Source organism: Lepisosteus oculatus, chromosome 14 (assembly GCF_040954835.1).
Source record: "Lepisosteus oculatus isolate fLepOcu1 chromosome 14, fLepOcu1.hap2, whole genome shotgun sequence".
NCBI classification, from domain to species: domain Eukaryota; kingdom Metazoa; phylum Chordata; class Actinopteri; order Semionotiformes; family Lepisosteidae; genus Lepisosteus; species Lepisosteus oculatus.
The window spans coordinates 21,301,153-21,434,837 of NC_090709.1; the positions used below are offsets into that span (position 1 = coordinate 21,301,153).

At 45.8% G+C, this 133,685-nt stretch overlaps 63 non-coding genes and 19 pseudogenes across 63 annotated transcripts; 75 read left to right on the top strand and 7 right to left on the bottom strand.

The window, feature by feature from the left end:
- The first annotated feature begins 1,979 nt into the window (after positions 1-1,979).
- Positions 1,980-2,051, top strand: trnaw-cca (transfer RNA tryptophan (anticodon CCA)). Its single transcript has one exon. It is a non-coding gene; the product is annotated as a tRNA-Trp (tRNA).
- A 20,189-nt stretch (positions 2,052-22,240) lies between these two features.
- Positions 22,241-22,405, bottom strand: LOC138243588 (U1 spliceosomal RNA). Its single transcript, XR_011192243.1, has one exon. It is a non-coding gene; the product is annotated as a U1 spliceosomal RNA (small nuclear RNA).
- A 1,482-nt stretch (positions 22,406-23,887) lies between these two features.
- On the top strand, positions 23,888-24,006 carry LOC138217767 (5S ribosomal RNA). The gene has a single exon (XR_011181438.1). It is a non-coding gene; the product is annotated as a 5S ribosomal RNA (ribosomal RNA).
- A 537-nt stretch (positions 24,007-24,543) lies between these two features.
- On the top strand, positions 24,544-24,662 carry LOC138217055 (5S ribosomal RNA). The gene has a single exon (XR_011180768.1). It is a non-coding gene; the product is annotated as a 5S ribosomal RNA (ribosomal RNA).
- Positions 24,663-25,199: 537 nt separating this feature from the next.
- Positions 25,200-25,318, top strand: LOC138245479 (5S ribosomal RNA). The gene has a single exon (XR_011194089.1). It is a non-coding gene; the product is annotated as a 5S ribosomal RNA (ribosomal RNA).
- Positions 25,319-25,854: 536 nt separating this feature from the next.
- Positions 25,855-25,972, top strand: LOC138218676 (5S ribosomal RNA; annotated as a pseudogene).
- A 536-nt stretch (positions 25,973-26,508) lies between these two features.
- Positions 26,509-26,627, top strand: LOC138245372 (5S ribosomal RNA). The gene has a single exon (XR_011193982.1). It is a non-coding gene; the product is annotated as a 5S ribosomal RNA (ribosomal RNA).
- Positions 26,628-27,164: 537 nt separating this feature from the next.
- Positions 27,165-27,283, top strand: LOC138244855 (5S ribosomal RNA). The gene has a single exon (XR_011193470.1). It is a non-coding gene; the product is annotated as a 5S ribosomal RNA (ribosomal RNA).
- A 537-nt stretch (positions 27,284-27,820) lies between these two features.
- Positions 27,821-27,939, top strand: LOC138216586 (5S ribosomal RNA). Its single transcript, XR_011180298.1, has one exon. It is a non-coding gene; the product is annotated as a 5S ribosomal RNA (ribosomal RNA).
- Positions 27,940-28,476: 537 nt separating this feature from the next.
- Positions 28,477-28,595, top strand: LOC138244084 (5S ribosomal RNA). Its single transcript, XR_011192698.1, has one exon. It is a non-coding gene; the product is annotated as a 5S ribosomal RNA (ribosomal RNA).
- Positions 28,596-29,132: 537 nt separating this feature from the next.
- LOC138244095 (5S ribosomal RNA) lies at positions 29,133-29,251 on the top strand. Its single transcript, XR_011192709.1, has one exon. It is a non-coding gene; the product is annotated as a 5S ribosomal RNA (ribosomal RNA).
- Positions 29,252-29,788: 537 nt separating this feature from the next.
- Positions 29,789-29,907, top strand: LOC138218620 (5S ribosomal RNA; annotated as a pseudogene).
- Positions 29,908-30,444: 537 nt separating this feature from the next.
- Positions 30,445-30,563, top strand: LOC138245177 (5S ribosomal RNA). Its single transcript, XR_011193791.1, has one exon. It is a non-coding gene; the product is annotated as a 5S ribosomal RNA (ribosomal RNA).
- Positions 30,564-31,100: 537 nt separating this feature from the next.
- Positions 31,101-31,219, top strand: LOC138244106 (5S ribosomal RNA). The gene has a single exon (XR_011192720.1). It is a non-coding gene; the product is annotated as a 5S ribosomal RNA (ribosomal RNA).
- A 537-nt stretch (positions 31,220-31,756) lies between these two features.
- LOC138217351 (5S ribosomal RNA) lies at positions 31,757-31,875 on the top strand. The gene has a single exon (XR_011181063.1). It is a non-coding gene; the product is annotated as a 5S ribosomal RNA (ribosomal RNA).
- A 537-nt stretch (positions 31,876-32,412) lies between these two features.
- LOC138217185 (5S ribosomal RNA) lies at positions 32,413-32,531 on the top strand. The gene has a single exon (XR_011180897.1). It is a non-coding gene; the product is annotated as a 5S ribosomal RNA (ribosomal RNA).
- Positions 32,532-33,068: 537 nt separating this feature from the next.
- LOC138244117 (5S ribosomal RNA) lies at positions 33,069-33,187 on the top strand. The gene has a single exon (XR_011192731.1). It is a non-coding gene; the product is annotated as a 5S ribosomal RNA (ribosomal RNA).
- A 537-nt stretch (positions 33,188-33,724) lies between these two features.
- Positions 33,725-33,843, top strand: LOC138245013 (5S ribosomal RNA). Its single transcript, XR_011193630.1, has one exon. It is a non-coding gene; the product is annotated as a 5S ribosomal RNA (ribosomal RNA).
- Positions 33,844-34,380: 537 nt separating this feature from the next.
- LOC138245178 (5S ribosomal RNA) lies at positions 34,381-34,499 on the top strand. Its single transcript, XR_011193792.1, has one exon. It is a non-coding gene; the product is annotated as a 5S ribosomal RNA (ribosomal RNA).
- Positions 34,500-35,036: 537 nt separating this feature from the next.
- On the top strand, positions 35,037-35,155 carry LOC138244128 (5S ribosomal RNA). Its single transcript, XR_011192742.1, has one exon. It is a non-coding gene; the product is annotated as a 5S ribosomal RNA (ribosomal RNA).
- Positions 35,156-35,692: 537 nt separating this feature from the next.
- On the top strand, positions 35,693-35,811 carry LOC138217058 (5S ribosomal RNA). The gene has a single exon (XR_011180771.1). It is a non-coding gene; the product is annotated as a 5S ribosomal RNA (ribosomal RNA).
- A 537-nt stretch (positions 35,812-36,348) lies between these two features.
- Positions 36,349-36,467, top strand: LOC138217743 (5S ribosomal RNA; annotated as a pseudogene).
- A 537-nt stretch (positions 36,468-37,004) lies between these two features.
- On the top strand, positions 37,005-37,123 carry LOC138245181 (5S ribosomal RNA). Its single transcript, XR_011193794.1, has one exon. It is a non-coding gene; the product is annotated as a 5S ribosomal RNA (ribosomal RNA).
- Positions 37,124-37,660: 537 nt separating this feature from the next.
- Positions 37,661-37,779, top strand: LOC138244140 (5S ribosomal RNA). Its single transcript, XR_011192754.1, has one exon. It is a non-coding gene; the product is annotated as a 5S ribosomal RNA (ribosomal RNA).
- Positions 37,780-38,316: 537 nt separating this feature from the next.
- On the top strand, positions 38,317-38,435 carry LOC138245014 (5S ribosomal RNA). Its single transcript, XR_011193631.1, has one exon. It is a non-coding gene; the product is annotated as a 5S ribosomal RNA (ribosomal RNA).
- Positions 38,436-38,972: 537 nt separating this feature from the next.
- Positions 38,973-39,091, top strand: LOC138245182 (5S ribosomal RNA). Its single transcript, XR_011193795.1, has one exon. It is a non-coding gene; the product is annotated as a 5S ribosomal RNA (ribosomal RNA).
- Positions 39,092-39,628: 537 nt separating this feature from the next.
- Positions 39,629-39,747, top strand: LOC138245480 (5S ribosomal RNA). The gene has a single exon (XR_011194090.1). It is a non-coding gene; the product is annotated as a 5S ribosomal RNA (ribosomal RNA).
- Positions 39,748-40,284: 537 nt separating this feature from the next.
- On the top strand, positions 40,285-40,403 carry LOC138245015 (5S ribosomal RNA). The gene has a single exon (XR_011193632.1). It is a non-coding gene; the product is annotated as a 5S ribosomal RNA (ribosomal RNA).
- Positions 40,404-40,940: 537 nt separating this feature from the next.
- On the top strand, positions 40,941-41,059 carry LOC138217745 (5S ribosomal RNA; annotated as a pseudogene).
- A 537-nt stretch (positions 41,060-41,596) lies between these two features.
- LOC138245183 (5S ribosomal RNA) lies at positions 41,597-41,715 on the top strand. Its single transcript, XR_011193796.1, has one exon. It is a non-coding gene; the product is annotated as a 5S ribosomal RNA (ribosomal RNA).
- A 537-nt stretch (positions 41,716-42,252) lies between these two features.
- On the top strand, positions 42,253-42,371 carry LOC138244151 (5S ribosomal RNA). Its single transcript, XR_011192765.1, has one exon. It is a non-coding gene; the product is annotated as a 5S ribosomal RNA (ribosomal RNA).
- Positions 42,372-42,908: 537 nt separating this feature from the next.
- On the top strand, positions 42,909-43,027 carry LOC138217746 (5S ribosomal RNA; annotated as a pseudogene).
- Positions 43,028-43,564: 537 nt separating this feature from the next.
- LOC138245184 (5S ribosomal RNA) lies at positions 43,565-43,683 on the top strand. The gene has a single exon (XR_011193797.1). It is a non-coding gene; the product is annotated as a 5S ribosomal RNA (ribosomal RNA).
- Positions 43,684-44,220: 537 nt separating this feature from the next.
- Positions 44,221-44,339, top strand: LOC138245185 (5S ribosomal RNA). Its single transcript, XR_011193798.1, has one exon. It is a non-coding gene; the product is annotated as a 5S ribosomal RNA (ribosomal RNA).
- A 537-nt stretch (positions 44,340-44,876) lies between these two features.
- Positions 44,877-44,995, top strand: LOC138244162 (5S ribosomal RNA). The gene has a single exon (XR_011192776.1). It is a non-coding gene; the product is annotated as a 5S ribosomal RNA (ribosomal RNA).
- Positions 44,996-45,532: 537 nt separating this feature from the next.
- Positions 45,533-45,651, top strand: LOC138218172 (5S ribosomal RNA; annotated as a pseudogene).
- Positions 45,652-46,188: 537 nt separating this feature from the next.
- LOC138244174 (5S ribosomal RNA) lies at positions 46,189-46,307 on the top strand. Its single transcript, XR_011192787.1, has one exon. It is a non-coding gene; the product is annotated as a 5S ribosomal RNA (ribosomal RNA).
- A 537-nt stretch (positions 46,308-46,844) lies between these two features.
- On the top strand, positions 46,845-46,953 carry LOC138219097 (5S ribosomal RNA; annotated as a pseudogene).
- A 485-nt stretch (positions 46,954-47,438) lies between these two features.
- Positions 47,439-47,557, top strand: LOC138244185 (5S ribosomal RNA). The gene has a single exon (XR_011192798.1). It is a non-coding gene; the product is annotated as a 5S ribosomal RNA (ribosomal RNA).
- Positions 47,558-48,094: 537 nt separating this feature from the next.
- Positions 48,095-48,213, top strand: LOC138245016 (5S ribosomal RNA). Its single transcript, XR_011193633.1, has one exon. It is a non-coding gene; the product is annotated as a 5S ribosomal RNA (ribosomal RNA).
- Positions 48,214-48,750: 537 nt separating this feature from the next.
- LOC138217747 (5S ribosomal RNA) lies at positions 48,751-48,869 on the top strand (annotated as a pseudogene).
- A 537-nt stretch (positions 48,870-49,406) lies between these two features.
- Positions 49,407-49,525, top strand: LOC138245186 (5S ribosomal RNA). Its single transcript, XR_011193799.1, has one exon. It is a non-coding gene; the product is annotated as a 5S ribosomal RNA (ribosomal RNA).
- A 537-nt stretch (positions 49,526-50,062) lies between these two features.
- LOC138244814 (5S ribosomal RNA) lies at positions 50,063-50,181 on the top strand. The gene has a single exon (XR_011193429.1). It is a non-coding gene; the product is annotated as a 5S ribosomal RNA (ribosomal RNA).
- Positions 50,182-50,718: 537 nt separating this feature from the next.
- Positions 50,719-50,837, top strand: LOC138217748 (5S ribosomal RNA; annotated as a pseudogene).
- A 537-nt stretch (positions 50,838-51,374) lies between these two features.
- Positions 51,375-51,493, top strand: LOC138245187 (5S ribosomal RNA). Its single transcript, XR_011193800.1, has one exon. It is a non-coding gene; the product is annotated as a 5S ribosomal RNA (ribosomal RNA).
- Positions 51,494-52,030: 537 nt separating this feature from the next.
- Positions 52,031-52,149, top strand: LOC138245188 (5S ribosomal RNA). The gene has a single exon (XR_011193801.1). It is a non-coding gene; the product is annotated as a 5S ribosomal RNA (ribosomal RNA).
- A 537-nt stretch (positions 52,150-52,686) lies between these two features.
- Positions 52,687-52,805, top strand: LOC138244196 (5S ribosomal RNA). The gene has a single exon (XR_011192809.1). It is a non-coding gene; the product is annotated as a 5S ribosomal RNA (ribosomal RNA).
- A 537-nt stretch (positions 52,806-53,342) lies between these two features.
- LOC138218173 (5S ribosomal RNA) lies at positions 53,343-53,461 on the top strand (annotated as a pseudogene).
- Positions 53,462-53,998: 537 nt separating this feature from the next.
- LOC138244207 (5S ribosomal RNA) lies at positions 53,999-54,117 on the top strand. Its single transcript, XR_011192820.1, has one exon. It is a non-coding gene; the product is annotated as a 5S ribosomal RNA (ribosomal RNA).
- A 537-nt stretch (positions 54,118-54,654) lies between these two features.
- On the top strand, positions 54,655-54,763 carry LOC138219098 (5S ribosomal RNA; annotated as a pseudogene).
- A 537-nt stretch (positions 54,764-55,300) lies between these two features.
- Positions 55,301-55,418, top strand: LOC138218374 (5S ribosomal RNA; annotated as a pseudogene).
- A 537-nt stretch (positions 55,419-55,955) lies between these two features.
- Positions 55,956-56,074, top strand: LOC138216851 (5S ribosomal RNA). The gene has a single exon (XR_011180563.1). It is a non-coding gene; the product is annotated as a 5S ribosomal RNA (ribosomal RNA).
- Positions 56,075-56,611: 537 nt separating this feature from the next.
- Positions 56,612-56,730, top strand: LOC138218662 (5S ribosomal RNA; annotated as a pseudogene).
- Positions 56,731-57,267: 537 nt separating this feature from the next.
- LOC138218174 (5S ribosomal RNA) lies at positions 57,268-57,386 on the top strand (annotated as a pseudogene).
- Positions 57,387-57,923: 537 nt separating this feature from the next.
- Positions 57,924-58,042, top strand: LOC138244218 (5S ribosomal RNA). Its single transcript, XR_011192831.1, has one exon. It is a non-coding gene; the product is annotated as a 5S ribosomal RNA (ribosomal RNA).
- Positions 58,043-58,579: 537 nt separating this feature from the next.
- On the top strand, positions 58,580-58,688 carry LOC138219099 (5S ribosomal RNA; annotated as a pseudogene).
- Positions 58,689-59,225: 537 nt separating this feature from the next.
- Positions 59,226-59,343, top strand: LOC138218375 (5S ribosomal RNA; annotated as a pseudogene).
- Positions 59,344-59,880: 537 nt separating this feature from the next.
- Positions 59,881-59,999, top strand: LOC138216853 (5S ribosomal RNA). Its single transcript, XR_011180565.1, has one exon. It is a non-coding gene; the product is annotated as a 5S ribosomal RNA (ribosomal RNA).
- Positions 60,000-60,536: 537 nt separating this feature from the next.
- Positions 60,537-60,655, top strand: LOC138218834 (5S ribosomal RNA). Its single transcript, XR_011181544.1, has one exon. It is a non-coding gene; the product is annotated as a 5S ribosomal RNA (ribosomal RNA).
- A 537-nt stretch (positions 60,656-61,192) lies between these two features.
- LOC138244753 (5S ribosomal RNA) lies at positions 61,193-61,311 on the top strand. Its single transcript, XR_011193368.1, has one exon. It is a non-coding gene; the product is annotated as a 5S ribosomal RNA (ribosomal RNA).
- A 537-nt stretch (positions 61,312-61,848) lies between these two features.
- LOC138218856 (5S ribosomal RNA) lies at positions 61,849-61,957 on the top strand (annotated as a pseudogene).
- A 537-nt stretch (positions 61,958-62,494) lies between these two features.
- LOC138217527 (5S ribosomal RNA) lies at positions 62,495-62,612 on the top strand. Its single transcript, XR_011181239.1, has one exon. It is a non-coding gene; the product is annotated as a 5S ribosomal RNA (ribosomal RNA).
- Positions 62,613-63,149: 537 nt separating this feature from the next.
- Positions 63,150-63,267, top strand: LOC138217528 (5S ribosomal RNA). The gene has a single exon (XR_011181240.1). It is a non-coding gene; the product is annotated as a 5S ribosomal RNA (ribosomal RNA).
- A 1,177-nt stretch (positions 63,268-64,444) lies between these two features.
- On the top strand, positions 64,445-64,562 carry LOC138217529 (5S ribosomal RNA). The gene has a single exon (XR_011181241.1). It is a non-coding gene; the product is annotated as a 5S ribosomal RNA (ribosomal RNA).
- A 536-nt stretch (positions 64,563-65,098) lies between these two features.
- On the top strand, positions 65,099-65,216 carry LOC138217530 (5S ribosomal RNA). The gene has a single exon (XR_011181242.1). It is a non-coding gene; the product is annotated as a 5S ribosomal RNA (ribosomal RNA).
- A 537-nt stretch (positions 65,217-65,753) lies between these two features.
- On the top strand, positions 65,754-65,872 carry LOC138218663 (5S ribosomal RNA; annotated as a pseudogene).
- Positions 65,873-66,409: 537 nt separating this feature from the next.
- LOC138244081 (5S ribosomal RNA) lies at positions 66,410-66,528 on the top strand. Its single transcript, XR_011192695.1, has one exon. It is a non-coding gene; the product is annotated as a 5S ribosomal RNA (ribosomal RNA).
- A 537-nt stretch (positions 66,529-67,065) lies between these two features.
- On the top strand, positions 67,066-67,183 carry LOC138217531 (5S ribosomal RNA). The gene has a single exon (XR_011181243.1). It is a non-coding gene; the product is annotated as a 5S ribosomal RNA (ribosomal RNA).
- A 535-nt stretch (positions 67,184-67,718) lies between these two features.
- On the top strand, positions 67,719-67,837 carry LOC138245021 (5S ribosomal RNA). Its single transcript, XR_011193637.1, has one exon. It is a non-coding gene; the product is annotated as a 5S ribosomal RNA (ribosomal RNA).
- A 537-nt stretch (positions 67,838-68,374) lies between these two features.
- LOC138217533 (5S ribosomal RNA) lies at positions 68,375-68,492 on the top strand. Its single transcript, XR_011181245.1, has one exon. It is a non-coding gene; the product is annotated as a 5S ribosomal RNA (ribosomal RNA).
- A 537-nt stretch (positions 68,493-69,029) lies between these two features.
- On the top strand, positions 69,030-69,148 carry LOC138245387 (5S ribosomal RNA). Its single transcript, XR_011193997.1, has one exon. It is a non-coding gene; the product is annotated as a 5S ribosomal RNA (ribosomal RNA).
- Positions 69,149-69,685: 537 nt separating this feature from the next.
- On the top strand, positions 69,686-69,804 carry LOC138216954 (5S ribosomal RNA). Its single transcript, XR_011180667.1, has one exon. It is a non-coding gene; the product is annotated as a 5S ribosomal RNA (ribosomal RNA).
- A 537-nt stretch (positions 69,805-70,341) lies between these two features.
- LOC138217534 (5S ribosomal RNA) lies at positions 70,342-70,459 on the top strand. The gene has a single exon (XR_011181246.1). It is a non-coding gene; the product is annotated as a 5S ribosomal RNA (ribosomal RNA).
- A 537-nt stretch (positions 70,460-70,996) lies between these two features.
- On the top strand, positions 70,997-71,115 carry LOC138244082 (5S ribosomal RNA). Its single transcript, XR_011192696.1, has one exon. It is a non-coding gene; the product is annotated as a 5S ribosomal RNA (ribosomal RNA).
- A 485-nt stretch (positions 71,116-71,600) lies between these two features.
- LOC138218544 (5S ribosomal RNA) lies at positions 71,601-71,719 on the top strand (annotated as a pseudogene).
- Positions 71,720-79,641: 7,922 nt separating this feature from the next.
- Positions 79,642-79,714, bottom strand: trnaa-cgc (transfer RNA alanine (anticodon CGC)). The gene has a single exon. It is a non-coding gene; the product is annotated as a tRNA-Ala (tRNA).
- A 3,445-nt stretch (positions 79,715-83,159) lies between these two features.
- Positions 83,160-83,241, bottom strand: trnal-uag (transfer RNA leucine (anticodon UAG)). The gene has a single exon. It is a non-coding gene; the product is annotated as a tRNA-Leu (tRNA).
- Positions 83,242-86,723: 3,482 nt separating this feature from the next.
- trnay-gua (transfer RNA tyrosine (anticodon GUA)) lies at positions 86,724-86,811 on the bottom strand. Its single transcript is given in 2 exon segments — positions 86,724-86,759; positions 86,775-86,811. It is a non-coding gene; the product is annotated as a tRNA-Tyr (tRNA).
- A 5,564-nt stretch (positions 86,812-92,375) lies between these two features.
- On the bottom strand, positions 92,376-92,468 carry trnar-ucu (transfer RNA arginine (anticodon UCU)). Its single transcript has 2 exons — positions 92,432-92,468; positions 92,376-92,411 (listed from the first exon to the last, which is right to left on the bottom strand). It is a non-coding gene; the product is annotated as a tRNA-Arg (tRNA).
- Positions 92,469-101,596: 9,128 nt separating this feature from the next.
- trnai-uau (transfer RNA isoleucine (anticodon UAU)) lies at positions 101,597-101,690 on the bottom strand. The gene is made up of 2 exons: positions 101,653-101,690; positions 101,597-101,632 (listed from the first exon to the last, which is right to left on the bottom strand). It is a non-coding gene; the product is annotated as a tRNA-Ile (tRNA).
- An 8,107-nt stretch (positions 101,691-109,797) lies between these two features.
- On the bottom strand, positions 109,798-109,870 carry trnak-uuu (transfer RNA lysine (anticodon UUU)). Its single transcript has one exon. It is a non-coding gene; the product is annotated as a tRNA-Lys (tRNA).
- A 3,012-nt stretch (positions 109,871-112,882) lies between these two features.
- On the top strand, positions 112,883-112,954 carry trnat-cgu (transfer RNA threonine (anticodon CGU)). Its single transcript has one exon. It is a non-coding gene; the product is annotated as a tRNA-Thr (tRNA).
- Positions 112,955-133,685: the final 20,731 nt, after the last annotated feature.

Sequence of the window (133,685 nt, forward strand, 5' to 3'; positions counted from 1 at the left end):
CCATTTCTCTTCGTTTCTCTTATGGTCAGGGCTCCTGTTCCGTGTAAAGGAGGCAGCTTGCTCAGCCGGCAGACTCAGGGCTTCGTGAATGCAGATGGCTCAGAGCGGTGTGTCCAAGCCGCTATAAAAGAGGAGAATTCTGCCGGCACCGTAGCTGAGTCGGTTTAAGTACCTGTCTCGTTAACTGGAGATCCTGGCTCCACATCCCAGCTGTGCCTTTCTTCCTGTCTTTTTGTGCAGAAACTACCATCTTGGACAACCGCATAGGGCTTGATTTAGTTTAAAGCATGAATGCATTTCCTTTCTGCAACAACTTGTTTTTCAAGAAATTCATACAGCTTGTGAAAAATGAAATGTAATTCTTGGCTATCAGAGCAGTAGGAATATTGCCGACTGGCAAGAAAATGCAAGCAATGTTTATTTTTTGACCGGAAAGGTGCGAATGGAGAAAAGCCTCTCTCATCAGTCTCTGTGGCGCAATCGGCGAGCACGTTTGGCTGTTAACTGAAAGGTTGGTGGTTCAAACCCACCCAGGGACGATCTTCTTATTATTGTCAATGTAAACACTGTCTCCGCTAAAGCCGAAACCTTAACCCTCTTCATATTTGCAGAAAATGCGAGTCTTTTGCCCGTGTCCAACAACAACACTTGAGACCGGGGAAGTCCAATAGTGATCAACACCGCAACTCCCCAGAAATCCATATTCACCCTTGAAAAAGTATCTTTGAATGGCTGGCGGGAGATATCATTTATACTCCTGTTGCGTCCTCTGCTAAAAGAGTTTAGAAATATAACGCAGATTTGTTTGAGAATTTGACAAGCACTGTTACAGTACGTTAGCACTGTGAAGTTGGATGTTGATATTTTGATATATTTACCTTAATTTTAACATAAATGTAAACATACATGCTGTACAATCTATGCTGTACAATCAAACACAGGTATATTTTGAGACTCATGCTGATCGTCCTGTGGATCCAAAAGAAAATTTTAAAGCTGATACATTGTCGATTGGAATTTGCATCTAGCTACAACGTCCCTGGATAAGAGATTTTATTAGTTGCGTGCAATCGGTATCGTTTACTTTATGTATGGTAGTGGAAATAGTTTTAAAAATGTTTTCTAAAGAAGATTGTATTGCCAGGACCTGCCTTTAGTGCTCAGTAGCGATGACGCTGTTGATATAGATGGAGAAGAAATGTAAGATGAATTGATGATCTAAGCTAAAATAGCCCTAACACGCCTCCTGTAACAGTGTTTGTATTCATAGCAAGTAATATTTTTTTTCAAACCCGAAAGTTGCTTTTGCATTAAGTGTTATGTAACCATTAGCGGTTTCGGTAGCTTCTGAAGAGCGCACTTTTCCAAACTGAAGCCTATAAGAACATTATTCAAGACACACCATGGCCCAGAATCATGCATCGGGACAAAGATTAACATCCATTGAAAGTACTCCCAAATAAAAGATTTGACCAAAAAATTAAAAGAGTAGGCAAGTATTAAAACAAAACCATAACTTCTTGACTTCCAACCTCTTTCCTGGTTCAGGCCATGTAAAATGACATATTCAGTGGACTCATGCCGAGGTTGTGAGTTTAAGCCTCACCTGGAGCAGCCTGGTTTTCTGTCTTGACAGGTAAACAGTGTTTTGTGTTATTTGCTAAATGGAGAGAGGATTCTGTGTTAATTGTGCTCCTCCTGGGAGAGGTCAAGATGAGAAGTTCACCAGGCTGGTGGTAAATATCCTGTCCAGGAATATCGGGGCTGTAGGGGGTCAGATCTATAGATGTAGTAAACACATTAGTGGAGACGGTGTGTCTGCTCTCTGTGAGAGAGCCGGGCGGGATGAATAATCTGTGGTCTGGGAAGAAGAGACCCTCGTTGGAAGAGCGGCGCTCCTCACAGGAGAGAATGAAAACAATATTTTTCAGGGACGCTGATTTTTCTCTTTGGGTGAATTAAAAGCACCTGGCGCAAGTGACCTTGTGGTGCAACGGTAGTGCGTCTGATTCCAGATCAGAAGGTTGCGTGTTCAAATCACGTTGAGGTCAGCTGATGTGTTTGCAGGTGCTGCTGGTGTCGAACCCGGAATTTACACCATGCAGTCGGGTTTTAGCTGTACACCACCTAGGTAATCCGAACGAAATAACAGAACAGTACAGAACACCCAGTCAGGAGCTTATGCAGCATTTCATCTTGAACACGACAAGAGAAAAGGCACACTGCACATCCGCGAAACATCACGTCCGACTTTAGAGACAGTGACATCAGAGAATGGAAGTTTCAAACCGCTTTTCTGTTACAGGTTCAAGCAAACCTGAAAGTTAGGGAGTGTTTGGTCACTTTTGTATGAAAAAGTGTCTGAAGCCTGTAATTATAATTTGCCCTTCTTTTAATTGTGGTTGAAATCCACTCCCATGTACCAAGACCTTACAGTATATTCATGTTTACTTAAATGACTAACTATTGGACTATTGGACATTAGTTGGTGTTTTTTTTTTTGTAACGATTTGCTATTTCATGCAGGAAAGAAAGGAACCCAGACCCAACGTTTGCTTTCAGGTGGGGTTCATTTACATAACAGACATCTATTTCTGAGGAGCCTGATTTGAATCACACAGCCCCGGTAGAAGTCGAATCGACAATCTTATAAACCGAAATCAGACGCGTTATCCATTAAACCACTAGCCCGTCACGTAAATTAATTGCACCATGGTGAGTTCAGTGCCGCTACCAGTAATACCCCACCCCCATCTTAAATTTCTAAGTGAGAAACGTGTTTTCTACATTTTTTTTTAGTTTTAAAAAATCATCATTTTTAAGCAGACAAAGCCTTTATGTGTCGCTCTGAATTTCTAATTGATTTAGAATTCCAAGACAAAAGCGTTTCGTTCCAAAGCGGCGTGAAATGATCACGTCTTTCACTCTACTTCTCTCTTGTAGTAAAGCAGATCTTGCTAGGTGAGCATTTGCTCCAGTAAATTAGGTCACTTTTCATGTTAACTCACTTCTTCTAAACACATTTCCTTGTGCATGTTTTCTCCATGAAAAAAAGACATTTTCCCTTACATGATTTCTCGTTTTGTTTCATCAAAGAGTACAGAAAGAAGAAAGAAAGGAAAAGTGTGGTAAATGAACTCTGCCGCCCTTGGGAGATGTCAAGAGCATTGGACATGAAAAGTGCCCAATAAAAGCCATTTCTCTTCATTTTTCTTACAGTCGGGGCTCCTGTTCCGTGTAAAGGAGGCAGCTTTGCTCAGCCAGCAGACTCAGGGCTTACTGAACGCAGGTGTCTCAGAGCGGTGTGTCCAAGTGGCAGTAAAAGAAGAGAGTTCTGCTGGTGTCGTGGCTTAGATGGTTAAAGCGCCTCTTTAGTAAACAGGAGATCCTGGGTTTAAATCCCAGCGGTGCCTTTCTTCCTGTCTTCTTGCATCGTTTATTGTTATAGACAACATGCTTCTGCATTAAGTTTAATGGAGGTGTTTATTTCGTTTTTGGCACAACTTGTTTTTCAAGAACTCCACACATCGCGAAAGCTAAAATGCTTGTCTTTGTTATCAGTTCAAAAGAATTACTGCCAGCTGGCAAGAAAATGACAACGATTTTTTTTTTACTTTAGCCAAAAATCTGTGAATGTGGAAAAATATGACATGTGTCAGTTTCTATGGCACACTCAGTCAGGGTGTGCTTCAGTTAAACACAACGTTCGTAGATCAAATGCACCCAGAGACACACTTCGAATTAATCCGATCTAAACATTACCTTCTCTAAATGTGATTGAGTTTCTTTGCACGTCGTTAGCCATCTTGATGTTTTTAGAGATTTTCAACTTTTGACACTAGTCAAACTACAAGTAAATAGTTGAGTACCTATGTCAATATCACCGGGAATGTGAATATAAATGTAAACATCAATATTTCTGCCTTCTCCTGAGAAACACAAGTATAGAGTCAAAACACAATAAATAATGCTAGAAAATTATTCAGTTAACACCCAGATGTGACAAAACACATTTAAGACTTACATCCCCTTTAAATATGTATTTCCTTAATATCAGTTCTCTTCCCTCCCCAGGATACCTGCAAATTCACTATATCATATTAAAAGCTGTGTGTAAGTCTTACATGTGTTCTGTCACATCTGGGTGTTAAATTAATAGATGTGTTGTGTTATTTAATATGATTTGACTCCACGCTTGTGTTTCTCGGGAGAAAGCAGAAATATTGGGGATTTGCGGCTACAGAAAATAATGTGAACTTTACAGGCAAAAGTTAGGTTACGTTAAAGAAACAAAAACTTATTGTCACCCTTTTCAACTTGATTATTTAAGACATTTGTTCGGAATAGTATATCTTCTCGTGTCTGTGGCTGTTATCCTACAATAACGGTGGTGAAATAGCAGGAATGTGCGGAAAGAATCGGAGATAGAACAGAAGACTCATCTAGTCGATAGTAAGGTTGTGTAGGACCGCACACACTTCGATGTCAGTGTTGAGTAGTGTGGTTTAAAAGCTTCTTCACGAACCAGGAAGGAGTAGAAATCTAAAGTCTTCTGATCCGTAATCAGACACGTTATCCATTGTGCCATTGGCGTTTGTATTGCATTCCTATACAGCACCACATTGAGTTCAGAGCCGCTACTAGTAATACATCGCCCCGGTCAAAAGTTTCTTCAATTAGATTCATGTGTTTTGTACGTGTGTCTAATTACTACGTCTTTCATTATGTCTGGTTTAAAATAATGTATCTTAAAAACAGAGAAAGGGTTTATGAGTCTCCCTGAAATTCACACACGAAGAATAAAAAATATCGCGTTTAAAAAGAATACAGACATGCCGGCGATAGAAAACTTAAGCGCGCGCTATCACTGAACTAAACTCCCGATCGATAAGTTTGCCGGCGGCTTTTTAATTGTGTTAGGAAGAGCAAATAGTCCACAGTGTACATTTTAAAGGTCTGAGCAAAACAATCAGACGTGAGGATTATTCAGAACAGGAGCCTCTACTTCTTTGTATACTGAGCTTTCGGGTGAACGTCAAAGTGAAAGACAAATTCGCAATTCACTTTTTGATTAAGGAACAAGAAAACACCATCCTTCAAACTGGATTCAGACCAGGGACATAAGACATACTCACTGCTTTTTCTACAGTTTTAAGAGCGAGCAACTGAGCTATCGAGAAGTCTAAAATAAACGTTTTGTCACGCGCGTAGCCCAATGTAGTGTAGTGTTCCTCTTTATTTAAATCCCAGTTCGACATCAAAATACTCACTCCCATAGTCTCGTTTAGTAGAAGAAATGGACCAGGCTTCTACTCTATAAACGTCAATAGTTCTTAAAAACATTTGAAGGGATATCAGTGCAGGTGGAAATTGACTCTTTTTCTTTATGATTTGGTTTTGATTTTGAATCGTTATATTATTAAGTTTGTGCTTTCTCTGTTTTTATCATATTGTGAACTTATTTTTTAAACAAATGCTTACAAAGGCAAACAGGGCACACAGTACAAGCTACTGTGCACTTTTGGGAGTATACGAGGTTCGATATAAAATCGCAAAAATGTAAAAGGAGAAAATACCCCAGACTGCGTGTAAAGTCCTCCTTGAGGTATGCTTTCAAAATAGCTGCACCAGGCACTTGGAGACAGATAAACATAGGTATTTAAAATTCAGGAATATGAATGGTCAATTGCTTACAGTTGGGTTTTTACGTTTCGTATTTAGCGATTTGTGTATAAATCTTTTAACAATTCATTAAAATGCTAACAATATGTAAAATAAAAACAACAGCAACGTTAAATGGCGGGGAGACGGGCAGTTTTTTTTACAATCAGATTCCAATCTCTAATGCTCTGTTTGAGAGCTGTGTGTGAGAGCTTACTGTACATAACTTTCCTTTTCTCACATTTTCTGAAAACCATTCCAAAGGGGCACCTGTCACGGACGTCCAAAGGGACTAACCATGGGGAGTAGGAGAGCGGAAAAAGACCCATATGCGTAGCGGCGAGACGGGAAAAAGGCCCGGGCTCATTAGTGCAAAGAGTTCAGGAATGCCATATAGAAACCTATGCCCTCAGGGAGCGGACGTGGGGCGCCCTGGTGCTAGGCGGGTCTCAGGACATCCAAACGTCAATGCTGAGCAACGACAGAGTGCAAGACCCGGAAATATATAGCCCAAGGGAAAGAGAGGGACAGGAAGGACAGCAGGCTGGAAACTAGGGACAGGACAGAGAAGGAGCGCCCTCTGGCTGCAGAGGGCATGACAGTACCCCCCCTTCATGCCAAGCACCCTGTCAAGATGTGAGTCGCTCTTGAATCAGAGCGGGGTGACACGGGCTTCTGTTCTGATATGGTTGTACGAGAAGCAGGAGGAATTGCTTCACTCGTATTGCTTCATGAGCTGAATCAGGAGTGAGACATTTCGTGTGTTTGTGCATATGTCAACGCCTGACCTACATCTTAAAACTAAATTAAAAACTAACATTAAGTTGTCAGAGACATTCATTTATATACAAACAAGAGACAGACAAAGTAATAATTCTTCATTAACTTGTCCTACACTGATCTATTTGAAATTGTCTGATTCAGCCTGTGCAGTTCGTGCTAATTAGAACAACGCCAGTACTGAACCCTCATCACCGAACAGACTATTTAGCACAAGTTCAGCTGCTCGCCAGCTTTGTTACGCACAGTTTTGCATTGCTATTGAGCTCAGAGCAGGAGCTGATCTTCAGACAGTACCGTGTTAAGTAGTCTGCAGCTTCGTGCAAAACAGTTCGACAGTTCATTGCAATTTAGCCAACGTGTTTTCTATAGCTTTCAGCTGCAGTTAATTTACATAAAGAAAATCTACTACTGGTTTAAAAGCAACATGAGTCAGACAGGAGTCAAACCTACAATCTTCTGATCCAAAGTCAGATGCATTATACATTACACCACTGGCCCTAACCTTATGGTGCTCAACAGCACCATAGTGACCTCAGTGCCACTACTAGTAATGCATCACCCCCATCCAAAATTTCTAAGTAAAAAAAAAACTTTTTCTATACTTGTCTGTTTAAAAATATGATATCTTTAAAAAAGACAAAGGGCTTGTGTGTCACGCAAAAGTTTTGATTCATTTCGAATGCAAAGTAAAACCATTTTCTTCCAAGAAATCATAAATTTGTCTCATCCTCCATACTATAATCCTCTCTTGTAGTAGTAAAGCATTTTGAATTCAACCGAACAATATATTAAAGGAACAAGTAATAGGTTTATTCCATGCTGAAAGAGAAGAGAGAAAACACGTTTCAGCTATGAAAACTTCTTCAGGTTTGTTTTCTCTCTTCTCTTTTCAGCATGGAATAAACCTACAATATTACTTGTTTCTTTGCAGATATGCATGCTGGAGTAGCTATCCACCTGAATATATTAAACGATTCATCTATACGATTAACATAATGTTCTCCTGAATAACTACTCAAAAGAAGCCACAGCTCAGGTGTTAGAGAGATTTGAAATCAGATCGATGGATTTAGAGTCCAGACTGCGAACCGACAGCTGACACAGGTCTTTTACAGAACCGTTCTGATTTTTTCTACTTTGTCCCCGTGACATCATTGTCCTGCTTGCAGCCGAGCCCGACACACAGTACCATCTGGTTTCTGTCGCTGGGCGCTCACCCTGTGGTCCATGTGGGTCCTAATGCCCCAGTATAATGACGGGGACACTAAACTGTAAACAGGTGCCGTCCGTCGGCTGATAAGTAAAACTGAGGTCCTGACTCTCTCTGGCCTTTAAAAATCCCAGGTCGTCTCTTGAAAGAGTAGGGGTGTAACCCCAGCATCCTGGCCCAATTTTCCAATGGCCCTTACCAGTCATGGCCTCCTAATAATCCCCATCTATGAACTGGCTTCATTACTCTGCTCTCCTCCCCACTGATTGTTGATGTGTGGTGAGCATTTTGGCACAGTATGGCTGCCGTTGCATCATCAAGGTGGGGCTGCACATTGGTGGCGGTAGTGGGATTCCCCATTACCTGTAAAGCACTTTGAGTGGAGTGTCCAGAAAAGCGCTATATAAGTGTAAGTGATGATGATAATAATAATAATTATTATTATTATTATGTAAATTGCAATAAAATATATAATATTTGTTTCAAAATCGATTAATGTAAAAACTGATAAAGCTAATGCTTTTTTCAGGGCTATATCTACTTTAAAAAAAAAGAGAAGTGAAATTTGGAGAAGATGCACCAGCGGGTGCCTTCACATCTCCAGCTTCAGTCTCGCCTGTAGCTGCGAGAAGGTTAAAAGCACACAAGTGATCTGTAGACGATGTTCGGGGAAGAGATAATTCTGTTTTCAACACAGGGAGTGAGAATGAGCTCAGTCCGGCTCCCAGCAGAATCCATTCTGGTTTGGTTACTGTTAGACTGTGCGTCTGAGGCTCTTTGGATCGCAATGTGAAAAAAAAACAATTGCTTACATCGAGAGGAAGGGAAGATATCATGTTTAAAAAATCAGAACCGAAGATTTGGATCTGGGGCCTCATACTTATCAAGTTATTAAAATAACAGTTATTAAAATATTAGATTGTGTTTCTGCAACATTTCGTGCACACTACGCCATTTTTATCTAAAAATAAAACAACAGCCACAACAAGGGCTTTACACGCAGTCTGGGGTATTTTCCCCTTTTAGATTTTTGCCACTTTATATCGAATCTGTTATACTCCCAAAAATGCACAGTAGATTGTACTTAATAAAAATGTACAATTCACCGCTGGTATAAACAGATGTGTGCCGTGTCTGCCTTTGTAAGCATTTGTTTAAAAAATAAGTCCACAATACGATAAAAACACAGAAAGCACAAAGTTAATAATACAACGATACAAAATCAATACCAAATCATAAAGCCAATTAAGTACAGATGCAGCCATTCAAAATGCGCGGTAAAAACCCGCGGTACAGTAACCTACCCACAAGCCACCGCAGGGCACCGGAGGGCACCGCGGTAAGTGATTGGCTGGCCAAAATGACCGACAGGGGCACTCGTGGTGCATTGGTTGGTAGTGCAAAGATTTAATCATTTAATGTCTTTACTGTGCACATTTTAATCCGCTTAGTTTTGAATATTTATATGGATTTTACCACTAAAGGGAAATTTTAGTAGCTGAGCATAAAAAGAAGAGGAGCATAACGCATCTGAAGGTCATGAACGATATTAATTTAGGAACATAAACATTACTGTATGTATGTAAACTGTACTGTGTATGGCTGGTCTTGGTAGTTGAAAGAAAAAATACACACCAGTTTTCCATTTCTCCCTAAACATTTTAAGCATGAAAGTTTTATGAAACGGTACCCAAATATGCGATTGCTGTATGGAATGAATTTTAATTTAAAAAAATTATTTAACACGAACATAAAGCTGTTTACATCTTCCGCCTGAGAACAGTCACCCGTTGCTACCCAACGCAGAAACACAGCCACTAACTAGCAAAGAGAGGACATTAGCTACCCAATATGATAAAGAAATAAATGATTATTTTGTTTATTTCTTTTGCACATTTATTTGAACATTTCCATCGATTGTACAAGCACTTGGAAACTGTCCAATCCCTAGTTCATCAGGCATTTTACTGGTCTGGCGCCGGTCTGTGTCTTCCAGGATATAATGCCAGCGAACTCTTGTTTTTATGTCCACTATAACAGACAATCTCCTTTGCTTTTAACCGAGCGTTTAATAATTTCCTAAAATGAAAATGATTTACTTTATTTCCCTCATGGGATCAATAAAAGTATCTATCATCTGTCTAAACTATGGGACAGAATTCTGGGGTCTCCCCATACCAGAGATTATGGTAGGGCTTCAGAATGGTGATTGGCTGACACCATCTGACACCCCTCTGATTGGAGAAAAAAAGACGTGCTGGTTTGCTATACATACTGTACCAGGAAGAGGATTTCTTTCTATTCAAAACGTGTATTTTAAAAGTTTAAGAAGTAAAAACCTTACAGCGTACACAGATTTCTAAACTGATCAGGATCGTTATCTTTGTCTTATGCATAATAATGTTCACCGCTCTGTCCAGCAAATTAATAATAAACTTTATTTTATATAGCGTTTTAAACGAATAAGTAATTAGATTGCTCATAAACCTAATCACTTGCTTTTTCTTTTTATTTAGGCTCAGATTTCAACTATAGATCGTATTATTAATAACCATAATAACAACCAACCAACAAAAACAACCATATAAACATAATACCAACCAAAAACATAGATAACAACCACAATACAAAATCAAATATATCAAACAATTTTACTCTCGCAAATTCCTCAAATTATCATAATCCCGCCCCTTATGCAAAACCAAACCTTCCTCCCATCCCAGTTTATCCTGTTTATCATAAACAAAATCCACCTCAATTTTCAACATAAAGCATTACACAAAATCAATACCTCAACACTCCATACTCAACAACGATAATTCACAAACAGCCAGAACATGTAACTACACATTCCCAAACAGACCAAATTCCCATAGCCCCGCCCCTTATGCAAAACCAACATCCCTCCCCTGTTCTCTCTCTCCCCTGGCGGTTGTAATTGTTTTTATTTTCAAATAAATTTTAGCAAAGTCATGTATTTTAAAAATCTTAAGATTTTTATATTTATGTCTTTATTTAGTGGTTTCATTAGTGACAAAGGCTAAACTTTCTTGGAAAAATGTCTTTTATGTAAACCATGTTTGCTATTAATTCATTCAGGGCTAAAATATGTTCATTGTCTTCTAATGAAAGAAGGGTTCCTTTCGCCGTAGTCGGGTTGAAATTAGAGGCTTGCCACGCCCGGACTGTTACACCAACGCATTAGCATGTTAAAGCGATTTCATTGAGGAGCCTAGCCTTTAACTAGTAAGTACTGTACTTACTGGGTTTTTGAGGGGGGGGAGGTGTCTTTCGCTGGAAATCTCGCCTCCTACTTTGAAAATACCCGTGAAACCGGTTCAGTTCGTCACAGCCAGCACTCCTGCAGAGAGGGGGGTTGTACTTGCAGTGTATACAGTACACGCGTTATGCTCTTCGTTAATGTCTAAGCCGGAACATATCATTATATCTCATTTTGTATTTCTTAAAAAAAAAACGTTTTCCCAGCCTAACAGTATTGTTTTTAACCTGTAAAGCGCTTTGAGGAGCCACCTTTAAAGGCGCCATATACAATAAAGTTCATTATTATTACTATTGTAAATTTGCTGGACAGAGAGGTGAACATTATTACACAGAAGACAAAGATAGCGATTTACGTTGCATTGTGTATCGTGCTGCTTTAATACAGTTTTAAATAATTAAAAGTCTAAACAGTATCAGCTTTATTTATGGGTTTTAAATAAAGGTGATTTAAACGCGATTTAAATCAATATAAATGTTTATATTGTAACGCATAGGTGACTATTCATTGTTATTAAAATGACTTAAATTCGATCATGTTGTGGTATTTAGAAATATACATTTGTTTGGTGTGAGTGAAGTTTTATTTAATCTCTGAGCCATACTGATTCTTCTGGAAGTCAGTTTCCACCAGGGAGTAAAAAAAAAAACACACTATGGTATTCTCTCCAATGCAGTGCAGTTAAAAACATACCTCTGATGCTGCTCCTAAATGAATATCGTTTATGACCATCAGAAGCTTTATGCTCCTTTTCTTTTTTCCAGTGGATTGAACAGGGAGAGGCATTTCATGATGTACTTTTCACTGATGAAACAACAGTGGCTCTGGAACAGTTTTCAACCATGTCGTTTTATAAAAAGGGGAGATATGTACACGTTACTGAAGCTAAAAGTTTAGCCTTTGTCACTAATGTAACCACTAAATAAAGACATATAGAAATCCCTACGTTACAGACTATATATGGCTGGTATTGGTAGTTTAAAGAAAAAATACACACCAGTATTCCACTTTCTCCCTAAACATTTTAAGCATCAGTCTTACATGTGGTTATTTCGGAAACGTTTGTACGTGCTCCTTCTGACCATGTTACTGTTTACTGTTACTGACCATATTAAGTTTATGTGCCTGTGGGCACTTTTCCTGTCCGTGGGGGGTGGACCGTCTTTCATTAGAAGGTTAGTCTGTTCTACTCTGAGAATGTAGAGGGGGTGGAAAGTGCCCGCGGTCATTTAATTAGTATTAAAATTCGCACTGATTCCCTTGTGAAGATACGGACATAGGAATATTCGTGCGTGGTCAAAAAATGGCATAAAAATGACAAAGTGAAGGCTGTGAAAACATTCACAATGTACTTTATACACAAAGCAAATATACCCCCCCCCCCTCTCTCAATTCAATTCAAGCTGCTTTATTAGCATGACAGATGGGTACAATCAGTGTTGGGTATTTACTTTGCTTTGAGATGCCACTTTTAAAGGTGATATATAAAATCAAGGCTTTACTTGCTTTAACTCCGCAAGTCTAAGTTCTTGTGTCTGTCCTATTCGAACCCGAAAGTATTACAATATGTATCTTTATAGCAGGTGGTGTACAGCTTTTTAGTATAGATTACACTTTTCTAAAATGTATTTAAAAAATAAAAACGATTACAATCTAATCTTTCCACGTTTGATCCCAAAATAAATCTAAACGGGGAGAAAGCTATGCTGAAAGTTTATTAAGATACTTAGAAGACAAAGATATCAATTTATGTTGCATTTGTCTGATTGTGAATCAAAAAACACATATATTTAAACCCGCATTTGCGATTTAAATCAAAACGTTATTTAAATCAATATAAATTTTTATATTGTAACGCCTAGGTGACTATTCATTGTTATTAAAATGACTTAAATTCGATCATGTTGTGATATTTAGAAATATAAATTTATTTGGTGCGAGTGAGGTTTTATTTAATCTCTGACTCAGTGATGGCCTGGTATGGTGAGGTGCGCTGGCAGCTATGTGGTGTTACGCAGTGGTGGCCTGACACGGTGAGGTGCCCTGGCAGCTCTATGATGCAGTGGTGGCCTGGCATGGTGAGGTGCGCTGGCAGCTGTGTGATGCAGTGGTGGTCGGGTATGTAGAGGTGCACTGGCAGCTGTGTGTTGTGACGCAGTGGTGGCCTGGCACGGTGAGGTTCGCTGGCATATAATGAATATATTTCCATGGATATAATACAACTGTTATTATTGATCACCGAATTATTGTACTTGACATGACTTCATTCAGCCTTTCCTGAACGTCTATGACAGGCAGAGAGAGTGCTGTTTCTGGTGCGATCTTTTGCAGCTGACATTTCACTGTTTTAAACGAACAAGAAATTAGATTGCTCATAAATCACTTATTCTATATAAACACAGCGTAATTGCCCTCCGAAAATCCTCTTTTTCTTGTTCGTTTTAGAGACCTTGATCGAAACTGATTTTAGATGTCAGAAAGGATTTATTTTCTCTGTATTTCCTACATTGCTTTGTCGAGATTTTAACTTTATATCTAACTTTATATCTAGGCTCAGATTTCAACTATAAATCGTACAGTGATTAATAGCAGTAAATACTGATGTTTTGCGCCCTACTACCACAAAAATATATGTTTAAAAAAATGTCATGTTCCCATAAAAAAGTCATGCCTTGGAGTATAGACCCCCAAAGGAATGCCATAGACTCAAACTGCAAAATAAACACATATAGAAAGAAAGTATTTGTATTGTAATTGCAAATCCTGGTACTGTATGAGTGATTGATATGACTTTCCTCATTACAAATCTCTTATTAGAATTTAAATTTCTCTGTAACTCCAGGTCAGAACAGAGAAAATGTAACTGCCTTAAGGAGTTTACGATTATGAAAAATAGAAGGATAAGCATGATACGTATGTCTTCTGTCATTTTCTAAGTCATGTTACTGAGCACCAAATCTTATTGAGAATATGAATCCATTTAAGGTTTATACCATTAAAGTAACGGTTTATTCCATGCTGAAAATGTTTGTACCAGACTTTTTTGAGGCCTGTTTAATTGTGTCTGAAGTCTGATGTTGTAAATTTTATTGTTAAAAAGATCCATGAAAATGTCACTACTAAAGTTAGCTGGTACTGTTGGTATTGTAAGTGGCAAGTAGAGCTCATATTTTAAATTTTGTGTAGTTGCTAGCGTTGAACTGTGTGTTGGATGCACATGAATTGAAGGAATGGGCAAACATAGCTGATGCGGATCCACAGAGCCAGCATATTAAGATGTTTATAATTAGAGGCAATTTGTTTAAATAACTAGGTATGGATACTGATGTGCAAGAGAGGTGGAAAGGCTGTTTCCTTAAGCCAGCACTATAAAATATTTTATTCTCAGTGAGATGCTGCCATTTCATAGTGGGTTTCTAACACCGTGTATAGTTCCATCAGCACAGTGCCTTTACTTCCATTTCTAATCTCTTTATCCAGTACAGAGGATTTGGAGCCTATCCCAGTAAGCAACGGACACAAGGCAGAATACACCCTGGACATAGCGCCAGTCCATCACAGGACAGACAGACACAAACACACACACACCAGGGCCAGTTTTCCCATAAACCAATTAACTTACCAGTATGTTTTGGAGTGCGAGAGGGAGTCATATCACACATATGGAGAAAAACCAGAGAGAACATGTAAACCCCACACACACAGGATGGCAGGAATTGAACCTAGGACCCCAGTGCTGCAAGATAGCAATGCTAACCACTTTGCCACCATTATAAATGGATGGATATCTTAGTTATCTTTCTAGTTCACAGGTTTGCATGCATAATTTAATTTTGAAAGCCACTGAGACATCAGGTACTACTGTTGTATTTATGAAAAAGAAACAAAACAAAAAACATACTAACAACTGTGCCATCCTACTCCTTAGTTAATACATTTTATTATTCATAAACAGTTAACATTGTTAGCAAAATATTTAAAATTATATTTAACCCTATTTTTTCTTTAGTTTTGTATTTAACTTATTATATGATAGTCAGACTTAATGTATATTTGAACAATGAAAATATATTTTTACAAGATTTTACATTAAGCACTTAAAATTAATATGGTTAATAATAGTAAACTGTAACATGCTGTAACAAGATCGGTTAAACTGCGAAGAAAATGCTTTCAGAGAAAATGCTTTCAGAGAAAATGTTTCAGGTGTGAAGAACATAGATCTCCAATGCAATTTCAACCAAAGCTGTTCCCACACACCCTGCCCCCACTACCATTAGAATATACACAAACATTTTAGCGTTTCATTCTGAGCAGAAGACCCTCACACCTGAAGAGTGCTGGCTGTGACGAATTAAACCGGTTTTACAGGTTTCAATCACAGACCATGGATTTTTAGAAACATCCCATCAGTGACATCACTGAAGTCAACTCCTAGGTACTGTAACTGTCGTGTGGGTAGTTTCACAAGAATCAGACAAAGGTTTAAGCATCGCTTGTTCTAGATAAAACTGCAAAAAAAAAAACAACAACCAATAATGTACTTCTTTGCGTCTCTGTTTGCCCAAATCATATATTCACAACGTGAAATCTAGAAAATAATATTACGTAACCAAAATCCGCAATATGGAAACAGAACCTGTGTAATTGTTGATAGATGATGTACTCGTAACATTTTTTCAAGACGAACTACAACATTTAAAAAATGACTTGTATGTACTTGATATCTCTAATCAATCCACGGGTCCCAGCACAAAACGAAACTAAAACGCATACCGTTTCGCGCTTCTTATTAGTTGCTCAAAAGTAATTTGATCGTATGAAATGCATAATATAAACCTAGAAACATATACGTGAGCAGTACTTAAGCACTGTAGTATCGGTGTTAAGACATACCTCTCAAATACTGTAAATCAAGTTAAAAATATCTCAAGACCGATTCTGGTCATAATGAAACCATGTTTCGTGTATGTTTTCTTTAAAGTACTGAGACCAGCCATATACTGTATGTTTATGTTCCAAAATTAATATCGTTTATGGCCTTCACACGCGTTGCAGTATGCTCCTATTCTTTTTATGCTCAGCTACTAAGATTTCCCTTCAGTGGTAAAATTAGATATGAATATTCAATACTTAAACGGGCACAGTTAAGACATTAAATATACATATACATACTGTATACAGTACAGTTTTCATACAGTAATATGTTTATGTTCCTAAATCAATCTCTTTTATGAGCATGTGAAAGGCATGGTGAATCGATTCTCAAAAATTACTGTACTTTGCATGATTGGAAACAAATGCGTGATTGCGAAATGCTGTGGTGTTACTTTTACAAAGACGGTCAATGAAAAAAAGAATGTTGACCAGGGCAATACTTTGAGTTTACACTTACAGCTTGTCCAAAGTCATTCATTATTAATACTATTAGTAATATCTTCGTTAAAGACTTTGATGGCCACAGCTCAAACATGAGAGGTTGAGCTTTATTAGCTCCACCTTGCCGAAATTCCGGATACTATTATTTTGCTTGTCATATTATAGGAGAATTTACGGTAACTAGCAGTATTTACCGGTAACTCACGGTATTTACCGGTAACTTGCGGTAGACTGCGTACAGCGTACCGGAAAATAATGCGGTATCGCCCACGCATTTTGAATGGCTGCATCTGTATGTCCCCCAGCTCTGAGCCCATTGGGCCTGCTGGTGTGACCAGAGCTGCAGCGTCGCCATGCTGGTGGGGGTCAGTTCGGCTTTTCTGTTGGAATGAACAGGGGGGTTACATGATGGTGCTGTCTGTGGTCTGGCTGTCCTGCTGGTCTGGATGAGGGGTGCGTAGTGTGGTGCAGGTTCTTGTCCCATCCTGCTCTTGGTCCAGGTTGGAGGGTTGCACCGATTCTGAGTCTTGTTAGCTGGTATGGATGGGTTTGGGGGTGTTGATACCAGAGTGGTCCGAGGGGGGTGCAGGTGTCTCGGGGGCATTCTTGTTTTTCTGTGAGTTCAGGTTGATTCTGTTGGTTTTGCCACGAATCTCCCTCACGCAGGCAAGTGCTCCCGCATTCCTACGAGCTCTCCCCGTACCAAACGTGCACGTGTCAATCAGGCCTCTGCTTAAACCTTCATCTGCCCCCCGGTCATTGCTCACGATTGAGATTCTCTCCCGGAGCTTACGTACTAACTACACCTTTGCCTTACTACGACTTCTCCCCTGGACCTCGACCCCGCTTTAGCCACTCGATTTTGTACCTTCGCCTGTTTTACGCTTTCTCGGATCCTGACCCCAGCCTGACTTTTCGTTTACGCCTCTGCCTTCTGAATCCACACCGACGCAACTTCTACGCCTTCCCGGACTCCGACCCCTGCCAGTCCCTCGACTACACTTTCGCCTGTCGATTCTGTGCCTACGCCTGTGCTACGTGTGGAAGACCGAGTCAAAAGGTCAGGACAGTGACTATGCGTGGGAAAGGTTTTCTGTTCGCACCTAAGACCACTGTCTTAGGTGCAAACTAAAGCCTGTGATTCCTCACACCCATTCAACCAGAGAAAATTGAAACAGATTGTAGGATGCCAAATGGCACCCCCCTGTCCTGTTTGTTTGACTTCTGACACTGCCCCTTTCCCTGTATGTTCCTTTGATATGTTAAAGTATTGCCTACTTTTAATGTATAAAAAAGGACAGTATAACTTCAGTCCAGTGAACATGTCTTGAGTGCTAGGGGAAACCCTTTCTCTGTGATATGCTCCCCTTCAGCTGATTGTATTAAAGATCTCTGTTGACAATCTCCCAACCTGAGTGAAGACTGAGTTTTCTTCGACATACGCCTTCCCGGACTCGGACCCCTGCCTGTTTACTCCGACTATGCCTGCGTCTCGCGCCAACCCTACCAAGGGCACCGCATTGGATCCCTATCCTCAGCAGTCAGCCCCTGCGTGACAGGTTCTGAGTGTCTTGGTTACATCCGTTTGTGTGTATAGATGAAAAAGCTATTGAAGAGCACCCCGACACCCCCCACCCATCTCGGTGGAAGTTGCCATGTTCAAAAAATCCTAAAAAGATAATTAAAGTTTCACACAACAAAGCATGACTGTGAAAGGTCAGGAGGCCTGCCTAATGGTTGTGCTGGCCCCACTAGCACCTCTTCCAGAAGCAACCTTAGTTTTTCCCAGGAGGTCTCCCATCCAGGTACTGACCAGGCTCACACCTGCTTCAGTACTGAAGGCTGCTGATTATGGCCAGCAGCCATATCACCCTGCAACTCACAACTGGCAACCCACTGAGGCTAAGCAGGTGTGAGCCTGGTCAGTACCTGGATGGTAGACCTCCCGGGAAAAACTAAGGTTCCTTAGTTCCTTAGTGGGGCCAGCAGGGGGCGCTCACCCTGTGGTCCATGTGGGTCCTAATGCCCCAGTATAGTGATACTGACAATATCCCCAAATTTCCCCATTGGCCCTTACCAATCATGGCCTCCTAATAATTCCCCTCTTTGAATTGGCTACATTTCTCTTCTCTCCTCCTCACTGATAGTGGTGAGTGTTCTGGTGCACTATGGCTGCCGTCGCATCATCCAGGTGGATGCTGCACATTGGTGGTGGTGGAGGGGAGTCCCCATTACCTGTAAAGTGCTTTGAGTGGAGTGTCCAGAAAAGCGCTATATAAGTGTAAGCAATTATTATTATTATTATTAATGAGCACAACACTTGATTACAGTAAAAAAATCATTAAAAAATAAAGAAATGTTCCACATCTCAAAGCAAGGTTGTATAAGGTTAGGGGAGCTGTCTGATGTGTAAAACACCTGTTTGCAGCACTGTGGCTGTTGTGCTTGAAGAGCTATTGACTCGTGAATAGCACCCTCCTATCACCATGTACGGCCTGTCTAATGGTGCCATATTGAAAACATCATAATAAAATAAAGAAAAGGGACACAGCCACAGCAAGATTGTATAAGGTTAGGGGGCCTGTCTGGTGTGTAAAACACCTGGTTGCAGCACTGTGGCTGTTGTGCTTGAAGAGCTATTGACTCGTGAATAGCACCCTCCTATCACCATGTACCGCCTGTCTAATGGTGCCATATTGAAAACATCATAAAAAAATAAAGAAAGGGGTCACAGCCACAGCAAGGTTGTATGAGGTTAGGGGGCCTGTCTGGTGTGTAAAACATATGGTTTCAGCAGTGTGGCTGTTGTATTTGAATTGCTATTGTAGCGGCAATGCTTGTTAATAAGACAGAATTAAGTGTTGGTATGCTGTCCTAAAGGAGGCCCCATCTCACCCTCCATCTCTGTGGTGCAGCCACAGAGAAAGTATTCATGCAGGCTGATTTAAGATGTTTTGTTTTGATAAGGAACAAGCTCCCAGACAGGGATGCACTTAGCTAAGCCTGGCTATCATGATCAATGGTCATTCATTGGCGCCTATCAGTCTAGGGAGTGCCGAATGGACATCTGGACTGCATTCCTAAGTGTCAAGAGTAAGTGACTTATATCTCATCTTGACCAACCAATCAGGGACTGGCAGGGCGTGGTAAAACCATGTGGGTCTCCAATGCCCGCCAAACTCTCAACCAATCAGCACACATCTGGGTCTTGGTCAAAAAGGGAGCGCAAGCTCAGATCTGGGCTCTCCTTGGCCATTTTCGCGCATCCTCAGAGACAATCACGTGACAACTGCTGTTGTCTGCAAAAGGACTTGGACTTTGTTCTAAGCGCGAGGCCTAGGATCCCGTACGTACTCAGAATTCTACCAACGTGAATGCTCCGCTTGCTCAACGGCAGCCTACAGTTGGACCCTCGTCGACAACCTGAATAGCTTATTCAGAAGCAGCGCTGGACCGGGAACGAACCAGCTTCTTCCCAGGCAAAAGAGTGACTTGTGAGGACTCGCGGTCACATCTGTGCATAGAGACTTTCTACTAGCCAGCCGGACTGCTGGTAGATCCCCTCGGAGCAACGACTGCCCTGCGCGCCGCAGTCAGATTCCTCCCCCCGTCCTACTCCGAGCTGCACCTTGACTGGTTGGCCGGTAGCCAGAGAACGCCGACACAACGCCCATTGGACAACAGCTGCAACAGAGGCTGCAACAGAGCCTGTCAGCTGGTTTGGTGTTCGTGCCGGGAGATTCCAAAACCATACACAGTGGATAAGTAAACCCCATGTTCTACATTGCGGCTCGAGAATTCAATTGTACCTCAACACAAGTTGTTATCAATTTAATTCATGAGTAATGTATTTACTTCCGAGTTTAGAGTAACAGTGGGTAATAACACTGATTAGCGATTTGGTAACCGAACGATATATATTGACATATATTCTCTGTTGTGTATCTCTTTGTGTTTGCATCTCTTCGATATTATATACCTTGTATATTGATAACCCTCACAGTAAGGTCTGCCACTCGTATCCTGGCAGACTAGTATATGTTTGGTGCACAGTTTATATTAATAAATGTATCCCGTGTATTGAACCCGCGTGTGTGCGTTGTTAGTTGTTCTGACGATTGATTTTCTAAAAGCCCCAACGAACAACCTCGTGATTACTGCTACAATTAATAATTGTCTCAGTAAGCCCATCAAACCACTACAACATTCAGGTACATTCAGCTCCGGCGGGAACAAGTCATTTGTCGGTCTTTTCAAGTGCTGGGAGCCGAGTAATCCTTTGCTTGTATCGTTTCTCCCCGGTGACTAGATCTCAACCTGCGACTCTCGACTGGGCTCACCCATGGCAGCCCAGCAGGTGTGAGCCTAGCCGGCACCCGGATGGGAGATTCACCCCGGAAAAGCTCAGGTTGCTGCTGCTCCTGCAAGAGGTGTGACTGGGAGTAGGGAGCGCTCACCCTGCGGTCTGTGTGGCTTTCCTGATGGCGACACTCTGCTGCACAAACAGGCGCCGTCCTTCGGGGGAGGCATAAAACCGAGGTCCCGACCCTCCTTGGCCATTAAGAAATCCCAGGGCGTCTCTCAAAAAGAGACGCCGGGGGTGTCACTCTGGTGTTAGTGTTCCCCTTTACCAATCAGTCGGGGTCTCCTCCTAATCCCCGTCTCATATGTAACAATCAATGACGAGGCCCCCCTGTCCCGCGATATTGTACTTGTCTCCTGGCCGCTGGCTGGCGCCGTGAGATTTAGTACTCGCGCAAGAGACCGGGGGCAGAGCGCGAACGCGGTCCCCCGCCCCCCACAAAGTGTGCGCTCCAGGTTCCCTCTCGGGGCTCTGCAACACAGCGGAAAGGCAGCGAGAAGGAGCCTCTCGCTCTGACGCCGCAAGGCCACAAGAGGGCGGAGGCGCCGCGCGCCCGGCCGACGTGTTGGACTGGTGCGCTTTATGTGCTGAAATAAACACGCGACAGCCCAGAAATGTTTTGAGTGCTGTGCACTGGAGGTTTTTGTCTTGTGAAGACTTGCCTTGTGCTCCTCCGAGCAGTTTGTTTGTTCTCCTCCAGTGCGGGACAAGCCAACACAAGGGAGCACATTCGCCAACATCCAGGTACGCAATGCGATTTGGAAAGAGGCTCCTTTCCAAAGAGTTGCACAAGAACGATCCTTCAGTCCAACTCGGGGGGCACAGAGCCCCAGCCACACACAGCTTCAAGTAGCGAGTTAGGCGCCACGACTTTCGCTTGCGGCCACACCACCCTGAATGTTAGTACTTGGATGGGAGACTTCCTGGGAATACCAGGTGCTGCAAGCTTTCTCGGCCAGCAGGTGTCACCGTTGGTGCCGTAGGCTTTGGGAGGAAAACCTGGAGGATGGAAAGGTGATCTATAGCCTCATCTCTAGAGATGTTTTGTTGCTATGGCATGTGTGTGACCCATATAAAAAAAAAACGTTTGTTAAACGAATATCGAAGCTGCCTCTAAATCTGCAAATAAAGATGAGTCGATAAACCACTTGTTTATCGTATAACTATACATATATTCATTTATTACTGATTTCATTCATTGAGCACGGATACAATAGAGGTACAGCCATTCACTGTTTGACATGTCTGCACTGGTACAGAACCTAGCAATCAGAAAACGGGTGAAACTGTCTTGAGAATTAGCATACAGTACCGAGGCCCCCATGACCAAATAAAGGCTAACCTCGATAATCAGCCTAAATAATGCAGACTACAGCAAAACGACTGACTTTGAAAAGGGAATGAATGTCCGGAAGGAGTAGTGTAACCAGCTTGAAATGCTTCTCCAGACCTCTAACTAAAAGAAACCGGGAACCAGCAGTGGCATCGACTCCTTTCGAACTGGGATCCTATCGCAGCACGTGGTGTCGTAACTCTTCCGTATCCGATATTGGACCAAGCACATCAGGGGAGAGCGCGAACGCAGTCCCCCACTACCAGAAATAATGCAGTCGAGATTCCCACATTTGGGGAATTCGCAGGGGTCAGCACAGCCGGAGTGCAATGGCCGAGCCTCGCCCTGGGTGAATCGATTTTTTAAGAACTTTATTTTCTTTTCACAAAAAAATACAGGACATCACAAATTAGAAAGCTTTACATTAATATACATACTTAAAACAGTATATATGATCACATCTCATTACATTTTGACACGGTACCAGTTACATAGCAACAATTTCTTTTTTTCTGGTGTAAATCACATTCTTTACTTAAACATGATAATGTTTTTCACAGTTTCTTGAGATATTGACCTATGCTCTCTATTTCCCACAGATTTTCTGCTTCCTCCCTCCTTTCTCTCCACAGATCTCTGAGGTAATAGTTCTCTTGGGTGATGAACAGGGCCAGGCTACCTGCTGCCTTGACTGGGACCTCGATGCCTTTGAACAGCCCCATGTTCCTCACTCTCCACAGGGCGTCTTTCCCACTGTTCACCATGGCCCAGATCCTGTCAAACAAGTCAGGAGGAAGTTTGACAGGAGAGATGCCGTTGTAGCGGCAATGCTTGTTAATAAGACAGAATTAAGCGGTGGTATGCTGTCCTAAATGAGGCCCCATCTCACCTTCCATCTCTGTGGTGCAGCCACAGAGAAAGTATTCATGCAGGCTGATTTAAGATGTTTTCTTTTGATAAGGGACAGCTCCCAGATGGGGATGCACTTAGCTAAGCCTGGCTATCATGATCAATGGTCATCCATTGGCGCCTATCTGTCTAGGGAGTGCCAAATGGACATCTGGACTGCATTCCAAAGTGTTAAGAGTAAGTGACTCATATCTCACGCAGGGCGTGGTAATACCACGTGGGTCTCCAATGCCCGCCAAACTCTCAACCAATCAGCACACACCTGTGTCTTGGTCAAAAAGTGAGCGCAAGCTCAGATCGGGGCTCTCCTTGGCCATTGTCGCACATCCTCAGAGACAATCATGTGACAACTGCTGTTGTCTGCAAAGGGACTTGGACTTTGTTATAAGCGCAAGGCCGAGGATCCCGTACGTACTCAGAATTCAGAAAGCTTTTAAGCGCAGGAGGCGCCCTATCCCCGCTCGCTCGCTCACTCCCCTGTTCACACGTGCAGTGCGGCTTGTCCGTCTGTTTATTTGTCAGCTTTGGCGAGACAAGGGTGCTTGTGTATTAGCGTGAGCGTTTTTTATTCTGATCAGGAACAGTTTTACAAGTCCGCAAAGGATCGAGGAAAGGTTTATCGCCAGCTGAAAAGAGACACAGCGCTTCGGCTGTGGAGACTTGTTCGGCTGGCGTTCGGAGAGTCGCGTTTTTCAGAATTGTATTGAGATCGTTTTCCACAGAGCTCAGATGTCAAAGCACAGCAGCAGCTCTCCACAGCATTCCTCTATAGCGCCCTTTCTCCCGCAGCTCCGTCCTCATTGGAAGGAAGCAAGAGTGAAAGGCTGAAGTGAAAAAGAGCGGGGACGAAGGCAGTGAAGAGAGAGAACGTGGGAAGAAGAGAAAAACGCAAGGGAAAAAAAGCAGCGTCGTAAAAGAGGTGACGGAGCTGTCCTCTCAATAAGAAGGGTGCCAGCGAGCCTTGCTCTCGCTTACGGCCACACCCCCTTGAGCACGCCTGATCTCGTCTGATCTCAGAAGCTAAACAGGGGTGGGCCTGGTTAGTACTTGGATGGGAGACCGCCTGGGAATACCAGGTGCTGTAAGCTTTTAAGCGCAGGAGGCGCCCTATCCCCGCTCGCTCGCTCATTCCCCTGTTCACACGTGCAGTGCGGCTTGTCCGTCTGTTTATTTGTCAGCTTTGGCGAGACACCGGTGCTTGTGTATTAGCGTGAGCGTTTTTTATTCTGATCAGGAACAGTTTTACAAGTCCGCAAAGGATCGAGGAAAGGTTTATCGCCAGCTGAAAAGAGACACAGCGCTTCGGCTGTGGAGACTTGTTCGGCTGGCGTTCGGAGAGTCGCGTTTTTCAGAATTGTATTGAGATCGTTTTCCACAGAGCTCAGATGTCAAAGCACAGCAGCAGCTCTCCACAGCGATCCTCTATAGCGCCCTTTCTCCCGCAGCTCCGTCCTCATTGGAAGGAAGCAAGAGTGAAAGGCTGAAGTGAAATAGAGCGGGGACGAAGGCAGTGAAGAGAGAGAACGTGGGAAGAAGAGAAAAACGCAAGGGAAAAAAAGCAGCGTCGTAAAAGAGGTGACGGAGCTGTCCTCTCAATAAGAAGGGTGCCAGCGAGCCTTGCTCTCGCTTACGGCCACACCCCCTTGAGCACGGCTGATCTCGTCTGATCTCGGAAGCTAAACAGGGATGGGCCTGGTTAGTACTTGGATGGGAGACCGCCTGGGAATACCAGGTGCTGTAAGCTTTTAAGCGCAGGAGGCGCCCTATCCCCGCTCGCTCGCTCATTCCCCTGTTCACACGTGCAGTGCGGCTTGTCCGTCTGTTTATTTGTCAGCGTTGGCGAGACAAGGGTGCTTGTGTATTAGCGTGAGCGTTTTTTATTCTGATCAGGAACAGTTTTACAAGTCCGCAAAGGATCGAGGAAAGGTTTATCGCCAGCTGAAAAGAGACACAGCGCTTCGGCTGTGGAGACTTGTTCGGCTGGCGTTCGGAGAGTCGCGTTTTTCAGAATTGTATTGAGATCGTTTTCCACAGAGCTCAGATGTCAAAGCACAGCAGCAGCTCTCCACAGCATTCCTCTATAGCGCCCTTTCTCCCGCAGCTCCGTCCTCATTGGAAGGAAGCAAGAGTGAAAGGCTGAAGTGAAAAAGAGCGGGGACGAAGGCAGTGAAGAGAGAGAACGTGGGAAGAAGAGAAAAACGCAAGGGAAAAAAAGCAGCGTCGTAAAAGAGGTGACGGAGCTGTCCTCTCAATAAGAAGGGTGCCAGCGAGCCTTGCTCTTGCTTACGGCCACACCCCCTTGAGCACGCCTGATCTTGTCTGATCTCAGAAGCTAAACAGGGATGGGCCTGGTTAGTACTTGGATGGGAGACCGCCTGGGAATACCAGGTGCTGTAAGCTTTTAAGCGCAGGAGGCGCCCTATCCCCGCTCGCTCGCTCATTCCCCTGTTCACACGTGCAGTGCGGCTTGTCCGTCTGTTTATTTGTCAGCTTTGGCGAGACACGGGTGCTTGTGTATTAGCGTGAGCGTTTTTTATTCTGATCAGGAACAGTTTTACAAGTCCGCAAAGGATCGAGGAAAGCTTTATCGCCAGCTGAAAAGAGACACAGCGCTTCGGCTGTGGAGACTTGTTCGGCTGGCGTTCGGAGAGTTGCGTTTTTCAGAATTGTATTGAGATCGTTTTCCACAGAGCTCAGATGTCAAAGCACAGCAGAAGCTCTCCACAGCGATCCTCTATAGCGCCCTTTCTCCCGCAGCTCCGTCCTCATTGGAAGGAAGCAAGAGTGAAAGGCTGAGTGAAATAGAGCGGGGACGAAGGCAGTGAAGAGAGAGAACGTGGGAAGAAGAGAAAAACGCAAGGGAAAAAAAGCAGCGTCGTAAAAGAGGTGACGGAGCTGTCCTCTCAATAAGAAGGGTGCCAGCGAGCCTTGCTGTCGCTTACGGCCACACCCCTTGAGCACGCCTGATCTCGTCTGATCTCGGAAGCTAAACAGCGATGGGCCTGGTTAGTACTTGGATGGGAGACCGCCTGGGAATACCAGGTGCTGTAAACTTTTAAGCGCAGGAGGCGCCCTATCCCCGCTCGCTCGCTCATTCCCCTGTTCACACGTGCAGTGCGGCTTGTCCGTCTGTTTATTAGTCAGCTTTGGCGAGACACGGGTGCTTGTGTATTAGCGTGAGCGTTTTTTATTCTGATCAGGAACAGTTTTACAAGTCCGCAAAGGATCGAGGAAAGGTTTATCGCCAGCTGAAAAGAGACACAGCGCTTCGGCTGTGGAGACTTGTTCGGCTGGCGTTCGGAGAGTCGCGTTTTTCAGAATTGTATTGAGATCGTTTTCCACAGAGCTCAGATGTCAAAGCACAGCAGCAGCTCTCCACAGCGATCCTCTATAGCGCCCTTTCTCCCGCAGCTCCGTCCTCATTGAAGGAAGCAAGAGTGAAAGGCTGAAGTGAAATAGAGCGGGGACGAAGGCAGTGAAGAGAGAGAACGTGGGAAGAAGAGAAAAACGCAAGGGAAAAAAAGCAGCGTCGTAAAAGAGGTGACGGAGCTGTCCTCTCAATAAGAAGGGTGCCAGCGAGCCTTGCTCTCGCTTATGGCCACACCCCCTTGAGCACACCTGATCTCGTCTGATCTCGGAAGCTAAACAAGGATGGGCCTGGTTAGTACTTGGATGGGAGACCGCCTGGGAATACCAGGTGCTGTAAGCTTTTAAGCGCAGGAGGCGCCCTATCCCCGCTCGCTCGCTCATTCCCCTGTTCACACGTGCAGTGCGGCTTGTCCGTCTGTTTATTTCTCAGCTTTGGCGAGACACGGGTGCTTGTGTATTAGCGTGAGCGTTTTTTATTCTGATCAGGAACAGTTTTACAAGTCCGCAAAGGATCGAGGAAAGGTTTATCGCCAGCTGAAAAGAGACACAGCGCTTCGGCTGTGGAGACTTGTTCGGCTGGCGTTCGGAGAGTCGCGTTTTTCAGAATTGTATTGAGATCGTTTTCCACAGAGCTCAGATGTCAAAGCACAGCAGCAGCTCTCCACAGCGATCCTATATAGCGCCCTTTCTCCCGCAGCTCCGTCCTCATTGGAAGGAAGCAAGAGTGAAAGGCTGAAGTGAAATAGAGCGGGGACGAAGGCAGTGAAGAGAGAGAACGTGGGAAGAAGAGAAAAACGCAAGGGAAAAAAAGCAGCGTCGTAAAAGAGGTGACGGAGCTGTCCTCTCAATAAGAAGGGTGCCAGCGAGCCTTGCTGTCGCTTACGGCCACACCCCCTTGAGCACGCCTGATCTCGTCTGATCTCGGAAGCTAAACAGGGATGGGCCTGGCTAGTACTTGGATGGGAGACCGCCTGGGAATACCAGGTGCTGTAAGCTTTTAAGCGCAGGAGGCGCCCTATCCCCGCTCGCTCGCTCATTCCCTTGTTCACACGTGCAGTGCGGCTTCTCTGTCTGTTTATTTGTCAGCTTTGGCGAGACACGGGTGCTTGTGTATTAGCGTGAGCGTTTTTTATTCTGATCAGGAACAGTTTTACAAGTCCGCAAAGGATCGAGGAAAGGTTTATCGCCAGCTGAAAAGAGACACAGCGCTTCGGCTGTGGAGACTTGTTCGGCTGGCGTTCGGAGAGTCGCGTTTTTCAGAATTGTATTGAGATCGTTTTCCACAGAGCTCAGATGTCAAAGCACAGCAGCAGCTCTCCACAGCGATCCTCTATAGCGGCCTTTCTCCCGCAGCTCCGTCCTCATTGGAAGGATGCAAGAGTGAAAGGCTGAAGTGAAATAGAGCGGGGACGAAGGCAGTGAAGAGAGAGAACGTGGGAAGAAGAGAAAAACGCAAGGGAAAAAAAACAGCGTCGTAAAAGAGGTGACGGAGCTGTCCTCTCAATAAGAAGGGTGCCAGCGAGCCTTGCTCTCGCTTACGGCCACACCCCCTTGAGCACGCCTGATCTCGTCTGATCTCGGAAGCTAAACAGGGATGGGTCTGGTTAGTACTTGGATGGGAGACCGCCTGGGAATACCAGGTGCTGTAAGCTTTTAAGCGCAGGAGGCGCCCTATCCCCGCTCGCTCGCTCATTCCCCTGTTCACACGTGCAGTGCGGCTTGTCCGTCTGTTTATTTCTCAGCTTTGGCGAGACACGGGTGCTTGTGTATTAGCGTGAGCGTTTTTTATTCTGATCAGGAACAGTTTTACAAGTCCGCAAAGGATCGAGGAAAGGTTTATCGCCAGCTGAAAAGAGACACAGCGCTTCGGCTGTGGAGACTTGTTCGGCTGGCGTTCGGAGAGTCGCGTTTTTCAGAATTGTATTGAGATCGTTTTCCACAGAGCTCAGATGTCAAAGCACAGCAGTAGCTCTCCACAGCGATCCTCTATAGCACCCTTTCTCCCGCAGCTCCGTCCTCATTGGAAGGAAGCAAGAGTGAAAGGCTGAAGTGAAAAAGAGCGGGGACGAAGGCAGTGAAGAGAGAGAACGTGGGAAGAAGAGAAAAACGCAAGGGAAAAAAAGCAGCGTCGTAAAAGAGGTGACGGAGCTGTCCTCTCAATAAGAAGGGTGCCAGCGAGCCTTGCTCTCGCTTACGGCCACACCCCCTTGAGCACGCCTGATCTCGTCTGATCTCAGAAGCTAAACAGGGATGGGCCTGGTTAGTACTTGGATGGGAGACCGCCTGGGAATACCAGGTGCTGTAAGCTTTTAAGCGCAGGAGGCGCCCTATCCCCGCTCGCTCGCTCATTCCCCTGTTCACACGTGCAGTGCGGCTTGTCCGTCTGTTTATTTGTCAGCTTTGGCGAGACACGGGTGCTTGTGTATTAGCGTGAGCGTTTTTTATTCTGATCAGGAACAGTTTTACAAGTCCGCAAAGGATCGAGGAAAGGTTTATCGCCAGCTGAAAAGAGACACAGCGCTTCGGCTGTGGAGACTTGTTCGGCTGGCGTTCGGAGAGTCGCGTTTTTCAGAATTGTATTGAGATCGTTTTCCACAGAGCTCAGATGTCAAAGCACAGCAGCAGCTCTCCACAGCGATCCTCTATAGCGCCCTTTCTCCCGCAGCTCCGTCCTCATTGGAAGGAAGCAAGAGTGAAAGGCTGAAGTGAAATAGAGCGGGGAGGAAGGCAGTGAAGAGAGAGAACGTAGGAAGAAGAGAAAAACGCAAGGGAAAAAAAGCAGCGTCGTAAAAGAGGTGACGGAGCTGTCCTCTCAATAAGAAGGGTGCCAGCGAGCCTTGCTCTCGCTTACGGCCACACCCCCTTGAGCACGCCTGATCTCGTCTGATCTCAGAAGCTAAACAGGGATGGGCCTGGTTAGTACTTGGATGGGAGACCGCCTGGGAATACCAGGTGCTGTAAGCTTTTAAGCGCAGGAGGCGCCCTATCCCCGCTCGCTCGCTCATTCCCCTGTTCACACGTGCAGTGCGGCTTGTCCGTCTGTTTATTTGTCAGCTTTGGCGAGACACGGGTGCTTGTGTATTAGCGTGAGCGTTTTTTATTCTGATCAGGAACAGTTTTACAAGTCCGCAAAGGATCGAGGAAAGGTTTATCGCCAGCTGAAAAGAGACACAGCGCTTCGGCTGTGGAGACTTGTTCGGCTGGCGTTCGGAGAGTCGCGTTTTTCAGAATTGTATTGAGATCGTTTTCCACAGAGCTCAGATGTCAAAGCACAGCAGTAGCTCTCCACAGCGATCCTCTATAGCGCCCTTTCTCCCGCAGCTCCGTCCTCATTGGAAGGAAGCAAGAGTGAAAGGCTGAAGTGAAATAGAGCGGGGACGAAGGCAGTGAAGAGAGAGAACGTGGGAAGAAGAGAAAAACGCAAGGGAAAAAAAGCAGCGTCGTAAAAGAGGTGACGGAGCTGTGCTCTCAATAAGAAGGGTGCCAGCGAGCCTTGCTCTCGTTTATGGCCACACCCCCTTGAGCACGCCTGATCTTGTCTGATCTCGGAAGCTAAAGAGGGATGGGCCTGGTTAGTACTTGGATGGGAGACCGCCTGGGAATACCAGGTGCTGTAAGCTTTTAAGCGCAGGAGGCGCCCTATCCCCGCTCGCTCGATCATTCCCCTGTTCACACGTGCAGTGCGGCTTGTCCGTCTGTTTATTTGTCAGCTTTGGCGAGACACGGGTGCTTGTGTATTAGCGTGAGCGTTTTTTATTCTGATCAGGAACAGTTTTACAAGTCCGCAAAGGATCGAGGAAAGGTTTATCGCCAGCTGAAAAGAGACACAGCGCTTCGGCTGTGGAGACTTGTTCGGCTGGCGTTCGGAGAATCGCGTTTTTCAGAATTGTATTGAGATCGTTTTCCAAAGAGCTCAGATGTCAAAGCACAGCAGCAGCTCTCCACAGCGATCCTCTATAGCGCCCTTTCTCCCGCAGCTCCGTCCTCATTGGAAGGAAGCAAGAGTGAAAGGCTGAAGTGAAATAGAGCGGGGACGAAGGCAGTGAAGAGAGAGAACGTGGGAAGAAGAGAAAAACGCAAGGGAAAAAAAGCAGCGTCGTAAAAGAGGTGACGGAGCTGTCCTCTCAATAAGAAGGGTGCCAGCGAGCCTTGCTCTCGCTTATGGCCACACCCCCTTGAGCACGCCTGATCTCGTCTGATCTCGGAAGCTAAACAGGGATGGGCCTGGTTAGTACTTGGATGGGAGACCGCCTGGGAATACCAGGTGCTGTAAGCTTTTAAGCGCAGGAGGCGCCCTATCCCCGCTCGCTCGCTCATTCCCCTGTTCACACGTGCAGTGCGGCTTGTCCGTCTGTTTATTTGTCAGCGTTGGCGAGACAAGGGTGCTTGTGTATTAGCGTGAGCGTTTTTTATTCTGATCAGGAACAGTTTTACAAGTCCGCAAAGGATCGAGGAAAGGTTTATCGCCAGCTGAAAAGAGACACAGCGCTTCGGCTGTGGAGACTTGTTCGGCTGGCGTTCGGAGAGTCGCGTTTTTCAGAATTGTATTGAGATCGTTTTCCACAGAGCTCAGATGTCAAAGCACAGCAGCAGCTCTCCACAGCGATCCTCTATACCGCCCTTTCTCCCGCAGCTCCGTCCTCATTGGAAGGAAGCAAGAGTGAAAGGCTGAAGTGAAAAAGAGCGGGGACGAAGGCAGTGAAGAGAGAGAACGTGGGAAGAAGAGAAAAACGCAAGGGAAAAAAAGCAGCGTCGTAAAAGAGGTGACGGAGCTGTCCTCTCAATAAGAAGGGTGCCAGCGAGCCTTGCTCTCGCTTACGGCCACACCCCCTTGAGCACGCCTGATCTCGTCTGATCTCAGAAGCTAAACAGGGATGGGCCTGGTTAGTACTTGGATGGGAGACCGCCTGGGAATACCAGGTGCTGTAAGCTTTTAAGCGCAGGAGGCGCCCTATCCCCGCTCGCTCGCTCATTCCCCTGTTCACACGTGCAGTGCGGCTTGTCCGTCTGTTTATTTGTCAGCTTTGGCGAGACACGGGTGCTTGTGTATTAGCGTGAGCGTTTTTTATTCTGATCAGGAACAGTTTTACAAGTCCGCAAAGGATCGAGGAAAGGTTTATCGCCAGCTGAAAAGAGACACAGCGCTTCGGCTGTGGAGACTTGTTCGGCTGGCGTTCGGAGAGTCGCGTTTTTCAGAATTGTATTGAGATCGTTTTCCACAGAGCTCAGATGTCAAAGCACAGCAGCAGCTCTCCACAGCGATCCTCTATAGCGCCCTTTCTCCCGCAGCTCCGTCCTCATTGGAAGGAAGCAAGAGTGAAAGGCTGAAGTGAAATAGAGCGGGGAGGAAGGCAGTGAAGAGAGAGAACGTAGGAAGAAGAGAAAAACGCAAGGGAAAAAAAGCAGCGTCGTAAAAGAGGTGACGGAGCTGTCCTCTCAATAAGAAGGGTGCCAGCGAGCCTTGCTCTCGCTTACGGCCACAGCCCCTTGAGCACGCCTGATCTCGTCTGATCTCGGAAGCTAAACAGGGATGGGCCTGGTTAGTACTTGGATGGGAGACCGCCTGGGAATACCAGGTGCTGTAAGCTTTTAAGCGCAGGAGGCGCCCTATCCCCGCTCGCTCGCTCATTCCCCTGTTCACACGTGCAGTGCGGCTTGTCCGTCTGTTTATTTGTCAGCGTTGGCGAGACAAGGGTGCTTGTGTATTAGCGTGAGCGTTTTTTATTCTGATCAGGAACAGTTTTACAAGTCCGCAAAGGATCGAGGAAAGGTTTATCGCCAGCTGAAAAGAGACACAGAGCTTCGGCTGTGGAGACTTGTTCGGCTGGCGTTCGGAGAGTCACGTTTTTCAGAATTGTATTGAGATCGTTTTCCAAAGAGCTCAGATGTCAAAGCACAGCAGCAGCTCTCCACAGCGATCCTCTATAGCGCCCTTTCTCCCGCAGCTCCGTCCTCATTGGAAGGAAGCAAGAGTGAAAGGCTGAAGTGAAATAGAGCGGGGACGAAGGCAGTGAAGAGAGAGAACGTGGGAAGAAGAGAAAAACGCAAGGGAAAAAAAGCAGCGTCGTAAAAGAGGTGACGGAGCTGTCCTCTCAATAAGAAGGGTGCCAGCGAGCCTTGCTCTCGCTTATTGCCACACCCCCTTGAGCACGCCTGATCTCGTCTGATCTCGGAAGCTAAACAGGGATGGGCCTGGTTAGTACTTGGATGGGAGACCGCCTGGGAATACCAGGTGCTGTAAGCTTTTAAGCGCAGGAGGCGCCCTATCCCCGCTCGCTCGCTCATTCCCCTGTTCACACGTGCAGTGCGGCTTGTCCGTCTGTTTATTTGTCAGCTTTGGCGAGACACGGGTGCTTGTGTATTAGCGTGAGCGTTTTTTATTCTGATCAGGAACAGTTTTACAAGTCCGCAAAGGATCGAGGAAAGGTTTATCGCCAGCTGAAAAGAGACACAGCGCTTCGGCTGTGGAGAGTTGTTCGGCTGGCGTTCGGAGAGTCGCGTTTTTCAGAATTGTATTGACATCGTTTTCCACAGAGCTCAGATGTCAAAGCACAGCAGTAGCTCTCCACAGCGATCCTCTATAGCGCCCTTTCTCCCGCAGCTCCGTCCTCATTGGAAGGAAGCAAGAGTGAAAGGCTGAAGTGAAATAGAGCGGGGACGAAGGCAGTGAAGAGAGAGAACGTGGGAAGAAGAGAAAAACGCAAGGGAAAAAAAGCAGCGTCGTAAAAGAGGTGACGGAGCTGTCCTCTCAATAAGAAGGGTGCCAGCGAGCCTTGCTCTCGCTTACGGCCACACCCCCTTGAGCACGCCTGATCTCGTCTGATCTCAGAAGCTAAACAGGGATGGGCCTGGTTAGTACTTGGATGGGAGACCGCCTGGGAATACCAGGTGCTGTAAGCTTTTAAGCGCAGGAGGCGCCCTATCCCCGCTCGCTCGCTCATTCCCCTGTTCACACGTGCAGTGCGGCTTGTCCGTCTGTTTATTTGTCAGCTTTGGCGAGACACGGGTGCTTGTGTATTAGCGTGAGCGTTTTTTATTCTGATCAGGAACAGTTTTACAAGTCCGCAAAGGATCGAGGAAAGGTTTATCGCCAGCTGAAAAGAGACACAGCGCTTCGGCTGTGGAGACTTGTTCGGCTGGCGTTCGGAGAGTCGCGTTTTTCAGAATTGTATTGACATCGTTTTCCACAGAGCTCAGATGTCAAAGCACAGCAGCAGCTCTCCACAGCGATCCTCTATAGCGCCCTTTCTCCCGCAGCTCCGTCCTCATTGGAAGGAAGCAAGAGTGAAAGGCTGAAGTGAAAAAGAGCGGGGACGAAGGCAGTGAAGAGAGAGAACGTGGGAAGAAGAGAAAAACGCAAGGGAAAAAAAGCAGCGTCGTAAAAGAGGTGACGGAGCTGTCCTCTCAATAAGAAGGGTGCCAGCGAGCCTTGCTCTCGCTTACGGCCACCCCCCCTTGAGCACGCCTGATCTCGTCTGATCTCAGAAGCTAAACAGGGATGGGCCTGGTTAGTACTTGGATGGGAGACCGCCTGGGAATACCAGGTGCTGTAAGCTTTTAAGCGCAGGAGGCGCCCTATCCCCGCTCGCTCGCTCATTCCCCTGTTCACACGTGCAGTGCGGCTTGTCCGTCTGTTTATTTGTCAGCTTTGGCGAGACACGGGTGCTTGTGTATTAGCGTGAGCGTTTTTTATTCTGATCAGGAACAGTTTTACAAGTCCGCAAAGGATCGAGGAAAGGTTTATCGCCAGCTGAAAAGAGACACAGCGCTTCGGCTGTGGAGACTTGTTCGGCTGGCGTTCGGAGAGTCGCGTTTTTCAGAATTGTATTGAGATCGTTTTCCACAGAGCTCAGATGTCAAAGCACAGCAGTAGCTCTCCACAGCGATCCTCTATAGCGCCCTTTCTCCCGCAGCTCCGTCCTCATTGGAAGGAAGCAAGAGTGAAAGGCTGAAGTGAAATAGAGCGGGGACGAAGGCAGTGAAGAGAGAGAACGTGGGAAGAAGAGAAAAACGCAAGGGAAAAAAAGCAGCGTCGTAAAAGAGGTGACGGAGCTGTCCTCTCAATAAGAAGGGTGCCAGCGAGCCTTGCTCTCGCTTATGGCCACACCCCCTTGAGCACGCCTGATCTCGTCTGATCTCGGAAGCTAAACAGGGATGGGCCTGGTTAGTACTTGGATGGGAGACCGCCTGGGAATACCAGGTGCTGTAAGCTTTTAAGCGCAGGAGGCGCCCTATCCCCGCTCGCTCGCTCATTCCCCTGTTCACACGTGCAGTGCGGCTTGTCCGTCTGTTTATTTGTCAGCTTTGGCGAGACACGGGTGCTTGTGTATTAGCGTGAGCGTTTTTTATTCTGATCAGGAACAGTTTTACAAGTCCGCAAAGGATCGAGGAAAGGTTTATCGCCAGCTGAAAAGAGACACAGCGCTTCGGCTGTGGAGACTTGTTCGGCTGGCGTTCGGAGAGTCGCGTTTTTCAGAATTGTATTGACATCGTTTTCCACAGAGCTCAGATGTCAAAGCACAGCAGTAGCTCTCCACAGCGATCCTCTATAGCGCCCTTTCTCCCGCAGCTCCGTCCTCATTGGAAGGAAGCAAGAGTGAAAGGCTGAAGTGAAATAGAGCGGGGACGAAGGCAGTGAAGAGAGAGAACGTGGGAAGAAGAGAAAAACGCAAGGGAAAAAAAGCAGCGTCGTAAAAGAGGTGACGGAGCTGTCCTCTCAATAAGAAGGGTGCCAGCGAGCCTTGCTCTCGCTTACGGCCACACCCCCTTGAGCACGCCTGATCTCGTCTGATCTCAGAAGCTAAACAGGGATGGGCCTGGTTAGTACTTGGATGGGAGACCGCCTGGGAATACCAGGTGCTGTAAGCTTTTAAGCGCAGGAGGCGCCCTATCCCCGCTCGCTCGCTCATTCCCCTGTTCACACGTGCAGTGCGGCTTGTCCGTCTGTTTATTTGTCAGCTTTGGCGAGACACGGGTGCTTGTGTATTAGCGTGAGCGTTTTTTATTCTGATCAGGAACAGTTTTACAAGTCCGCAAAGGATCGAGGAAAGGTTTATCGCCAGCTGAAAAGAGACACAGCGCTTCGGCTGTGGAGACTTGTTCGGCTGGCGTTCGGAGAGTCGCGTTTTTCAGAATTGTATTGACATCGTTTTCCACAGAGCTCAGATGTCAAAGCACAGCAGCAGCTCTCCACAGCGATCCTCTATAGCGCCCTTTCTCCCGCAGCTCCGTCCTCATTGGAAGGAAGCAAGAGTGAAAGGCTGAAGTGAAAAAGAGCGGGGACGAAGGCAGTGAAGAGAGAGAACGTGGGAAGAAGAGAAAAACGCAAGGGAAAAAAAGCAGCGTCGTAAAAGAGGTGACGGAGCTGTCCTCTCAATAAGAAGGGTGCCAGCGAGCCTTGCTCTCGCTTACGGCCACCCCCCCTTGAGCACGCCTGATCTCGTCTGATCTCAGAAGCTAAACAGGGATGGGCCTGGTTAGTATTTGGATGGGAGACCGCCTGGGAATACCAGGTGCTGTAAGCTTTTAAGCGCAGGAGGCGCCCTATCCCCGCTCGCTCGCTCATTCCCCTGTTCACACGTGCAGTGCGGCTTGTCCGTCTGTTTATTTGTCAGCTTTGGCGAGACACGGGTGCTTGTGTATTAGCGTGAGCGTTTTTTATTCTGATCAGGAACAGTTTTACAAGTCCGCAAAGGATCGAGGAAAGGTTTATCGCCAGCTGAAAAGAGACACAGCGCTTCGGCTGTGGAGACTTGTTCGGCTGGCGTTCGGAGAGTCGCGTTTTTCAGAATTGTATTGAGATCGTTTTCCACAGAGCTCAGATGTCAAAGCACAGCAGTAGCTCTCCACAGCGATCCTCTATAGCGCCCTTTCTCCCGCAGCTCCGTCCTCATTGGAAGGAAGCAAGAGTGAAAGGCTGAAGTGAAATAGAGCGGGGACGAAGGCAGTGAAGAGAGAGAACGTGGGAAGAAGAGAAAAACGCAAGGGAAAAAAAGCAGCGTCGTAAAAGAGGTGACGGAGCTGTGCTCTCAATAAGAAGGGTGCCAGCGAGCCTTGCTCTCGTTTACGGCCACACCCCCTTGAGCACGCCTGATCTCGTCTGATCTCGGAAGCTAAAGAGGGATGGGCCTGGTTAGTACTTGGATGGGAGACCGCCTGGGAATACCAGGTGCTGTAAGCTTTTAAGCGCAGGAGGCGCCCTATCCCCGCTCGCTCGCTCATTCCCCTGTTCACACGTGCAGTGCGGCTTGTCCGTCTGTTTATTTGTCAGCTTTGGCGAGACACGGGTGCTTGTGTATTAGCGTGAGCGTTTTTTATTCTGATCAGGAACAGTTTTACAAGTCCGCAAAGGATCGAGGAAAGGTTTATCGCCAGCTGAAAAGAGACACAGAGCTTCGGCTGTGGAGACTTGTTCGGCTGGCGTTCGGAGAGTCGCGTTTTTCAGAATTGTATTGAGATCGTTTTCCAAAGAGCTCAGATGTCAAAGCACAGCAGCAGCTCTCCACAGCGATCCTCTATAGCGCCCTTTCTCCCGCAGCTCCGTCCTCATTGGAAGGAAGCAAGAGTGAAAGGCTGAAGTGAAATAGAGCGGGGACGAAGGCAGTGAAGAGAGAGAACGTGGGAAGAAGAGAAAAACGCAAGGGAAAAAAAGCAGCGTCGTAAAAGAGGTGACGGAGCTGTCCTCTCAATAAGAAGGGTGCCAGCGAGCCTTGCTCTCGCTTATGGCCACACCCCCTTGAGCACGCCTGATCTCGTCTGATCTCGGAAGCTAAACAGGGATGGGCCTGGTTAGTACTTGGATGGGAGACCGCCTGGGAATACCAGGTGCTGTAAGCTTTTAAGCGCAGGAGGCGCCCTATCCCCGCTCGCTCGCTCATTCCCCTGTTCACACGTGCAGTGCGGCTTGTCCGTCTGTTTATTTGTCAGCTTTGGCGAGACACGGGTGCTTGTGTATTAGCGTGAGCGTTTTTTATTCTGATCAGGAACAGTTTTACAAGTCCGCAAAGGATCGAGGAAAGGTTTATCGCCAGCTGAAAAGAGACACAGCGCTTCGGCTGTGGAGAGTTGTTCGGCTGGCGTTCGGAGAGTCGCGTTTTTCAGAATTGTATTGACATCGTTTTCCACAGAGCTCAGATGTCAAAGCACAGCAGTAGCTCTCCACAGCGATCCTCTATAGCGCCCTTTCTCCCGCAGCTCCGTCCTCATTGGAAGGAAGCAAGAGTGAAAGGCTGAAGTGAAATAGAGCGGGGACGAAGGCAGTGAAGAGAGAGAACGTGGGAAGAAGAGAAAAACGCAAGGGAAAAAAAGCAGCGTCGTAAAAGAGGTGACGGAGCTGTCCTCTCAATAAGAAGGGTGCCAGCGAGCCTTGCTCTCGCTTACGGCCACACCCCCTTGAGCACGCCTGATCTCGTCTGATCTCAGAAGCTAAACAGGGATGGGCCTGGTTAGTACTTGGATGGGAGACCGCCTGGGAATACCAGGTGCTGTAAGCTTTTAAGCGCAGGAGGCGCCCTATCCCCGCTCGCTCGCTCATTCCCCTGTTCACACGTGCAGTGCGGCTTGTCCGTCTGTTTATTTGTCAGCTTTGGCGAGACACGGGTGCTTGTGTATTAGCGTGAGCGTTTTTTATTCTGATCAGGAACAGTTTTACAAGTCCGCAAAGGATCGAGGAAAGGTTTATCGCCAGCTGAAAAGAGACACAGCGCTTCGGCTGTGGAGACTTGTTCGGCTGGCGTTCGGAGAGTCGCGTTTTTCAGAATTGTATTGACATCGTTTTCCACAGAGCTCAGATGTCAAAGCACAGCAGCAGCTCTCCACAGCGATCCTCTATAGCGCCCTTTCTCCCGCAGCTCCGTCCTCATTGGAAGGAAGCAAGAGTGAAAGGCTGAAGTGAAAAAGAGCGGGGACGAAGGCAGTGAAGAGAGAGAACGTGGGAAGAAGAGAAAAACGCAAGGGAAAAAAAGCAGCGTCGTAAAAGAGGTGACGGAGCTGTCCTCTCAATAAGAAGGGTGCCAGCGAGCCTTGCTCTCGCTTACGGCCACCCCCCCTTGAGCACGCCTGATCTCGTCTGATCTCAGAAGCTAAACAGGGATGGGCCTGGTTAGTACTTGGATGGGAGACCGCCTGGGAATACCAGGTGCTGTAAGCTTTTAAGCGCAGGAGGCGCCCTATCCCCGCTCGCTCGCTCATTCCCCTGTTCACACGTGCAGTGCGGCTTGTCCGTCTGTTTATTTGTCAGCTTTGGCGAGACACGGGTGCTTGTGTATTAGCGTGAGCGTTTTTTATTCTGATCAGGAACAGTTTTACAAGTCCGCAAAGGATCGAGGAAAGGTTTATCGCCAGCTGAAAAGAGACACAGCGCTTCGGCTGTGGAGACTTGTTCGGCTGGCGTTCGGAGAGTCGCGTTTTTCAGAATTGTATTGAGATCGTTTTCCACAGAGCTCAGATGTCAAAGCACAGCAGTAGCTCTCCACAGCGATCCTCTATAGCGCCCTTTCTCCCGCAGCTCCGTCCTCATTGGAAGGAAGCAAGAGTGAAAGGCTGAAGTGAAATAGAGCGGGGACGAAGGCAGTGAAGAGAGAGAACGTGGGAAGAAGAGAAAAACGCAAGGGAAAAAAAGCAGCGTCGTAAAAGAGGTGACGGAGCTGTCCTCTCAATAAGAAGGGTGCCAGCGAGCCTTGCTCTCGCTTATGGCCACACCCCCTTGAGCACGCCTGATCTCGTCTGATCTCGGAAGCTAAACAGGGATGGGCCTGGTTAGTACTTGGATGGGAGACCGCCTGGGAATACCAGGTGCTGTAAGCTTTTAAGCGCAGGAGGCGCCCTATCCCCGCTCGCTCGCTCATTCCCCTGTTCACACGTGCAGTGCGGCTTGTCCGTCTGTTTATTTGTCAGCTTTGGCGAGACACGGGTGCTTGTGTATTAGCGTGAGCGTTTTTTATTCTGATCAGGAACAGTTTTACAAGTCCGCAAAGGATCGAGGAAAGGTTTATCGCCAGCTGAAAAGAGACACAGCGCTTCGGCTGTGGAGACTTGTTCGGCTGGCGTTCGGAGAGTCGCGTTTTTCAGAATTGTATTGACATCGTTTTCCACAGAGCTCAGATGTCAAAGCACAGCAGTAGCTCTCCACAGCGATCCTCTATAGCGCCCTTTCTCCCGCAGCTCCGTCCTCATTGGAAGGAAGCAAGAGTGAAAGGCTGAAGTGAAATAGAGCGGGGACGAAGGCAGTGAAGAGAGAGAACGTGGGAAGAAGAGAAAAACGCAAGGGAAAAAAAGCAGCGTCGTAAAAGAGGTGACGGAGCTGTCCTCTCAATAAGAAGGGTGCCAGCGAGCCTTGCTCTCGCTTACGGCCACACCCCCTTGAGCACGCCTGATCTTGTCTGATCTCAGAAGCTAAACAGGGATGGGCCTGGTTAGTACTTGGATGGGAGACCGCCTGGGAATACCAGGTGCTGTAAGCTTTTAAGCGCAGGAGGCGCCCTATCCCCGCTCGCTCGCTCATTCCCCTGTTCACACGTGCAGTGCGGCTTGTCCGTCTGTTTATTTGTCAGCTTTGGCGAGACACGGGTGCTTGTGTATTAGCGTGAGCGTTTTTTATTCTGATCAGGAACAGTTTTACAAGTCCGCAAAGGATCGAGGAAAGGTTTATCGCCAGCTGAAAAGAGACACAGCGCTTCGGCTGTGGAGACTTGTTCGGCTGGCGTTCGGAGAGTCGCGTTTTTCAGAATTGTATTGACATCGTTTTCCACAGAGCTCAGATGTCAAAGCACAGCAGCAGCTCTCCACAGCGATCCTCTATAGCGCCCTTTCTCCCGCAGCTCCGTCCTCATTGGAAGGAAGCAAGAGTGAAAGGCTGAAGTGAAAAAGAGCGGGGACGAAGGCAGTGAAGAGAGAGAACGTGGGAAGAAGAGAAAAACGCAAGGGAAAAAAAGCAGCGTCGTAAAAGAGGTGACGGAGCTGTCCTCTCAATAAGAAGGGTGCCAGCGAGCCTTGCTCTCGCTTACGGCCACCCCCCCTTGAGCACGCCTGATCTCGTCTGATCTCAGAAGCTAAACAGGGATGGGCCTGGTTAGTACTTGGATGGGAGACCGCCTGGGAATACCAGGTGCTGTAAGCTTTTAAGCGCAGGAGGCGCCCTATCCCCGCTCGCTCGCTCATTCCCCTGTTCACACGTGCAGTGCGGCTTGTCCGTCTGTTTATTTGTCAGCTTTGGCGAGACACGGGTGCTTGTGTATTAGCGTGAGCGTTTTTTATTCTGATCAGGAACAGTTTTACAAGTCCGCAAAGGATCGAGGAAAGGTTTATCGCCAGCTGAAAAGAGACACAGCGCTTCGGCTGTGGAGACTTGTTCGGCTGGCGTTCGGAGAGTCGCGTTTTTCAGAATTGTATTGAGATCGTTTTCCACAGAGCTCAGATGTCAAAGCACAGCAGTAGCTCTCCACAGCGATCCTCTATAGCGCCCTTTCTCCCGCAGCTCCGTCCTCATTGGAAGGAAGCAAGAGTGAAAGGCTGAAGTGAAATAGAGCGGGGACGAAGGCAGTGAAGAGAGAGAACGTGGGAAGAAGAGAAAAACGCAAGGGAAAAAAAGCAGCGTCGTAAAAGAGGTGACGGAGCTGTGCTCTCAATAAGAAGGGTGCCAGCGAGCCTTGCTCTCGTTTACGGCCACACCCCCTTGAGCACGCCTGATCTCGTCTGATCTCGGAAGCTAAAGAGGGATGGGCCTGGTTAGTACTTGGATGGGAGACCGCCTGGGAATACCAGGTGCTGTAAGCTTTTAAGCGCAGGAGGCGCCCTATCCCCGCTCGCTCGCTCATTCCCCTGTTCACACGTGCAGTGCGGCTTGTCCGTCTGTTTATTTGTCAGCTTTGGCGAGACACGGGTGCTTGTGTATTAGCGTGAGCGTTTTTTATTCTGATCAGGAACAGTTTTACAAGTCCGCAAAGGATCGAGGAAAGGTTTATCGCCAGCTGAAAAGAGACACAGCGCTTCGGCTGTGGAGACTTGTTCGGCTGGCGTTCGGAGAGTCGCGTTTTTCAGAATTGTATTGAGATCGTTTTCCAAAGAGCTCAGATGTCAAAGCACAGCAGCAGCTCTCCACAGCGATCCTCTATAGCGCCCTTTCTCCCGCAGCTCCGTCCTCATTGGAAGGAAGCAAGAGTGAAAGGCTGAAGTGAAATAGAGCGGGGACGAAGGCAGTGAAGAGAGAGAACGTGGGAAGAAGAGAAAAACGCAAGGGAAAAAAAGCAGCGTCGTAAAAGAGGTGACGGAGCTGTCCTCTCAATAAGAAGGGTGCCAGCGAGCCTTGCTCTCGCTTATGGCCACACCCCCTTGAGCACGCCTGATCTCGTCTGATCTCGGAAGCTAAACAGGGATGGGCCTGGTTAGTACTTGGATGGGAGACCGCCTGGGAATACCAGGTGCTGTAAGCTTTTAAGCGCAGGAGGCGCCCTATCCCCGCTCGCTCGCTCATTCCCCTGTTCACACGTGCAGTGCGGCTTGTCCGTCTGTTTATTTGTCAGCTTTGGCGAGACACGGGTGCTTGTGTATTAGCGTGAGCGTTTTTTATTCTGATCAGGAACAGTTTTACAAGTCCGCAAAGGATCGAGGAAAGGTTTATCGCCAGCTGAAAAGAGACACAGCGCTTCGGCTGTGGAGACTTGTTCGGCTGGCGTTCGGAGAGTCGCGTTTTTCAGAATTGTATTGACATCGTTTTCCACAGAGCTCAGATGTCAAAGCACAGCAGCAGCTCTCCACAGCGATCCTCTATAGCGCCCTTTCTCCCGCAGCTCCGTCCTCATTGGAAGGAAGCAAGAGTGAAAGGCTGAAGTGAAAAAGAGCGGGGACGAAGGCAGTGAAGAGAGAGAACGTGGGAAGAAGAGAAAAACGCAAGGGAAAAAAAGCAGCGTCGTAAAAGAGGTGACGGAGCTGTCCTCTCAATAAGAAGGGTGCCAGCGAGCCTTGCTCTCGCTTACGGCCACACCCCCTTGAGCACGCCTGATCTCGTCTGATCTCAGAAGCTAAACAGGGATGGGCCTGGTTAGTACTTGGATGGGAGACCGCCTGGGAATACCAGGTGCTGTAAGCTTTTAAGCGCAGGAGGCGCCCTATCCCCGCTCGCTCGCTCATTCCCCTGTTCACACGTGCAGTGCGGCTTGTCCGTCTGTTTATTTGTCAGCTTTGGCGAGACACGGGTGCTTGTGTATTAGCGTGAGCGTTTTTTATTCTGATCAGGAACAGTTTTACAAGTCCGCAAAGGATCGAGGAAAGGTTTATCGCCAGCTGAAAAGAGACACAGCGCTTCGGCTGTGGAGACTTGTTCGGCTGGCGTTCGGAGAGTCGCGTTTTTCAGAATTGTATTGAGATCGTTTTCCACAGAGCTCAGATGTCAAAGCACAGCAGTAGCTCTCCACAGCGATCCTCTATAGCGCCCTTTCTCCCGCAGCTCCGTCCTCATTGGAAGGAAGCAAGAGTGAAAGGCTGAAGTGAAATAGAGCGGGGACGAAGGCAGTGAAGAGAGAGAACGTGGGAAGAAGAGAAAAACGCAAGGGAAAAAAAGCAGCGTCGTAAAAGAGGTGACGGAGCTGTCCTCTCAATAAGAAGGGTGCCAGCGAGCCTTGCTCTCGTTTACGGCCACACCCCCTTGAGCACGCCTGATCTCGTCTGATCTCGGAAGCTAAAGAGGGATGGGCCTGGTTAGTACTTGGATGGGAGACCGCCTGGGAATACCAGGTGCTGTAAGCTTTTAAGCGCAGGAGGCGCCCTATACCCGCTCGCTCGCTCATTCCCCTGTTCACACGTGCAGTGCGGCTTGTCCGTCTGTTTATTTGTCAGCTTTGGCGAGACACGGGTGCTTGTGTATTAGCGTGAGCGTTTTTTATTCTGATCAGGAACAGTTTTACAAGTCCGCAAAGGATCGAGGAAAGGTTTATCGCCAGCTGAAAAGAGACACAGCGCTTCGGCTGTGGAGACTTGTTCGGCTGGCGTTCGGAGAGTCGCGTTTTTCAGAATTGTATTGAGATCGTTTTCCAAAGAGCTCAGATGTCAAAGCACAGCAGCAGCTCTCCACAGCGATCCTCTATAGCGCCCTTTCTCCCGCAGCTCCGTCCTCATTGGAAGGAAGCAAGAGTGAAAGGCTGAAGTGAAATAGAGCGGGGACGAAGGCAGTGAAGAGAGAGAACGTGGGAAGAAGAGAAAAACGCAAGGGAAAAAAAGCAGCGTCGTAAAAGAGGTGACGGAGCTGTCCTCTCAATAAGAAGGGTGCCAGCGAGCCTTGCTCTCGCTTATGGCCACACCCCCTTGAGCACGCCTGATCTCGTCTGATCTCGGAAGCTAAACAGGGATGGGCCTGGTTAGTACTTGGATGGGAGACCGCCTGGGAATACCAGGTGCTGTAAGCTTTTAAGCGCAGGAGGCGCCCTATCCCCGCTCGCTCGCTCATTCCCCTGTTCACACGTGCAGTGCGGCTTGTCCGTCTGTTTATTTGTCAGCGTTGGCGAGACAAGGGTGCTTGTGTATTAGCGTGAGCGTTTTTTATTCTGATCAGGAACAGTTTTACAAGTCCGCAAAGGATCGAGGAAAGGTTTATCGCCAGCTGAAAAGAGACACAGCGCTTCGGCTGTGGAGACTTGTTCGGCTGGCGTTCGGAGAGTCGCGTTTTTCAGAATTGTATTGAGATCGTTTTCCAAAGAGCTCAGATGTCAAAGCACAGCAGCAGCTCTCCACAGCGATCCTCTATAGCGCCCTTTCTCCCGCAGCTCCGTCCTCATTGGAAGGAAGCAAGAGTGAAAGGCTGAAGTGAAATAGAGCGGGGACGAAGGCAGTGAAGAGAGAGAACGTGGGAAGAAGAGAAAAACGCAAGGGAAAAAAAGCAGCGTCGTAAAAGAGGTGACGGAGCTGTCCTCTCAATAAGAAGGGTGCCAGCGAGCCTTGCTCTCGCTTATGGCCACACCCCCTTGAGCACGCCTGATCTCGTCTGATCTCGGAAGCTAAACAGGGATGGGCCTGGTTAGTACTTGGATGGGAGACCGCCTGGGAATACCAGGTGCTGTAAGCTTTTAAACGCAGGAGGCGCCCTATCCCCGCTCGCTCGCTCATTCCCCTGTTCACACGTGCAGTGCGGCTTGTCCGTCTGTTTATTTGTCAGCGTTGGCGAGACAAGGGTGCTTGTGTATTAGCGTGAGCGTTTTTTATTCTGATCAGGAACAGTTTTACAAGTCCGCAAAGGATCGAGGAAAGGTTTATCGCCAGCTGAAAAGAGACACAGCTCTTCGGCTGTGGAGACTTGTTCGGCTGGCGTTCGGAGAGTCGCGTTTTTCAGAATTGTATTGAGATCGTTTTCCACAGAGCTCAGATGTCAAAGCACAGCAGCAGCTCTCCACAGCGATCCTCTATAGCGCCCTTTCTCCCGCAGCTCCGTCCTCATTGGAAGGAAGCAAGAGTGAAAGGCTGAAGTGAAAAAGAGCGGGGACGAAGGCAGTGAAGAGAGAGAACGTGGGAAGAAGAGAAAAACGCAAGGGAAAAAAAGCAGCGTCGTAAAAGAGGTGACGGAGCTGTCCTCTCAATAAGAAGGGTGCCAGCGAGCCTTGCTCTCGCTTACGGCCACACCCCCTTGAGCACGCCTGATCTCGTCTGATCTCAGAAGCTAAACAGGGATGGGCCTGGTTAGTACTTGGATGGGAGACCGCCTGGGAATACCAGGTGCTGTAAGCTTTTAAGCGCAGGAGGCGCCCTATCCCCGCTCGCTCGCTCATTCCCCTGTTCACACGTGCAGTGCGGCTTGTCCGTCTGTTTATTTGTCAGCTTTGGCGAGACACGGGTGCTTGTGTATTAGCGTGAGCGTTTTTTATTCTGATCAGGAACAGTTTTACAAGTCCGCAAAGGATCGAGGAAAGGTTTATCGCCAGCTGAAAAGAGACACAGCGCTTCGGCTGTGGAGACTTGTTCGGCTGGCGTTCGGAGAGTCGCGTTTTTCAGAATTGTATTGAGATCGTTTTCCACAGAGCTCAGATGTCAAAGCACAGCAGCAGCTCTCCACAGCGATCCTCTATAGCGCCCTTTCTCCCGCAGCTCCGTCCTCATTGGAAGGAAGCAAGAGTGAAAGGCTGAAGTGAAATAGAGCGGGGAGGAAGGCAGTGAAGAGAGAGAACGTAGGAAGAAGAGAAAAACGCAAGGGAAAAAAAGCAGCGTCGTAAAAGAGGTGACGGAGCTGTCCTCTCAATAAGAAGGGTGCCAGCGAGCCTTGCTCTCGCTTACGGCCACAGCCCCTTGAGCACGCCTGATCTCGTCTGATCTTGGAAGCTAAACAGGGATGGGCCTGGTTAGTACTTGGATGGGAGACCGCCTGGGAATACCAGGTGCTGTAAGCTTTTAAGCGCAGGAGGCGCCCTATCCCCGCTCGCTCGCTCTTTCCCCTGTTCACACGTGCAGTGCGGCTTGTCCGTCTGTTTATTTGTCAGCGTTGGCGAGACAAGGGTGCTTGTGTATTAGCGTGAGCGTTTTTTATTCTGATCAGGAACAGTTTTACAAGTCCGCAAAGGATCGAGGAAAGGTTTATCGCCAGCTGAAAAGAGACACAGCGCTTCGGCTGTGGAGACTTGTTTGGCTGGCGTTCGGAGAGTCGCGTCTTTCAGAATTGTATTGAGATCGTTTTCCACAGAGCTCAGATGTCAAAGCACAGCAGCAGCTCTCCACAGCGATCCTCTATAGCGCCCTTTCTCCCGCAGCTCCGTCCTCATTGGAAGGAAGCAAGAGTGAAAGGCTGAAGTGAAAAAGAGCGGGGACGAAGGCAGTGAAGAGAGAGAACGTGGGAAGAAGAGAAAAACGCAAGGGAAAAAAAGCAGCGTCGTAAAAGAGGTGACGGAGCTGTCCTCTCAATAAGAAGGGTGCCAGCGAGCCTTGCTCTCGCTTACGGCCACACCCCCTTGAGCACGCCTGATCTCGTCTGATCTCAGAAGCTAAACAGGGATGGGCCTGGTTAGTACTTGGATGGGAGACCGCCTGGGAATACCAGGTGCTGTAAGCTTTTAAGCGCAGGAGGCGCCCTATCCCCGCTCGCTCGCTCATTCCCCTGTTCACACGTGCAGTGCGGCTTGTCCGTCTGTTTATTTGTCAGCTTTGGCGAGACACGGGTGCTTGTGTATTAGCGTGAGCGTTTTTTATTCTGATCAGGAACAGTTTTACAAGTCCGCAAAGGATCGAGGAAAGGTTTATCGCCAGCTGAAAAGAGACACAGCGCTTCGGCTGTGGAGACTTGTTCGGCTGGCGTTCGGAGAGTCGCGTTTTTCAGAATTGTATTGAGATCGTTTTCCACAGAGCTCAGATGTCAAAGCACAGCAGCAGCTCTCCACAGCGATCCTCTATAGCGCCCTTTCTCCCGCAGCTCCGTCCTCATTGGAAGGAAGCAAGAGTGAAAGGCTGAAGTGAAATAGAGCGGGGACGAAGGCAGTGAAGAGAGAGAACGTGGGCAGAAGAGAAAAACGCAAGGGAAAAAAAGCAGCGTCGTAAAAGAGGTGACGGAGCTGTCCTCTCAATAAGAAGGGTGCCAGCGAGCCTCGCTCTCGCTTACGGCCACACCCCCTAGAGCACCCCTGATCTCGGAAGCTAAACAGGGATGGGCCTGGTTAGTACTTGGATGGGAGACCGCCTGGGAATACCAGGTGCTGTAAGCTTTTAAGCGCAGGAGGCGCCCTATCCCCGCTCGCTCGCTCATTCCCCTGTTCACACGTGCAGTGCGGCTTGTCCGTCTGTTTATTTGTCAGCTTTGGCGAGACACGGGTGCTTGTGTATTAGCGTGAGCGTTTTTTATTCTGATCAGGAACAGTTTTACAAGTCCGCAAAGGATCGAGGAAAGCTTTATCGCCAGCTGAAAAGAGACACAGCGCTTCGGCTGTGGAGACTTGTTCGGCTGGCGTTCGGAGAGTCGCGTTTTTCAGAATTGTATTGAGATCGTTTTCCACAGAGCTCAGATGTCAAAGCACAGCAGAAGCTCTCCACAGCGATCCTCTATAGCGCCCTTGAAATAGAGCAGGGACGAAGGCAGTGAAGAGAGACAACGTGGGAAGAAGAGAAAAACGCAAGGGAAAAAAAGCAGCGTCGTAAAAGAGGTGACGGAGCTGTCCTCTCAATAAGAAGGGTGCCAGCGAGCCTTGCTCTCGCTTACGGCCACACCCCCTTGAGCACGCCTGATCTCGTCTGATCTCAGAAGCTAAACAGGGATGGGCCTGGTTAGTACTTGGATGGGAGACCGCCTGGGAATACCAGGTGCTGTAAGCTTTTAAGCGCAGGAGGCGCCCTATCCCCGCTCGCTCGCTCATTCCCCTGTTCACACGTGCAGTGCGGCTTGTCCGTCTGTTTATTTGTCAGCTTTGGCGAGACACGGGTGCTTGTGTATTAGCGTGAGCGTTTTTTATTCTGATCAGGAACAGTTTTACAAGTCCGCAAAGGATCGAGGAAAGGTTTATCGCCAGCTGAAAAGAGACACAGCGCTTCGGCTGTGGAGACTTGTTCGGCTGGCGTTCGGAGAGTCGCGTTTTTCAGAATTGTATTGACATCGTTTTCCACAGAGCTCAGATGTCAAAGCACAGCAGCAGCTCTCCACAGCGATCCTCTATAGCGCCCTTTCTCCCGCAGCTCCGTCCTCATTGGAAGGAAGCAAGAGTGAAAGGCTGAAGTGAAAAAGAGCGGGGACGAAGGCAGTGAAGAGAGAGAACGTGGGAAGAAGAGAAAAACGCAAGGGAAAAAAAGCAGCGTCGTAAAAGAGGTGACGGAGCTGTCCTCTCAATAAGAAGGGTGCCAGCGAGCCTTGCTCTCGCTTACGGCCACCCCCCCTTGAGCACGCCTGATCTCGTCTGATCTCAGAAGCTAAACAGGGATGGGCCTGGTTAGTACTTGGATGGGAGACCGCCTGGGAATACCAGGTGCTGTAAGCTTTTAAGCGCAGGAGGCGCCCTATCCCCGCTCGCTCGCTCATTCCCCTGTTCACACGTGCAGTGCGGCTTGTCCGTCTGTTTATTTGTCAGCTTTGGCGAGACACGGGTGCTTGTGTATTAGCGTGAGCGTTTTTTATTCTGATCAGGAACAGTTTTACAAGTCCGCAAAGGATCGAGGAAAGGTTTATCGCCAGCTGAAAAGAGACACAGCGCTTCGGCTGTGGAGACTTGTTCGGCTGGCGTTCGGAGAGTCGCGTTTTTCAGAATTGTATTGAGATCGTTTTCCACAGAGCTCAGATGTCAAAGCACAGCAGTAGCTCTCCACAGCGATCCTCTATAGCGCCCTTTCTCCCGCAGCTCCGTCCTCATTGGAAGGAAGCAAGAGTGAAAGGCTGAAGTGAAATAGAGCGGGGACGAAGGCAGTGAAGAGAGAGAACGTGGGAAGAAGAGAAAAACGCAAGGGAAAAAAAGCAGCGTCGTAAAAGAGGTGACGGAGCTGTGCTCTCAATAAGAAGGGTGCCAGCGAGCCTTGCTCTCGTTTACGGCCACACCCCCTTGAGCACGCCTGATCTCGTCTGATCTCGGAAGCTAAAGAGGGATGGGCCTGGTTAGTACTTGGATGGGAGACCGCCTGGGAATACCAGGTGCTGTAAGCTTTTAAGCGCAGGAGGCGCCCTATCCCCGCTCGCTCGCTCATTCCCCTGTTCACACGTGCAGTGCGGCTTGTCCGTCTGTTTATTTGTCAGCTTTGGCGAGACACGGGTGCTTGTGTATTAGCGTGAGCGTTTTTTATTCTGATCAGGAACAGTTTTACAAGTCCGCAAAGGATCGAGGAAAGGTTTATCGCCAGCTGAAAAGAGACACAGCGCTTCGGCTGTGGAGACTTGTTCGGCTGGCGTTCGGAGAGTCGCGTTTTTCAGAATTGTATTGAGATCGTTTTCCAAAGAGCTCAGATGTCAAAGCACAGCAGCAGCTCTCCACAGCGATCCTCTATAGCGCCCTTTCTCCCGCAGCTCCGTCCTCATTGGAAGGAAGCAAGAGTGAAAGGCTGAAGTGAAATAGAGCGGGGACGAAGGCAGTGAAGAGAGAGAACGTGGGAAGAAGAGAAAAACGCAAGGGAAAAAAAGCAGCGTCGTAAAAGAGGTGACGGAGCTGTCCTCTCAATAAGAAGGGTGCCAGCGAGCCTTGCTCTCGCTTATGGCCACACCCCCTTGAGCACGCCTGATCTCGTCTGATCTCGGAAGCTAAACAGGGATGGGCCTGGTTAGTACTTGGATGGGAGACCGCCTGGGAATACCAGGTGCTGTAAGCTTTTAAGCGCAGGAGGCGCCCTATCCCCGCTCGCTCGCTCATTCCCCTGTTCACACGTGCAGTGCGGCTTGTCCGTCTGTTTATTTGTCAGCTTTGGCGAGACACGGGTGCTTGTGTATTAGCGTGAGCGTTTTTTATTCTGATCAGGAACAGTTTTACAAGTCCGCAAAGGATCGAGGAAAGGTTTATCGCCAGCTGAAAAGAGACACAGCGCTTCGGCTGTGGAGACTTGTTCGGCTGGCGTTCGGAGAGTCGCGTTTTTCAGAATTGTATTGACATCGTTTTCCACAGAGCTCAGATGTCAAAGCACAGCAGCAGCTCTCCACAGCGATCCTCTATAGCGCCCTTTCTCCCGCAGCTCCGTCCTCATTGGAAGGAAGCAAGAGTGAAAGGCTGAAGTGAAAAAGAGCGGGGACGAAGGCAGTGAAGAGAGAGAACGTGGGAAGAAGAGAAAAACGCAAGGGAAAAAAAGCAGCGTCGTAAAAGAGGTGACGGAGCTGTCCTCTCAATAAGAAGGGTGCCAGCGAGCCTTGCTCTCGCTTACGGCCACACTCCCTTGAGCACGCCTGATCTCGTCTGATCTCAGAAGCTAAACAGGGATGGGCCTGGTTAGTACTTGGATGGGAGACCGCCTGGGAATACCAGGTGCTGTAAGCTTTTAAGCGCAGGAGGCGCCCTATCCCCGCTCGCTCGCTCATTCCCCTGTTCACACGTGCAGTGCGGCTTGTCCGTCTGTTTATTTGTCAGCTTTGGCGAGACACGGGTGCTTGTGTATTAGCGTGAGCGTTTTTTATTCTGATCAGGAACAGTTTTACAAGTCCGCAAAGGATCGAGGAAAGGTTTATCGCCAGCTGAAAAGAGACACAGCGCTTCGGCTGTGGAGACTTGTTCGGCTGGCGTTCGGAGAGTCGCGTTTTTCAGAATTGTATTGAGATCGTTTTCCACAGAGCTCAGATGTCAAAGCACAGCAGTAGCTCTCCACAGCGATCCTCTATAGCGCCCTTTCTCCCGCAGCTCCGTCCTCATTGGAAGGAAGCAAGAGTGAAAGGCTGAAGTGAAATAGAGCGGGGACGAAGGCAGTGAAGAGAGAGAACGTGGGAAGAAGAGAAAAACGCAAGGGAAAAAAAGCAGCGTCGTAAAAGAGGTGACGGAGCTGTCCTCTCAATAAGAAGGGTGCCAGCGAGCCTCGCTCTCGTTTACGGCCACACCCCCTTGAGCACGCCTGATCTCGTCTGATCTCGGAAGCTAAAGAGGGATGGGCCTGGTTAGTACTTGGATGGGAGACCGCCTGGGAATACCAGGTGCTGTAAGCTTTTAAGCGCAGGAGGCGCCCTATACCCGCTCGCTCGCTCATTCCCCTGTTCACACGTGCAGTGCGGCTTGTCCGTCTGTTTATTTGTCAGCTTTGGCGAGACACGGGTGCTTGTGTATTAGCGTGAGCGTTTTTTATTCTGATCAGGAACAGTTTTACAAGTCCGCAAAGGATCGAGGAAAGGTTTATCGCCAGCTGAAAAGAGACACAGCGCTTCGGCTGTGGAGACTTGTTCGGCTGGCGTTCGGAGAGTCGCGTTTTTCAGAATTGTATTGAGATCGTTTTCCAAAGAGCTCAGATGTCAAAGCACAGCAGCAGCTCTCCACAGCGATCCTCTATAGCGCCCTTTCTCCCGCAGCTCCGTCCTCATTGGAAGGAAGCAAGAGTGAAAGGCTGAAGTGAAATAGAGCGGGGACGAAGGCAGTGAAGAGAGAGAACGTGGGAAGAAGAGAAAAACGCAAGGGAAAAAAAGCAGCGTCGTAAAAGAGGTGACGGAGCTGTCCTCTCAATAAGAAGGGTGCCAGCGAGCCTTGCTCTCGCTTATGGCCACACCCCCTTGAGCACGCCTGATCTCGTCTGATCTCGGAAGCTAAACAGGGATGGGCCTGGTTAGTACTTGGATGGGAGACCGCCTGGGAATACCAGGTGCTGTAAGCTTTTAAGCGCAGGAGGCGCCCTATCCCCGCTCGCTCGCTCATTCCCCTGTTCACACGTGCAGTGCGGCTTGTCCGTCTGTTTATTTGTCAGCGTTGGCGAGACAAGGGTGCTTGTGTATTAGCGTGAGCGTTTTTTATTCTGATCAGGAACAGTTTTACAAGTCCGCAAAGGATCGAGGAAAGGTTTATCGCCAGCTGAAAAGAGACACAGCGCTTCGGCTGTGGAGACTTGTTCGGCTGGCGTTCGGAGAGTCGCGTTTTTCAGAATTGTATTGAGATCGTTTTCCAAAGAGCTCAGATGTCAAAGCACAGCAGCAGCTCTCCACAGCGATCCTCTATAGCGCCCTTTCTCCCGCAGCTCCGTCCTCATTGGAAGGAAGCAAGAGTGAAAGGCTGAAGTGAAATAGAGCGGGGACGAAGGCAGTGAAGAGAGAGAACGTGGGAAGAAGAGAAAAACGCAAGGGAAAAAAAGCAGCGTCGTAAAAGAGGTGACGGAGCTGTCCTCTCAATAAGAAGGGTGCCAGCGAGCCTTGCTCTCGCTTATGGCCACACCCCCTTGAGCACGCCTGATCTCGTCTGATCTCGGAAGCTAAACAGGGATGGGCCTGGTTAGTACTTGGATGGGAGACCGCCTGGGAATACCAGGTGCTGTAAGCTTTTAAACGCAGGAGGCGCCCTATCCCCGCTCGCTCGCTCATTCCCCTGTTCACACGTGCAGTGCGGCTTGTCCGTCTGTTTATTTGTCAGCGTTGGCGAGACAAGGGTGCTTGTGTATTAGCGTGAGCGTTTTTTATTCTGATCAGGAACAGTTTTACAAGTCCGCAAAGGATCGAGGAAAGGTTTATCGCCAGCTGAAAAGAGACACAGCTCTTCGGCTGTGGAGACTTGTTCGGCTGGCGTTCGGAGAGTCGCGTTTTTCAGAATTGTATTGAGATCGTTTTCCACAGAGCTCAGATGTCAAAGCACAGCAGCAGCTCTCCACAGCGATCCTCTATAGCGCCCTTTCTCCCGCAGCTCCGTCCTCATTGGAAGGAAGCAAGAGTGAAAGGCTGAAGTGAAAAAGAGCGGGGACGAAGGCAGTGAAGAGAGAGAACGTGGGAAGAAGAGAAAAACGCAAGGGAAAAAAAGCAGCGTCGTAAAAGAGGTGACGGAGCTGTCCTCTCAATAAGAAGGGTGCCAGCGAGCCTTGCTCTCGCTTACGGCCACACCCCCTTGAGCACGCCTGATCTCGTCTGATCTCAGAAGCTAAACAGGGATGGGCCTGGTTAGTACTTGGATGGGAGACCGCCTGGGAATACCAGGTGCTGTAAGCTTTTAAGCGCAGGAGGCGCCCTATCCCCGCTCGCTCGCTCATTCCCCTGTTCACACGTGCAGTGCGGCTTGTCCGTCTGTTTATTTGTCAGCTTTGGCGAGACACGGGTGCTTGTGTATTAGCGTGAGCGTTTTTTATTCTGATCAGGAACAGTTTTACAAGTCCGCAAAGGATCGAGGAAAGGTTTATCGCCAGCTGAAAAGAGACACAGCGCTTCGGCTGTGGAGACTTGTTCGGCTGGCGTTCGGAGAGTCGCGTTTTTCAGAATTGTATTGAGATCGTTTTCCACAGAGCTCAGATGTCAAAGCACAGCAGCAGCTCTCCACAGCGATCCTCTATAGCGCCCTTTCTCCCGCAGCTCCGTCCTCATTGGAAGGAAGCAAGAGTGAAAGGCTGAAGTGAAATAGAGCGGGGAGGAAGGCAGTGAAGAGAGAGAACGTAGGAAGAAGAGAAAAACGCAAGGGAAAAAAAGCAGCGTCGTAAAAGAGGTGACGGAGCTGTCCTCTCAATAAGAAGGGTGCCAGCGAGCCTTGCTCTCGCTTACGGCCACAGCCCCTTGAGCACGCCTGATCTCGTCTGATCTTGGAAGCTAAACAGGGATGGGCCTGGTTAGTACTTGGATGGGAGACCGCCTGGGAATACCAGGTGCTGTAAGCTTTTAAGCGCAGGAGGCGCCCTATCCCCGCTCGCTCGCTCTTTCCCCTGTTCACACGTGCAGTGCGGCTTGTCCGTCTGTTTATTTGTCAGCGTTGGCGAGACAAGGGTGCTTGTGTATTAGCGTGAGCGTTTTTTATTCTGATCAGGAACAGTTTTACAAGTCCGCAAAGGATCGAGGAAAGGTTTATCGCCAGCTGAAAAGAGACACAGCGCTTCGGCTGTGGAGACTTGTTTGGCTGGCGTTCGGAGAGTCGCGTCTTTCAGAATTGTATTGAGATCGTTTTCCACAGAGCTCAGATGTCAAAGCACAGCAGCAGCTCTCCACAGCGATCCTCTATAGCGCCCTTTCTCCCGCAGCTCCGTCCTCATTGGAAGGAAGCAAGAGTGAAAGGCTGAAGTGAAAAAGAGCGGGGACGAAGGCAGTGAAGAGAGAGAACGTGGGAAGAAGAGAAAAACGCAAGGGAAAAAAAGCAGCGTCGTAAAAGAGGTGACGGAGCTGTCCTCTCAATAAGAAGGGTGCCAGCGAGCCTTGCTCTCGCTTACGGCCACACCCCCTTGAGCACGCCTGATCTCGTCTGATCTCAGAAGCTAAACAGGGATGGGCCTGGTTAGTACTTGGATGGGAGACCGCCTGGGAATACCAGGTGCTGTAAGCTTTTAAGCGCAGGAGGCGCCCTATCCCCGCTCGCTCGCTCATTCCCCTGTTCACACGTGCAGTGCGGCTTGTCCGTCTGTTTATTTGTCAGCTTTGGCGAGACACGGGTGCTTGTGTATTAGCGTGAGCGTTTTTTATTCTGATCAGGAACAGTTTTACAAGTCCGCAAAGGATCGAGGAAAGGTTTATCGCCAGCTGAAAAGAGACACAGCGCTTCGGCTGTGGAGACTTGTTCGGCTGGCGTTCGGAGAGTCGCGTTTTTCAGAATTGTATTGAGATCGTTTTCCACAGAGCTCAGATGTCAAAGCACAGCAGCAGCTCTCCACAGCGATCCTCTATAGCGCCCTTTCTCCCGCAGCTCCGTCCTCATTGGAAGGAAGCAAGAGTGAAAGGCTGAAGTGAAATAGAGCGGGGACGAAGGCAGTGAAGAGAGAGAACGTGGGCAGAAGAGAAAAACGCAAGGGAAAAAAAGCAGCGTCGTAAAAGAGGTGACGGAGCTGTCCTCTCAATAAGAAGGGTGCCAGCGAGCCTCGCTCTCGCTTACGGCCACACCCCCTAGAGCACCCCTGATCTCGGAAGCTAAACAGGGATGGGCCTGGTTAGTACTTGGATGGGAGACCGCCTGGGAATACCAGGTGCTGTAAGCTTTTAAGCGCAGGAGGCGCCCTATCCCCGCTCGCTCGCTCATTCCCCTGTTCACACGTGCAGTGCGGCTTGTCCGTCTGTTTATTTGTCAGCTTTGGCGAGACACGGGTGCTTGTGTATTAGCGTGAGCGTTTTTTATTCTGATCAGGAACAGTTTTACAAGTCCGCAAAGGATCGAGGAAAGCTTTATCGCCAGCTGAAAAGAGACACAGCGCTTCGGCTGTGGAGACTTGTTCGGCTGGCGTTCGGAGAGTCGCGTTTTTCAGAATTGTATTGAGATCGTTTTCCACAGAGCTCAGATGTCAAAGCACAGCAGAAGCTCTCCACAGCGATCCTCTATAGCGCCCTTTCTCCCGCAGCTCCGTCCTCATTGGAAGGAAGCAATAGTGAAAGGCTGAAGTGAAATAGAGCGGGGACAAAGGCAGTGAAGAGAGAGAACGTGGGAAGAAGAGAAAAACGCAAGGGAAAAAAAGCAGCGTCGTAAAAGAGGTGACGGAGCTGTCCTCTCAATAAGAAGGGTGCCAGCGAGCCTTGCTGTCGCTTACGGCCACACCCCTTGAGCACGCCTGATCTCGTCTGATCTCGGAAGCTAAACAGCGATGGGCCTGGTTAGTACTTGGATGGGAGACCGCCTGGGAATACCAGGTGCTGTAAGCTTTTAAGCGCAGGAGGCGCCCTATCCCCGCTCGCTCGCTCATTCCCCTGTTCACACGTGCAGTGCGGCATGTCCGTATGTTTATTTGTCAGCTTTGGCGAGACACGGGTGCTTGTGTATTAGCGTGAGCGTTTTTTATTCTGATCAGGAACAGTTTTACAAGTCCGCAAAGGATCGAGGAAAGGTTTATCGCCAGCTGAAAAGAGACACAGCGCTTCGGCTGTGGAGACTTGTTCGGCTGGCGTTCGGAGAGTCGCGTTTTTCAGAATTGTATTGAGATCGTTTTCCACAGAGCTCAGATGTCAAAGCACAGCAGCAGCTCTCCACAGCGATCCTCTATAGCACCCTTTCTCCCTCAGCTCCGTCCTCATTGGAAGGAAGCAAGAGTGAAAGGCTGAAGTGAAATAGAGCGGGGACGAAGGCAGTGAAGAGAGAGAACGTGGGAAGAAGAGAAAAACGCAAGGGAAAAAAAGCAGCGTCGTAAAAGAGGTGACGGAGCTGTCCTCTCAATAAGAAGGGTGCCAGCGAGCCTTGCTCTCGCTTACGGCCACACCCCCTTGAGCACGCCTGATCTTGTCTGATCTCGGAAGCTAAACAGGGATGGGCCTGGTTAGTACTTGGATGGGAGACCGCCTGGGAATACCAGGTGCTGTAAGCTTTTAAGCGCAGGAGGCGCCCTATCCTCGCTCGCTCGCTCATTCCCCTGTTCACACGTGCAGTGCGGCTTGTCCGTCTGTTTATTTGTCAGCTTTGGCGAGACACGGGTGCTTGTGTATTAGCGTGAGCGTTTTTTATTCTGATCAGGAACAGTTTTACAAGTCCGCAAAGGATCGAGGAAAGGTTTATCGCCAGCTGAAAAGAGACACAGCGCTTCGGCTGTGGAGACTTGTTCGGCTGGCGTTCGGAGAGTCGCGTTTTTCAGAATTGTATTGAGATCGTTTTCCACAGAGCTCAGACGTCAAAGCACAGCAGCAGCTCTCCACAGCGATCCTCTATAGCGCCCTTTCTCCCGCAGCTCCGTCCTCATTGGAAGGAAGCAAGAGTGAAAGGCTGAAGTGAAATAGAGCGGGGACGAAGGCAGTGAAGAGAGAGAACGTGGGAAGAAGAGAAAAACGCAAGGGAAAAAGAGCAGCGTCATAAAAGAGGTGACGGAGCTGTCCTCTCAATAAGAAGGGTGCCAGCGAGCTTTGCTCTTGCTTATGGCCTCACCCCCTTGAGCACGCCTGATCTCGTCTGATCTCGGAAACTAAACAGAGATGGGCCTGGTTAGTACTTGGATGGGAGACCGCCTGGGAATACCAGGTGCTGTAAGCTTTTAAGCGCAGGAGGCGCCCTATCCCCGCTCGCTCGCTCATTCCCCTGTTCACACGTGCAGTGCGGCTTGTCCGTCTGTTTATTTGTCAGCTTTGGTGAGACACGGGTGCTTGTGTATTAGCGTGAGCGTTTTTTATTCTGATCAGGAACAGTTTTACAAGTCCGCAAAGGATCGAGGAAAGGTTTATCGCCAGCTGAAAAGAGACACAGCGCTTCGGCTGTGGAGACTTGTTCGGCTGGCGTTCGGAGAGTCGCGTTTTTCAGAATTGTATTGAGATCGTTTTCCACAGAGCTCAGATGTCAAAGCACAGCAGCAGCTCTCCACAGCGATCCTCTATAGCGCCCTTTCTCCCGCAGCTCCGTCCTCATTGGAAGGAAGCAAGAGTGAAAGGCTGAAGTGAAATAGAGCGGGGAGGAAGGCAGTGAAGAGAGAGAACGTAGGAAGAAGAGAAAAACGCAAGGGAAAAAAAGCAGCGTCGTAAAAGAGGTGACGGAGCTGTCCTCTCAATAAGAAGGGTGCCAGCGAGCCTTGCTCTCGCTTACGGCCACAGCCCCTTGAGCACGCCTGATCTCGTCTGATCTTGGAAGCTAAACAGGGATGGGCCTGGTTAGTACTTGGATGGGAGACCGCCTGGGAATACCAGGTGCTGTAAGCTTTTAAGCGCAGGAGGCGCCCTATCCCCGCTCGCTCGCTCTTTCCCCTGTTCACACGTGCAGTGCGGCTTGTCCGTCTGTTTATTTGTCAGCGTTGGCGAGACAAGGGTGCTTGTGTATTAGCGTGAGCGTTTTTTATTCTGATCAGGAACAGTTTTACAAGTCCGCAAAGGATCGAGGAAAGGTTTATCGCCAGCTGAAAAGAGACACAGCGCTTCGGCTGTGGAGACTTGTTTGGCTGGCGTTCGGAGAGTCGCGTCTTTCAGAATTGTATTGAGATCGTTTTCCACAGAGCTCAGATGTCAAAGCACAGCAGCAGCTCTCCACAGCGATCCTCTATAGCGCCCTTTCTCCCGCAGCTCCGTCCTCATTGGAAGGAAGCAAGAGTGAAAGGCTGAAGTGAAAAAGAGCGGGGACGAAGGCAGTGAAGAGAGAGAACGTGGGAAGAAGAGAAAAACGCAAGGGAAAAAAAGCAGCGTCGTAAAAGAGGTGACGGAGCTGTCCTCTCAATAAGAAGGGTGCCAGCGAGCCTTGCTCTCGCTTACGGCCACACCCCCTTGAGCACGCCTGATCTCGTCTGATCTCAGAAGCTAAACAGGGATGGGCCTGGTTAGTACTTGGATGGGAGACCGCCTGGGAATACCAGGTGCTGTAAGCTTTTAAGCGCAGGAGGCGCCCTATCCCCGCTCGCTCGCTCATTCCCCTGTTCACACGTGCAGTGCGGCTTGTCCGTCTGTTTATTTGTCAGCTTTGGCGAGACACGGGTGCTTGTGTATTAGCGTGAGCGTTTTTTATTCTGATCAGGAACAGTTTTACAAGTCCGCAAAGGATCGAGGAAAGGTTTATCGCCAGCTGAAAAGAGACACAGCGCTTCGGCTGTGGAGACTTGTTCGGCTGGCGTTCGGAGAGTCGCGTTTTTCAGAATTGTATTGAGATCGTTTTCCACAGAGCTCAGATGTCAAAGCACAGCAGCAGCTCTCCACAGCGATCCTCTATAGCGCCCTTTCTCCCGCAGCTCCGTCCTCATTGGAAGGAAGCAAGAGTGAAAGGCTGAAGTGAAATAGAGCGGGGACGAAGGCAGTGAAGAGAGAGAACGTGGGCAGAAGAGAAAAACGCAAGGGAAAAAAAGCAGCGTCGTAAAAGAGGTGACGGAGCTGTCCTCTCAATAAGAAGGGTGCCAGCGAGCCTCGCTCTCGCTTACGGCCACACCCCCTAGAGCACCCCTGATCTCGGAAGCTAAACAGGGATGGGCCTGGTTAGTACTTGGATGGGAGACCGCCTGGGAATACCAGGTGCTGTAAGCTTTTAAGCGCAGGAGGCGCCCTATCCCCGCTCGCTCGCTCATTCCCCTGTTCACACGTGCAGTGCGGCTTGTCCGTCTGTTTATTTGTCAGCTTTGGCGAGACACGGGTGCTTGTGTATTAGCGTGAGCGTTTTTTATTCTGATCAGGAACAGTTTTACAAGTCCGCAAAGGATCGAGGAAAGCTTTATCGCCAGCTGAAAAGAGACACAGCGCTTCGGCTGTGGAGACTTGTTCGGCTGGCGTTCGGAGAGTCGCGTTTTTCAGAATTGTATTGAGATCGTTTTCCACAGAGCTCAGATGTCAAAGCACAGCAGAAGCTCTCCACAGCGATCCTCTATAGCGCCCTTTCTCCCGCAGCTCCGTCCTCATTGGAAGGAAGCAATAGTGAAAGGCTGAAGTGAAATAGAGCGGGGACAAAGGCAGTGAAGAGAGAGAACGTGGGAAGAAGAGAAAAACGCAAGGGAAAAAAAGCAGCGTCGTAAAAGAGGTGACGGAGCTGTCCTCTCAATAAGAAGGGTGCCAGCGAGCCTTGCTGTCGCTTACGGCCACACCCCTTGAGCACGCCTGATCTCGTCTGATCTCGGAAGCTAAACAGCGATGGGCCTGGTTAGTACTTGGATGGGAGACCGCCTGGGAATACCAGGTGCTGTAAGCTTTTAAGCGCAGGAGGCGCCCTATCCCCGCTCGCTCGCTCATTCCCCTGTTCACACGTGCAGTGCGGCATGTCCGTATGTTTATTTGTCAGCTTTGGCGAGACACGGGTGCTTGTGTATTAGCGTGAGCGTTTTTTATTCTGATCAGGAACAGTTTTACAAGTCCGCAAAGGATCGAGGAAAGGTTTATCGCCAGCTGAAAAGAGACACAGCGCTTCGGCTGTGGAGACTTGTTCGGCTGGCGTTCGGAGAGTCGCGTTTTTCAGAATTGTATTGAGATCGTTTTCCACAGAGCTCAGATGTCAAAGCACAGCAGCAGCTCTCCACAGCGATCCTCTATAGCACCCTTTCTCCCTCAGCTCCGTCCTCATTGGAAGGAAGCAAGAGTGAAAGGCTGAAGTGAAATAGAGCGGGGACGAAGGCAGTGAAGAGAGAGAACGTGGGAAGAAGAGAAAAACGCAAGGGAAAAAAAGCAGCGTCGTAAAAGAGGTGACGGAGCTGTCCTCTCAATAAGAAGGGTGCCAGCGAGCCTTGCTCTCGCTTACGGCCACACCCCCTTGAGCACGCCTGATCTTGTCTGATCTCGGAAGCTAAACAGGGATGGGCCTGGTTAGTACTTGGATGGGAGACCGCCTGGGAATACCAGGTGCTGTAAGCTTTTAAGCGCAGGAGGCGCCCTATCCTCGCTCGCTCGCTCATTCCCCTGTTCACACGTGCAGTGCGGCTTGTCCGTCTGTTTATTTGTCAGCTTTGGCGAGACACGGGTGCTTGTGTATTAGCGTGAGCGTTTTTTATTCTGATCAGGAACAGTTTTACAAGTCCGCAAAGGATCGAGGAAAGGTTTATCGCCAGCTGAAAAGAGACACAGCGCTTCGGCTGTGGAGACTTGTTCGGCTGGCGTTCGGAGAGTCGCGTTTTTCAGAATTGTATTGAGATCGTTTTCCACAGAGCTCAGATGTCAAAGCACAGCAGCAGCTCTCCACAGCGATCCTCTATAGCGCCCTTTCTCCCGCAGCTCCGTCCTCATTGGAAGGAAGCAAGAGTGAAAGGCTGAAGTGAAAAAGAGCGGGGACGAAGGCAGTGAAGAGAGAGAACGTGGGAAGAAGAGAAAAACGCAAGGGAAAAAAAGCAGCGTCGTAAAAGAGGTGACGGAGCTGTCCTCTCAATAAGAAGGGTGCCAGCGAGCCTTGCTCTCGCTTATGGCCACACCCCCTTGAGCACACCTGATCTCGTCTGATCTCGGAAGCTAAACAGGGATGGGCCTGGTTAGTACTTGGATGGGAGACCGCCTGGGAATACCAGGTGCTGTAAGCTCTTAAGCGCAGGAGGCGCCCTATCCCCGCTCGCTCGCTCATTCCCCTGTTCACACGTGCAGTGCGGCTTGTCCGTCTGTTTATTTCTCAGCTTTGGCGAGACACGGGTGCTTGTGTATTAGCGTGAGCGTTTTTTATTCTGATCAGGAACAGTTTTACAAGTCCGCAAAGGATCGAGGAAAGGTTTATCGCCAGCTGAAAAGAGACACAGCGCTTCGGCTGTGGAGACTTGTTCGGCTGGCGTTCGGAGAGTCGCGTTTTTCAGAATTGTATTGAGATCGTTTTCCACAGAGCTCAGATGTCAAAGCACAGCAGCAGCTCTCCACAGCGATCCTCTATAGCGCCCTTTCTCCTGCAGCTCCGTCCTCATTGGAAGGAAGCAAGAGTGAAAGGCTGAAGTGAAATAGAGCGGGGACGAAGGCAGTGAAGAGAGAGAACGTGGGAAGAAGAGAAAAACGCAAGGGAAAAAAAGCAGCGTCGTAAAAGAGGTGACGGAGCTGTCCTCTCAATAAGAAGGGTGCCAGCGAGCCTTGCTCTTGCTTACGGCCACACCCCCTTGAGCACGCCTGATCTCGTCTGATCTCGGAAGCTAAACAGGGATGGGCCTGGCTAGTACTTGGATGGGAGACCTCCTGGGAATACCAGGTGCTGTAAGCTTTTAAGCGCAGGAGGCGCCCTATCCCCGCTCGCTCGCTCATTCCCCTGTTCACACGTGCAGTGCGGCTTCTCTGTCTGTTTATTTGTCAGCTTTGGCGAGACACGGGTGCTTGTGTATTAGCGTGAGCGTTTTTTATTCTGATCAGGAACAGTTTTACAAGTCCGCAAAGGATCGAGGAAAGGTTTATCGCCAGCTGAAAAGAGACACAGCGCTTCGGCTGTGGAGACTTGTTCGGCTGGCGTTCGGAGAGTCGCGTTTTTCAGAATTGTATTGAGATCGTTTTCCACAGAGCTCAGATGTCAAAGCACAGCAGCAGCTCTCCACAGCGATCCTCTATAGCGCCCTTTCTCCCGCAGCTCCGTCCTCATTGGAAGGAAGCAAGAGTGAAAGGCTGAAGTGAAATAGAGCGGGGACGAAGGCAGTGAAGAGAGAGAACGTGGGAAGAAGAGAAAAACGCAAGGGAAAAAAAGAAGCGTCGTAAAAGAGGTGACAGAGCTGTCCTCTCAATAAGAAGGGTGCCAGCGAGCCTTGCTCTCGCTTATGGCCACACCCCCTTGAGCACACCTGATCTCGGAAGCTAAACAGGGATGGGCCTGGTTAGTACTTGGATGGGAGACCGCCTGGGAATACCAGGTGCTGTAAGCTTTTAAGCGCAGGAGGCGCCCTATCCCCGCTCGCTCGCTCATTCCCCTGTTCACACGTGCAGTGCGGCTTGTCCGTCTGTTTATTTGTCAGCTTTGGCGAGACACGGGTGCTTGTGTATTAGCGTGAGCGTTTTTTATTCTGATCAGGAACAGTTTTACAAGTCCGCAAAGGATCGAGGAAAGGTTTATCGCCAGCTGAAAAGAGACACAGCGCTTCGGCTGTGGAGACTTGTTCGGCTGGCGTTCGGAGAGTCGCGTTTTTCAGAATTGTATTGAGATCGTTTTCCACAGAGCTCAGATGTCAAAGCACAGCAGCAGCTCTCCACAGCGATCCTCTATAGCGCCCTTTCTCCCGCAGCTCCGTCCTCATTGGAAGGAAGCAAGAGTGAAAGGCTGAAGTGAAATAGAGCGGGGACGAAGGCAGTGAAGAGAGAGAACGTGGGAAGAAGAGAAAAACGCAAGGGAAAAAAAGCAGCGTCGTAAAAGAGGTGACGGAGCTGTCCTCTCAATAAGAAGGGTGCCAGCGAGCCTTGCTCTCGCTTACGGCCACACCCCTTGAGCACGCCTGATCTCGTCTGATCTCGGAAGCTAAACAGGGATGGGCCTGGTTAGTACTTGGATGGGAGACCGCCTGGGAATACCAGGTGCTGTAAGCTTTTAAGCGCAGGAGGCGCCCTATCCCCGCTCGCTCGCTCATTCCCCTGTTCACACGTGCAGTGCGGCTTGTCCGTCTGTTTATTTGTCAGCTTTGGCGAGACACGGGTGTTTGTGTATTAGCGTGAGCGTTTTTTATTCTGATCATGAACAGTTTAACAAGTCCGCAAAGGATCGAGGAAAGGTTTATCGCCAGCTGAAAAGAGACACAGAGCTTCGGCTGTGGAGACTTGTTCGGCTGGCGTTCGGAGAGTCGCGTTTTTCAGAATTGTATTGAGATCGTTTTCCACAGAGCTCAGATGTCAAAGCACAGCAGCAGCTCTCCACAGCGATCCTCTATAGCGCCCTTTCTCCCGCAGCTCCGTCCTCATTGGAAGGAAGCAAGAGTGAAAGGCTGAAGTGAAATAGAGCTGGGACAAAGGCAGTGAAGAGAGAGAACGTGGGAAGTAGAGAAAAACGCAAGGGAAAAAAAGCAGCGTCATAAAAGAGGTGACGGAGCTGTCCTCTCAATAAGAAGGGTGCCAGCGAGCCTTGCTCTCGCTTACGGCCACACCCCTTGAGCACGCCTGATCTCGTCTGATCTCGGAAGCTAAACAGGGATGGGCCTGGTTAGTACTTGGATGGGAGACCGCCTGGGAATACCAGGTGCTGTAAGCTTTTAAGCGCAGGAGGCGCCCTATCCCCGGTCGCTCGCTCATTCCCCTGTTCACACGTGCAGTGCGGCTTGTCCGTCTCTTTATTTGTCAGCTTTGGCGAGACACTGGTGCTTGTGTATTAGCGTGAGCGTTTTTTATTCTGATCAGGAACAGTTTTACAAGTCCGCAAAGGATCGAGGAAAGGTTTATCGCCAGCTGAAAAGAGACACAGCGCTTCGGCTGTGGAGACTTGTTCGGCTGGCGTTCGGAGAGTCGCGTTTTTCAGAATTGTATTGAGATCGTTTTCAACAGAGCTCTGATGTCAAAGCACAGCAGCAGCTCTCCACAGCGATCCTCTATAGCGCCCTTTCTCCCGCAGCTCCGTCCTCATTGGAAGGAAGCAAGAGTGAAAGGCTGAAGTGAAATAGAGCGGGGACGAAGGCAGTGAAGAGAGAGAACGTGGGAAGAAGAGAAAAACGCAAGGGAAAAAAAGCAGCGTCATAAAAGAGGTGACGGAGCTGTCCTCTCAATAAGAAGGGTGCCAGCGAGCCTTGCTCTCGCTTACGGCCGCACGCCTGATCTCGTCTGATCTCGGAAGCTAAACAGGGATGGGCCTGGTTAGTACTTGGATGGGAGACCGCCTGGGAATACCAGGTGCTGTAAGCTTTTAAGCGCAGGAGGCGCCCTATCCCCGCTCGCTCGCTCATTCCCCTGTTCACACGTGCAGTGCGGCTTGTCCGTCTATTTGTCAGCTTTGGCGAGACACGGGTGCTTGTGTATTAGCGTGAGCGTTTTTTATTCTGATCAGAAACAGTTTTACAAGTCCACAAAGGATCGAGGAAAGGTTTATCGCCAGCTGAAAAGAGACACAGCGCTTCGGCTGTGGAGACTTGTTCGGCTGGCGTTCGGAGAGTCGCGTTTTTCAGAATTGTATTGAGATCGTTTTCCACAGAGCTCAGATGTCAAAGCACAGCAGCAGCTCTCCACAGCGATCCTCTATAGCGCCCTTTCTCCCGCAGCTCCGTCCTCATTGGAAGGAAGCAAGAGTGAAAGGCTGAAGTGAAATAGAGCGGGGACGAAGGCAGTGAAGAGAGAGAACGTGGGAAGAAGAGAAAAACGCAAGGGAAAAAAAGCAGCGTCGTAAAAGAGGTGACGGAGCTGTCCTCTCAATAAGAAGGGTGCCAGCGAGCCTTGCTCTCGCTTACGGCCACACCCCTTGAGCACGCCTGATCTCGTCTGATCTCGGAAGCTAAACAGGGATGGGCCTGGTTAGTACTTGGATGGGAGACCGCCTGGGAATACCAGGTGCTGTAAGCTTTTAAGCGCAGGAGGCGCCCTATCCCCGCTCGCTCGCTCATTCCCCTGTTCACACGTGCAGTGCGGCTTGTCCGTCTGTTTATTTGTCAGCTTTGGCGAGACACGGGTGCTTGTGTATTAGCGTGAGCGTTTTTTATTCTGATCAGGAACAGTTTTACAAGTCCGCAAAGGATCGAGGAAAGGTTTATCGCCAGCTGAAAAGAGACACAGCGCTTCGGCTGTGGAGACTTGTTCGGCTGGCGTTCGGAGAGTCGCGTTTTTCAGAATTGTATTGAGATCGTTTTCCACAGAGCTCAGATGTCAAAGCACAGCAGCAGCTCTCCACAGCGATCCTCTATAGCGCCCTTTCTCCCGCAGCTCCGTCCTCATTGGAAGGAAGCAAGAGTGAAAGGCTGAAGTGAAATAGAGCGGGGACGAAGGCAGTGAAGAGAGAGAACGTGGGAAGAAGAGAAAAACGCAAGGGAAAAAAGCAGCGTCGTAAAAGAGGTGACGGAGCTGTCCTCTCAATAAGAAGGGTGCCAGCGAGCCTTGCTCTCGCTTACGGCCACACCCCTTGAGCACGCCTGATCTCGTCTGATCTCGGAAGCTAAACAGGGATGGGCCTGGTTAGTACTTGGATGGGAGACCGCCTGGGAATACCAGGTGCTGTAAGCTTTTAAGCGCAGGAGGCGCCCTATCCCCGCTCGCTCGCTCATTCCCCTGTTCACACGTGCAGTGCGGCTTGTCCGTCTGTTTATTTGTCAGCTTTGGCGAGACACGGGTGCTTGTGTATTAGCGTGAGCGTTTTTTATTCTGATCAGGAACAGTTTTACAAGTCCGCAAAGGATCGAGGAAAGGTTTATCGCCAGCTGAAAAGAGACACAGCGCTTCGGCTGTGGAGACTTGTTCGGCTGGCGTTCGGAGAGTCGCGTTTTTCAGAATTGTATTGAGATCGTTTTCCACAGAGCTCAGACGTCAAAGCACAGCAGCAGCTCTCCACAGCGATCCTCTATAGCGCCCTTTCTCCCGCAGCTCCGTCCTCATTGGAAGGAAGCAAGAGTGAAAGGCTGAAGTGAAATAGAGCGGGGACGAAGGCAGTGAAGAGAGAGAACGTGGGAAGAAGAGAAAAACGCAAGGGAAAAAGAGCAGCGTCATAAAAGAGGTGACGGAGCTGTCCTCTCAATAAGAAGGGTGCCAGCGAGCTTTGCTCTTGCTTATGGCCTCACCCCCTTGAGCACGCCTGATCTCGTCTGATCTCGGAAACTAAACAGAGATGGGCCTGGTTAGTACTTGGATGGGAGACCGCCTGGGAATACCAGGTGCTGTAAGCTTTTAAGCGCAGGAGGCGCCCTATCCCCGCTCGCTCGCTCATTCCCCTGTTCACACGTGCAGTGCGGCTTGTCCGTCTGTTTATTTGTCAGCTTTGGTGAGACACGGGTGCTTGTGTATTAGCGTGAGCGTTTTTTATTCTGATCAGGAACAGTTTTACAAGTCCGCAAAGGATCGAGGAAAGGTTTATCGCCAGCTGAAAAGAGACACAGCGCTTCGGCTGTGGAGACTTGTTCGGCTGGCGTTCGGAGAGTCGCGTTTTTCAGAATTGTATTGAGATCGTTTTCCACAGAGCTCAGATGTCAAAGCACAGCAGCAGCTCTCCACAGCGATCCTCTATAGCGCCCTTTCTCCCGCAGCTCCGTCCTCATTGGAAGGAAGCAAGAGTGAAAGGCTGAAGTGAAATAGAGCGGGGACGAAGGCAGTGAAGAGAGAGAACGTGGGAAGAAGAGAAAAACGCAAGGGAAAAAAAGCAGCGTCGTAAAAGAGGTGACGGAGCTGTCCTCTCAATAAGAAGGGTGCCAGCGAGCCTTGCTCTCGCTTACGGCCACACCCCCTTGAGCACGCCTGATCTCGTCTGATCTCGGAAGCTAAACAGGGATGGGCCTGGTTAGTACTTGGATGGGAGACCGCCTGGGAATACCAGGTGCTGTAAGCTTTTAAGCGCAGGAGGCGCCCTATCCCCGCTCGCTCGCTCATTCCCCTGTTCACACGTGCAGTGCGGCTTGTCCGTCTGTTTATTTGTCAGCTTTGGTGAGACACGGGTGCTTGTGTATTAGCGTGAGCGTTTTTTATTCTGATCAGGAACAGTTTTACAAGTCCGCAAAGGATCGAGGAAAGGTTTATCGCCAGCTGAAAAGAGACACAGCGCTTCGGCTGTGGAGACTTGTTCGGCTGGCGTTCGGAGAGTCGCGTTTTTCAGAATTGTATTGAGATCGTTTTCCACAGAGCTCAGATGTCAAAGCACAGCAGCAGCTCTCCACAGCGATCCTCTATAGCGCCCTTTCTCCCGCAGCTCCGTCCTCATTGGAAGGAAGCAAGAGTGAAAGGCTGAAGTGAAATAGAGCGGGGACGAAGGCAGTGAAGAGAGAGAACGTGGGAAGAAGAGAAAAACGCAAGGGAAAAAAAGCAGCGTCGTAAAAGAGGTGACGGAGCTGTCCTCTCAATAAGAAGGGTGCCAGCGAGCCTTGCTCTCGCTTACGGCCACACCCCTTGAGCACGCCTGATCTCGTCTGATCTCGGAAGCTAAACAGGGATGGGCCTGGTTAGTACTTGGATGGGAGACCGCCTGGGAATACCAGGTGCTGTAAGCTTTTAAGCGCAGGAGGCGCCCTATCCCCGCTCGCTCGCTCATTCCCCTGTTCACACGTGCAGTGCGGCTTGTCCGTCTGTTTATTTGTCAGCTTTGGCGAGACGCGGGTGCTTGTGTATTAGCGTGAGCGTTTTTTATTCTGATCAGGAACAGTTTTACAAGTCCGCAAAGGATCGAGGAAAGGTTTATCGCCAGCTGAAAAGAGACACAGCGCTTCGGCTGTGGAGACTTGTTCGGCTGGCGTTCGGAGAGTCGCGTTTTTCAGAATTGTATTGAGATCGTTTTCCACAGAGCTCAGATGTCAAAGCACAGCAGCAGCTCTCCACAGCGATCCTCTATAGCGCCCTTTCTCCCGCAGCTCCGTCCTCATTGGAAGGAAGCAAGAGTGAAAGGCTGAAGTGAAATAGAGCGGGGACGAAGGCAGTGAAGAGAGAACGTGGGAAGAAGAGAAAAACGCAAGGGAAAAAAAGCAGCGTCGTAAAAGAGGTGACGGAGCTGTCCTCTCAATAAGAAGGGTGCCAGCGAGCCTTGCTCTTGCTTACGGCCACACCCCCTTGAGCACACCTGATCTCGTCTGATCTCGGAAGCTAAACAGGGATGGGCCTGGTTAGTACTTGGATGGGAGACCGCCTGGGAATACCAGGTGCTGTAAGCTTTTAAGCGCAGGAGGCGCCCTATCCCCGGTCGCTCGCTCATTCCCCTGTTCACACGTGCAGTGCGGCTTGTCCGTCTCTTTATTTGTCAGCTTTGGCGAGACACTGGTGCTTGTGTATTAGCGTGAGCGTTTTTTATTCTGATCAGGAACAGTTTTACAAGTCCGCAAAGGATCGAGGAAAGGTTTATCGCCAGCTGAAAAGAGACACAGCGCTTCGGCTGTGGAGACTTGTTCGGCTGGCGTTCGGAGAGTCGCGTTTTTCAGAATTGTATTGAGATCGTTTTCCACAGAGCTCTGATGTCAAAGCACAGCAGCAGCTCTCCACAGCGATCCTCTATAGCGCCCTTTCTCCCGCAGCTCCGTCCTCATTGGAAGGAAGCAAGAGTGAAAGGCTGAAGTGAAATAGAGCGGGGACGAAGGCAGTGAAGAGAGAGAACGTGGGAAGAAGAGAAAAACGCAAGGGAAAAAAAGCAGCGTCGTAAAAGAGGTGACGGAGCTGTCCTCTCAATAAGAAGGGTGCCAGCGAGCCTTGCTCTCGCTTACGGCCACACCCCTTGAGCACGCCTGATCTCGTCTGATCTCGGAAGCTAAACAGGGATGGGCCTGGTTAGTACTTGGATGGGAGACCGCCTGGGAATACCAGGTGCTGTAAGCTTTTAAGCGCAGGAGGCGCCCTATCCCAGCTCGCTCGCTCATTCCCCTGTTCACACGTGCAGTGCGGCTTGTCCGTCTGTTTATTTGTCAGCTTTGGCGAGACACGGGTGCTTGTGTATTAGCGTGAGCGTTTTTTATTCTGATCAGGAACAGTTTTACAAGTCCGCAAAGGATCGAGGAAAGGTTTATCGCCAGCTGAAAAGAGACACAGCGCTTCGGCTGTGGAGACTTGTTCGGCTGGCGTTCGGAGAGTCGCGTTTTTCAGAATTGTATTGAGATCGTTTTCCACAGAGCTCAGATGTCAAAGCACAGCAGCAGCTCTCCACAGCGATCCTCTATAGCGCCCTTTCTCCCGCAGCTCCGTCCTCATTGGAAGGAAGCAAGAGTGAAAGGCTGAAGTGAAATAGAGCGGGGACGAAGGCAGTGAAGAGAGAGAACGTGGGAAGAAGAGAAAAACGCAAGGGAAAAAAAGCAGCGTCGTAAAAGAGGTGACGGAGCTGTCCTCTCAATAAGAAGGGTGCCAGCGAGCCTTGCTCTCGCTTACGGCCACACCCCCTTGAGCACGCCTGATCTCGTCTGATCTCGGAAGCTAAACAGGGATGGGCCTGGTTAGTACTTGGATGGGAGACCGCCTGGGAATGCCAGGTGCTGTAAGCTTTTAAGCGCAGGAGGCGCCCTATCCCCGCTTGCTCGCTCATTCCCCTGTTCACACGTGCAGTGCGGCTTGTCCGTCTGTTTATTTGTCAGCTTTGGCGAGACACGGGTGCTTGTGTATTAGCGTGAGCGTTTTTTATTCTGATCAGGAACAGTTTTACAAGTCCGCAAAGGATCGAGGAAAGGTTTATCGCCAGCTGAAAAGAGACACAGCGCTTCGGCTGTGGAGACTTGTTCGGCTGGCGTTCGGAGAGTCGCGTTTTTCAGAATTGTATTGAGATCGTTTTCAACAGAGCTCTGATGTCAAAGCACAGCAGCAGCTCTCCACAGCGATCCTCTATAGCGCCCTTTCTCCCACAGCTCCGTCCTCATTGGAAGGAAGCAAGAGTGAAAGGCTGAAGTGAAATAGAGCGGGGACGAAGGCAGTGAAGAGAGAGAACGTGGGAAGAAGAGAAAAACGCAAGGGAAAAAAAGCAGCGTCATAAAAGAGGTGACGGAGCTGTCCTCTCAATAAGAAGGGTGCCAGCGAGCCTTGCTCTCGCTTACGGCCACACCCACTTGAGCACGCCTGATCTCGTCTGATCTCGGAAGCTAAACAGGGATGGGCCTGGTTAGTACTTGGATGGGAGACCGCCTGGGAATACCAGGTGCTGTAAGCTTTTAAGCGCAGGAGGCGCCCTATCCCCGCTCGCTCGCTCATTCCCCTGTTCACACGTGCAGTGCGGCTTGTCCGTCTGTTTATTTGTCAGCTTTGGCGAGACACGGGTGCTTGTGTATTAGCGTGAGCGTTTTTTATTCTGATCAGGAACAGTTTTACAAGTCCGCAAAGGATCGAGGAAAGGTTTATCGCCAGCTGAAAAGAGACACAGCGCTTCGGCTGTGGAGACTTGTTCGGCTGGCGTTCGGAGAGTCGCGTTTTTCAGAATTGTATTGAGATCGTTTTCCACAGAGCTCAGATGTCAAAGCACAGCAGCAGCTCTCCACAGCGATCCTCTATAGCGCCCTTTCTCCCGCAGCTCCGTCCTCATTGGAAGGAAGCAAGAGTGAAAGGCTGAAGTGAAATAGAGCGGGGACGAAGGCAGTGAAGAGAGAGAACGTGGGAAGAAGAGAAAAACGCAAGGGAAAAAAAGCAGCGTCGTAAAAGAGGTGACGGAGCTGTCCTCTCAATAAGAAGGGTGCCAGCGAGCCTTGCTCTCGCTTACGGCCACACCCCTTGAGCACGCCTGATCTCGTCTGATCTCGGAAGCTAAACAGGGATGGGCCTGGTTAGTACTTGGATGGGAGACCGCCTGGGAATACCAGGTGCTGTAAGCTTTTAAGCGCAGGAGGCGCCCTATCCCCGCTCGCTCGCTCATTCCCCTGTTCACACGTGCAGTGCGGCTTGTCCGTCTGTTTATTTGTCAGCTTTGGCGAGACACGGGTGCTTGTGTATTAGCGTGAGCATTTTTTATTCTGATCAGGAACAGTTTTACAAGTCCGCAAAGGATCGAGGAAAGGTTTATCGCCAGCTGAAAAGAGACACAGCGCTTCGGCTGTGGAGACTTGTTCGGCTGGCGTTCGGAGAGTCGCGTTTTTCAGAATTGTATTGAGATCGTTTTCCACAGAGCTCAGATGTCAAAGCACAGCAGCAGCTCTCCACAGCGATCCTCTATAGCGCCCTTTCTCCCGCAGCTCCGTCCTCATTGGAAGGAAGCAAGAGTGAAAGGCTGAAGTGAAATAGAGCGGGGACGAAGGCAGTGAAGAGAGAGAACGTGGGAAGAAGAGAAAAACGCAAGGGAAAAAAAGCAGCGTCGTAAAAGAGGTGACGGAGCTGTCCTCTCAATAAGAAGGGTGCCAGCGAGCCCTGCTCTCGCTTACGGCCACACCCCCTTGAGCACGCCTGATCTCGTCTGATCTCGGAAGCTAAACAGGGATGGGCCTGGTTAGTACTTGGATGGGAGACCGCCTGGGAATACCAGGTGCTGTAAGCTTTTAAGCGCAGGAGGCGCCCTATCCCCGCTCGCTCGCTCATTCCCCTGTTCACACGTGCAGTGCGGCTTGTCCGTCTGTTTATTTGTCAGCTTTGGCGAGACACGGGTGCTTGTGTATTAGCGTGAGCGTTTTTTATTCTGCTCAGGAACAGTTTTACAAGTCCGCAAAGGATCGAGGAAAGGTTTATCGCCAGCTGAAAAGAGACACAGCGCTTCGGCTGTGGAGACTTGTTCGGCTGGCGTTCGGAGAGTCGCGTTTTTCAGAATTGTATTGAGATCGTTTTCCACAGAGCTCAGATGTCAAAGCACAGCAGCAGCTCTCCACAGCGATCCTCTATAGCGCCCTTGAAATAGAGCAGGGACGAAGGCAGTGAAGAGAGACAACGTGGGAAGAAGAGAAAAACGCAAGGGAAAAAAAGCAGCGTCGTAAAAGAGGTGACGGAGCTGTCCTCTCAATAAGAAGGGTGCCAGCGAGCCTTGCTCTCGCTTACGGCCACACTCCCTTGAGCACGCCTGATCTCGTCTAATTTCGGAAGCTAAACAGGGATGGGCCTGGTTAGTACTTGGATGGGAGACCGCCTGGGAATACCAGGTGCTGTAAGCTTTTAAGCGCAGGAGGCGCCCTATCCCCGCTCGCTCGCTCATTCCCCTGTTCACACGTGCAGTGCGGCTTGTCCGTCTGTTTATTTGTCAGCTTTGGCGAGACACGGGTGCTTGTGTATTAGCGTGAGCGTTTTTTATTCTGATCAGGAACAGTTTAACAAGTCCGCAAAGTATCGAGGAAAGGTTTATCGCCAGCTGAAAAGAGACACAGCGCTTCGGCTGTGGAGACTTTATTAATAAGGCCCCTCAGTAGTTGAGATCTCTGTTATTCCCATCTAGAAACATGCAATCAGCATGTTATTGCTGAAGCAATAGTCACAACATTATTCCACACCTGGGTGAGATGCGGGTTATGATGACAGTCATGCTTTCTACACCTTATACTGAGCTCAGAAATGGACCAAGCGGACATCTCACGAGCAGATCCCTCCGCGTATAAGAAAGGCAACTTGTCTCAGCAAAAATACAAAAAGGCAAAAATCCCACACTTGGAATGCAAACGTACCCTAAAAAGGAAACACGGTTTTAAAACGAACTTGATTTTCCCCTGGAGAAACCTTTTTATGGACACACATCGCATCTATTACACATGTAGAACTAAATATAAAGATAAAACTTAATATAAGAAGTCATGACATATCACACATGACGAAGTCTGGTCCAGAATAAACAGTTTACACTGACCCACCTTTATTTACCCTGGTCACTCACTTCTATTAACTGTTTAACTGGGTAACAAATTAATATTTGTTTCAATTTGGGATCTACACCTGGGAGCCCTGAAATGTTGGCCAGAGGGGAGAAGCTGATATTCAGACGTGAGAATATATTAAAATAAAGGATCTGATGTTGTTTTTCACCTGTCTAATCAAAGCTTGTTCAAAAATTATCTGATTATAGGACACACGAGTTTATAATCATACTCATTCCACTTTTTAACCCCGTATATATGCACAATATGAAACGTATATACACTAAATCTCACGTGTGACTCCCATAATATACATTTCTTTACGAAAATTAGGAACACTTACTACAATTATCAACCCCCCATGACGAGGCAATATTTCATACCTTTGTTTCTTTGTGGGTTCAAAGTTCTGTCCTGTCGTTTCACACGTAATGTTTTGGTAGTTATCTCAATTTTCCTTTGCAATTATCTCCAAGATCATCATCAACTTTTTGTAAAACGCTATGCACAACTGATATTTAAAGAAAGTCCTGTACCAAAACGTCTTCGTAGGGAAAGACAACTTTTTTTCCTTACGTTAGTCGCTACACGGTTACTCAAAAAATCCATTCACCGCCTTTAAAAAAAAAGTTTCGTTTTTTATTGTGGTTCACTGACATTTCTGTCACAATTCTGAGGGACCCCAAATAAAATTCACTTGCCGGTATAAAGACGCCGGCGAGGATAAGACAGGTATCGAGCCACCTGCGTATCTAGCGGACGTTTAAAATAAAAAAATGGCGTGTAATGTTGCGAAGGGCTACTGTTTTTTTTATAGTTTGTCGATTGTAAGGGACGTGGGCCGCGACAGAAATACTGGACGGGGTGGGAAAAGGTTTATTGATGGTTTATTGTACCGCAACGGTCACAATTGACTCACCAGCAAAGATGGCGCCGAGGCCACATCGGCTCCCTCCCGCCCTGCCTCGCACCGAAGCTCGAGCTGCGGAGCGCGACGCCAAACCGCCAGTCCACGGGCGCGGGCGCCGGACATAGACGTCATAAACCCTTCCGAGGCGCAGGAATTATAGATCACTGTAGTTTCTTCTGGACCCGGGTTAGGGACAGTGTGCCCTCCGTGAGAGTCTTCTGAGGAAGCCAGTGTCTCATGGGTGTCCAGGCTTGGTACCATCTGTCCATCACAGGACACACAGACACACACACTCACACACCCTGGACAGGACACCAGTCCATCACAGGACACACACACACTCACTCACACACCCTGGACAGGACACCAGTCCATCACAGGACATACACACACCCTAGATAGGACACCAGTCCATCACAGGACACACACACTCACACACCCTGGACAGGACACCAGTCACTCACAGGATACACACACACACTCACACACCCTGAACAGGACACCAGTCCCTCACAGGACACACACACACAACCTGGATAGGACACCAGTCCCTCACAGGACACTCAGACACACACACTCACACACCCTGGACAGGAACCAGTCCATCACATGACAAACACACATTCACTCACACACCCTGGACAGGACAGCACTCCATCACAGGACACACACACACCAGGGCCAGTTTTTCCAGAAGCCAATTAGCCCAAAAGCCTGTCTTTGGACCCGAAGAACACAGGGAGAACATGCAGACTCCACACAGACAGCCCCCCCCCCCCCCCCCCGGGTCCAGACCCGAGCCCGGAGCCCCCCCGCGCTGAACCCCTCCGTACAGACGGCCGCACACAGCTCCGTTGTTCCCGATTCCCGAGGTGATCTGTTAAAAGAAGCCGGTGTGTTGCCTCCAGGTGACATTTCCTACTGGAGTCAGGACAGGAGGCTCTTCTGTACACAGAAGGGGATGGGGGTGGGGAACAAGCCGCCCAGCCCTGTGGTTGAAGCCGATACCCCGGCTTCTCTCCAGACACAGCTGGGTGAGCTCCTCCAGTCAGTACAGGGGGCTCTACTGTACACAGAGGGTGGCGGGGGTGTGGAACAACTCCTTTGTTCGGGGCCTTGGGGCATTCTTGTTGTGAAAGGCGCTATATAAAAAAAACTGAATTGAAATTGAATCTTACAGGTTTGGGTTTTTCAGAGATCTTGTCAGAGATCTTGTCTGACGTGCCCGTTTCAAAAACGTAACGACACTCCTCACGTCCGAGCGCCGCCGGTCTGTGACGTAACGTATCCTTACACAACCATGACGGTTTCATCATGGACAGCACGAAAGCCCGAAAAGTGGTTGACATTTTAATTTGGCAACGCCACGATGGATCCCAGTTTTTTTTTTTTATTTTGGAGGCCAAAAAGGACAAAAAAGGAAACGTCCGGAGTGGATCGATGGTCATCTCTGCGGTTGTTCTGATGTTCTGAAAAAACAAAACAAAAAAAAAAACGGCTCGCTTGCCCGGTCGTGTAGTGTTTCCACACCCCACGCAAATCAACTTCTCTTCGCCCCCGGGGGCTCGTCGCCCGCAGCACCCCTCTCACGTGATAGGGGCTTCCCCCGGCTGTGACGTACTTACCCTACCCCCTTCCGCCAACGTCATACCGAAGGTCGCGCTTCGGGCCGCGGCGATGTTGACGGACTGTCTTGTAGCGTGAGAAGGGTTTAAATTTCGACTTAAGGAGTTGGCCATCGTTATATTTCGCGAGGTATCATACGGGGGGAAAAAGAACATTTATATTTATCAACCTACTAGTAATACTGGGTGGATGTCACGTTCCCCAAAGTTCAGTGCCTCTCTCTAATAAAGTAGAAACGTGACATTGAACTCCGTTCGAAACAGGAGAAATCACCAGGACACGATACAACTGACGTCCGGAAAAGAAAAAAAGAACTCCTATTCCCATTTGTAATGACCCCGTAGTGTTTTTCCCGGTGTGCGCTCATCTTTCGGAGACCCGTTTCTCTCTGGTGTTTTGCTGTTGGAATAAATGCCGAGGTGACCCTTCTGTGTGGAGTCTGCGTGTTCTCTCCAGCGGGTCGTTTCCTACACCGCAGGCGTCCCCCTGTCTGCTCACCTGCACCTCCTCTTCTTCTTCTTGTCCTTCCCGGCAGCCTGCTCCTCCTCTCCCTCGCTCTTCCTCTCCTGACACACGGTCTCCGCCGCCTCCATCGGCTCGTCCTTATCATCTGTCTCCACCGACATGCAGCTCAGGGACTTTAAAAAGACGCACCAGCACTTCTGAAGCAGAGACAGGAGAGTCACGTTAAGAGTCGGACTGGACACTCCAGGACATGAACACTGCACTGAGAGAGAGAGGGGTTCATACACACACACTGACTGGACACTCCAGTACATGAACACTGCACTGAGAGAGAGAGGGGTTCATACACACACACTGACTGGACACTGGACAGGAGTAAAGAGAGAATCAGAGCATTACCCACTTTCTTTTTCTTCTGTCTCACAGGAGGTGGTGATTGGACCTCCTCCAGCTGGAGTCCGAGTAGGGAGAGAGGGGGCAGGAGAGGGACAGCACAGGGAGAGAAAGAGAGAGACAGGTGAGTCAAGTGTCCCAAGAGTACAGAGACTCTGCTGAGATCACACTCGCAGTGAGTGAGCCTGGGTGTAGCCCACTAATACTGACCCACTGTACACCATAGGACAGAGAAGAGGAGGAGGAGAGAGACACACTGCCTAGACACCACAGGACAGAGAGGAGGAGGAGAGAGACACACTGACTGGACACCACAGCACAGAGAGGAGGAGGAGAGAGACAGTGACAGACAGGGCTGACAAGACAGACAAGATGGCGAAACTCCACCACAGACAGGACAGGAGGCAGGGTGGGACCAGCACTGACCTTCTTCCTCTCTCCTGCCGGAGGAGCTGTCTCCACCTCCTCTTCCTCCTGCAAGTCAAGAGACAGGCTGAGAGAGAGACGGGCTGGTGGGACATCGGCGAACAGAGCTGAAGGCAGAGAGCCGGGGAGACAGGCCCAGCTGGGACAACGCAGGACAGACAGAGAGACAGACAGAAAGGAAGGAGAGAGAGACACAAAGATGAAGGCACAGAAAGACAGCAGGCAAAGAGAAAGATTGAGATTGAGGGACAAACAAACCGAGAGAGAGAGCGGAAGGAGAGAGAGAGAGGAAGGAGAGAGAAGGACAGACAGACTGACAGACGGGGCTGAAAGAGAGAGAGACAGAGAGGCAGGGACAGACAGACAGCAGGACGAGAGAGAGACAGAGATCGAGGGACAATAATTTGGTTTCGAAATTTATTCTGAAAATATACAATCATTCACTCCTGAAAAATATCGAGTTCAAATTATACATTATGTACAATATTGTAATCAACATATGGCTAATCATCAAAAATAAAAAAAAAAACTGTACTGGGGGACACAGCTGGCTGTGCTGTTCTGGACAGAACACACTGAGGTCCAGTTTCCACCTCCTGCAGGATCAAACAGCACCTCCACTGGCTCTCCAGTGAACAGAGGGACAGACAGAGAGGCTTCAGGCTGCAGGGTGACATTGTCTCTGTGAGCTGAAAGACAATCAGGACAGAGGATGATATAAGAACACACTCTGTCAAGAATATAGAGCCCTCTAGTGATCCTACTGTAGACCTGCTCACCACCCACAGTGACGATCACAGTGCTGATACTGCTTCCATTAAGGTCCCTCACTGTGTAGTTGCCCTGATCAGCTGGAGTGAGGGAGCGGAGTGTCAGAGAGCTGTTCTGCACTGACACTCACTGTTCGTACCTGGGGCCAGGGAGCCCTGCGCTGCTCAGTAAGACTATACGATTCCGGACAGATCGTGCAGGATCAAACAGCACCTCCACTGGACCAGCAGTGTGGAGGGGGGAGACAGAGAGGCACCAGGCTGCAGGCTGTGGACTTCTGAGTGAGCTGAAAAGGGACAGGTAGAAACATGTTGAATATTTAGTTTTACAACAATACCTTGAGTTTGGACTGCGATCAGCTTCATTTTGTATTTCAGCTGTGAAAATGCAATTTCAAAAATGCACGCCACAGTCATGTTAGGTTCAAGTTACAGTTGCATCACAACTCAATACATTTGCAATTCACTTCTGAGATAATTGTTCCTGGTGTTTGTGTTGTGTATGCCTTGCAATGGAGGGGTGAGAAATAATGGACTTATTACATTATAATGAATAATAATTGCTTACACTTATATAGTGCTTTTCTGGACACTCCACTCAAAGCGCTTTGCAGGACATGGGGACTCCCCTCCACCACCACAAATGTGCAGCATCCACCTGGATGATGGGACGGCAGCCATAGTGCACCAGAACGCTCCCCACACACCAGCTATGAGTGGGGAGGAGAGCAGAGTAATGAAGCCAATTCATAAATGGGGGTTATTAGGAGGCCATGATTGGTAAGGGTCAATGGGAAATTTGGCCAGGACACTGGGGTAAAACCCCTACTCTTTTCGAGAAACACCCCGGGATTTTTAATGACCACAGAGAGTCAGGACCTCGGTTTTACGTCTCATCTGAAGGACGGCACCTGTTTACAGTTTTTCCAGTGTCCCCGTCACTATACTGGGGCATTAGGACCCACATGGGCCACAGGGTGAGAGTTCCCCCTGGTGGCCCCACTAACACCTCTTCCAGCAGCAACCTTAGTTATTATTGTGAAGAATGAAAGAATATTAGGAACATGAAAAGGTTGAATGTTTTAAATGCGTTTTTTTACTGAAACATCCGCTACAGAGATGCGCACACACGTCATTACAAACGCACACCTGCACAGAGACCTCCTCAAGCGCCTTGTTCACAATTATGGGCTCCAATAGGAACAAAAAACGCCAGCCTGACAACTCGAGCATTCAAACCAAGAACCCAACACGTACTTATGTTGGCAGCCTGTGCAGAAAAGCAGAAAGAACCACAAGCCTTCTCTATTGGGAGGAAAAACACACACTCCCTCTCTCACACTCCTGATTTCCTTAAATAGCTCATTCTTCATCTCTGGCTCCTACATACAGTATAGCAGCGCTCAGTCTGCTTTGAATAAGCCATAAATCTAAGATTTGTTTTATCTGTTCCTCTTGTCTAGGCCTAGAGCTGCTTTTCATAAAAGAGCTGTTTGCATAAATAGCTAGGGTTACAGCTGAAGACACCAGCTTCATCCCCCAGTGTGTTATACGTCGGGAGCAAGAGAAGAGGGCCAGGCCGTGCCTTTTCATTGATTTTTCTTCTGAAAAGTCGGGTTCTCGGAGGCAGATTTAGCCCCTCATGCAGTGTAGAGAGATAGACACGCCCGCGCGCACAGTTAGAGCTGCACCCTCACACAGAGTCAGACCCGCACAGACACGTCCTCTTGTTTAAACAAATACACAAACCTGACGGCGCTCACAATGATCCAGACACACACACACACACACACACACACACACACACACACACACACACACACACACACACACACACGACATCAGTAGTCACTCTTGCACACTGGACCCCAGCTCAGTCCTCACCTCCAGCTCCTGCAAACCGCTTCGAACAAACTGCATTAAGAAAATTAGGTTGCGTTCCGGTAGCAGGCCATCCTGGGCACCAGTGTGAGTTACACACTCATTTGTAAAAGCCCTTCCGCATCGTCGGGCATGCGTCACAGTGCTGGACCTGGGGTGTGGGTGCTGTCTGTGTGGAGTTTGCATGTTCTCTCCCTGGTCTGTGGGGGTTTCCTCCAGGTGCTCCAGTTTCCCACAGTCCAGGGACAGGCTGCCACTTTCACTGGGCAGTGCACCGTCACCGTGGCAGCATGGTGGGTCGGATCTGATTTCAGTCTTTATTTCCTTTTTTAGAGATCCTGTAACCAGGACCTGTTCACTGCCATGACGGACACAAGGAACAATAAAGCCGAAGTCTTGTTTCCCACAAGAGACAACAAAACCGAAGTATTGTTCGATGTGCCGGTACAAACTTTTAGGTTATATAGTCCTTCCTTGCTGCTTCAGACGTCATTCGGTGTTATGGTAAGGGGGGGTCGTGGTATTTGGCCAGTTAAGAGACCCTGGCCAAATGGTCAGTTTAAGATTATGCCCCCTCGCATCTGGAATCCTTATCAGTTAACCCCCTTTCCTGCCATAAACCCCTGTTGCTTAGAAGTCTAATTTTCAGGCAGAACTGACTTAAGTTAACCCTATTTACATCTTGTCTCTTACTTCAGCCCTCTTCCATTTGCTAGTTAAAAGTTGTACAACCCATTTGTATGCGACAAAAGAAGCCAGTCTGTTTCCGCCCGGTTTCGAACCGAGGGCCTTTCGCATGCGAGGCAAACATGATAACCACTACACTACGGAAACAGTGGTAAGATGTGCCCAGCGGCCCAGTGCTGAGCTTCGCCAATGCATTTCAGCTGCTTCCAGTGCCTTTATTGGAGTGCGCTGATGGACCGTGCTCTCTCTCCAGAGACCAGCACGCCTGTCATGGACGGAGCAGGAAAGGCGGTGCCACATTCTACAGCCCTCTCCACGCAATCGGGCTACTGAAGTGGAGAAAATCGCCTCTCCAGAAAGTGCAAATATCATAGAGGTAGAGGTAGGGAGAGAGGAGGAGTACAAATTCAAGCAGAGGCCTGAGTGGAGCACTGTCGTATGGCCCTGACATCAATCCCTCAACTCTCTGCATAAAGCAGTGTCTTATGGCCATAACATCCCACCCCCACCACTCTCAATGGAAAGCACTGTCGTATAACCATGACATCCCACCCCCACCACTCTCTGCATAAAGAAGTGTCGTATGGCCCTGACGCCCACCCCTCCACTCTCTGCGTTAAGCTGTGTTGTCAGGCCCTGACATCCCGCTTCCGCCACTCTCTGCGTAAAGCAGTATCTTCAGGCCCTGACATCCCACCCCCGCCACTCTCTGTATAAAGCAGTGTCATATGGCCCTGACATCCCACCCCCACCACTCTCTGTGTAAAGAAGTGTCGTATGGCCCTGACACCACCCCTCCACTCTCTGCGTTAAGCTGTGTTTTCAGGCCCTGACATCCCACCTCCTCCATTCTCTGTGTAAAGCAGTGTCATATGGCCCTGACATCAAACCCCCACCACTCTCTGCGGAAAGCACTGTCATATAGCCCTGACACCCACCCCTCCACTCTTTGAATAAAGCAGTGTCGTCAAGCCCTGACATCCCACCCCCGCCATTCTCTACGTAAAGAAGTGTCATATGGCCCTGACACCCACCCATCCACTCTCTGCGTTAAGCTGTGTTGTCAGGCCCTGACATCCCACCTCCGCCACTCTCTGTGTAAAGCACTGTCGTATGGCCCTGACATCACACCCCCACCACTCTCTGCGTGAAGCACAGTCATATAGCCCTGACGACCACCCCTCCATTCTTTGCATAAAGCAGTGACGTCAAGCCCTGACATCCCACCTCCGCCACTCTCTACGTTAACCCCTGTTAACTCGCTTGCTGAATGATCTCTCAAGAAATCCCTGGTGAGATTCAACAGGTGTTTTCTTCAACAGCCACTAAAAGTCTGATGACCTTCTCTGGATTTCCTGAATATGATGTAAAATTAGTTCAAATCATTTGGTAGTTAACAGAACAAAATGCTTTGGAGGTACATTTAAAACAGCAGAGCAACACTGTAGCACTTCGTGTGTGACTGAGTTTAATTGTGTAAACCTGTCTCTCTATGAACACGAGCAAAGAGTTCTCACTCAACAGAAGATTGCGATGTGAGCACAATAATGTAAGACATCTGGTGATGCCAGGGATTGAACTCGGAACTTCATACATGAAAACCATTGAACTACATCCCCTATGGCACAGATGGTGGAACTGACTTAAAGATGTGCATATGTTCACTGACCACAATCCACCCATCATGAATAATTGAAATGAATAATTTATTTTTATATCCAGTCACATGGGCGACGGTGGTTGATTCTTCAATGGGGGAGAGCGTTTTTCTACCTCCTTACTCGACTGTCTTTCAATTATGTTTTCCTTGAAATCTTTTTGCATCTTTTAAGTGCTTGCGATTAAATTACGCATAGAAAAACAGCAGTACAGTTGATGTTCATGGACCGATGCACACAACTCCAGTGATAAAGCCCTGTCTGTAAATATTGTAGAAGAACGTTAAAGGGCGAAACAACGCTCCAACCACGGGAATGGTAACAAGAAGGATCGTGTTCTTATTTAATATGTGCTTTTGAATTGCCTTGTCAATACACACAGGCTTTAGAGATGGACAAATAATTTACAGTGGTGTTTGTAAACAAAGATGGAACATGTTTTTTTCTATACCAGGAAGAAAGGAGCAGACTCTTAAACTTTAAGAGACAGAAACAATACCTCATCACAGCTAACACTAATTAAAACAACATCACAACAGAAGAGTGAAGCCTTGGGTGAATCAAATTAGTTTTCATTGGTCGTCTGTGTCTTCAAAACTTTGTAGGTGAGAGAGAGGATTGCGAAAATGTGCGGGTGCTTCTTAGAAGTGTGTTGGTAGTACAGGTGACTTCCAAATAATTGAGCCGGGTTTTAATCCCGGCCAGTGCATCCCCAAACCTTTTCAAGATAATCATTTATCCGGTAGCACATCTCCTGAAACTAACATTCGAGGTAGGAAGCGTGCTCTTAAACACCAAAACACTCAAAAAGGAAGAAGCAGATCTCTGTACACAAGACAGTAGTGCGATATTAGAATTTCTGAGTTCTTGATGGATTCAGGCTCCTTCTCAGAGGTCCTTGCTCGCCAAATAACTTTACATCTGAGGAAGAGCACCACGGAAAAAAAACCCAACTCAACAAGCGAGCGTGTTGGTTGCTCTTGCTCTTAATGCAAGGAGCTGTTTTTTTTCCTTGCAATAATCATTATTAACCAAAAACAGCAGCACAGGTAAGTCGCATTTGTGATTATGTCACTTCTCTGCTTCAGCAAGGTCAATAAAAGACTCTGAAAGTAGTAAAGCGGAACTCAAAATCATATTAGGAATTCTGAGCGATATCTCCATACAGGTAATCCAATAAGAACGTTTAAATATTTGAATATAATCTCTCTATATATTTCGCTGCTTTTTACCCGGAGTAAAACTATTGGATTGAAGGAATGCTAACCGCTGGGTTAAAATGTATAGTTGTTATTTGGAGAAATCTGTAAACTCGTGATCTTATATGTTTTAAAAGACAGGACAGGGAAAAACGACAGTGCTGATTATTTTCCAGAGACAGAGCACTGATGACCTCTCCGAGCTGATTGATAAAGCCCACCCAGTGGATACTCTAGCAGAACGTCAAAGAACATTCACCTTTGTATCCAAAGAAACGACAGGAACAACATCAGGAAGCACAATCAATTCCCCTTTTAAATCTTTCCTGTAAGGTATGCTATGTGAATTCATGAAGTTAATCCTCTGATCTCTTTTGATCACGAACAAAGTATTTCTGATGGAGCGCTATGTTCAAAGATTTAATAAGCTTTACCCCTGCCAACGATTCGGCGTGAAGAATTAAAAGTTTCACAGACAAAAGCAGCTCACCACCACAGCCAATATTAAATGTACTTGCCGGTACACTATCATGTGCACTGCCTCAAAAGTGATCTCGGCAGACGTTGTTCCCTACATAAAGCTGAACGTGCCAAAGAGAATTTCTATTGAGAAAAAATATTTTTTCTGCCTTGATGTTAAGCCTGTCTTTTAGAAAGTCTATCTCTAAACACCTCCCGCAGCCTAACAAAAAGCGCTTTTACTGATTGTATTGCAGGTCTTAAAACATTAATATTTGGCAGCAGTGGGATTCAAACCCACGCCCCCAGAGAGACTGGAGCCTAAATCCAGTACCTTAGACCACTCAGCCACGCTACCTTCCTTCATACCCATCTTCACATTGCTGGCTTGGACTAGGGGGGGCTTCAGCTCTTGTCGTCAGATCTAATGATATCATGACATGTGGAAGTGACTGCACCTTCATCTTCCGAGATGCTTTCAATAACACAAACGCTACTTTCACTGGCACAAACACAGCAATAATGAAGGTGGTGGGATTCATCCTTTGTGCTGTTTGTAGGGGTGTAACTCTACGGTGATCTTCTGACTTGAAGAGCAAAAATCAAAATCCTCTGCTATTACTGTTGCTTTTTTCATAGTTTCTTCAAATCCTTCATTTGAACGTAGATTTTGAAGGATATTGATGATAATACCACATAAATTGTGGTTTTCTTGTGATCGCCAATTTTATTCAAATAACAGCCTTTTTTACAGTTCCTTGCGTGTTTCACAAGGTATAATAGCCCCCTTCGCATCCTCAGCTAACATATTTTAAAATTACAATAGCTTATACAGCATGCATGTTTACATTTATATTAAAATTAAAGTAAATATACAAGAATACATACAGTGCTAACCCAATAATTCTTGTCAGGTTCTGCAACAAATCTGCGTTGTTATTTTAACATGTTTTAGCTGAGGGTGCAACAGGAGTATAAATGAATTTTCCCGCCAGCCATTCAAAGACCAAATTCCATGAGTGAACATTATTTTCTCAGATGTTGCCGGCATTGGACTTTGCCGGTGGTTGTCCACAACTGTTGTAGTAGTTCCTTCTTGAAATTCGACACGTGCAAAGCACTCGTAATATCATAGGTGTTAAAGTTCGCTGAGTCTATTCGAGTCATGGTGTGTATCCCTGCCTATCATTGGGAGACGGGTAGCTTTTTTACACTCAGATTCCAATCTTCAATGCTTTGTGTGAGAGCTTACATAACTTTCATTTTCTCACAATTTCTGACGATTGTTCCAAAGGGGCACCCTGTCAATTCCGAATACTTTTCAAAAATCTGCCTGCATGTTTGATTATTGTCATTTCACTTAGAAAAAGTTCAATATTGATCATAACTAAAGAAAATAATGATCACGAACAAAAAAGGGATAAAGATGCAAGTCGATCTTGAATCAGAGCTGGGTGAAATGGGCTTCTGTTCTGATATGGTTGTATGAGAAACAGGAGGAATCGCCAATCTCCTATAGAACATGAGTTGAATCAGGAGTGAGACATTTAGTATACTCGTGCATATGTCAACGCCTGACCTACATCGTAAAACTAACATTAAGTTGTCAGAGACATTCATTTATATACAAACAAGAGACAGACCAAGTAATAATTCTACATTAGTTCAGGTAGGTAAACCTGAACTAACTAACTAATAAACCTTTTAATAATTCTACATTAACGTGTCCTACATTGATCAGACTAATTGACATGGTCTGATTCAGAGCCTGTGCAGTTCGTGCTAATTACAACAAGGACAGTTCTGATCCCTCATCACCGAACTGAACACAAGTTCAGCTGTTCTCCAGTTTTGTTACGCATGGTTTTTCATTGCAATTGAGTTCAGAGCTGGAGCTGATCTCCAGACAGTACAGTGTTTTGGGTAAGTTGTCGAAATTCGCATGAGGCTGCAGACAACTTACCCAAAGTGTTTTCTATAGCTTTCAGGTGGAGTTCATTTATATAAAACAACGTAAGTGGTATAAACGCAACAAGCCAGACGGCAGTCCAACTTATAATTTTCTGACGCGAGGCCTGACGCGTTATTCATTATGCCACTGACCCTGCTATTGTAGTGCTAAAAAACACGTTTTCTACATTTATGTCTGTTCACTCTAAAAACTCTAAAAAGGACAAAGGGTTTGTGTGTCCCGCTAAAATTCCGCTTCATTTCGAATGCAAATAAAAACCGTTTTGTTCCAAGAAATCATAGATTTGTCACATCCTTCATACTATACTTCTCTCTTGTATTAGTAAAGCATTTTGATTTAAACTGAACAATATATGAAAGGTTTCATCTATACACTTACACATAATAAGTATACGAATAAATACTCGGAAGAAGCCGCAGCTCAGGTATTAGAGAGATTTAAAATCGGATTGGAGGATTTAGAGTCCAGACTGCTAACCAACAGCTTACACAGGTCTTTTATAGAACCCTTTTGATTTCCTCTACTTTGTCCCTGTGATGTCATTGTCCTGCTCGCAGCCGAGCCCGACACACGTCTGGTTTCTGTCGCTTGACGCACACCCTGCGGTCCATGCGGGTCCTAATACCCCAATACAATGAAGGGGACACTAAACTGTAAACAGGTGCCGTCCTTCGGCTGAGACGTAAAACCGAGGTCCTGACTCTCTGTGATCATTCAGGAGAATGGTGGTGGTGGAGGGGAGTCCCCATTACCTGTAAAGCGCATTGAGTGGAGTATCCAGAACAGCGCTATATAAGTGTGCGTAATAATAATAATAATAATTATTATTATAATTGTAATGTAAAATGCAATAAAAAAAAATATCAAACTTTGATTCAAAATAGATTAATGTAAAAACTGATAAAGCTAATGCTTTTTTCAGGGCTATAGCTGTAGCTGCGAGAAGGTTAAAAGCGCACAAGTGATCTGTCTTTCGTCAAAGTAATTGCCAGAGCAGTAAGACGCAGAGCACCATCCAGCAGCTGTAGACGATGTTCGGGGAAGAGCTAATTCTGTTTTTAGCACAGGGAGTGAGAATGAGCTCAGTCCGGCTCCGAGCAGAATCCATCCTGGTTTGGTTACAGTGCGCCTGAGGATCTTTGGATCGCAACGTAAAAAAAACAATTGCTCACATCGTGTGACTTCCACGACAGGAAGGAAAGATATCACTTAAAAAAATCAGAACTGAAGATTTGGATCCTGGGCCTCAATTTGATCAAATTATTAAAATAATAATTATTAAAATATCAAATTGTGTTTCTGCAACATTTCGTGCACAGTACGCCATTTTTATCTAAAAATAAAACAACAGTCACAACGAGAGCTTATACGCAGTCTGGGGTATATTCCCCTTTTATATTTTTGCCACTTTATATCGAACCTGTTATACTCCCAGAAGTGCACAGTAGCTTGTACAAATGTACAATTCACCACTGGTATAAACAGATGTGTGCCCTGTTTGCCTTTGTAAGCATTTGTTTAAAAAATAAGTTCACAATACGATAAAAACACAGAAAGCACAAACTTCATAATACAACGATACAAAATCAATACCAAATCATTATGCCAATTAAGTACCTATCCTTTGAAAACAGAGAACACCTTTATATCTACAAAAAACTTGACATTTGTATGTATTTTTGAATTACAAAGCAGACAGAGTAGTCCCTTAATTCAAAGATCGGATCTTGGCCAAAACAAGACAATCAGACGTGGGCTGAATTCGGAACAGGAACCTCTACTTCGTCGTTTATTGAACTTTTGATAAATGTCTGAATGAAACAGATACGCTTTTTTAACTCTTTGATTAAAGTACACAAAAAGCACCTTCCTTCGAGCCGGAATCGAACCAGCGACCTTAGGATTCCCTAATGACTCTACTACAGTCCTCCGCTCTACCAACTGAGCTATCGAAGGGATGTCAAGCAATGCCCCCTAGCACATACTGCCCAATGTAGTGAAATGTTCCGGGTGATTTAAATCCCACTTCGACATCAAGTTTCCAACTCGTTTCCTTAGTCTTGTTTACCTTGAATTTAAGCCACGAACCAGGATTCTACTGTATAAACTTCCAGGGATATTACAAAATGTTTGATGGGGCATCAATCATTCCAGGCGGAAATTGACTCCTTTTTTTTCTCGAGGGATCATATTAAACATTTCATTAGTATCGAGAGGAGGATCACCATGAGACACAAAACAAATAGTTTCTTTCTGTCTTTATTAGAAAGTAGCGTTTGTGCTACATTAATAATATTTTCGTGGAAATAAAGAAGTTTCGAAATGTGGTTTTGAGTTAAATATTACCGTGTTCATGTAATTAGTTTGTGTTTGTCATTACTATATATATATATTGCCATGTTACTAGAATTTGTAACTGAAGTTTACTAGTTGTGTTTTTTATGATGGTTAGACATTTGTTGATTACAATATTGTATATAATGTATAATTTGAACTACATATTTTTCAGGTGTGAATAGTTGTATATTTTAAGAATAAATTTCTAAAATAAATCATTGGCTTTATTTACTAGTTTCTACACCTATAAAAATCTTTCTTTGATGTATAATAGACCTTTAACTATATATGTATAGTAGTCTTCTAAATTTATCCGTATAATAGAACTACAACCATTTATGTATAATAAACATATAATCAATTTCATTCTAGACCAGTTACGGAGCACAGTTACACGTCTGGTATGCGTTCAATAGTCGTATATTCTACATCTTTAGCCCACTGGGATGTGCCGATTTTAACTTGGCAAACCAAGATACACATTTTCTAATGAAACCTTAATTAAAAGACAGTTTGTTTCTCGAAAGCGTGTTATGTAAAAAAAGAGAAAAACGAAAATATATGGATGGTAATCTTTCAAAGCTGAAGATTTTACTTTTGAAAAATTGACATTTTATGTACTGTATGCAGATGCATTCGCTGGTTTTAGAACTTTGCTGTACTTCCTGAATCATTTTCAGTATTATAAAGTGGGTGTAGATTTTTCTTTCAGGTTAGGACGCGAGTGTGTACATGTGTTTGATTTTCGTTTCACTGATTCTCATTGAAGATTTGGGAATTAACGACGAAAGAATCAGTTGCCTCGGAAAGCAGAAGGTTTGGTTCTCAACGATATTGAAGACACGCCCATGTAGAGCAGCGGGTGATGATTTGTGCTATAAAAGACCAAGTGCTCAAAGTGACGTCTGCGTTTACCGTTTAGACTTTTCATCTCGGGCGCACTTTTAGAAAGCAAAGATAGAGCAGTTGTGTTGAATCACATTATAACAGCTGTCAGCAGAGTGGCGCAGCGGAAGCGTGCTGGGCCCATAACCCAGAGGTCGATGGATTGAAACCATCCTCTGCTATGTACACTTTATGCACGATTGATAAGCATACCATCAGTTTAATGAAGTGCATTAAAACTGTTTTTTTCTCTCGTGTGTATGAAAGCTTCACACTTAAGGTACTCTTTCATCTTTACCAATAGCAGATGCCCAAATGTATCTTTGGTTGTTCTGCGATCCTTCATAGTTTCCTCAATTCCTTCAAATGAACATCCATATCAAAGCAATTATGTATATATATATTACAATTAAGGTACATATTAAAAATATCAACGCACATTTGTATAATGCTCATTTAATAATGATTGTCAAGGATTGTCAAGTTCTCCAACAAATCTGTGTTCTAATTTTAAAATATTTTTGCTAAGGATACAACGGGTGTATAAATGAATTCTCCCAACAGCCAGTTAAAGAAAAATTCCACACGTGAAGATGGTTTTCTTGGACATTGACTTAGGTACTTATTTGTTTACTTGTTGTAGTTGCACACGAGTAAAACACAAAGATTTCCTGCCACATTCAAGAGGGTTTGCGAAGAAATCCCTTCAATTTTTAGCGGAGATTTTGTTTACATCATCACAATCTGAAGCACGTCCCTGAGTACGTTTGACCCACCAGCCCTTTGTTTAACAGCTGCACAGGGACACATTCCCGTTGCTTTTCACAACTCACATGTTTGTAGTTAAAGAAAATAAAATACTGTCATTTTCCTGCCAGCTGGCAGTATTTCTTCTGCACTGACTAAGAGTAACCAAGAAGTTCATTTCATCTTTCGCAGGCTGTAATCTACAGAAAAGGAAGTGAATACTTGTATTAAGCTAAATCAAGCCGACGGAGTTGCACTGCTGTTGTTTTTCTCCACTTTTCGTTAAAAGGAGAAAAAATCACTGGCATTTTTTGGAAGCATTTCTTCTGTCCTGAGAAGCAAGATTTGTATTTTATCTTTCAGAAGTTGTATGAATTTCTTGAAGTTCAGAAACAACTTGTTCCAGAAAAGAAATTAACACTTGCTTCAAAGTAAATCAAGACGTCGGTGTCTCTTGCTGTGTGTGCTCTTATCTGTCCATCTCTCTATCCTCTTCTCTCTGGCAGTCTGTGTAGAGTATCTGAAGGGGATGTAACACCACTTGGAAAAGAAAAAAATTCTCAGGAAAATTCTCAGGCAGAATAAAAAATCATTATTCTCTTCTCAGTGAGATTCACAGCTCAGACTCACACTCAGACAGGATCTCAACTCCGTACTGCTCTCTATCCTCACAATCCAGAACCAGAAGATATTCAGACAATCAGTGCTGCTACATGAACAATATCAGACAGAACAGCCTGGACTCATGTCACATTTCCCCCTTTTATCTTTCCTCCCAGCCCTCTTAGAGACATAGAAGAGCTCCTGGTTCTCCTCTCTGTGAACTGGGCTCAGGGGTCACTGATCTGGCAGTTGTGGGCTCTGTTCCAGGTCGAAAGCAAGAAGGATCTATTAACGCTTTCCAGGACTTCCAAACTCTTCAGTATTACTTTCTTTACTGTATGTCAGCCTCCCAAAATGTTTATAAATGTTTTATGAGTGTGGAATTATCTTATTATTTATATACAGTATTTATGTAATAAACAACAGTAGTGACACTATGATCGGTATATTGATTATTTGTAGCCTATGGTCCGATGGTCGTGTCTACAATAGTGACCATTTGACCAGTCTGTAGCTCTGAGCAGTGGGACTCAGATCACACAGAAGACCCGCCTGTGTGTGATTCCATACCAGCCCTGGGATTCAGCTACTCTCACAAATGTCTCACAGACCGTCTTATAAATTTACAATTAGATGAAGTCATGTAACAGTTTTACAGATAATTTAAATAATCAGACAGCAGTTTTGGCAGTGGATACATCTCCACATGGGAGAAAGGAACTGAAATATATGTGCTCACTGTAAAGTAGGAAGAGGTGGTCAGACAAGCAAAACAACTTTGCAGATAATGTGAAGTGACATTGTTTTGTGTCAATCAGCTCACAGATTTCGCTTCATGTGCCTTAAGCTGTGCAATTTGTATGGTTGTTGAATGAGATTGATTTCTTCACAAGCCCAGTCAATTGACAGTGGAGAGCTTGCCGACACACACCTTCATGAAGACTCTCTTCATTGTCAAGTCGCCTCCTTTGCATACAATAGTAGCACCGACACTAAGAGAAAGGATGAGAAATAGCGTTTATCAAGCGATTGCAGTGTTTGTTTGACTGAGGATCCTTGTGTGCTGAACTGGCCTCTGGAGAAGTGTAGTGCAGTAAAACAGAAGGTTTGTGTCACTCAAGATTGTTACAGAACAGAACAATACAATTACAATACTTTTATGAGAGTAAATATTACTGGTGCATCACAGTTCTTATAATGGTGAAAACAGGAGCACCTTCTCTACATTTTTGACTGAAGTATTTAAATGGAAAGAAATACTATCACTATGCAATTCATAAATGCAATTGACCTCCTCTAAATGTTCTAGTTTGATGAAACAATGTATGGAATTAGGTGACAATATCGGAATTCATTCAAATGCTCAGGATTAATTTTCAGCAACAAAAAAAGTGCTCGGAAATATTTTACAAGAATGAAACCTTACATTCACCTAAATAAACATTCACCATCTACATTAGCAGAGAACAGTAGGACAGAAGGTTAGTGTCACTGGACACTGCATCAGAGAGGCCGATCTCTTCTCCCTCATTATGCAGGCTTACCCACTCATGATGAACTGTCCTCCAGCGATACTCAGCTGCCATCATCGACTCAGACATGACGTTCATGTACATATTATACCTTAATATGGCACTGCGTTACAATAATTTGATCAAAACAACTGGTGAAAAAAAAGATAAAGACTTTGTCCAAAAAAGAAGCATTTATACCTTTCCTCTCCTACCAGCCATTACAAGTCACCTAGTTTTTAATTTAGAGCTAGATTAAAGCTCTAGTCTCTTTGGGGGTGTGAGTTGGAATCCCACTGCTGCCAAATAAGAAGCAAAAAACACACATTTGCTGCAGAAGTAACAGGAGAATTTGTGCCATTCAGCCTCATAGCGTGATGTCATTTTCTCAGGCTCATTTTTAGATGCTTGTGATCGAATCTATGATTCTTATGAGTGTGCCCTCCATAAAGGTAGCACAGATATAACGTGCCAAGTTTTCAGAGAATCGCATTAAATACAGGTCAGAAGAAGGCGACAAAGTGTCCGCTAGGCAGTTCAGCTATTTCAACAGTGTTCTCTGTTGTTTAGGTCCAGAATGACACCCGTTACAACCAGGAAACACACAGTGTCAGGCATCAAAAAGACTTCCCAAAACCCTGATCCTCTCCTTGATCCAGTGATGGCATCCAGACATTTCCTGCAACAAAGCCAGGATACGGTCTTCAACAACACGAGTGAAAGGCTAATTCCCAGCTTTTGCAATCCTTTGCAAAGAAGGACCGCATGTGCTCAGTGTTAAATGCGCTGTTCATTACTATTATTAATAATAATAATCTATACATTATATAGTGCCTTTAAAGGTGGCTTTTCAAAGTGCTTTACAGAATGAAACCAATAAAGTTAAAAAATACACAAGATAAGCAGGATGAGAATACACAGTTAGAGGAGACAATAGATGGTGGTATTAGATACAGTAGGAACAGAGGGGTAAAGAATAGTTCATTAAAGGCTCTTCTAAAGAAGAGGGTTTTGAGTCTGGATTTGAAGGAGTTTAGAGAAGGTGACTCTCTGATATCCTTGGGAATAAAGATCCAGAGCTTTGGTACAAAACAGGAGAAGGCCCTGTCACCCATAGAGTGTAGATGGACTGGGGGACAGATAGGAGACCAGAATTAGAAGAGCGAAGGTTGTGAGGTGGGGAGTAGGGCGATAACCCAGACAGGTACTGTGGTGTCAAGCCATGGAGAGCCTTATAGGTGAGCATGAGGATTTTGAAGTTGACAGGAAGCCAGTGCAAGGAGTCCAGGACAGGAGTAATGTGATCACAGTCCAGTGCTAATTTCTTTCTTGTGGCTGCTGGTTCATTTTCAACTGTGGACTCTTAAGAAGTCCTTTATTTGACTTGATCAACACTGATCCCTAGAGGATTTTGAAAGGTTGAATCAAAATGATACATGACTCTGGTGGGACTCGAACCCACAACCTTTGAATGACTTCATTCTATCAAAGCCTAGAAGTCCAATGCGCTCTCCATTGCGCCACAGAGCCAACCGATGCATCGCTATATAAAACAGCTACAGAAAGCTGTAACTCATGCTTCTCCCGTTGTCTTTAAATTAAGCTCCATAAATATTGACAATGAGTGGCCTGTTGTCTACGAATAGATACCGCTGGGATTCACACCCAGGGTCTCCTGGTTTTTAGTGAGGCGTCTTAACCAGCTAAGCCATGGTGCCAAACCTGCTAAATGTTATCCACAACTTCAACCACCTGTGAGAAACGGGCAACTGCAGTGTTACGCCTGCTGGATAACAGATAATCCTTTTCGAAGTTTAAGGAGAGGATTTCTTTGTCAATTCAATTAAACATTTTAGAAATGCTGAACGATTGATGTGTTTCACGCGCAGAAATATTTTATCGTTACGTACTTTTTCTGTGCAGTAAGTTCTCCTTCAACTCCGCCCAACAACAGAGGTCGTTTTTAATACAGGAGTAAAGGCACACTGCACATCAGCAAAACATCCCGTACAGGTTTAGGGAGAGCGACATCAGTGATTGGAAGGTTGGAAGTTTCGGGTCACTTTTTTATTATAGATTCAAGCAGCCCTGAATACCTTTTCAAGAAACATTTCAGAATCCCAGTCACGTCCAGTATGATTGCTACACAGGTCTACAGTATACAATCAGAATACTGTTAGTGCATTATATAAAACACACCGCCCAAAGCATTTCTAAAACAGGAATTACATGTTTCTGAATGGCCCTCCTTTATAAATAAAATAAAAGGTCTGAAGCCTGCTCCAAAGAAGCACTTTATTCAGAGCTGACAAAGATGTGATAGGAAACATCTCGGAAAATGAAGATGCAGTCATTTCCACGCGTCGCACAACAAGAGCTGAACCCACCCGACGTTCTCAAGAGAGTAAGGTGTAAGGAGTGTGGCTGGGTGGTCTAAGTGCTGGGTTTGTGCTCCATTTTCTTCGCTGGGTTAGGTTTGAATCTTGCCACTGCTAAGTGTTGGTGGGTTAAGACCTTCCTTCTATTGCGACGTCAATGGGTAAAAGCTTTGCTTGGCAGTCTGTCGAGAGACTGAACTAGGTGTTTCAAGATAGTCTTTGTCAGCTTAACATCAAGGCATAAAAAAACCTCATTTTGTGTTCCCAACAGCAATGCTCTTTGGTCCCTTCAGCATTATGCAGGGAACAACATCTGCCGTGATCACTTTTGAGTCAGTGTGAATCGTAGTGTGCCGCAATTGTTTTTAAAATTGGTTCTGTAGTGTAAGAAAAACTGGCCGTTCAGGGACGCCAAATATGTAACTGTAGTGGCTCTCTGAAGGCACCAGTTCTGTAGGGTTTGGGCATTTACTGAGACAATTATTTATTGTAGCAGTAAATCACAAAGTTGATTCTTTTGATGGCTTTAGAGTCCAACCATGCGACATAACTCAAACAACGCACACACACAGGTGCTAATACACGAGGATACATTTATTAATACATAGAATATGCATGTAAACCTAACAGATCTTATCGAGAGGGTTATCAGAATACAAAAGATATATATTCAATCAGTTACAAAGTGTTACACATATCAAGAGGACATACGTTCAGTATATCATTCATTAAGACCGTTTCGTAAAGTGAACTTGGTTACAACTTCTACATTAGATACTCAAAACAAGTACATAACTCTTAGGAATTAAATTGATATCAACTGGTTTGGATAACAATGGAATTCTCGAGCTGTAATGCAGTGAAGTTGAATACTCATCCAATTTCTGGGGATTCAGATCTCCTGCGGGCACAAACAAACAGTTGCAGGCTGTTGCTGTCCAATCCGCGCTCTCTGGCTCGGTGCCAGGCTGTGCTGTGCGGCTTGTGACGGTGCACTGCTGATGCTCACTGTTGGCTTTAACTAGCAAAGTTTGTGCACAGGAGAAAAGATGACTGTGGGTCCCAGAAAGTCAGGAAGAGGACCGGTTCGTTCCTGATGAAGAGCTAGTTCTGAATAGTGATTCAGCTGTCCACAGTTCCGACCTGTTCACGAGGCCTGCTGCTGGTTACTCTCTGGCAACCTCCACTCTAGACTCTTAGAACAAAGGAAAGTTCTGGCACTCGGACACACTGGCCGTTCCGTGGTTGTCCGAGCTGAGTCTCAGGATGGTCAGGAGGCACGCTGCGAGAATGTCCTGCCCTTGGGAGCCTTCTGCTCCTGGGCCGTCCTGCCCTGGAATTCTCCTTTGAATTCCCTTTAGAACAGTCCACAGAATCCTCTCCAGAATCTTACTGAATCTCCCTGAATCTTACTGAATCTCTCAGGCTCTCTGTGTTGCCTGTTTTTACCTGGAGGAACTTCAGCTCGTTGATTGGCTGAAAGTTCCATGGGCATCAGAGTCCCACGTGGGTTACTCGGCCCTACCAGCCCCTGATTGGTTGATCAAGGTGAAATATGAGTCACTTACTCCTGACACTTAGGAATGCAGTCCAGATGTCCAACTGGCACTCCCTAGACAGATAGGCACCAATGGATGACCATTGATCATGATAGCCAGGCTTAGCTAAGTGCATCCCCTTTGGGAGCTGTCCTTATCAGGAACCTTAAATCAGCCTGCATGAATAGTTTCTCTGTGGCTGCACCACAGAGATGAACACAGAAATGGGGCCTCATTTGGGAAGGCTCAGAACACTTAATTCTTTCTTATTAATAAGCCTCGCCGCTACAGTAGGCATGGTGCATTTGTCTGTGAAACTTGAATGCTGTGCTTTTTCACGCAGAATCATCGGCAGGAGCAAAGCTTATTCAATCTTTGCGCACAGCGCTCCATCAGAAATACTTTGTCCAAGTTTTGAAGAGATTGTGGGATTCTCTGCACACGCTCACATCGCGTACCTCAGACAACACCACCATTCGATGGGAAATTGATTCTACTTCTTGCAGTTGTTCCTGTGGTTGTGATAGTTACAAAGTTGCACTTTCCTCCACCTTCTGCTATAGTATTCATTGGGTGAGCTTCATCAATTGGCTCAGAAAGGTCAACTGTGCTTCGGAAAAAATCAGCAGCAGTGTCTTTATTTTGTCGGTGAGTATGGCTGTCTTTTAAAGCACATGAAAAACACGAGTTTGTGGATTTCTCCAAATAGCAACGAATTCAGCTGTGCAGAGCCTTACTGCTTTCAGAGGGTCTTTTACCGACGCTGCTGTAGTAGAGAAGTGACATAATCACAAACGCAACCATTTGTGCTGGCTGTTTAACTAAGTATTAAGCTTTTTTAACTATCACATGATTTTAACTAATTTAACATCATCTCCAGAAGAGCACCTCGCACTGCTCACTGAGCTGATGTATGTGCCCATTTCTCAAAAAATTAAATATCATCTGAACTGATTTTTTTCTACTTTAAATGCTTTCCTACTCTTTTAATATTTCAGTTAAATCTTTTATTTTGAAGTACTTTCCATTGATATTAATCCTAGTCCCGATGAATGATTCTGGGACATGGTGCGTCTTGAATAATGTTCTTATAGGTTTCAGTTTGGAAAAGTGCGCTCTCCAGAAGCTACCGAAACCTCTAATGGTCACACAAAGCTTAATGCAATAGCAACGTTTGGGGTTGAAAAAGAATATAACTTGCTATGGATATGAACACTGTTCCAGGAGGCGTGTAAGGACTATTTTGGCTCAGATCACCAATTTACCTTACATTTCTGATCCATTAATATCGCTATTGAATGCTTAAGGAAGGTCCTGGCAATACTTCTTGAGATCTTCTTTAGAAAAATTAAAAAATATATATTTCCAGTACTAAACAAAAAGTAAAAAATACTGATTACGTGCAACTGATAAAATCTCTCTTCCAGGGACGTTGTAGCTACATGCAAATTACAATGGAAAACTTTATCAGCTTTAAAAGTTTCTTTTGCATTTATAAGACGATCAGCATGACACTCAAAACATACCTGTATTCAGTAAGCGGTGAGTCTGCTGGCTGAGCAAGTTGCCTCCTCTACACACAATAGCAGCCCTGACGCTAAGATAAATGAAAAGAAATTGCTTTTATTGGGCACTTTTCATATCCGATGAGCTTGACATCTCCCAAGGGCGATGGAGTTTTTTTGCGACACTGCTTTTCCCTTTTTTCTTCTTTCTGTACTCTGATGCAAAAAAAAAGAGAAATCATGTAAGGGAAAAATGTATTTTTTTCATGGAGAAAACGTGCACCAGGAATGTTTTGTTTTGAAGAAGTGATTTAACATGATACATGACCTAATTTACTAGAGTAAATGCTCACACTGCAAGGTCTGCTTTACTACAAGAGAGAAGTAGAGTGAAAGATGTCATAATTGCACTGTGTTGTTGAAGAAAGCATCTTTTTCTTTGAATTCTAAATCAATCAGAATTTCAAAGTGAAACACAAACCCTTTGTCTGTATTAAAGAGATGATATTTTAAAACTGATAAAAATGTAGAAAACACGTTTCTCACTTAGAAATTTAGGATGGGATTATTACTATTACTAGTAATTACTAGTTGCAGTGCTGAACTCACCATGGTGCAATTCAGTTACATGATTGGCCAGTGGTTTCATGGATAACGCGTCTGATTTTGCATCATGAGATTGGAGGTTCGACTTCTACCGGGTTCGTGTGTTTTTAAATCAGGCTACTCAGAAATAGAAGTCCATTATGTGAATGAACCGCACCTGAAAGCAAACGTTGGTCAGGTTTCCTTCTTTCCAGCATGAAATAGCAAATCGTTACAAAAAGCACCAGCTAATGTCCAATAGCATTAGTCATTTTAATTAACATGAATATACTGTAAGGTCTTGGTACATGGGATTGGATTTCATCCACAATTTAAAAAAGGGCAAATTATATTTATAGGCTTCAGACACATTTTAATACAAAAGTGACCTAAAACTCTGTAACTTTCAGGTTAGTTTGAACCTGTAATGAAAAAGGGGCCTGAAACTTCCATTCTGTGATGTAACTGTCTCTAAAGTCGGACGTGATGTTTCACGGATGTGCAGTGTGCCTTTTCTCTTGTCATGTTCAAAATGACTTGCTGTGTAATTTCCTGAATGCGTGTCCTGTACTGCTCTGTTATTTCATTTAGATTATCTATGTGGTGTACAGATAAAACCAAACGGCATGGTCTAATTCCTGGGTTCGGCACCAGCTGAACCTGAACATACATCATCCGATCTCAACATGATTTGAACACACAACCTTTTGATGTGGTATCAGATGCACTACCATCACACCACTCCCCATAAGTGCTTTTAATTCCCCCAAGGAGAAAAATATTTTTTTCATTCTCTCCTGTGAGAAGCACCGCTCTTCCAACGAGGGTCTCTTCTTCCCAGACCACAGATTATTTTTCCTGTCTGGCTCTCACACAGAGGGCAGACACACTGTCTCCACTAATGTGTTTACTACATCTATAGATCTGACCCCCTTACAGCCCTGATATTCCTGGACAGGATCCCATATTGAGCAGTATTTCTCGCGTTCTGAACTTACAGTGTGTACACAATGTACTTTATACACAAAGTAAGTGTTTTCGTAACTCTTGGACGTTTTGTCAAAATGTTACTGGCATGCCAAAATCGCCCCCTCAACTGAACAGTCCCACCCCCCTCAGTTTTGGATAAATTGTCAATGGTCAGATAACTACACTAACCCCGAATTCACAGTTACTACATCAGACTGTTTAATGTGCAGGAGGGCTATCTGTCCAGGAACAGCACGTTACATAGTGTCTATGTTTTGGGGTGTCAACATTATTATGACCTTATTTGCTCAGGTGGACCAATGCCTTGCAGTAGTTTATCCTTATACTTACAATCGTTATATAACTAGGACTGTAGTTATAGAAGTTTCTACTTTCTGTTGGTTTTACAATGATTTCTTAATGATTCAGAACCTCGTTACCGTTGATGTTGTTGCAAAAATGAACACATATGGTTGATGCTCCAGGCAAAAATAATCACGTGAGTTCTGATGAACGTGGAACTGTTCTTCATCACTAAATACCAGATTGCTTGTCGTTATCTTCTAACATGAAATACTAATCAGTGGCATGCTTGCGAGAATTCACTTGGATGGTTGCAATGGCTCCATTTAAACCGAAATATCACTACCCCCCTCAGGATTTCAGACCTCCCCCCCCCCCCTACAGATCATTCCCCTGGCGCCAGTCCTGGGTATAATGATGAACATAGCTGCCTTGCAAGCAGTGAATCTGGGTGTGATTCCCACCTGACCCATCAACAAACCTTTTCCAATGAATCTTTGATCAATTTAAAAAAGTCTTGAAGCTGGTAGGCTAGGGAAGAAGCACTGTTTGAGTACACTGAGGAAAATGTGCTACTGTGCTGTGCTGCTCCAGTAGCGCAATTGGTCAGGTTGTGGTGCTTTTATAGTGGAGTTATACCGAGGTTGTGAGCTCAATCATCACGTGGAGTATGTTCTGTTTTCAGCTGCAGAAACGTGCTGTTGAATTTATGTCGGTTCTTGTGTTACTTTTTCCTCTCGATGGAGCTGTATTAATGCAGGCACACCTGCTTCCATGTCAAGTTATTTTATCGTTGCTTACAAACCAACACACTGCAGACACCTCTGATATTGTCACTGCTTGTGGGCCACGTGTTCCTGCTGTCAGCCTACCATGATAATACACCTATAGAAATATTACTGCTGTAATACAGGAGCGAAGAAACAAAACGAAAGCACACCAAGTTTAAAAAGGTCAAAATGTGTCAAAGCCCTTCCTCGAGGAGAATGGGGTTCAAACCTACTTGTGCAGAGTATCATGTATTAAGAGGAGATTGCCTTAACCACTTGGCCACCTCCATACACACTTCAGCCCCCTCCGGACATGAGTTGCCTCTTTCCCCATACTCAAGGGTAATTTTCCTCTTCCACCTACAATTTCAACATTTACCTTGTGAGATGTCAAACCACAGAGCCTGTGCTGCGCTTCAGTGTTAGCTGTAGTGGACACCCCATTGAACATAAAAAGCATATTGAACTCCTTGGACATAAGCCATTTCTCGTCACTTGCTCAGCGAGCAGGCTCAGCGCACACTGAATGCAGGTGTCTCAGAGCAATTGAGATGTGTCCAAGTGGCTGTAAAAGGGATATCTGATGCCAGTGCCATGGCTTAGTTCTCCGACGGCAGGCATAGCGGCGCGCCGGTTGGAGTATTCTCGGTCGCATTTAATGGCAACGTCATGGCAACGTCAGCTCAAACCACCAAATGGAGACAGGCGTGCTGACAAGCTGACCCTGCTGATGCAGAATTAACACTAGGATGTGAGAATGCTGTGGCTTAGTTGGTTAGAGTGCCTGCCTAGTAAACAGGAGATCCTGGGGTTGAGTCTCAGTGGTGCCTGTCTTGCCACACAGTTTATCATTATGGAAAGCAACATCCTTCTACATTAAATTTAATGGAAGTGTTCATTTAATTTTAGAAAATTTGGACTGGGGCGATGTATTATTGTAGCGGCGCAAGCTCACAGTGGTGCACTTGAGGAATGCGGTACAAGGGCCAGTGGTACATTGGATAACGCATCTGATTACGGATCAGGAGACTGTAGGATCGTAATGCTCTTAAACCCAGTACCATAACCGTAGTGTGTTCAGTCCTACACAACCTTTCTATCGACTGAATAAGCCTCCTGTTCCATCTCCATCTTCTTCCCACACATTCCGGCTATTTCAGCACCGTTATTGTTGGACCACAGTCACAGATACGTAAGGGACACTATTCTGAAGAACCGTCTTAAATAAATAACGTTGCAAAAGGTAACAATAATGTTTTCTTAACGTAACCTTACATTTGGGCGTACAATACAATTTTCTGTACCCTCAAATAAAACAAAATCTTACTGCTTTCTCCTGAGAAACACAAGTGTAGTGTTAAATCACAATAAATAATACAACAAATATACTAAACTAACACCCAGATGTGACAACACACAGCTATGACAGAACACATTGAAGACTTAAAAGCCCTTTAAATTTTTATTTCCTTAATTTCCATTCTCTTCCCTCCCCAGGATAACTGAAAACTAACTATAATAAAGACTGTATATGCATTACTTGTAATACAGCTACTAATAAAAATATACATGGAAGATATACATAATAATTAATAAATAACACTTTTATTAGTAAATGCGTGTAATGATAACATTCATTGTGAATATTTGTGGTGTCTGGAAAGCAATTTTAGTTAAATATAATAATAATTTTCAAGCAAGTGGTGCATAAGCTTGTTACTTAATGAGTACATTATTTCCATTACATTCAAGACAGTTCTAATGTGATCGATTGTTCTGCTTAGTCCGCTACTGAGTAGCTTAAAACCTATGAAGAGGTGGTTTAAGCTAGACTCCTAATGCAGTAACATCTAACGGGCAGCAGCTGTTATTTTAGGTTTGTTGCAATTGAGAACAGGTTTAGTACAGAGCTGCTGACAAATTTCAGTGGAGTTTATTGTATAAGGGTTTATTGCAATTGACCCATTGTAGCTACCAATCAGCAGCAAGGAAAAACAAACTTCACTTGTGCCTTTTAAAAAAAGGGAAACAGAGTAGTAGTTTATGTGGTAATTTCAGGTACAATGTAAGAACTAAAGTTATCTACTCCCATAGTAATGCGTGGGGTCCTATAAATAGAAAAAAAACAATTTTAACCCGAAAACACAACAAACACAAAACAAGAAGTCTTCCAGGAACCCAGGTAAATCCCTGTAGTAGTCTAACAACTACAAAAAAAAAACAAATGCAACAACTTCAAAAGAAAAAGAACATTAAAAACAAATCTAGGGAACAACAAAAACACAGAGTCTAATTCGAGAGCTTTTTCAAGTCTTCAGTGCTCCTCTCGTCTCAGTAGACCTCTCTCATATATTTGTGTACAGGTCAGCTGGAGGTACACAGCTGATGGTAATTTAAGTAGGGAGCTGCGTCAGAATGCATGGGCTTCAAAGGAAAAAGTCAAGGTTTATTCCATGCTGAAAAGAGAAGGAAACACAATGTTTCAGCTGTGGAGCCTTATTTGATTGTGACTCGAAGTAAACCTTTACTTCTTCGTTTGATGTCAATTTATCTCCATCAGATACCTAATAATATCTAAACTTGACAGTTGCTTTCAGTAGCTAAAGACACTGCTCCAGGTGAGGCTCGAACTCACAACCTTGGCATAACTTCGCTGTGCACTGCTGTATAAGTACCGCGCACTGACCGATTGCGCCACTGGAGCTGTGCAAAGTGTGCTCCTCATACAGACTGACGGTGCAGAAACACAGGGTGAAAACGGTTTCGGTTGTGGATCCATCTATACATGGGGAACACTGAAATAGCAAGGAGAATACAAGAAAAGAAACTGAAAGAATTGTGCTAACAGCAAAGGGGGACGGAGGGAGGTGGTCGGACAAGTAAATCAGCCTGGTAGATTGTTTGTAGCGACATTTTTGAGTCAATCGGCACACTGATTTCTCTTCATGTGCCTTGAACTGTGCAGTTTGTATTTTCGTTGTAGATAGGTTTCTTCAGAAGTCCAGTAAATTGACAATAATGGAGAACTAGCTGACGCACCCCGTCGTGAAGACCCTCTGTAAGGTGATTACACGTTTCATTTTCAAGTCGCCTCCTTTACACTCAATTGCTTCCTCGACACTGAGAGAACATGAGAAATGGCTTCAATTTCAATGTGAAGCGCAGTTCAGGCTCGATGGCTTCACATCTCCAATCAATCAAATAAAATTGCAGTGAAGCGATCTAAATAAGACTCTGAAGTACTGGGAAAGATGATTATTTTGAGCGTGCCTCCCAGGGTCTGCTACGAGGCTGAAGTTGGCTTCTTATTCGCCAGCTTCTTATGCGTGTTTTTCGTTCCACCTTAAATGCTGCTGCTGTGATGTTATGTCGCCTTTCGCCTGTAGATGGCTCTCTTCGATCAGTACTAATCCGGCTGGAAAACTGTAGACATCTTCACTGAAAGGGAATATCCAAATAGCGACTGTCCAAACTATATTTTTGTATGGAATATATTTCAGAAAATCGCAAACCAATTTTAAAAACTCACCATAACACGGACTTACACTGGGAAAAAGTGATTGCACTTTCTGCTTATTTCTACGGCCTCCCCCCGATTATGAAAATGTCTCACAGTTCTGACACTGATGTGTGAAAGACAATGTAACAGACTATCAAAATCCTGAAGTACAAACAATTTTAATGCACCAGTTTTTTAAATATGACCCTCTGATCTTGGCATATCAGAATACATTGGGAAAAATTATGGCACGAATTGCAATGTCACGCATTGTTGAGAATATCACTGACCTTGCCGATATTTGCAGGGGATACGAATGTTTTGCACATGTTGAACTACAACATGTAAAAATTGAGCTCCTTAGTCAATATCACTGGGAATGTCCAATAATGACGTACATCAGTAGCCTCAAAGAAACTTAGACTCACACATGGAGTTTTATCTTTGTATGGAGATTGGGAGAATTAATTTATACTCTCATTGCTCATTAGCTAAATTATTTTAAAAATATGACACAGATTTGTTTGAGAAACTTGTAATTGCCTTAAAGAGAGTCTTCTTGAAGATGTGCACCAGCTAGCTCTCCACTGTCAATTGACAGGACTTGAGAAGAAACTGTTCTCATACAACCAACATACAAATTACACATCTTAAGGAACATGAAGAGAAATCCGTGTACTAAATAACATAAAACTGTCGCTGCAAATTATCACCAAGCTGTTTTATGTATCTGACCACCTCTTTCCTACTTTGCAGCGAGCACAATTCTTTCTGTTTCTTCATTGCTATTTTACTGTCTCTTTCCCCCATGCGGAGATGGATCCACAGCCGAAACTTTAGGTCGGTTCCTGTTACTCTGTCCGATTGAAAGAGCTGTATGAAAGGCACTCCCATCTCTGCAGGAAAGTTATTGCTGCTCTCAACACAATATACTGCAGCCAAATGTGATAGCGATACTGTCACTGCCTGTGGGCCACGTGTTCCTGCTGTCAGCCTATTATGTCATGTTCATCCACACCCAGAAACATTACTGCTGTAGCACAAGAGTTATAGGTGCAGTTGATAGAGCATGAATCTCTTAATCTCAGAACTGTGGGTTCAGTCCCCACATTGGGTCCCTCTGTGTCAGTTTGATCCCCCAAATCCTCCTAGCATGACCTGATGGTGTAACAGTGATACCCAGTACCCAGCGTAATTCAGCTTTCTTTCCACTTGATTCAGATTTTGATCTGAAATCATCGGCCGAACAAAAGTTTGTCTAAATCGAGGGAGATCTGCTCTCAATCAAGTATTAAACACTTCAGCATTTACTGTTTGAATACTGCACTTTGTCAAAACACTGCCGCTTCTTAAGCTAATAAGTAACGGTTTTTGAGCATGCATTGTATTGTTAATGCTTATATTAAAAAAGCATAAATTCACATAATGGAATTTTGACGGAACAAAGTAGTCCAGCCCCTTTACAACATTACATACCCACTGATTAAAGCTTAAAACTACAGTAGCAGGAGTAATAATAATGGCAAGAACATGTTTGGAGTTCGGCATTTCATTTATTCTGCGGAAACATCGTATCGGAATGAACTGCCCGAGATAAAAGAGTAATTGCAGCTTCAGATCATATTTTCCAGAGCATTGCATTGTTCTGTTCATGCTGACTACACGCTTTAAATTTGTAATTTACTGCAAGCGTTGCTTTTCCAGATTTTTCTGAAATTCCTCGCATTTGACTTGACTTGAACTTTATTGCCATATGTAACCGGTGCTGGTACAATGGAATTCTTACTTACAGAAAGTCTCTCGATTGTAAAACAAGTGTAAAAAAAACAAAACAAAGTGCAAACAGTGCATCAAGACAATGTACAAACAAACAATAGACAATGTGCAAGTAAACATGCAGACAGTTTGAATATAAACAATACAGACGTGTAAACAATGACTGGAGACGTACAATAAATAAATTAAAAAGAGGTAGATGGTGATGGTGTAGGTGTGGTCCGAGGGGGATGGCTAAATGTGTTCGCCAGTCTCACTGCTTGTGGATAAAAGCTATTGAAGAATCTAGTGGTAAGTGTCCGTATGCTCTTATATCTCTTGCCTGAGGGCAGTGGGGTGAAGAGCTCATGCCCGGGGTGGTGACTGTCCTCTGAGATGGCCAGAATTCTACCACGGCAGCGGTCCTCATAGAGCTGTTTAATCTTGGTGAGACCGCAGCCGATGATCTTCTGGGCCATTCTCTGCAGTGCCTTTCTTTCTCGCGAAGAGGTGTTGCCATACCACACGGTGATCCCGTTGGTGAGGACGCTCTCGATAGTGCAGCGGTAGAAGTTCACCAACACATGTATTGGCATCCCCCATCGCTTGAGGCACCTCAAGAAATAAAGGAGCTGCTGAGCCTTCTTCATGATAGAGTCAGTGTTCACAGTCCAGGTTAAATCTTTAGAGATGTGAATTCCCAAAAACCTAAAGCTGGTGACTGTTTCCACTTCCGTTCCATCAATACTGAGTGGGCTGTGAGTGTGTGGCCTGTGTCTCCGAAAGTCCACTATTAGCTCTTTCGTTTTCTTTATGTTCAAGTCCAGGTTATTGCTATGACACCACCGAAGCAGCTGTACAACTTCATCCCTGTAAGTGGACTCGTCATCTTCACTGATCAGTCCTATTATAGTGGTGTCATCGGCAAACTTAATGATGTGGTTGTTGCTGTGTCTTGCTGTGCAGTCGTGAGTAAATAGGGAGTACAACCTTGGACTCAGACAGCAGCCTTGTGGGGTTCCAGTGCTCAGGGTGAGTGGTGTTGATGTTTTATTGCCTATCCGCACCACCTGTGATCTCTCGATAAGAAAGTCCAGCAGCCAGTTGCAGACAGAGTTGCACAGACCTAATCCCCTGAGCTTTGTCACCAGTTGACTGGGTATGATGGAATTGAATGCTGCACTGTAGTCCAAAAACAGCATTCTCACATACGAGTTCTTAGTGTCCAGGTGTTCCAAGGCTGTATGCAGAGCCAGGGAGACAGCATCATCCACTGATCTGTTGCTCTGGTAGGCGAACTGCAGGGGGTCCAGGGACTCTGTGATGGAGGAGTTGATGTGTGACAACACCAGCTTCTCCAGGCATTTTATCACCACAGATGTTAATGCTACTGGGCGGTAATTATTCAGGCATGCCACTTTTGTCTTTTTGGGGGTTGGAACAATAGTGTTTTTTTTAAAGCAGAGCCAGCACTAAAATATTTCATTCCCATCGCTGAATACATCGTGGAAACGGTATTTGCAACGGAATGCTGTCACACATGAAACCTCTTTGTTTTTCGGTTCTGAAGTTTGAAAATGAAAATAAAACGGGGGTCACCTCATAGGCTTGAAAGAAGTCCAAGCAGCATAAAAACCCGCGAATTCTCACAAATTGTGTTGCATTGTGCTGCACCTTTCTTCTGCTGCTTTTTTAAATCAGCCTTAAACATTTGAATGCATACCTTACTGCTGCTAATCACATTCACGTGTTTACGAAGCTTTTTTCTGTCCGTTATGTTTTTGCTAAGCAGTTTCTCCATTTTCCTCGTACTGTGATTGTGAGCGAGCACAACAACACTGAAACAGTGTAAAGAGATAAAAAAGTCAGGGTAAAACGCCTGACTGTCGGGAATGGGATTTGAACCCGTGCCTCTATTTGGAGAGCGAAACACAAAGCTTAAAAGACATGAAGCTGTGAATTTGCTGTTTTAAACCGCTTGGCTATCCTGAAAAATGTGTGCTGATTGTACCAGTCGCATCCGATTTTCCGTAACTTTAGAACGATTGATATGACTGGACAAACACAATTTATGGCGTTTAGCATGACATGGAAAACGGTACCAGAGCATTCGGGTCCGGACTACCAGACTCAGAAACAGTTTTTACCCCCGCACTATCAAACTATCAAACTCCCAGCCTCTCTCACTCTCACCTCACCTCTCACCTATGATCTGAGCCTCACAGTGCCTTCTTTCTTACCAAAAACCCAAACACACATTGAAAATCTACCTCTACCATACATGTCAAAAGCTCACTCCCCATCATTTCTATCCCTTTATTTCATTCTTTTGATGCATGTTTTTGCACATAACCTGTTACCTTTTTGTTGTTTTGCACACTGCCTGTTGTTGTTTTTTGCACATCGGCTGTTGTCTCTTTCTTTTGTTATACAATTGTATTGTTGTTGTGTTTTTTTCTTTGTACTACTTATGTCCGAGAGCTAGCTAAATACCATTTCGTTATTCCATATACCTGCGTATGAGTATAATGACAATAAACTTGAACTTTTAACTTGAATTTGAACTTGAACTTGACATAGTCTTGCAGGCAGTATATTATTTTATCGTTTACTCGTATAAAAAAAACATGGTCTTCTTGTTCCTAAGTCAGATTTTTAGTGCTTTCGAACGTTACTTCCAACCTGGACTGACAGCTCACCAGATCTGTTTGTGATCAGACCATGGAGTCTGGGGCTGTACCAAGCGCACGTTCCTTCCCAATGCTGAGGTGATCATTCAGAAGATGGGTGTGAAGAGAGATAAGCTTTGTCGACTAAAAAACAAGGCAGGATATGCACGAATACTAATCACTGGCGACAGTTATGCTCTCTTACTATTGAGATCCCTACATTGCAAGTTTTTTTAAGACTTTGAAACTAAAGGAAAGTGGTGACAAATGAAACAGGCACAGGTGAGGCTTGAACCCACGCTCTTCAGTTTACGAGGCCAACACCTTACCACTTGGCCAACGCGCCTTTGAGTAAGCATGGGAATAAGGTTGTTCAATTTATTTTTTTCTGAATCTGGTTTACATCGCCTGGATGCAGCAACAACAATAAAAGGTATACTTGTCCTTAAACTCGGACGTGATGTTCTGCAGACATGTGCACAATGTCCTGTTTTCTTGCAGTGTAGACATTTTGCTGTTCACGCTCCGCATTCATCTGCTTTGTGCGTTGTTAGTCCGCACCTGTAACATGTAATGTCAGCCGTCCCCTGTTCTTCTATTTCTCTAGCATGACTGTGTCCTGCTGCTCGGCTTTTGTTTGTAAAGTTTGAGCGAGCGCCCCGTTCAGTGTCACTTTGTCACTGTGGTCAGAAAGCATTCTTGATTCTGCTTGAGCTGCTTCATGAATTCTAGCGACTGTAAGAGCTCTTTTTAAAGTCAGCCCTTCCTCCTGCAGCAATTTATAGTCTCTTATGTGCACATTTTTCCACAAGTTGATCTCTTAACATGTCAGTTTCCAATACTCCAAAGTCACAAGATTTAGCCAATTCTCTTAGTGCAGTCACAAAAGCATCAACAGATTCGTCCTGAGACTAAGTTCTCTGCCTAAATTTATGCCGTTCCAAAACCACATTTCTCCGCGGTGTAAAGTAAGCGTCTAAGGCAGCTACAGTCTGTTCATATGTACCTTTTTCTCCAGGGAGATTGGCGAAAATCCGCTGCACGGGAGCCCCGATACAGTGCAGTAATGTAGCACGTCTCACAGCATCCTGAGCTTCTGTAGATCCACCGGCTATTTCAAAAAAATCTGTACGACTCCATCCATATCTTGTATTCCGTATACAAATCCGGAGCTACGAGGTTCAGTAGAAGCGGTGAAAAAAGCCGGGCATAAGCAAAGCTTCTCGGCGCGGCTGCCATATCTTCCAATGGGCAAGCTAAACGAACAGTCAGAAAATTCAAAAGTTCGTTTCTACCAGCAAGAGAACTAAAATCTGCAGTGTTCTGCTCGCTTTGAGTCCGTCAAGCACTCATCTCTCGTCGCCATAAATGTTGTGTATCTTAATAAAGAGACGTTTTAATATTATTTTAACTATTTTGTTAACTACACAGATCATGCCCTTACACCTTATATTCCTGCTTTCTACTCTCGTTCTGTTGTCTCGCGATGTCTACTCACTAAACTACATTTAGCATGACTTCTTGTTGCAGTTGAGCTCAAAGCTGGAGATGATCTCCATGTTCTACCGCACTAACTAGTCCGAAACGTAGTACACAGTACACACTTTTTAAGTGAAGTCAGGTTGTTAAAAAATTAAACCAGCGCCCTGTCACAGAAACGTACCCCAGTCTCCCGCGCAACAAGCGGGGGTACTCAGCACTATACTGTACTAACGAGGAGCGCTTGTCTGCAGCTGAGCGTCAGCTCTGTTTACTGTCGGCAGTCATTTCCTCATTTCCAAAGACTTTTTCACCTGCTCTCAACTTTTAAAGACGGTCATAAACGCTCAAGAAGTAATTAATGTCAGTTGGAAGTCTGTTTCTGTTGTCTCAGCTCTTGATAAAGACAAGCCGTGCGTGGGAGACTCCCTCCCTGAAGACGTTTGCCGTCACCCTGCGAGGGAGAAGAGCCATCAATCACCAAAGCAACCACTGAGACAGTTAACATTAAACACGTGAAATGCGAGATGTTGTGATTTTTTCCCCCGCTTAAGGCTTCTATCGATCCTACTCTAACGAGAAAGACCTCTTTATTAGAAGTGAGATTTTAGCAAACGTCTCCAGGGGTAACTGCGACCTGAACGCAACGGCATCTTGCCTGTGGTACTTATAATGAAGTATATATTTTATTTCTTTCTACTCGTTGATAAGAAAAAAAGTGAAATCATGTAATTAGGGATATGTCTTTTTTTCATGGGGAAAACTAGCCCGAGCAAAAGTTTAGAGCAGCGCTCAATAAAAATGATCAGAACCCGAAAGCGCTTTTTATGCGGATCAGTATATTCCGATACCACTGGTTCTGCAGAAGAAATAAGAAAAGCCGAACTCAAAGCAGAAACGTGTTGCCATTACGGGTACTCTGTCTGCAGCTGCTTTAAGATCTACTCACACCACGATGCCATTAAGGCTACCTAGTTAAAAAAAACATCGTCACCTTTTTGAACGTGATTATTAGACACCCGTTAAATCTCAACCGAGGTTTCTTGAGAGATCGTTCAGCGAGCGAGTAATAAAAAACTACTTCGCTTCCAACCTCTGCTGTCACTGTAAACTCGGACGTGATGTTCTGCAGATGTGCAGTGTGCCTTTCCTCTTGTCGTATTCAAGAGTACTCACTGTGTGAGCCTCTCACTGCGTGTCCTGTACTCTACTGTGATTTAATTTAGATAATGACGTGGAGTAGAGTGACAAGATCTTCTTGAACATTTTCGGTTTGTGAAATGAAACACTAAATACACTACTGTAAATACAAGTAATGGACATTTAAAATAACCACAGTACAGCTAGAAGAGTGAAAGATAAAAGACTATTTAGAATGACATTCACAATAGACTTAAGAATAGCACATCCGCCCGAACAGGGACTTGAACCCTGGGCCCTCAGATTAAAAGTCGGATGCTCTACCGACTGAGCTATCCGGGCTCTGAAAGAAAGTCACCACTGTCGGGATCCTCGCAAGTCACGTGTACCATTCCCAGTAGAATGAGTGAGAAATACAGCATGACATGGGTAGTTAAGGGGCTCCCACAGTCCATCTTTCCTCACATTACTGTTTTTTTTCAATAGCATTTTGACCTTTTTTCACATTCAGATTTTTTTCACATTTAATAAAATCTTTTAATCAACAACATTAAAAAGAAAACAAATGGAACATTTTTTGGAACAATAATTAAAAAAAAAACTTTCAATGCCTTGGTTGTATACTTGTGCACACCCTTTATAAAGGGAGTTGCAACAGTGCTGAAATTTAAAGAGCATTTCTGTAGAGAAAACAGCCTTGATGTTAAGCTTAGGGAGCCTGTCTTTTAGAAATTCTATTTCTTAACACCTTGCACAGCCTCCCGCCAGACTAACAAATATTTTTTTGGAGAAATTGACTCACACACCGGAAGACACTAACGTTTATTTACGTTAGAGCATGTGAATAACAGTTTAACCGAAAAAGGTTGTAATTGTGATTTTGTTAAAATTCAATAAATCGTCTATCAACAGTTAGAATTCATTTAGAAATTGTTTTATTTAATAAACTATAAGACAATTAAGAGAGTTTATAGGTCATATCCGTCGCTTATGTTCTTTTAACTCTAGCGTTCAGGATCCAAACCCAGGTGCGGACGATTGTGTTTCTTGAATCTCTTGTAATCATCAAAAGTCGATGTGTAGTCCTTCAGTACTTTCTCGAGTTGTGCCATGGATATTTTATACGATCAATACTTGTCATGCTCTTTTGCATTTTCCTTAACAAACGGAAAAAGTTCAAGGTGTGTTTATGGCTGTGCTTCACATCTACACGAGAGCAGTACAGGACACGGAGTGAGGAGTTCGTGAAGCTTTCAGTTTAGTGCTGAGTTCAGAAGGAGGATTCGCTCGCTGAATGATCAATCAAGAAATCCCGGGTGAGATTCATCAGGTGTTTTCTGCAACAGCCACGACAAGTGTGAAGCAATCTCTGGATTTCCTGACTTTGAACTAAATTATTAGTTCAAATAATTTAGGATTTAACAGAACTAAAAGAGGTACATTTAAAATAGCAGCGCAACCCTGCAGCACGTCGAGTTTAATTGTGTAAACTGCATTTAATTGTGTAAACCTGGCTCTCTCTGAACACGAGCAAAGAGTTCTCACTCAACAGAAGATTGCGATGCGAGTACTCTAATATAAAAGCACCTGGAGATACCAGGGATTGAACCCGAGACCTCATACATGCAAAGCATGCGCTCTAACACTGAGCTACATCCCCGATGATAAAGTTTATGGAACAGACTTAGAGATGTGCAAATGCTCACTGATCACACCACTCACGAAGAATGCCTGCAGTTTCCCACTTTCGCGTTTCTTCTACTACAGAGTAAATTCATAGGAATGAAGAAATAAGGAAGGAAAAATAATCGCATCGAAGCTTCAAGAGACTGGGCACAAATTAATCTGTTATTTTTGTATCCAGTTACATGGGCGACGGTGGTTGATTCCCAGACGGGGGAGTGCTTTTTTTCTACCTCCTTACTCGACTGTCTTTCAATTCTATTTTATTTGAAAGCTTTTTGCATCTTTTAAGTGCTCTTGATTAAACTATCCATAGAAAAACAGCAGTACTGATGATTTAACGCAAAAGGGTGAAACAACGCCCCAACCACAGGAATGGTAACAGGAAGGATCGTGTTCTTATTTAATATGTCCTTTTGAGATGTCTTGTCAATGCTCACAGGCGGTAGAGCTGAATAATTTACTTTTAGTGGTGTTTTTAAACAAAGATGGAACACGTTCTTTCTATACCAGGAGAAAAGGAGCAGACTTTACCTTTAAGTGGCAAAAATGACACCTTATCAAAGCTAATATTAATTAAAATGATATCACAACAAAGGATTTGAGCCTTGAGCTTTCATTGGACGTCTGTGTCTCCATAACTTTGTAGGTGAGAGAGAGGATTGTGATAATTTGTAGGTGCTTCTCGGAAGTGCGTTGGTGGTACAGGCGCCTTCCAAATAATTGAGTCAGGTTTGAATCCCAGCCAGTGCAAACCCAAATCTTTTCAAGATAATCTGTGGTCCGCTAACACATCTTTTGAAACACTACAACAGGTAACACCCCGTGTGAAACATCGTGAGCATCTGTTAAACCTCTCTACCTACCCGTTCCTCAAAGAGACATGACGAGGGTCTAAAGGGACATTTTGAGCCGTAGAAACATTTTATCATTCTGTACTTTCCTGTGCGGTCAGGCCAGTTCCACTTTAACTGCGCCCGACAACGGAGGTCGTTTTGAAAACAACGAGAGTAAAGGGACACTGCACGTCTGCAGAACATCACGTCCGAGTTTAAGGACAGCAAGAGACTGGAAGCTAGGGAGATTCGGGTCTGTGTTTTTATTATAGGTTCAAGAAAATCTGAATACCTTTTCAAGAAGTATTTCAGAATCCCAGTCAAATCCAGTACAAATGCCGCATAGATCTGCATTGTACAATTAGTATACTGTTTGTCCATTGAATCAAACATGCCTTATGAAGCATTTCTAAAACAGGAGAGATCGGGAGAGAATGCGTCTTCCTGTAAAAATAAAATGACTTCAAGGGCACTATAAGCAACATTTATGAGGTGCTCTACAGGAAAAACTATAGCCAGAGATGCCAAAGAGGTCGAGATTTCACCACATAAGAGAAAGCATCTCAGAAAATGAAGTTGCGGTCGTTTCCACGCGTTATAAAACCACTAGGTCAAACAACAAGAGCTGAAGAGCCGCTGTTGAGAGTAACACGGCCGAGCGCTCTAAGGAGCTGGCTTAAACCTCCAGTCCCTTCAGGAGCATCTGTTGGAGTCGCACTGCTACAGCGCATCTCCTTGTTAAGTATCCCTTTTATTGTTGTTGCTGCCTCCAGGCGATGTAAACCAGGTTCAGAAAAAAATAATTTGAACAACATTATTCTCCTGTTTATTTGAAGGCGCGGTGGCCAAGTGGTAAGGCGTCGTTTTCGTAAACCGAAGATCGTGGGTTCAATCCCCACCCGCACCTGTTTCGTTTGTCTCCGCTTACCTTTAGTTTCAAAGTCTTCAAAAAAAATGTATGAGTCTCAATAGTAAGAGAGCATAACTGTCGCCAGTGATTAGTATTCATGCTTATCCTGCCTTGTTTTTTAGTCGACAAAGCTTGTCTCTCTTCACACCCATCTTCCAAATGATCGCCTCAGCATTGGGAAGGAACCTACGCTTGGTACAGTCCCCGACTCCATGGTCTGATCACAAACAGATCGGGTGAGCTGTCAGTCCAGGTTGGAAGTAACGTTCGAAAGCACTAAAAATCTGACTTAGGAACGAGAAGACCATGTTTTTTTATACGAGTAAACGATAAAATAATATACTGCCTGCAAGACTATGTCAAGTTCAAGTTCAAATTCAAGTTAAAAGTTCAAGTTCAAGTTTATAGTCATTATACTCATACGCAGGTATATGGAATAACGAAATGGTATTTAGCTAGCTCTCGGACATAAGTAGTACAAAGAAAAAAACACAACAACAATACAATTGTATAACAAAAGAAAGAGACAACAGCCGATGTGCAAAAAACAACAACAGGCAGTGTGCAAAACAACAAAAAGGTAACAGGTTATGTGCAAAAACATGCATCAAAAGAATGAAATAAAGGGATAGAAATGATGGGGAGTGAGCTTTTGACATGTATGGTAGAGGTAGATTTTCAATGTGTGTTTGGGTTTTTGGTAAGAAAGAAGGCACTGTGAGGTTCAGATCCTAGGTGAGAGGTGAGGAGAGAGTGAGAGAGGCTGGGAGTTTAATAGTTTGATAGTGCGGGGGTAAAAACTGTTTCTGAGTCTGGTAGTCCGGACCCGAATGCTCCGGTACCGTTTTCCATGTCATGCTTAACGCCACAAATTGTGTTCGTCCATTCGTATCAATTGTTCTAAAGTTACGGAAAATCGCATACGACTGGTGCAATCAGCACACATTTTTTCAGGATAGTCAAGCAGTTTAAAACAGCAAATTCCCAGTTTCGTGTCTTTTAAGCTTTGTTTCGCTCTCCAAATAGAGGCAGGGGTTCAAATCCCACTCCCGACAATTAGGCGTTTTACCCTGTCTTTTTTACCTGCCTTTACACTGTTTCAGTCTTCTTGTGTTCGCTTGACAATCACAGTACGAGGAAAACGGAGAAACTGCTTCGCAAGAACATAACGGACAGAAAAAAGCTTTGTAAACACGTGAATGTGATTAGTAGCAGTAAGGTACCTGTATGTATTCAAATGTTTAAGGCTGATTTATAAAAGCAGCAGAAGAAAGGTGCAGCACAATGCAATTTGTGAGAATACGCGGGTTTTTATGCTGCTTGGACTTCTTTCAAGCCTATGAAGTGACCCCCGTTTTATTTTCATTTTCAAACTTCAGAACCGAATAACAAAGAGGTTTCATGTGTGACAGCATTCCGTTGCAAATACCGTTTCCACGATGTATTCAGCGACGGGAACGAAATATTTTAGTGCTGGCTCAAATGCGAAGAATTTCAGAAAAACCTGGAAAAGCAACGCTTGCAGTAAATGACAAATTTAAAGCGTGTAGTCAGCATGAACAGAACAACGCAATGCTCTGTAAAAACGATCTGAAGCCGCAATTACTCTTTTATCTCGGGCAGTTCATTCCGGTACGATGTTTCTGCAGAATAAATGAAATGCCGAACTCCAAACATGTTGTTGCCATTATTGTTACTCCTGCTTCTGTAGTTTTAAGCTTTAATCAGTGGTATGTAATGTTGTAAAGGGGCTGGACTACTTTGTTCAGTCCAAATTACATTATCTGAATTTATGCTTTTTTAATATAAGCATTAACAACACAATGCGTGTTCAAAAACCCTTACTTATTAACTTAAGAAGCGGCAGTGTTTTGACATAGTGTGGTATTCGAATAGTAAATGCTGAAGTGTTTAATACTTGCTTGTGAGCCTTAGATAAATTGCCTGCTGCAATTTCAGCAAGCGGAGTTCTGCTCAGCTGCCTGTAGTATACATTGCTGATTCCTTTTGTGAGGGCACGGGCAATCTTTCAACGATAAGGCTGGCGTGCCTGTCGAAATTTTGTTTCCCTTTCACTGTGTTGTATTTGCCCTACTCCTACAACATCAATTGTGATGTCATCATTGCCCATTGGTTTGTGTCTTGTTCTCATTATGTATTTTACATTACAGGAACTGTAATGTAAAAGGTACTGAAGGTAGGAACTGAAAGTACAGACTGCTTTAATCATTAGAATTCTCTTTCCTGATGTATTGGTATTTGAAGGCTATTGACAGCAAGGATTTATCTTCCTGAACTTGCTATATAAGATATGGGTCCATGGTTATCTTAGTTTAGATGTACCTTTAAGAAGTGGTAATTTTCTCCATTGTTCAGCCTTTAGACATACTTTGAAAGTTTTAGGCACAGACATAATCTTTCTTAATCCCCTTTTATCCTGAGGTGATGTCCCAGACGAGCTTGCCCCCTGGGAATATTCACTGTGTTCTTCAGGCTTTTTTCTGATTCTACACAGATTTTGTCTCCCTCTAACATGTCACCACTGTCTGTGCTGCCGTGTCCTGCCCATGCATCTTTTGTATCTTCTAATGAACTTCTGAGCTCTGTGTCGCCTTCCAAACTACATCCCTCACATTGACTTGAAATATTGACTATAGATTGTGTACTGTCATCTGGTTTGGAATCCCTACCAATACTCACCCCCTTCTGCGACCTAAGCACTTGGGTTCTTACTTTTTATCTATCTTCATGCCAAATCACTGATAACCATTTCCTGTTGCTGGAGCAATCCTCTCCAAGGACTCTGTTTGACAGTGTTGACCACATATTGTCATGCCACCTAATTTCTTTTTTCTATCTTAGAAAACTTCAGAAATTCTTTGATCACATTCCCTACTCCTCCAACCCTTGACCACACTTCTGGCCTCCTACACCTCTGTCCTTCTTTAACATGTGGCATTGCCAACAATCTGTAAAATAGGAAACACAGCTGAATGAAGTGGAAACATAAGTGAAATTCAACTCCCACTGGATGTTAATAGTGTAGGAGTGCGACAGATGTACAAGTCCATTAAATGTTTTTATTTCTGTGCTTAATTTTACGGGCCCTATATTTTGATATAGCATCAATCACAAAACAGCATTCTGTCACTGTCACAACCACCGGGGATCAACTCACAAAAGAACTAACCAGTACCAGCAGCGGGTTAATAATAAAATGTGTTAATCCATCAGCACACGCTCTGCAGCACTTTTTTAACCATCCAAACCCGCTTCCCGCTGCTCGGTATTGAGTCTTCTCTTTGAGAGCTCTACCTTGCGTTTACTCTGAATCTCGCTTACTGGTTACTGAACTCCCTTTTGCCTCTCGACCTTGGACCTCACCTGACGTTCTGGATTGTTTGACTGTCTCAATAACTACTGGCTCCTGCATCTGCACAGGATCTGCATACCTTTTCACTGAGGATTCCTGATAGTCACCACGTAAACAAAACTAGAAAAGAACTATGTGTTTCTTAAACTTACCCCCAAATTTAAAAAAAGTCAACATATCTGGGTTGTGTGTGCAAGATTTTTAAAAACTGCAAAGTTTGTGTGGGTATGATTGTAAAAAATCAAATCATAACTGAAGAAGGCTCCATGGTCAAAACATTGTGTTTTCTTTCTTCTTTTTTCAGCATGGAATAAACCTATTACGTGTTCCTTGGAGATTACCATTTGCCAATAAGATATGATCACTGTATTGACCATATACAATTTCTTGCATTAGGAATTCCTATTTTGCATACCTCAGCTTGCTCTCCATGAACACACAGACAGGGAGTGAAGCTGGGGGTCAGAGCGCAGGGTCAGCCATTTATACGGCACCCCTGGAGCAGTTGGGGTTAAGGGCCTTGTTCAGAAGCCCAACGGAGTAGGACTCCTCTGCCGACCGTGGGATGTAAACCAGCAACCTTCCAGGCACAGTTGCAGATCCTTAGCCACAGAGCCACCGCTCCACCTAATGTGCCAATTCTTTAAAAAGTCCAAAAAAATGCAAATTTATTTTTAAAAATAGCTGTTGTAAATAACATCAGTGGCTATTGAAGAGTACATACAAAACAGAGACAAGTTAATAAACTTGGAATGACTACTTACAGCTCTGGAAAGACCGAAGATAGTGTTTCCGGTTGTTAAGGATCAAGTAATAGATTTATTCCATGCTGAAAAAAAGAGAGAAAACGTTTCAGCCGTGGAGCCTTCTTCAGGTGTGAGAGAGACAAGGCAGTAGGCAAAGGTAATATAGTGGGAGAACAAAGGCTGGGAGGGAGGAGTGGTGAGAGGGAGGAGCAGGGGACAGAAAGAGAGGCCGATCAAGAGATGTGAAGTCAGAATAGGTGTTGAGAGGTGTGAAATGAAACTACCAATGAATGGAGAAAATTTAGTAGAACAGTCTGTCGTTTAGAGAAGGGGGAGGTGTGATCCTAGCTGCAGGATAAGTTTGGTTTCGGTAGTCTTTCTAATGTATGAGTTTAGAAAACCATTTTTGAGAAAACAGATGGAGAGATTGTAGTGGTCGTGGCCATCAGAGGTGAAATGAGAAACAATGGGCTTGGAGAGATCTTTAATCTTCACAGCCCTGACATGTTCTCTGAAGCGGTCTCCAAGTCTCCTTCATGTTTCTCCAATGTAGAGAGAAACTGGGTATTTACTACAAGAGATACAGTAAATAAGGTTGCTGGAGGTACAAGATGCCATCTGGGTGATCCAGAATTGTCCTGAGGGGCCTTGAATGAGTGTGGTGTTGGATGTGTACTTGCATGTGATACAGTGAGCTCTGTTGCAAGGGAAAGTAGCTGGTGTGGATGGTTGCTGAGGGTGGTCAAGGGAGCTGTGAACAAGAAGGTTGCGCAGATTAGGTGATCAGCGATATGAGATGATGGGGCGGTCAGAAAAGAGGGCCCCAATGGAGGGATCATCGTGTAGGATGGAAAAGTTGTCGTTTACAGTCCTGGGGATAGGAAGTGTGTTAGGGTGGTACCAAAGGAATGCGGTTGTTACTGCAGGAGTTCCTGATTCGGTTGATGGTCCGAGGGGTGTTTTTGGCTCGGACAAGGGCCCCGTCAATAACATTGCTGGGGTATCCTCTGTTGATCAAAAGGGAGTACATTTTGAGGGCTTGGTTCTCAAAGTCAATGTCGTCCCTGCATAGTCATTGTAGCCGAAGGAACTGTGAAAAAGGGAGAGAGTTTTTAGTATGTTTGGGGTGAAATTAGTTATACAAGAGATAGCTGTGTGAATCCATGGGTTTGCAATAAACTGAAGTGGAGAGTCTGGGGTAGTTGATGTCTAGATCGGAAGAGTAGTGGAATATATGTTAACCGTATATTTGAGGGACGGGTGGAAGTTGGTGAAATGGTGCAGGAAGCACTTAAGCTGATCGTCGGAGCATATGGCGGCACCGACGCAGTCATCAATATATCGCTTGTAGAGGTCAGGGACATAGCCAGTGTAGGAAGCGAATAAGCATTCTTCTACCCAGCCAACAAAGAGATTGGCATAGCTGGGTCCCATTCTGGTGCCCATGGCAACTCCACTCACCTGTTGTTAAAAAAGATTGAAGGAGAATGCGTTCAGTGTGAGAACCAATGTTTCTGGTTATTGTCCTTTAATTGATCTGCCACCAAAACATTAATCCTCAACAGTCAAACAAGTCCATGTGATGAAAACCCTTATGCTCTTTAATGTTTTTTTATGGATTGTGCATCTGTACTAATTCCCCCCCCCCCACTCATCAGCTTTTGGATGACAGATTCTGACCACTGTATAAGATCAGAAGCAGTTGAAGAAAAGGGCTCTTTTCTGCTTATTTAACACACTCCTAATGCAAACACATTATGAGTACAATGGAAAGGTTGCACCCAATGGGATCAAGCAATGTAAAACATATGTTCAGGGGACAGGAAAGTTGTTTTAAGTTGTTTTATTGTTTTAGAGATGAATGGTATTCATGAAACAAATAATATTGCAAAAAACTTTGCCAAAAGTCACAACCCATTTAACATTCATCAGACATTCATCAGACAGGTTGAATCAGTTGGATATCTCTTAGATTCAAAATGCACTCAACGGCTGTATAATGCAAGCTCAAGAGTCAAAAGAACAGTAGTGAACTACAATCTTACAATAATAAACAGCCATTTGATCTTGTGAATGATCTATCATACACCCTTGAAATGATGTTACAGATTTGGAAGTTTGTCCAGCTTGTAACTCCTTTCTAACTCCATGAGACACACAGACAGGGAGAGAAGCTGGGGGTCAGAGCGCAGGGTCAGCCACTGTGCTCTTGTGCCAAACAGGTCATACAAAGACTGCCATTCCTTATATCTTTCCCTGAACCTCTGCGTCACTTCCTCACCTTCCAAAAGCAAAATATCGAGCTTCCACACACCCTTCCCCACAGTAACAGCTGTTGGAATAGATAGTTAGGCCTGTGGTCTTGCAAGTAAAATCACGTATCAAAACAAAATGTGTGAGGCTTGGGTCCCATGAGACTAGTGCCATGTGAAACCTGCCCTCCCCTGACTATGAAGTTTGAAGCCATCTTTCAGTTTAAAATCTTTACATAATGTTTGCAATAATATTGATGATTTATCAAATTGGACCCGTCTCTAGCCCCTCATTCTGCCTTCTCTTTCTAAAAGAGAATTCAAATCCCATCCCAATCAATTTACTCAGTTCCTGAATTAGGACATATCTGTCATGTGAGCAACTCAGACAATATATATTTAAGAGTTTAAATTAGACATTCATGAAACCCAGATACACCACCAGTGCTCTCCCTGGTTTCATTACAAGGTGTTGACGTACCTCTATCATCTTATTTTTAATTAGAACAGCTATACCATCAGATTTATTTTCTTTGGACCCACTCCAGATTGATGGGCCCAATGTCCACAGTTCTTCCGTATCCTTATAGCAGTTTTTAAAGGGTAACCCCCACTCCTGTAACAACACAATATCAGCATTTACCTTCCTCACAAATGATAGTATAGTCCTTGCCCTTAACTTAGAGCGAATGCTTCTCACATTTATTGACACAATATTAAGAGCCATACTTAAAGTAGGACCAGGGGAGACTAAAAGCTCTGGCTACAATCATTCAGTAGGTGACACCTACTATACAGCCCCCCCCCCCTTTTGCTTTAATTGTCTCCTCCTCTACCACCCCCACAATCCATAGGATATTTCACCACCTGCCCTCCTTGAGTCTTTGGTTCTAAAGCTTGGTCAGTAAGATCACATATATTGGAGACATCTAAACCCATGGGAGAACCTACCTGAGGACTTGGAAAATGATCTTCCCTCACTCTTCTGCTCTGAGTTCAATCATTTTCTAAATCCAATGTCTCTTTTAGACTGCACCCTCTGTTCTGTACATTTCATTTGAGCACTTTCAGTCTCCACAGGTGGCAGGCTATTGGAAGAGCATTGGTCTTCCCAGTTTTGTTCTATTTGCAAAGGAATTTGGACAGTCTTTAAACACATGACCTTCACACTCACAGAGATTACATTTCCTCACGCTTGTACATTCAGTATATGCATGTCCAATTTCCTTGCACTTACCACACACCACCTTTGTACAGGCATCCACAAAGTGACCCATCTCCCCACATCTCCTGCACGGTTTTGGCTGCCCTTGGTAGAACACAAGGCCTGTATTTTCACCTAATCCAATCAAAGAAGGAATGTGTTTAAATCCACCATAACCATTTTTTGTCTTCATGCAATGAAACAGGTACTCTCCATGCACAGTTCCAGATGCCATCATCATCCAAGACTTTCTGAAGCTCACCTTTCACTAAACAATACTTAGACAACCATGTCACAACATCTTCCTTCATCACCATCTCATTAAACATGCAAACAATCACAGTCCTATTAATTAATAATAATTGCTTACACTTATATAGCGCTTTCTGGACACTCCACTCAAAGCGCTTTACAGGTAATGGGGACTCCCCTCCACCACCACCAATGTGCAGCATCCACCTGGATGATGCGTTGGCAGCCATAGTGCACCAGAACGCTCACCACACATCAGCTATCAGTGGGGAGGAGAGCAGAGTAATGTAGCCAATTCATAGAGGGGGATTATTAGGAGGCCATGATTGGTAAGGGCCAATGGGAAATTTGGTCAGGATGCCGGGGTTATACCCCTACTCTTTTCAAGAAACGCCGTGGGATTTTTAATGACCACAGAGAGTCAGGACCTCGGTTTTACATCTCATCCGAAGGACGGCGCTTGTTTACAGTATAGTGTCCCCGTCACTATACTGGGGCATTAGGACCCACACAGACCACAGGGTGAGCGCCCCCTGCTGGCCCCACTAACACCTCTTCCAGCAGCAACCTTGGTTTTTCCCAGGAGGTCTCCCATCCAGGTACTGACCAGGCTCACACCACATTAGAAAGATCCATCAGCTTCTGCCATTCAAACATTCTAATCAGGCCCACATCTTTTTTTCTCCTCTATTTTCATCCAAAATTGTTCCAGTAACTTTGCCGATTGAAACTAATGTCAAAACCAATTCCCTTCAGCAAAGTGATTAAGCATTTGACATCTAATGCCTTAATCCTTTCTGTAACACCTTCCTTGAGAAGTCCAACCGTGAAATATCACCCGAGTGAGCCGAAACCTCACCACCCTTATACACCAAACGTGCGCAAAAGTAACGGCGCATGCCGACTCTACAGGCCGCCATGGCCGTTACAAATGTGTCAAAAGCAAACTAAACCTAAACCGAAACCTCTTCTGTGCACCAAAGCCCCCGAAACCCTATTCCCTTAATCTTACACTTATACAAAAACTCCACTCCCGACTTCTGGGTTTAACCCTTTACATCTCCAACACTGGTTAGAGACTCAGTGTGTCCCAGGCTCAGCAGTTATATAGGACAGGACTCAGCGAGCTGCAGGTGAAACTCGTTGTTCTGCGCTCCCCGTGCGGAATGCGTATCTCCTCCCTCCAGACTCATCAAACTCCCTTTACTGTCTTCATACAGTACATCCCTCTTAAATCCTAGAAACACAGAAACTCTGGGGCGTTTCTGTGAGTCAGTACTGGGTTTCTCTGTTCGAGGTTACAAGCAGAAACAATAAAAGCGCTGAAAGCAGGAAGTTATTTCTGCTCGTAGGCATAAACATATACAAATAAATTTTCTGATTCCTAAAACCTAATAAAATCCATGTAAGTCTCCTTTTCGTCCCCAATGCACATAACTGAATATAAACCAGTCACGTTCAGCTACTTTTCTGATGTATATGAATACACTAGTTCTGGCGCAGCTGTTACAACAAAGATACTTAAGAACTTTTTTTTCATACGAGCTCTTGCCGTTTTTAAATTGAATATTTTTTTCATTTAAGTAAATCACACGAAACACCAGCAACACTCATCGTAAGCATCTGACCAATCACTTTCCTGAATTTTAAACCCATTTAGTATTTATTTTAACTTGTTTTATTTTTTTTTTAATTTTACACACCTGTTTTAAGTATTCATGCCATTTTTAGCATATTGTAGTTTTACAGATTTTTTTCAAACATTTTATTTTTTAAATCATATCAACCCATTGTAACTTCCCATTGATAATTCCTGAGCTATATAACTGTGTATTATTTCTTTTTACCTTGTTTTAATTTTTTCATTATTTAATAGAGCTTTTTAATATATTGTGAGCATTTTAGTGTCATTTTAAAATAGGACTATCAATGCTCCTGACTTTTAAACCTGTATTTATTCTGACATTATTCTCTCCACCTGCAGATGAGGGATTTATTTGATTTTAAATTTGTTGATTTTGGGGGAAAATGTACATTCATTTCCTTGTATGTATCACCAGTGGGAAACTTTTTTTGGATTAATTGTATTTTTGGATGAATTGCAATCTTTACTTCAAGGCCTTCAGACTGATATAGAAATGACGAGAGATTTAAATGACACATTTGACAAATCAGACAGGAACAGCATAACATCTAAAATGGCAGAACCCTCTAAAGTACTGAAAAATTTCAGGCACATTCATAATAAATAAAATTAATTTAATTTGAAGCATAAAATTTGCTTTTATTTTTTACCTCACCTCACCTAATGTTATTGCATTAACGAGGCTGAAGTTGGCTTCTTCGCGTTTTTCGTTCCATCTTAAATGCTGCTGTTGTGATGTTATGCCGCCTTTCGCCTGTAGATGGCTCTCTACAGTCATTTTTAAAAATACTTATCCGGATGTATTACTGAACATATCCTCAGTAAAGGGGAATATGTAAGTAGAGACTGTCCAAATTGCATTTTTGTATGAAACACATTTCAGAAACACAACTCACAATAAAACAATCTGGCATGTTATACAACGAGTAAAAAAGACAAAGGCAAAACAGAAGTTCACTGGCACTTTCTGGATATTTTCCACGACCTTGGCTTCTGATCATAAAAAGTCTCAAACTCTTGCATTTTGCAAGAAATTTTAATATAGCAGTTTTAAATGGGACATTTAGAACATGGCATATGAGAATATATGGTTAACTGAGGATGAGCAGGGCGTGATCGCACTTTCTGCTTATTGCTGTGAACCTACCTCCTGGTTATAAAAATGTCTAAAAATTCTGACACAGATGTGTGAGAGACAATGGAAAAGACTATCAAAATCCTGAACTTCAGGACATTTTACTGTACCATTTTAAAAATATGACCCTCTGAACATGGCATGTGAGAAAATGGCATGTGAGAATGCATTGGGAAAAGGTGAATGCAATTTCTGCTGATTACAAAATCGTCTCACAATTCTGACACTGAGGTGTGAGACACAATGTAACAGGCACTCATAATTGTGAAGTACAAGAGATTTTACTGTTACGTTTTTTTTTAATAATGACCCTCTGAACACAGCATGTGGGGATTTATAGTCAACAAAATAGCAGAGATTCTGCCAATTTGCTTTGTCACTCCTTCCTCGTTACCAATACATCTTAATATACCGACACTAAGGTAAATATCGGAGTCAACCGATACTGATCAGGTTCTGCTGCTGCTGAGCCCTCACCCTTCACCATAAGGTCCAATTCCCCAAGCCTGCTGACCACATATGTCCATCCCTTCTCGTCAAAACTCGTATTTTCACAGGGTAACCTTCAGAAATCGCAGTACAGAATGAAAAAAAAAACTCGATCTCAGCCGCTGTTGGTGATTAAATAAATGTCCGGAAATTTTACGGAGTGTATCACTTTCATAGAGACCGAGAAGTCTCCACGACCAGTCTTGTACCGCAATGAAATACAGAGCCCGTAGGGGGCAGTAGGCTCGCAAATATAGCTCACTGTGTATATAATGAAGAAGCAGAGATTAGTTCCTCATCTGCATGTTGCAGAGCCTTATGCTACTCGTACCAGCAACTGGGGTTTGATCCCTGCACGGGCGATTAGTTGAAAGACCATTTAGCCAGCTGGCTTTTTTTTATCTCACTAAATTGAGATCTTGAAACCAAAATATTTAGAAATATGGAGCACAACCATTGTTCCCCAAGAAGGAAAGCTGTTTTGTACTGACGTCACTCCTTTTTATTTAACCCAGATTGTGAAGACAACTCCCTCCTATCAACGAAAAATGTTACTCAAAAGTTGGAAAGCACACTCTGAACCCATCTGTATATTTGATTCCCGCGATCCATTCAAAGCTGCTTAGTGTTTCGCAAGCAAATCATTTCAGGGAAGAAATTTAGTGAACTACTTTTGTATTTTCACTCATTGAATTTGATATTTGTACTCTGCATTCTCAGCAATAATATTTCAAAATTACAGTTCGGATTTATTGGAAAACTTCACAAGCATTATTAGGTTAGGACTTTAAAATTGTATTTTAATATCTTGGTATATTTACATTCATTTTGATATAGATATAACCATAAATGTTGTTAAGCATATTGTACTTTTGTCGTACTTTTTAAAACATTTTAGCTGAGGATGCACGGCGACTATTATACCTTGTATAGTTTTTTTCTCGAGTTCTACCATGGATATTTTATACGATCCATTCTTTTCATGCTCTTTTGAATTTTCCTTCACTTATAGAAAAAGTTCAATGTTGTTCTTGTCGCTGTGCTCCACATCTATTGACTTGTAAATAGCACCGCCCTATCGCCTGTCTAATGGTGCCATTTTGAAAAAATCATAAAAAATAAAGAAAGGGGCCACAGCCACAGCAAGGTTGTCTAAGGTTAGGGGCCCTGCCTGGTGTGTAAAACACTTGGTTTCAGCAGTGTGGCTGTTGTACTTGAAATGCTATTGAGCCACGAAGAAGACCCACCTATCCCAGTGTATTACCTGTAGTGTTATCTTCAGAAAATCATTTAAAAAATAAAGAAAGGTTCCACAGCCCAAAACAAAGCTGGGAAAAGTCAGAGGACCTGCTTAGTGTGCAAAACACTTACTTGCAGCATTGTGGGTGCTGTGGTTTAAATGCTATTGGTTTGTGAACAGAATACCCCTATCCCAGTGCATTGTGCCACATTAAATAAAAGCACGAGAAAAAGTGATTCAGAACACAAAGCTGTGTCAGTGTTCTGTGTAAAAAGTCAGTTTGAACATCATGGGAGCTGTTTTTAATAAGCTGCTGAGTAAAGAATATTTTAATCTTCCTGCTGTCAGTAGTATTGTGAATATAGTTGACCCTTACCTGAATGAAAACAGGGCGTAAAGGAAGGGTTTCAGAAATCAAACAAAGCTTTATTCCCGTGCTTACAGTCTGGGTAATTGGAGACCGCGCTGTTCTGCTTCCTATGGTCATATACGGGTTTTTCGCATGAAGCCGTATTGAACAGTATTTCTCGCTTTGTGAACGTGTGCACACAGCAGTCCCCCGGGTTCCAGTTCGTGCGTAATTACGCATCGATGAAAAACCGGAGGTTTAAAAAAAGATAATTAGCTCACTGATAGTTTGATGTAAAGGCTGTAGAAATATCCACAAGTCGTGGTCTTTAAAATGCATTTGGTTTGACGGTGTTCTGTGCTTCCATTGCAAAGATATGGACAAAACAATATTCGAGCGTGGTAAAAAAAATGTTATAAAAACGACAAAGTGAATGCTATTCAGGGGCCAATGCTATTCGATGTGAATTGAATGCTATTCAACTCGCCAATGCTATTCAGGGGTGGAAAAGGGTGGAGCCGTGTGTGTCTCGGTACCTCGCCATGATCGTATAGTGGTCAGTATTTTGCGTTGTGGCAACAACCTCGTTTTGAATCCGGGTCACTGCAGAATAGGGGCATCTGCTTTTACTACATGCACGAATGAAGGCAAAAAAAGCCAATCGATGTGAACAAACTGCGCTTTACAGAGGAGTACTGCCTGACTGGATCGTTGATGAACAACAGAAGCCACTCCGACCTCTTCTCTATTTTCTTCAATGACTTACAAAGGATCTTCTTCACATTCACCCATGCAGGGGAAGCCAATTACACCAAAGCAAACAGGAAAGTGCATTTCAAGCAGAGACCAGGAGGGACCTGTTTACACCGAGAGTGGTCATAGTATGGAACAATGCGCCCAGCCCTGTTGCTGGAGTCAATTCTTGATGAGATCTTGGGCTCACTAAGAGGCCCCCGCTGGATGCTAATCTTTCTGTTGTTCTTGCAGGTGTTGCGCTGCTTTTGAGCCAACAGTTCGTCTTGGTCTGTCAGCACAGCCCCAATTGCAAATGATTGGCTCCAGGTACAGAAGGAACGTGCGTTTGGTGCATGAGGGCACCGGAAACACATCGGGAACAAATGACCGGTGGCTCAAGACATCTGTGAAGTGCAGGAGCGTGCAAGAAGAGGCTGTTTTCACCCGGTCTCGAACCTGGGACCTTTCGGATGTTAGGCGCACGTGATAACCACTACACTACGGAAACCTGTAAGGGTTGCTGCTGGTGTATCGATTGCGTTTCGGGCTGAGAAAGGGACGTGTCATTTTAGGCAGGGGGCGATGGAGAGAGGAACAAAGGGAGCGATGAAACAAAATGCCGAAACCCGGGATCGATCCAGGGACCTTTAGAACATACTCTCACGAATCGTTAGAATACGTGCGTTTGATCATCGATTGCGTAACAACCACATCCGTTCGACTTGAGCCATCAAGCTCATAGTTTTCAAATCTTGAAAGCGGTCAGTGAGCACATCATAGTCTGCAGTATGCCCCGTAACTTGCGTACTTCAACAGAAAGAAGAGCAGACAGCTCCATAAATATGCGAGGCGCAGAGCGTGCAAGGCGAGCCGCACACGTTTCGGTGGCTGAGAGAGGGCAACTTTTGCTTCTGCATTTCCCAAGTTAGGACGCATGACAACAAGCGATCGCAGTGCTCATTTACGACATAGTGGTGATGAGTTTTCAGTATGTGTTCTTTTGAACGAGCAATGAGGTTGCCGCCTCAGACAGCTGACTGCACGCTCTCATTGTGCCACGTGATGAGTATTCACCAGGCTCGTTCAGTCATTAGTCACATTCCATCGTTTGCCATAAGCAGACGCTGCAAGGTGATGTGGATATCAGTTCCCAGTCTTGTGTACGAGGACAAAAAGAGCACACAAGGGCTCATCTGGGAGTTGAACCTGGGACCTCCCGCACCCTAAGCAAGAATCATACCCCTAAACCAATGAGCCATGGCAGCACTTTCCATTTCGATCTGTCAGCGAGCTTGAGGACAGGGGAGAGGCGTCATTCGCTTGTCCAGTCAGACCTTCATCAATAAGTCAAGAAAGCCGCAATTACACGACTGCCTTGCAGACGAAGGGCAGTGAACTGTGCCCGGTAAGAGGGGAACAAGTGGCACTAGGTGACGCCGAGGCATAACCCCCATGAGGGGGGTTAGCTTGCATGGTACAGTGCTCGCTTTGCATGCAAGAGGTAGCGGGATCAATTCCCGCATCCTCCAGGTGTGTGCTTAGAGCTTGATGTGCCGAAAGGTGTCCTTTAGCCTGTGGAGAGCGTCGTGCAGCTGTCAGGCGTTTCGCAGCCACGCCCCCTTTTCATCTTCTCTCTGCCTTAAGCGTCTCCGCCACTCTCTCTTGACATTTCATGTCAGCATGTCAGAAGTCCGAGTGACGTTTTTTATGGCTGAGTGAGGGCACGATGCTGAAGCAGAGAGGCCACTTCAGCCAGAGAGACTTGTGCTAGGTGAGATCTGAAAGACGGACTCGCAACAGAAACAGACCAAAAAAGTATCGGTGAGATCAAAAGGCAAATGCAACATCCAGCAGAGGGCGTATAAAGATTAGGGAACGGGCGACTGAAATCCATGTGAGGCAAACTTTCCGGTGTATGTACTGCAGCTGGGCTTGTTGGCGTAAATGGTAGTGCGTCAGTCTCATCATCTGAAGGTCCTGAGTTTGATCCTCACACGGGGCAGGGCTGCTTCCTCTCTTGCTCTTTTCAAACACTTGCGGCAACTGTTCGCTCATAACCACGTCTGGAATGTGTGACCTTTCCAAGGGGAAAAGCAACGCCACATCCCTTTTCTAAAGAACATTCACATTCAGAAATAAGTCAAGAAATTTGCCATTACTTTCGCTCGCACTGCTGTCAGCCTGCCCATGTTGCCAAAGAAAGATTCACTCAGCGTCAACATGACAGAACAGCCATCACTTCAAAACAATGTTCCACACTCCATAAGCAAAAACTTCAGTGTTTGCAGTCACCCGATATGCCGATAGGCAAAGGAGCGCAAAACACGAAGCGTCAAAAGACAAGATGAGTTGATGGAAAGAGCGTTGAATTGATGAGCACAAAAGTTCAGCTCGTACAATAGGCAACGAAGGTCCGGGCATCGTCATCACACTTGAAAGGACTGCCTTGCAGACTAAGGGCAGTGGGAGGTTGTTGTTGTGAGATGGAGGCATTGGGATGGTGGGCCGAGATCTATTCTTCTTAAGGAATTCTTCATCATGAAAGATCGGTCCACAGGTTATCTAAAGAACTCAGGGAATCATGCGCTACTGAAGGGAGTGAAGTGTTCTAACACATGACATGCCCCCTTGATCTCGCATGCACAATTCTGCTGCAACATGCACAGCTACTGTCCACACCAGGCAGTGGGGCTTCAGCAGAATTTGCTACGCCAACTGCAATTACATATCCAGCTGCACACATATAGATGGCCCCTCTGTCCTTTTCAGGATTTCAAAAAAAAAGCATAGCGTGGTTTTCCTGCCACCTGATTGACCTCATCTCCCTCAGAATGTGCCCCGCCACATTCATTGCTGAAGCAGGACGGAGGCTAACGGACATGTCAGAACAGTGAGGTTCAACAATCTCTCCAAAATATTGTGGTTGTAGTGGAAGAAATATGGTTTAAATTGTACCTTGGTATTTCAAACTCTCTCTAGAATGTTATCCATTTCTATTTTATTTTGACAGGAACTGTTAAAAGGCTAATGACACTATATGAAAAGAGAGGAAAGAAAACACAACGTTTCAGCTGTTGAGCCTTCTTCAGGTGTGAGGGCTCCACGGCTGAAATGTTGTGTTTTCTTTCTTCTCTTTTAAGCATGGAATAGAGCTATTACTTGTTCCTTTGAAGCCTACACATGCTGACGCAGCTCCCCACCTGAACTGGTAATGTACTAGATGCCTGGTAGTTTGTGGTACTTTGTTATTGTCTTATATTTGCTCAAACTGGATATTTGTGATTGCATATTTTTGTGTATTTTCATATGTCAATATTTAATTCACTGACATTCCTGTATGCTTGTAAGGAAGGCAGATTGGATTTGACACAGGACGCCTGCTCATATATGTTGATCTTTGTTGGGCTGGAAAAACAATGATAAAAAGTGAATGAGATCTCTCCAACATTTCCCTTCTCTTGGCCATGGTTACACTGCCCTTTCTTTCCGTCTTTTGTCCTTCTACGAAGATTCCAGGGCTCTTTTTCCACCATAATATCAGAAGCCAAAAATAACCATCTAATGTGTAAACAGCATTTGTAATGTTGGTAGCTGGAAGAGGTTAAGTATGTTTGCAAGACCTAGTTGATTACACCACAGACTTACTTTGTTGCTGTCCGGTTTTCTTTTCTATTTTAAAGGCTGTGCTGGACTGTACCACTATCATAGTAGATTTTTTTCAGGACACATCACAGTTCCATGGTAGGATTTATCAATAGTAGAATTCCATAGGACATTATTTATCAACATCTAACATTACCCAGTGTGAGACTCTGCCAGTAAACCTCAGAGCATTGAGTTCTCCACTGGTGAAGATGGCTTTCTGAAGTCATGAAATCCACTGCTGGGATGCCTGAGAGACAGTGATTGAATCCTGGCTGGAATTAGACTCTCTGTTAGTGTTGATCTGTGGGAATTATGTGGTAAAAAGGGAAGACTCCTTTACTTTAGTCACTTTGAAAGTTCAAATGTACAGATCTTCAGAAACCCCAGTCTGAAGGATGAAGCAGGTTCTGCTCAAGGAGTTGCCTACGTTTTGCTCCATTCAATCCAAGCAGATAGTCCAACATTTGCCTTCTCTTGGCCATGATTACACTGCCCTTTCTTTCATCTTTGTCCTTCTACAAAGATTCCAGGACTCTTAATCCACCATAATATCAGAAGCCAAAATTAACCTTCTAACATGTACAAATCATTTGCAATGAAAGGAGGTGGAAGGGTTTAGAATGTTTGTAAGACTTGGTTGATTACCACACATAGACATACTTTGTTTTCAATTTTTTTTCTCTTTGAAAGGCTATAGGAGGGGCGGGATGGACTGTACCACTATCATAGAAGATGTTTTTCTTCTAAGGACACTTCTGTAGCGGCAAGGCTTATTTAAAATACGGGAATTAAGTTTGCTGCTCCCTTGCCAGTCCCTCTCTCCCTCATCTCAGTGGAGCTGGATACAGAGAGGCCATTCCATCTAGTTCACATTTAAGGTGTTTTTCTAGCTGATAGAGTTTCCTGATAAGGAACAGCTCCCAAGGCTGAGATTCACCAGGCACCCTAATAAATGGTCATCTCTGGCGCCTTACTGTCTGGGAGATTCTATGGGGCTCATCCCAAGGTTTACAACCCTAAGGTCAAAGTGCATTGTTACTCATCCTCCACCTCAATCAGGCAATCAGGAACTGGTAGGGCAGGGTAACCCAACGTGGGTCTTGAATGCCCGTGGAACTTAAAACCAATGAACTACCGTAGTTCCTCCAGATAAAACACAACGCCCAGAAGAGGCCCCTCCAGGACGTTCTCAGACTCAGCTCGGACAATCACGTGATGGCCAGTGTGTCCGAGTGCCGGGACTTTACTTTGTTCTAAGAGTCGAGAACGGAGGTTGCCCGCACATAACAAAAGGATCGGCCCGAGGTTAGCCCAGCAGCAAGCCTCATGAACCGCCGGTACTCCACCGCCAAAGCTCGGCTGATCAATGAGTGAACTATGGTCGGAACAGTCGACAGCTGAATCTCAGGATTCAGAACTGGTCTTCTTCCCATCTAAAGAGTGTGACTTGCTTGGACCCTCAGTCACTTTCCATATGCACAAGCTCTGCTAGTTTCAACCAACATTAACTAGCCGGTCTTCAAAGAGCATCAGCAGCGCATCTCAGCAGGAATTTCTCCCTCTTCTCCTTCTCGCCAGCCGCACTGGCCACTGCCTGGCACCGAGCCAGAGAGTGCCGATTGGACACAGTAACAGCCTGCCACTGCTTCTTTGTGTCCGCGGGAGATCTGAATCCACATAGATTGGATGAGTATTAAACATTCTGCATTACAGCTCGAGAATTCAATTGTTACCTCAACCACCATTGATATCAATCTAATACCTATGAGTGATGTACTTGCTTTTGAGTATCTAGTGTAGAAGTTGTAATCCCAGTTCATTTACGAAACAGTCTAAAAGAATGGTATACTGAATGTATGTCCCTCTTGGTTTGGAACTCTTCGTGATTTAATATATACCTTTTGTATTCTGCTAACCCACACTCTTAAGATCTGTTATGTTTATATGCACATTTTACGTATTAATAAGTGTATTAGTATCTGTGTGTGTGCGTTGCTGAGTTATCCCGCAAGGTCGGTTTTCTAATAGCCATCAAAGAATCATTTTGTGACTTACTACTACAATTAATAATTGTCCCAGTAAATACACAAAACCCTACACATTCATGGAAACCAATATTTACCTGCTAATCCAGAATGCAGCAGAGAACAGTTGGACAGAAGGTTAGTATTTGTCGATACTGCATCACAGAGGTCAGTCTCTTCCCCCTTGTTATGTAGGCTGACTTGTTCACAATGAACTGTCCTCCAGCGACAGTCAGCTGCAATCACTGAGTCAGACATGGTGTTGATGCACTTTTGCTGATTTGGTTACCATGCTTTCCTTTTAAACAAAAGATCCTGAGTTCAAATCCCAGCAGTGCCTTTCTTCCTGTCTTGTCTTACAAAATGTATCACTATGGATGATTACGTGCAGCTTGATTTTGTTTAATGCAAGTTTTCATTTTCTTTCTGGAACAACTTTCTTTTCATGAAATTCATACAGCTTGTGTATGATGAAATACAAATCTTGCCTTGTATATTGCAGGCTTGCAAATGGAGAAAAGGGACACACATGAGTCTCTGTTAATTGAAAGGTTAGTGGTTTGAGCCCTCCCAGAAATACACTTCTCATTATTGCAATGTAAACCTCATCTCTACTTATTTGGATTTCTTAGCAAAACCTTAACCCACTTGATATTTGCAGGAAATGTGAATGTTTTTGTTAAACAATGAAGTACATAAGTCAATATCACTGGGAATGGCCAATAATGACCAACATTCAAGGACATCATATTCAGCCATGGACTTTGATCTTCAAACGGCTGGCAGAAGAATTCATGTATGCTCTTGTTGCACCCTTAGTTAGAATATTTAAAATTACGACACAGATTTGTTGGAGAACTTGACAAGCAAAAAAGACAGTTGGACAGCATGATTATGTTAGGACTGTACATTTGTTTTTTTTAATACTTTTGTATATTTATCTTAATTTTAATATACATGCAACCATAAATGCTGTTCTGTGTAAATTAATTTTGTTGTATTTGATCATATTTTAGCTGAGGGCACAAGGGGGTCTATTATACCTTGCGAAACTTCCAAGACAACTATAACAGAGGCTCATATTTTAAGAAAATTGCTTTAAAAGAAAACCAAAATGTGTATGATATCATCCCTCAATATTGACGTTCAAATGAAGGATTTAAAGAAGCAACAGCGATAGGAGAGCACATTGATTTTGGACCAATGCTTGCATCTGAACAATCCTTCCTCCTGGAAAGAAGAAAAAACAGGTATGTTTTGAGTCTCATGATGCTCTTCTGGATAAAAAAAACAGTGCAAATTTGTTTTGGATGTATTTTGGATAACATTATAACAGTCATCGAAGAGAAATTTGATCAGTTGAATGCAGTTGAAACTTTCAACATTTTATATGATGACAGGACATACATTTAGGACTCAGTACCGATAACACTGCTGCTATTGATGGAGTAGAAATAAGTGATGTATTGGCAGTTTTATCTGAGGCAAGAAGTACTAGAACACCTCCTATAAAAATGTTAGGATTCAAAGCAAGAAATATTTTTCCACTTCACCCAATAGTATTGCATTAACGAGGCTGAAGATGGGTTCTTATTCGCCAGCTTCTTCTTCTGCCTTAAATGCTGCTGCTGTGATGTTA